This window comes from Pelecanus crispus, chromosome 17 (genome assembly GCF_030463565.1).
Source record: "Pelecanus crispus isolate bPelCri1 chromosome 17, bPelCri1.pri, whole genome shotgun sequence".
NCBI classification, from domain to species: domain Eukaryota; kingdom Metazoa; phylum Chordata; class Aves; order Pelecaniformes; family Pelecanidae; genus Pelecanus; species Pelecanus crispus.
In genome coordinates this window covers 2,221,185-2,358,092 of record NC_134659.1, presented here as the reverse complement: position 1 = coordinate 2,358,092, position 136,908 = coordinate 2,221,185, and the positions used below count along the sequence as shown (strand labels likewise).

Here is a 136,908-nt window from a genome sequence, read left to right as displayed (position 1 = left end):
TTTATAGGAAGAGGCTACTTTCTTTTAAGCCCAGTACTACTACAAGCACTCTAGCACAGCTCTCCAGCAGCGCTGAAGAACCTCGGTATTTCTGCTAAGGCAGAGCTGCCGTACCCCCATGCCTTACAGCCGCCGGCAAAGGGCTTCATCCTGGCCAGCTCGAAACACGGAACAAAGCCAACACCGTCTGCAGGAACCGTCCTGTCCCAGCTGCTCCTGCTCTGCATGGCACAGCGGGACGGATCCCACCTCAGGGCAAAAGGAGACAATGGCGGCAGATCTATACTTCCTCCTATTTAAACAAGTAAATCAAGCGCACGTAGCAGTTGCCGGAGCTCTTTGCTCTCCGGAGCGCAAGTTTTCCCAGCCTCTCCGCTGGCAGCGGCTGGATCTCCCCAGCTTTCCTCCCGCCACCACCTTCAAACCACCTCGTCCATCTTCCCCGGTGCCACCTCCCGTTGCACCTCCACAACTTTTCCCTTCCAAAGCAAAGCACGTCGGTACCCCCCGCAGGTGCCCGAGCCCGGCGTCCCACCCGGGCAGAGGCGCTCAGCCCCTCGCCCGCAGCCCATTCGGCAGGAAAAGGACAGAAAGCAAAGGACAAGAAGGAATAAAGATTATTACATTTCCCCTTTTTTACCAGGACGTCCCGTCGCTCCACGCTGCCCAAATCCTTGTCCTGGCCGTGCCTATCCCAGCGCTTCTTTGCTTTTCTGGGCTAACCAAACAGAGCCGGGTTACACATTAACTCACCTCCCCAGCGGAGATAAGGCTGTGCGGGTGCTTGGCAGGTGGGTGCTCGGCAGGTACGTGCTTGCGGGCGAGCCCCCGGCCCTCACCTGCAGCCTGCTGCACCGGGGCGAGAGAAACTCATCTGCCACCCATGCAAGGCAGGTTCGTTACTTCTCCGGGCTGGGGTCACGGCACAGCCAAGCCCCTAAACCAGCTCCGTGTTCTGACCTGAAGCAGCTGGGTCCCTGCGTGCCGCGCTCTCTCGCAGCCCTGCCCGAGCAGCTCTGCTCCGAGCCAGCGCGGTGCAGGCAAGCGCAGGCGGAGGCACAGGCAGAGGTGCAGGCGGTGCAGGCAGCGCAGGCAGAGGTGCAGGCAGCACAGGCAGAGGTGCAGGCGGTGCAGGCAGCGCAGGCAGAGGTGCAGGCAGCGCAGGCAGAGGTGCAGGCGGTGCAGGCAGCGCAGGCAGAGGTGCAGGCAGCGCAGGCAGAGGTGCAGGCGGTGCAGGCAGCGCAGGCAGAGGTGCAGGCAGCGCAGGCAGAGGTGCAGGCAGCGCAGGCAGCGCAGGTAGAGGTGCAGGCGGTGCAGGCAGAGGTGCAGGCAGCGCAGGCAGCACAGGCAGAGGTGCAGGCAGCACAGGCAGCGCAGGTAGAGGTGCAGGCGGTGCAGGCAGAGGTGCAGGCAGCGCAGGCAGCACAGGCAGAGGTGCAGGCAGCACAGGCAGAGGTGCAGGCAGCGCAGGTAGAGGTGCAGGCAGCGCAGGTAGAGGTGCAGGCAGCGCAGGCAGAGGTGCAGCTGCAGCTGCAGAGGCGCAGGCAGCACCGGCACCCGGTGCCCGGGAGGCTGCGGGCAGCTCCGCTCGGTACCACCCAGCTCACTCACTTCCCGGCTTGGCCTCTGATGTCCTCAGCACGGAGTTTGCCGGAGACTCCTTAATCCGCCAGCCTGTTCTGCCGCATAGCTGCTTGCTGACATGCGGAGGAGCCCAGCGCAGAGCCCGGACCAAAGCGCCTTTGTACATAGTAATTAAGCCCTTTGCTGGGTGTTTGTGCCGTGTGCTGCTGAGTGCATTACCCCACAACAGGTTTATTCTCTTCGGTGGTTTTGTGCATGAGGTCCCCCAGCTCAGAGCAGGACCCGGTTCCTTCTCGTCTGTAAAAAAACAAGTTGTTGCTAGAACAGGTATATACTTGCATACCACCAAAGCTTTCCCAGAGATCGAAAGTTTGCCACCTGCTGCTGTGCGCCGTAAGGAGATTCTTGTAAAACTGGGTAAAAAGCCATTTTAGAAGGGAAGCTTCGGCACCAAGCTTTATTTGAGTGCTAGAGGAGGGGGTGCCCAGGTCGTGCGCGGCTCTGGGGCTTGTTCTGCACGTACTGCCCAGCTGCAGCTCCTCCTTCGCCCCCCGGCATCGTTCCCTGCCGGCGCTGGGCCCCTCTGCAGGTCCGCTCCCCGTCTCTCTAATGCTGGAAACTCTTTATTCTTCGCTGGGCAGCTTGAGGACGAGTGCTAGAGCCTGGGTAAAGCTAAAGCCCCCGAGACACCCATCACACCCCTCCACCTCAGCCGCCCTCCTCGCTCACACCGACACCTTCTCGGAAACGGCTGCCAGGGCATTTCCGTCGGCAGCATCCCCTCCTCCGAGGACGAGGGTACCACCTCCGCTGCCTGTCTCCGGGGGGAAGGTAAAGAAGAGCCCAGTTATTCCCCCTGCAGCACCCTGTGCAGCTCCGGGTGACACTGACCCCCAGCACCCGATCTGCCCAGGCTGTGCTGCAGAACCAGCTGGAAGAACTGCAGTGACTCGTTATTACCCCAACTTTGGGCTCTCCTGCTAAAATTACAGTTTTTCTCTCTGATAAACAATGCTTAGGCCATTGCTCCCCTCGCCAGCATAGACTCATATCTGCCCTGCAAGGTGCTCCTCACTGAATAACCATAAATATGCAAGCAGAAACCCTGCAGCAAACTTCCAGAACTGATACAGCCAGCAGATTCATTCAAGTTTGCATGCTTCAATAATTTTATTTTTATTTTTCTTTAGAAAAAGGTTGTGTTGCAATGTGTGCTACACAGAACAGGGAAGTGGAAACATCAGTTATTTAAAGCCCTGGTAGGATGGAGAGAAAGCAGAGGAGCCAGGAAGCGCAGAGGTTCCCACCAGCGTTGCTGAGCCCCAGCTGTGCCCTGTTACGAAAGGGCACATGTGCCTTGAAAAGCAAATCAACAACTAGAGGCTACTGGGAGCCCCAGCCAGCCCCGCTCTCCCACGCTGGCCTGCAGCAGAGGTAAGGGACGCGAACGTGGCACATTTGGAGCAGCAGCACCAGCCGCTGCTTGAGCATTGCAGCAGCCAGGGATTGCAGAGCTGAGCGCAGGACTTAGCGCAAGCGCTTCTGGAAGCGTTAGCCGATGTCGTGCTGGATGGTGCTGCAATTTAAACAGAGTCAGAGTCATGCTGGTTTTGTCAGCGCTTAGTTCTGAGCCTGCTTTAGAGGAGGAAGCACATTGAACCCTGTGCTGTTTTCTTACTGTACATGCAAGCATGGTGTGAGTGAGCAACGACTCCAGGACTGGGCAACCGTGTCCTGAGAGCGCCGTGCTGATGGTAGCACAAGGACTTAAATCTGTGCAATAAAATAGGGAGAGCTTGCTGCCCGCAGGGCTCTCTGTGGGTCAGGAAAATGTCATGATCCATTAAGGGAAGTCTTGAGCTTCTGTGAATCAGGTGCCCAGAAAGAACCTGCTCTTTTTCCATGTTCCTCTTCCTCCAGCGAATATAAATAGCTACAACCCAAAATAAAGCGTGATTTCATATATATGGCATGAAGTATAAGTAAGTAGGCAAATGATGGAGAGAAAACTAGACAAAGCCGTGAAAGGACTTTGGCATGTTAACAGACCTGTTGTGCCTCACCCTGTTCATAAACAAAAGAACAGAAATGATTCAGTCCTGGCCCCGAAGGAAGCGCAGCCATATGGCGTCACCGATAAGATACCTGCTAACGTAATGACGTTTGTTTGACTCTGTAGCACTGTTGGACACTTTCCTTAGACCAAATTGTATGTACGGTATGTACACTGACAAATCAAGTTATGAAAAATACTGGGTAGTTAATACCCAGTATTACACAGCACTTCAGAGAAATAATTAAATCTTAACATGGCTGGGAACTAAGCAGGGAACCCTATTTATTATCCCTATTTTACCAAAAGGAGGTAGAGAACTGAGGTGATCTGCTGCCACAGCTTGGTTAGCATTAACTCTATGTCAGAAATGAGGAGTCAGCTCTCCAGGTGTAATACAATTCCCCAAGATTTTCCCCAAGGCTTTAATTAAAAATAATAGACAAGGACACTGCAATCTCGGACAAGCTAATTTTGTTAAGGCTCCTTTTGCATTCTTTTGTCACAGAAAGCGTTCTGGTGCTCAGACTCAGAGGAGTAAAAAAAAAAAAAAAAAAAACAATATTGATTTCAACTGATTTGAAGTCATTTTATTCTGCCCAGTCCAGAGCAGAGCAAAACCTGATGGCAGTTTACAACTGGCTGCATAGCTTCATTTAAAATGCAGGCAGACATTTAATTTGTATGATAAAGAGTCATCATTTTCAAAATAGCAAGCTGAAAACTTTTTGCTCCTCTTATTAGAGTTTCCCTGCCAGGGAGATGTTTGCAGGGCTTACCCACAGGTGGGTTCGTGCGGGGCAGGAGCCAGAGCCGCCCTCTGCGCCGCGGGCAGCGAAATCTGCCGAACGCAGATGCTTCAGCCGTCGTGTGTCGGTCTGATTTCTCAAAAACTCCATCGATACGTGGATTTCTGTGGTTAAGGCAGTCAGCAGAGAAATTCTGTGGGGTAAATACATAATGCTGCTTAGGTCAAAAACGTTTATGAAAATGAACAGTGTGTTCCTGTGTGGGGCTTTGTTGCCCCAGGGTGGATTGTGGTTGCAGCGCTGTTAATTCCTGAACAGGGCTCTAGAAAAAGCGGGATGGGTACAGGAGCCGGGGTTCCCAAACCGTCACAAGTGGCCTCTGCTGTGACCGTGCGTATGAAAAGGTGCTGATGTAAGATACCGATTCTGTGCCATGTAACAAGGTGTTCCTTTTCTCAGTCCCCTCCCCAACAATTCTTTTTTAAGTAAGCTTATCCAGAACCAAGTTTGTCCTTCAGAAACATCACGATGTTACCGATTTACTCCCAAGACTGGTCTTTCGGGCAATCGCATCCATGAAGTAGATGCACGCGCTACTGAACCCAAATCTTCCTAAAGTCCGTCTACTTAATGGTTTATATATTTAAATGCATAAGATTCTGGAGGCATGTAAAACCCTCTTTACAGTTGTTCCTCTTGATCCCTGGCTCTACTTACACAGAGGAGATATTTTACTACTTTAAAAAAAAAAGTTATTGTTGAAAAAGCTGAAAGTGAAGAAGCTTCATGCTGGACAGGTCGCGAGGCCGTGTCCCTCTCGCCATGACTGGCTCTTAGAGTCAAGGAAAAAAGGGAACGAGGCAGAGGGAAAGCTAAAGCAAACTGCTCGGAGACTGCGTTGCGTAGATGTGAAGACCTAGAAAACGCAGTGGTGAACCAGCAAGTGGAGCACAAAACTGAAATTCAAGAACTGAGGCACAAACTACACTAAACAAGTATGCATGCATCAGTCATGTTTATTGGTGCATCACAATTTTGGCAATTCAGGGCACATGTTTAAGGAAATATGCTCTAGCAACGGATCTGTACTGATGATACACAAAACGGAACGCTACACCACCGAAGTACATTGGTAACCGAGACTTTTAGAAACCTTTGCTAATGCCACTCGTCTTACTGCGACGGGAACACGCACTGCCTACGTCGGTGAAAGCCCTTGCTCAACATCTGCTCAACATGTAAACTCGACAAGCTTTTAAAGTGCTGTTATAACCACGAGATGCGTTATCGTTCCATGCAATATAACGTTTGTGAAAGGCCACGTGATTAGAGTGCGTTAGGCTCTTCTTTAATTAAAGAAGGAATTTAGTGCTGGTGAAACGGCCAGGCTGGCACCAGGAAACCAGAATTCTTTATTTAATTCAAGATCCAGAACTGCATAGATTGGTAAAACAATACCAATAACCCAGCTTTTAGTAAGCACGCCTCCAAGGCAAAAAAATTTCGGTTTCCAGGGCCCATTTAGTTACTGACCTCTTTGCTGAAGCATTCAGCAAGGAAATGAGTGTTCATTTTAAATGGGAATAAGAGTAATGGTAAGACCATAAGCCCATATCTTACAGGCTTGCTGGACTGGTCTGGACAGGGGACGTCACTCCCTGCCAGTACCTGAGCCTACATCCCACACCACCTCTATTCTAAACCAGCCGTAACGAACGTCTTGCTGTATAGTTAAGAACAGTTCAGTGCAAATGTATTAGTGATGTTCAGAAGTTCATCCAACTCGTACCAGGATGCCATTTTTGTGATACTTCTGTAATGGTATTGTTAAGGGCAGGCAAATGCTGGTAAAAAGATATTTAAAAAACCACCCCAACATTTACAACACTTAGGAAAAAAGGGAGCTGTACTTTAAATGTATCCACATCTCACATGGCAAATAATGTAGATGATAGCTTCTGTTTGGAAGAGTTTAGGAGAATCACATAAGGTTTTCCACCTCACAGTCAATACCACAGGTTACTTGCTCTTCGAATGAGTTTGTCAGTGTGCAACAGTATCAACGCTTACAAAGATGAATTACAGCAGTTCAGTTGACATTTTTTAATGAAAGAGATTTTATTTTCTAGGCAACGAAAGAAAACATCCAGGCAGTGGTATTGACACGCTTCCCTCAAATGGAACGGATTCTCTGTTAGCAGATTCCCAATGCAAACATGATATAGGAAAGCTAAACACTCTGGATTAAATAAAGCTAATTTTAAAAATACTGCAACTGAGACATACCCAAAAAAAAGAAAAAAGTATTTTCACACACTTTCAGAAATCCATCCAGGATACAAAGCTAAAATCTAAGTGTTGCTCCCCAAAGTCAATGCATTTGCAAACATGGCAGAAAATAAATATATCTCTTCCACTTCTGTTTCAAAGACACCCAAAGACAGTCACCTCGTACACCTCTCTGAGGTAGCTATTGCGTCCACTTTGCAGATGGCAAATGGTGAGGATCAGCTCCTTGTCCAAGGCATCTCACCGCTTCAGTGTGAAAGCTGAGAATAGAACTTAGGATTGACAGTCTCTTGGTCTCATTCCTAGACAGTATTTCATCTCAAGTAGTTGTAACACAGTGTAATCTTGAAGTTCCTTTGAACTGTCCGGTGTTTCTTTAGGTTTATAAGCTTCTAGAGGGCTGGTTTGAATGTTGGGCTTTGTTTTGTTGGGGGTTTTTTTCCCTAATAATAGGCTAAAAGCAAAGTGGGGTTTAACACTGGAAGCTAAGTGGCTTTCTACAGGAAACTCCCAACAGCGCTAATGTGTGTTTTAATACTGAATTAAAAAGAAAGCTGGTCCGTAGTGCTCTTGGTGATTCTATTCTTTGTACTTAATTATTCATGCCTCAATACAGCAAAGCACTTGCGTAATTATGTTCTTTCTTCAGTAAGACCCTCCTGTATTTCAAGGTCCAACTGGGAGCCTCTGCTAACTTCAGTGAAACGTGCTTTTTAGAGAAAAGAAGTTTTTGCTGCACTGGTTTAGCCAGATGCCTTAACGAATGGAGGCCTTTAAAACTATGTCTTAGGTTCCACGTGGAAAGTGGGTTTATTTCTGCCTCAGTCCAAAGATGCACGTTCCTGCTCCCCATTTGTAAAAGTGCAAGGAAGGTAACTCAGAGTAACAGAAGAATAGCTGGCTAAGAATATTTTAAAATTCAATAAAACAAGTATGTGTTGCAGGCATTTCAAAGAAAAAAAAAAATCCCTTTCAGTAATATGCACCTTTACAGCACCTTTTAAAAGACCTCAAAAGCACCTACTGTTAAGCCTCACAACCCCGCTGTGAGGTAAGATATATTAAACCAATTTCAACTTCCCTGATTCTGAACAGTACGAGAAGTAGGGCAGTTTACGCAGCTTGTTTTGTTCTGAAAATTAAACTGCACCCTTCATTATCAGAATTAAAGTCTTGCTACTGAACAGTCATCGGTGACAAATCAAACACATTAAGGCAGAATGCAGATGAAGAAACTTCAAGCCTCCCTTCTGGGCTGGCACTCTCTCCTTCTAAAAAGGGCAAAACTTTTTACCGGCAAAGAGTGAGAACTATACCTTAAAGTGCTAATTCACAGTATTTGGAATCTGGTACAGCTTAGTAACACTGTGGCCGTGAGATCGGCGATACCCAAGTCAAGTCTGCTTAAATGTATTGTACGGATGCAAATTAAGTCACTTCCCTAACTACTACTATATTTCCCTCTTCCCAGAATTTCAGATACTATTATGAAGAAGAATCCAAAGTATTTCAAGAAACATGCCTATGTTCTGATGCAGTGTAAACACTGGGGGGGTTGATAGTTATTTTTCAAGCAACTAAAAGCTACCTACGGAGGATTAGTAAGTTTATTCGACACTTAACCATCTACTCATTAATTTAAAGAAGGCTATCTTAAAGCTTAGAGGCCATTTCTTTCTCTAAAGCCATGACTTCACACAAACAGTACAGTCTACTTCTGATGGTAACATAGTATAGGGCAGCTTTGGAGATACTCTTCCCATCAAAAATCGTGCACCACGTGAGCAGTTTCCCTTGCAAGAACTGCTTGTATGTGCAGAGTCTAATTCTTAGTATAAGTAATGCTGATATGTCTGTTTCCCAAACCCTTAGATTAATTTAATTACCCTGAAAACATAAGACAGAGAGATTAATTCAGCAACTTAGAGGCTAGATTTTACACTAGTGTTGAACAGGTCTGATTTTCTACGTCCACTCAGATCACATACACAAAGAGAAGATTATTTCAGAAATCAAATTTTAGCTGCCAGCGTATACCACCTGCCAAAGTACCATAAATCAGCATGCGAGAAGATACCTACTTCAAATCCCTTGGAAAAGTCACTAACCATAACAAACCTGTGCATCTTGGCCATCATTAAGTTAATATGCTTTTCAAGCTTCGTGAACGGAATTTTATGATTACATACAGCTTATCTGGAAATCCAGAATTTTATTCCGGATCGGTGAGGTAGTCGATGTAACCATCCTCATGCCGATGTCACACTTCTCCGAAGTTGGTGTGTCCAGTCTCCTTGGCGTGTTCTCTGGCTTCCACTTGTCCAGTTAGTCCTTTCTGACACACCATGCACCTCAGCGTAAAGCGATTCACATCGGTAAACTGCCTCTTCCGCCTGGCTTCATCTGCCAGCTCCAACGCTTGCGCAAGAACAACATCATCAGTTGTGGAGAAAATGGTCTGGGGAGGAACGTCCGAGTCGGGGATTTTACGCTCAAGTGGATCGTAATGAATCCCATCATAAATTAAAAGGACTCGCTTAGTGTAACCGGCATCTTCCCCAAAACGGTCGATCCTGACTGTCTGTGTGTCCACCACACAGATTTCGCACTGGTAAAATTTGGATAAAATGGACACTTCGATGGCTCCTCCCCAAGTCTCTTCTCTCCTGATCCAGTCACAATACTCCCTGTTAGTTTTCCCTAGAACTGCCTCACAGTAAGATTCAGGATCACTTGCTACTATCTGGGCTATAAGGCTGCGCATCTCTGGAGCGCAACCCGGGTCGTAAACGCCTCCCTCCACCACGTAGTACACGCTGGTGAAGAGGCAGGAGTTATCTGCCGGAACGACCCTCCTCGCAAGCACAGGCACGGCTTCCCTAACCGCGTTAGACATCGTTCTTTTTGCAACTACAGGCGAGTCGGTCTTGGGTTTGGACGTGTCCTCTTCGACTATTAGAGTATCACCTGTCAAACAGAAGGAGGAAGAACTTGAGACATACGCAGACAGGAATTAAAGGTGATGCTCCTAAACCAGAACAACGTGGTTGCGTTGTTGTTATTAAGGATCGCACTTGTTTTCCCTGGCAGCACGGTATCCTGATGGAAAACAGCCTCGGCCAAAACAGCCGGGAGCACTGCAACTCGCCGACCGAGTGTCCACGGTGGGCTCCGGCGTACTCACCTGGCGTGTCCCGGGTCCCCGGCCCCCGCCAGCCCCGAGCTTTTACCTCCGCACCCCCGGGACGCAGCAAAACCACCACCGGCGAGCAGGCGTCACTGCCGAGCCGGGTGTCGACAGCCGCCCCCGGGAGGAGGGCCCGGCCCGCCGGCCGGCTGATGAGGGGCGTGCTGGGCCGCAGCCGCCTTTAATTAAGGTAATTGCAGCCGGCGGGGCAGCAGAGGCCATAAAGCGCCGGTGCCCGCCCCGCGCAGGCCCAGGCCCCCCGCCCGGCCCTCACCCGAGTGGATGCCGAGGTCGCCGAGCCGCCGCTCGCCGTCGCTGAGGTCCAGGCTCCGCGGCGGGAAACCGAGAAGGAGGCGCTGGGCCGGGGCGGGGACGCCGGTGAGGGCGGCCAGGGCGGCCTGCATGTCGCGGAGGCGGGAGTGGGCGGTGAGGCCGGGCAGCGGGTGGGTGCCGCTCCGGGCCTTGCAGCGCAGCCGCAGCATCCTCGGCGGGGCCGCCGCCGCCGCCACCCCGCCGACCGGCCGCCGCTTCCGCCCCGCCGCCGCCGCCACTTCCGCTTCCGCCGCGCCGCTCCCGCCCACTCTCGCGAGACCTCGCGCTGCGCCCCATCATTGGCCGGGCTGCGGCCAATCACAGAGCCGCCGGTAGGGTCGGGGGGGGGAGACCGGAGCGCGCCGCGGCGGGCGCCGAGCTCATTTGCATAGCGGAGCGCGCCCGTGACGTAGCGCCGTTGCCCGGGGGCGCGATTTGCCTACGACCGGCGTGGGGTTTGCATACGATTTGCATGTGGCGCGGCGGCGCGGGGCCATGTCGGCGACAGCCCGGCACGGCGGCCCCCCGCGGGGCAGGGCCGGCGAGAAGAAGTGCTGTGAGTAACCGGGCCCGGGGCGCGCGTGTCCTGCATTACGAGGGGAAAAAAAAAAAAAAAAATATATATATATATATTTAGGGGCATACGTTGCTCGCGCCGTCCTTAAAACGCGTTTCATCCCGCGCGGGGCGCGCTCCCGCTGCCCGCGCCGCCGGTCCCCTTCCCGCGGGGCCGCCCCGCCGCCCCCCGCCCGGTTCGGTCGCTGCCGGGTGCCGCAGCCGCCGCGTCGCCGTGCTCCCCCCAGCCCTGCCCTGCCCTGCCCTCCCCGGGCGCCTCCCGAGCTCGCTGCGCCGGCTCGCCGGCAGAACGGGGCCGTTTTGTTAAGAACATCTGTCTTACGTCCGTGACAGCTCCTGCCCGGTCGGTAAATATTGGGCAGGCTAAAAAGCCGTGTATTGCAGGCTAAAAAGCCGGTGCGCCGTCGCTAACCCGCCTCATTAGCCAGCGCCCGGGAGACCGAGCGGTCCAGCCAACGCTCGCAGCGCTTAATTAGCCACGAGGACGCGACAGCGGGCCCGCTATGAGATGTACGGCGGCCGTCTGTCCGTCCGGGCGACGGGGCACCTCTGCATGGGGGCTGGCTTTGGGTTGGGGCTCGCTCCTTGCTCCTAGCCGCTCTGCTGATGCTCCCATTCTGTTTCTTTTTTTCCCTTTTTTGCAGCATGGGCTTCTTACATGACCAACTCCCCGACCCTGATCGTGATGATCGGTCTCCCTGCGCGCGGCAAGACCTACGTGTCCAAGAAGCTCACCCGCTACCTCAACTGGATCGGGGTGCCCACCAAAGGTGTGCGCGGGGGCCGGCGCGGCGCGGGGCCGGCTCTGCCCTTCGCCGCAAGCGCCGCGAGGTCGGTCTGCGGAAGGCCGTCAGTCTCACGCGCTCGTCTTTTGTGTGTGAAGTGTTTAATTTAGGAGTGTATCGCCGGGAAGCTGTGAAGTCTTACAAGTCCTATGATTTCTTCAGGCACGATAACAAAGAAGCCATGGAAATCCGCAAGTAAGTCGGCGTCAGGGGACTGACGGTCCGCGGCGGTCTGGTTAGTCTCAGGTGTGGGCAGCCTCTGCGTTTGAGGAGCGTAAAACACCATTTAATGCCCGCGAAACCGGGGGAGGAGGGAGATAGCGCAGCCCGTGCAGATGATCTCTTAAGGTCCCTTCCAACCCAAGGCATTCTATGATTCTATGATCCTGCCGGAGGGGCTGTGCGTGGGAGCTTTGGCGTTAACTTTGGCCTGGCGCAAAGAACGGGGGCTGCGAACGCCCGGCGGTGAATGAAATGTGGAGCAAGTTGTAGATACAGATGCCTTATGATCTCTGCAGAGCCTCCAGGGCTCTTGGGAAGATGCAGGGGTGGGTGCCCCATGGGCAGAGGGGGAAGGCGTTTAAATCTCTCCCCCGTGGCTCAGCGGCCTTGCCGTCTGAATTCTTCACGTCCGCTCTGAGAAGACCTATTTCTCTCTTGCAGACAGTGTGCCTTAGTGGCTCTAGAAGACGTGAAGGCTTATCTCTTGGAGGAGTGCGGGCAAATAGCTGTAAGACTTCTCTGGACTAAATATGGTTTTACATCTGGGTAGTTCAAAGCTGCCCAGGGCATTTGGGGACCTGACTGGAATCCCAAATGATTTGGGGCTGGTTTGAAAGTCTTAGATAAAATTGCTTATTGTTACTTACTCATTTTCTGGTAGGTGTTTGATGCGACCAACACAACTCGAGAAAGGCGGGACCTGATCTTAAATTTTGCTAAAGAAAACGCTTTCAAGGTAGCGCTCCTGTATTTAATTTGTAGTTGGAGTTGTTGCACCGAGGGGCGTTACTGCTCGCTTGGGCAGGAGCTCTCGAGCTTTGATTCAGGGTAGAGATCCTGACTCTGAAACATGCTTCCTTGCCTTCTTCGTAGGTGTTTTTTGTGGAGTCTGTCTGTGACGATCCAGAAGTCATTGCTGCCAATATCCTGGTGCGTGCCGCATTTTCCAGGCTCAGCTGCCAGTGCTTACCGTGGGAGCTCGGTACACGGTCACCAGCTATGATATCTGCAAATGCCTTGCTCTTACGTTTCACCTTGGAAATAAGCAGCTAAGGTTTGCAGGTTTCTAAAAGCTAGAGATGCAGCTGGTTATGTGAGAACGTGGAAATCAAATGAAGCTGCGAAATGTTTGACCTTGAAGCGTGTTTTCTTGTCAGGGGAAGGCGGGCAGCGAGTAGCTTGCAGGGAGAGCTAAAAGCGAGCCGGCTGCGTCTGTCGCGGGGCCAAGCGCTACAGCGCCTTCAGAGTCGCCCTTTGTTTCCTCTCCAGGAGCAGGTTTTTCCACGGGGCAGCGTTAAACAATGCTCATTTGTTTCAAAAGGGAAGAATAACGTTATTCAGCATTGCTTTTGCTCCCTGTCGGGTTTGCTTAACTCTCACAAAGCGTCGCTGTCTGTTGATCAGGAGGTGAAAGTTTCCAGCCCCGACTACCCGGAGAGAAACAGGGAGAACGTGATGGATGATTTCCTGAAGAGGATTGAGTGCTACAAGGTCACTTACCAGCCTCTTGATCCTGACGCGTATGACAAGTAAGCAAAGCCCTGGGGTGCATTTTGTCCTTGCACACATGAGCTGCTTTGCTTTGTCGCTGCTGTTCTCTGGCTCAGGATGCTGCAACGCGTCTGCTGCAGCCTCTGCTCCCCCAAAGCGCAGTTGCTCGTGTGAAGGCGATATCCTCGGGTCCCAAGTGGTTTGAAAGGATTTTTCTCTAGTGTACTGCAGCGTAATGCCGCTCCTTGTTTAAGCACGGCAGTTCAGTGTCTCCTCTGCCTGCTGGAGCGACCCAGTGGTAGTGCTGATGCCTTTACTAGAGGTCAAATAGCTAGATTACACCCGCAGATGCACGTGCTTCATTTTTAAAACCAGTCGTGTGGGTGTTCTTATTTTATGTTGACTCCAGAGATCTTTCCTTCATTAAAGTGATCAATGTGGGACAGCGGTTCCTAGTAAACAGAGTCCAAGATTACATCCAGAGTAAAATCGTCTATTACCTAATGAACATTCATGTCCAGCCGCGTACCATCTACCTTTGCCGACATGGTGAGAGTGAATATAATCTTGTTGGCAAGATTGGTGGGGATTCTGGTCTGTCACCACGCGGGAAGCAGGTATGTGTTTGGCAGCACCCGGCTTGCTGTTATTTGTAAAGTGTTGTGTGACCAGGGTCAGAGCCGGGCTCTGCATCCGACCCCTGCGAGGGGCAGCCCCGCAGCTGGACCTTGCCGTGACAGCCACAGCCCTTGAAATGATGCTTTGACCGGCGGCGGCAGCTCCTGCTCCCTCCTCACCTCCCCTGGCTTTTTTTTCCAGTTTGCTCAGGCGCTGAAGAAGTTCATCGAGGAGCAGGAAATTGTTGATCTGAAGGTGTGGACGAGCCAGCTGAAAAGGACGATCCAGACGGCCGAGTCCCTGGGGGTCACGTACGAGCAGTGGAAGATTCTCAATGAGATCGATGCCGTGAGTGAGATGCCAGTTGAAGCCTTTAGCTTTTCTGGATGGAAAATAATGTTTAAAAATAAATTCATCAGATAAACTTGACTATTTCCCATCCGTTTATAACCATGTCCACGTATAATGTACTCCGGCCATCTTCATGAGGTTTAGGGTGGTTTGGTACAGGGCTGACAACGCCTGGAGCTGCTGGACCTTGCTGTGAACGTATCCAGCTGGTGTTGAGAAAGAAAATAATGCTGCACATGCCAGGCGTTTGTCACCCCGGCTGTAACACCATCCTGGGTGGACAAAGGTTACTGCTCCCGCTCTGATTCTTTCGGGCAGAAGAAATTGTTGGGTTGTTGCTGTGGCAATGAACGCTCGTTTTCATCCCTGGCAAACCAGGGTTTTGAAATAAAGCCAAAAGCCCATCCTTTGCAAACCACCCTGGGCGTGCAGTGCACAGACGCTGGGGGTGTGGCTGTGTCAGTTATCACACCTAAAATTTCCGTCACGCAGAGGGATTGCTGATCTCGGCCGCTTCCTCTTTCTGCATTCTTGTACCTCTGTTGAAAAGTGTGTTGTAACAAGTTCTTCTTCCCTCAGGGGGTATGTGAAGAAATGACCTATGCAGAAATTGAAGCCAAGTATCCAGATGAGTTTGCCTTGAGGGATCAAGAGAAATACCTGTATCGCTATCCTGGAGGCGAGGTGAAGACCCTTAAGAAATATCAATAAGATACAGTATACCTAAACCAAACACATATGTGTGGAATTGGAAGGTTTTACTTAATTTTAACTTTTTCTGCCAATATTAGTATGAGAAACTGAAAACGTTAGGATCCCCAGCTCTCTTTTAGAGGAAAAGTTGATTGATTTCCTTTATTGTGGTGTGCAAACGATGCCTTTCGGTCGTATTAATCGGGCCACTCGCCGAGTCCCTTGACGCTCCCCTCGCCACAGAGGGCTTTCTGCATCGTCCTCGTTTGGCCGAGGCCTGAACTGTCACTGGGAAGAACATCCTGGAAAGAAAATGACTGTGGGTGTGGTGTGGCGTAATTTCTGGTTTTACTTCACAACCTTGTTGAAATGTATAATTTACTATTTTATTTGTTTTTCTTACTGCGCTCATTAAGAGTTACCAGTTATCTGAATCCTCCTGTAATCTGAGGGTTGTTGACATTAAACTCCACCTTCTGCTGTTTGTTTTTCCCCCTGTATTTACTGGATCATCCGTAACTTCTGCATTTTGTATTTTAACTGATATTTTCCTGAATGTGAAGCTGTGCTAATTGCTACTTCTGCTTTAGGCCACTGTTTACAAAACCCCTTGAAAAATTTCTGGTTTGTTTTTCAGTCCTACCAGGACTTGGTCCAGCGCCTCGAGCCAGTAATTATGGAGCTAGAACGGCAAGGCAACGTCCTCGTTATCTCCCACCAGGCGGTTATGAGGTGCCTGTTGGCTTATTTTCTTGACAAGAGTGCAGGTACAAAAATAAACGTATGATGTTAGGGGCTGGCTTCTCTTGCTGCTTCCTTTACGGAGCTTTTGGGAGGGTGGCTTGTAATTGCTGTTTTGATTTTTCACAAGGGAAGAGCTGCTTAAAAAAGAAAAAAGGAAAACATTTCTGAAACGCTTTAACCATTGCATTTCAGCGGCGCACGGAGCTCAGCGAGAAGCTCTCTTTGGGAGAAGTGCTGGTGCGTGCGCTGCTGGCTTTCCGCTCAGCCCTTGTTGCTGGAGCTGTTTCCACCAGCAGCATTTACATAATCCCTAGGGGATTATTTTTAACGTAAAGAAAGTTTTCCGACGCATCAGTAGCCTGCGGAGGGTCGGCAGTAGCGCCGCATCCCGGCGAAACGCTGATCCCTTGCATGGCGTGCTGGCCTGGAAGCTCGTTCCGGTCTGCTGCGAGCTCCTTATGAAACTCCAGTGGGCGGTACTGGAGTTTAGTAAAGCTTCTAATCGAGTTAATAAACTTTTAAATAAAACTGCCATGGGTCCGCGGCGGCTGTCGCTGCAGCGCTTTCCCCGCCGCGTGCTGCTGGAGAGGTTTCCTCCGGCCGGCCCCGTGCGTTGGACGTGGTGGGGACGGTCCCGTCCCGTCCCGCTGCTCCAGGGCTGGGCAGGGCGGGCGAGGGGCCGGGGGGCTGCGGCTCCGCCTGCGCGGCACGAGGCGCTTGTGCGGTAGCGTCCGGCGTCTGCCGGCTGACAGCTCCCGCCCGAAGCCCGGGGAGGGGGCGGCTGGCGCGGGCAGCCCCGGCGCGGCCGTCGAGCCCCCCGTAACGCCTGCCTCTGTCCTAGACGAGCTGCCCTACCTGCGCTGCCCCCTCCACACCATTCTCAAGCTCACGCCCGTTGCGTACGGTAAATATTGTCTTTTTTTTTTTTTCTGGTTTGTGTGTGTGCGTGCAAATCCGATGGGCAGGTTTGCGTCCGTGTGCGGCAGCAGCCGGACTCGCTGTAAATGCGTCTGGTAATATTTAGAATCATCGAATCGTTTAGGTTGGAAAAGACCTTTCAGATCATCCAGTCCAACCATTACCATCCCTGGAAGCGTTCAAAAAACGGGCAGAGGTGGCACGTGGGGACATGGTTCAGTCTGGTCTACCCTTGACTGGCTTAGAGTAGACTTGGTAGTGTAGGTTACTGGTTGGACTGGGTGATCTTAAAGGGCTTTTCCAACCTAAACGATTCTATGATTAACCTTACACCACCAAGTCCACCACTAAACCAATTAAGGGTAGAAGAATAATTAATTTCATGTTTCCTGGCTTGGTGGCTGGATTATTTTTAAATGAAAGTAAAACTAGGAATCGTTAAGGTTGGGAAGGAGCTCCAAGACCATCAGCCCAACCATCACCCCAGCACCCCCATGCCCACTAAACCACGTCCATTTTTACCATATAAATGGTTCTGGAGAGGGCAGGGGAGATGTGCGGGTGTTCTCCCATAGCCTCTCTTAACCAAGTGAGAGCTCTCTGTGGATTTCACCTGCTGATGGAGGCTGTTCGTGCCTCCCAGCGCGGATTCGGCTCTGGGGTGCAGTGAGTTAGAAATGGCTTTTCTGGATAGACCTGTAGTTCGCATAACGCAGGGCAGTGCAGGTCAAAGCCAGAAAGCAGCTAAAGTGTAAAATTCTGTTAATAGGGTGAACTGTTCGTGTACGAGCTGTTTTATTTAAAAAAAAACCAAAAAACCAAACAAAAAAAACCCCCACCAAATTTATTCCTGCTCACTTTCCATGCTGTTCTCAATATTTAAAAAAAAAAAAAAAAAATTGGTTATTAAATAAATTACCTTTTCTCATATAAACTTCTCTCTCTTTTCGGTAAAGGTTGTAAAGTGGAGACGATTACCCTGAACGTGGAAGCAGTGAACACGCACCGCGACAAACCCTCTCTGAACGCAGTAAGTCCTGCGGCACAGCTCTGGCTTTTTCCCTTTTCAACGTGAAGTACCTAAACCGAAACACTCTGAAATACCGCTAGAAACGGCCGATTGCTTTCAGTCACCAGAAAGACTTGCTTCGGAAATAATCCCCAAAAGCAGAATTAATTGTAGGCTGAATTAACTTGTTTCCCAGGCCAGGGGGAGATGTTTTTCAGAGCTGTTGTGGGAAGCAGAACGGGCAAATTTAGGGGACGCGTTTTAAATTGCAGGTCTCGTTTTCAGCGAAGTATTTGTTGTTGACGCTCCTTTGCATTAGTTGCGATAATTTCGAAAAGACTTGCCGCATTGTTCAAAGTGAATTTTTCTCATTGTCTTGCTGAGCCTTGTCTTTCTGAAGCTGCTGCGGGCGCTGGGGCGGGTTCCCGGCGGCTCTGGGCAGCGTTTGCAGCCCCGGGGGCCCGGGCTGGCTGCCCTGTGCCGGTGCCTGGGAGGAGCGGAGCTTCGCCCCTTGTCTCCACAGATTTCCTGTGCGTTTTACAAGTATTTGGTGCAAGACAGGACCGTGGTGTTCCTAAACTTTGTATATATCAGAGCAGACGGGGACGGGTCCAATTTACCTCCCTTGCCCTGGGCATCTTCTTAGAGGAGCAGTGGAAACGCTTCAGCCTTTGGCTAGCTTTATTTATGAAATCCTGTCTCTCCCATGACTTGGGTAGCCGGCCGTCCACCTTGCTCAGCAAAGCACATAACTGCGTGCTAAATCCGTGGAAGTCGCTGCTATTGCAGGTGCTAGCTTTTGCAAGCGCTGTTTTGCAGGGGGGCGGATCTGTCGGGGAACGCCGCGTGGCGATGGCCTGCAATTAGCTCCCCCAATTAAAGAGCACAAACCAACGCTCCGCTTTCCTAGCTCGTGGCAAATCGAAGCGCATCGCGGGGTTTCTTTTTTTCGGTACATTTAGGCTTTTAGCTGCCTCTTGTCATTTTATTTTATAGTTGGCCGATTGCCTGGGATACGGTTATTTTTGTGTCCCAGCGTCAAGGCGTCCCTGTGCCGAGGGACCATGAACAAGGGGTGGAGAAACTAGGAACCTGCATCTGTGGCAGGAGGGTTTGCACAGCTAAATCGGCAAAATGCTAAACTGAGGATATTCAGCAAGATTTTTGTGGCTGGTCTCATTCTGGTGGTTTCCAGTTGGGCATTTATGGCTTTGCGACTTCCGTGCGATGCCTGCGCTGAAATCGTTGCTGCCCACTCCGAGAAGTCGGAAGCTGTTTCTGTTCTTTGCTTTGCTTGGGCAACGCAGCTGTTTTGGGGGAGAAGAAACACAAAGAAGGGAGAGTTTTCCATTCGACTTGGGTTTTTTTTCCCCCCCCTAAATTGATTGCGGGGAGAAAAAAAAGAAAATAAACAACAAACTCAAACAAACAAAGCCACCTAAGCAAAAAAATCCCAAAGGGAAGCAAAACTGCTAAAAAAGCAGACTTTTTCAGTGGACTCTGAACCAGCTTAACCGACAGAGCGGGTCGTATCCCACCGCTGGTGCTCAGCACGGAGCGGTCGCGCCGGCGCAGACCGACGCGGGGTTCGCCGAGCCGCAGCCCCGGCTGCCGGGAGCTTGGGGGTGCCTGCGGGTGGGGATGCCGGCGGTGTGTGCTGGTGTGCAACGTGGTCTTAAACTGTGGTTCCCCTTTTCATTCCTTGCGATACCCTCCGTCTGGGATCAGAGCAGCCAAACCCCCGTAAGGATGAGAAGAAACAGCTTTACGCCGCGGGCCAGCGCGGACACGGTAAAGCGCCCACGACATTACAGCGTTGGGAGCAAACCTCTCGACCTGCTGGGGCCTTTCCCGTCCCTGGAAGCTCGAGATGGGGCCGACCGGCCGCAGCTGCAAGTCGGTGTCCAGGTGGTACCTTCCCTACGCTCCCCCTCCCCACCATCACCCGCGGCTGTCGGTGGTCCTCTCTGAAATACAGACCCTTCCCAGGGTCTGTCACCATCTCTGTGCCCACATGAAAATCATTCTGGATTAGGCTGCCTTAAAAAACAAAACAAAAGAAGAAGAAGGGAAAAAAAAAACCCACCCCACAAAAAACCTCCCCAAACCCCAGCATCTGCCCCATTCAGCTAGAACTGTGGTGCCAGAGGCTTTCCAAAATCAGGCTCCATGCAGGCGAGTTTCCATCGGTACAAGAGGATTTTGGTAGGGTGGTTAATTCTGGCTACTGTCTTGCTTTCCAGCAAAAAAAGTGATTGGAAAGAGTTACAAACACCCTCTTTGTCCTAATTTGGTACTGCAGCCAAGTGTGGCTCTAGCCCCAGAGCGACTGGCTAGGAAATCTTTGCGTCCGTGACTTTATGGGTGCCCATTTCCCTGCAGATCCCGACAGCAGCAGCTGCTTGAGCAAAGTTTGGGCTCTTTGGGTGCCCAAATTAAAGCAGCTTGGGGTTTGGTGCTTGGCGTTTCTTTTAGCTTAGAAGCCCCATAGGTCCTCATCAGTGTTGGATGCGAAGCCCCGTTTGTTTCTTTGCTCATTTAAAATTGTTTCTCTGCTAAATTAGGAGTTTTTCTGTGCCTGGGAGACTGCAGGCAGCGGGGCTGCATGCTGCTGCCCGTCAGACCAGGCGGAGAGGAGGTGTGTGGTGGGCTTCGGGGAGGTCTTGGCTGGGCTCCTCGTGCAGAGACAGCTGTCGTTACCAAAGCTGTTTGAAAATAAAATAGTCTTGGATACTTCAGAGGTTACTGCTTTCCAAGGTACTCAGTGAGCCCAGCTTCTTGTTCTCCTCCTCCCCGTTAGCAGAGTAAGTGGCCAGAGCGTAAAAGAAGGGCGGTGCAGCACGGGTGAGCGTCGCGGGTGTTTTCATAGAATCATAGAATCGTTTGGGTTGGAAAAGCCCTTTAAGATCATCCAGTCCAACCATTAACCTGCACTGCCAAGCCCACACTAAACCAGTCAAGGGTAGACTGGACTGAACCATGTCCCCAAGTGCCACCTCTGCCCGTTTTTTGAACGCTTCCAGGGATGGGGACTCCCCCACCTCTCTGGGCAGCCTGTTCCAATTCTTGACCACCCTTTCCGTGAAGGAATTTTTCCTAATATCCAACCTAAACCTACTCGGTGAAGAGCATGAGGCTTAGGCATCCCCAAAATCCCGGGGCTCCGGTGGGAACTGAACCAGCCAGGGCTTTGCATTGGGGCGGGTTTGGCCCACAGCAGTTCTGCAAGAAGAGTCTCAGCTGGGGAGGACCCTGACTGCCCGAGGTCTTAATTTGGGGGTGTCTCCAGCTGGGCAGCTCCGGGATGGGGATCCCCCCCCGACCGCTCCCTCTTTGCAGTTGTGCCCTTCATAATGGTAACGTCGAAGCGCTGGCAGCTCTGGGGTGAAGGAGCATTTGGAAGCCCTGGTTCTGGGCGGTGCGGGCGGTAGGGAGCCGTGCTGCCCCGAGTCCCCTCGCCCGAACGGAGCCCTTGCGATGAGCAGCAGTGGAGGAGGCGGCCGGGCGCTGCAGCACGCGGTGTCCGTGCCTCGTACCGGCTCCTGCTGTGGTAGAAACCTGCCCCGAGCTCCCTAACATGAAACCTGCCGGGTTTCACTTCTTTCCTCGTTCGCTTTGCTGCTTTTGCTATTCTTTTTAACTCTCCTTTAAAATGCACTATGAGCTATCCTGTGCTGTTTCTTTTTCCTTTGCAGCCTCAAGGGGGAAATGCTTGCCTGTGAGTACCACTGAAAGCAGCTTGTATGTACTCTCTTTTGGTTTAGTAAGTGGGACTGCTCTTGATTTAATGTTGCATGGAAACTACTTTGGGGAAAGACGAACGCATGGAGCAGAAGGAAGTCTTTTGCTGTAGAATAACCTGTCATTAAGGGGTCCTCAGTGGGGGAGGAGTATGTTACCAGGCTGTGCCCGCTGATCCAGGGGCTCTGGCTGGACTTACTGGGGCACCGTGCTTGTGCTGGCTGCCCGCAGAAGCGCGTTTCGCCCTGAGCTTGCTCTGTCCTGGACCGGGATGTGGGAGTGCTCTGTGCTGGCGCTGCTGGGCTGAGCCGTGTAGCTTGTGCGGAGCAGCTCCCACGGAGGTCTCCTCTCCGCCCGGGACGGGGTGCGGTGACGATACTTACTGCAGGGATTTTTCAGGAGTTATTGGATCACAGCCTGGATGGGAGTGGAGCTGCTCAGCCCCAGCTCCCCGTGGCTCAAGGGAGCTGGGTGGGCTTAGCGCATGCTTGGAAAGCAGCCGGGTGGATGAACCTGTCCGTGTTGGTGGCGGTTGTCACCGAGCGCTCACCGTCACGACCCCTTGGAGGCATCTTGGAATGGGGGCGAAGGGAGCGGGACTGTCTTTCTCCCACCCTAAGGGGAGAACGTGTCCTTGTCTGTCCCCCCTCTCCAGGGAGCCAGCAGCCAGCAGCACCCGCGAGACCTTGGCTTCCCTCTCGGCCTCCGAGTAAGGGGCTTGGATGAGACCTCGGCTGCCGCCCCGCGCAGAAAGGCCGGAGCTGCCCTCGCTTCACCGTGCTCCCGCCGGCCCCAGGCCCGGCCCCGCGCCCCTGCTCTGCTGGTGGCTGTGGCAGAGCCGGCTGCAACTCCTCGCTTGGCTTATCGGGTGTTTCGCCTCGTGCAGTACATGCAGCGCCGGCGGTTTTTGTCTTGTAAAAGTTTTCTGCAATTTAGATGCTCTGTCTGGGGGCCCGGCTGTATTGCACAGCAGGTCCCTGCATGGAGCCACTCCTGGCAGCGTGCAGCTCCTGCAGCACCCGTGCTGCATCCTCCGCGCGGTGCCGTGCTCGTCCCCGCGCGCAGGGGTGACCCCCAGCACCCGGCTGCTTCCACCCGGTTTTGGGAGCGCGGTGGCCTCCCCCTGCGGGAGCAGCGGGGTGCTGGGGAGCACCCAAGGGCGGCGGTGCCTAAGGGTGGGCTCAGAGGTGGCACAAGCTGTGTCCTCGGAGGCTGCGGTCGCTGCGCGCGGGCTGCCGGGGTCGTTGCTGACCTGCTCTGGCGCTCAGCAAAGCTCTGCTCCCTCCTTGCCTCTGCCCTGGGGCTTTGGGCAAATCCTGTCGCGCCGGGGGCTCTGGCGTCAAAGGGAGAGCCGGGTTCAGCGCAAAGGAAGTAGAGCGGTGGCTGGTTCAGCTTCCAGATGTGGACAGAGAGGATGCAGGTTTGGGTGGGGAGCTGGCTCCCGTCTCGCTGCGGCGGGGCGGTCCCCGCAGCGGCGGGGCGCAGCTCGCGCCGCCGTGGGATGCGGGTTATCCCAGGTGAGGCGGGCGCAGCTCCCGCCTCTGCCCCGGGAGCGTTCCTCCAGGCCTCAGAAACTCCTGCTTGAATGTATGTGGCGATTCGGATGTGCAGCTTTTTACTTTAATTGCACTTTGTCCTTGAAATGAAGCTCTTCCAACAATTTTCGCGGTGAAACTGCCCTGTCTTTCTACATCGCCAGTATTTACGCACATTTCATAGGATACAAAGATACGGGGTTGATCCTGAAGTTACGTGCCTCTGTCTCCTATTCTCCAGTTTGTGATAGCATTTTTAATAATGCAGCGGAGTTTTCTTACTGACAAAGCGGCGTGACTGTCGTGCCAAAGCTGCAGAAGCGCACAAAGCGTCGAGCTGGGCCGTTGCTGTAGTGCGTCTCCCCCTCGGGACGGCCGCGAGCGGTGCAGAAGGGGCGCGTCCCTCCTCAAGTTGCCCGTCTCCGTGGGTTTCAGAGGCTTTTGTGTTGAAGGTGAGGGGACAAGGAGAAGGAACCTGAGCTGGGGGAGGTTGTGACACGTCTGATAAATCATTGTTCCTGTACTTAGTGATATTAGTTTAGAATCAAGTCAGAGGGAAATTATCCACAGGCTAAACATCAAAGCCTTGCCCCTTTGGATTTGCTTTTACTCTGAGCTGAAAGGAGCTGGGTGTTTTAGAAAATGCGTGCATATGCCAGCTTTGCAAAATTACTTTTCTAACGCTGTGCTTCAAGTGTTTCTTACTCCCCTCTGTTTAAATGAATAACGCGGGCTTCCTAGGAGGGTTTGCAGATAAATGAAGGGAACTTGGTCCAACTTCCTTGATTCCAGTACAAACCTTCTTCCTTCCTAGTGCCGGTGTTTTGCTTGACAAAGTAGCATGTGAGCGGCTATTCTGGATTACCTCTGTCCGATGATGGTTACTTTTTAAGTACCACTGTCTGTCGGGAAAACGGTTTAGATTTTTTTTTAAAACTACAAATGGAAAGTATGGAGGGCTTGGATTTCCTGACTCTTGGATTTTAAGCGTTGATGCCAATGTTAATTGTCAGTAGACTGTCTCGATAGCTATGCCTTTTTTTTTTTATTGCAAAACAGTGCTGGTTAGGTAACAAGACAAATTGCACGTATCGATTTACACATCGGTTTGCCGTCTCCAAAAGTGCCGCAGCTGAGCAGAGCGGGCACTAAACACCGCGCGACACGGAGCCCTTCCAAGCATTTTCTGTGCTCCGAGACATTGCATGAACAGCAGCTGTAGGAAACCCCGGCTGTCGGATTTTAACTTGTGTGATTGTGCATTGGTAAATACATAACTCACTTGTGCTCACCTGCGCGTGTTCCTGTCATCTGTCCCACCCTTGGTGAGGCAATGGAAGGTGTTTTATCAAAACTATAAGTATTTATTGTGGTTAATGTGCAAAATGATTACTGTAACGTCTCTTACGTTTGTCCTGGAAGTGTACTTTCCTATGCTGAAGATAAATAAAAGCGAGTAACCCCGAGTAACCAGCCTGCTTTGTTACTGCCTGCCGTCCTGCGCGATGCTCCAGTAACGCTGAGCGTGCGCGGTCTCGGGCTGACTGGGAGACGCTTCGTGCGGAGCTTTGCAAGAGGTTAAAGGATGAGGCGAAACGCGAAGCAGCTCGTTATTTGCTCAGGGAGGAGTAAATAAGAAAATCCTCAGATGGTTACTGTCACACAGACCAACTCTGTGGAGCTGGCTGTATCCTCCTGCCGCTGGCTGCTGCACAGCGTCCGTCTGTCCGTCCGGCACTGAGCTGAGCTCTGCTGTCCCCTGCTTTACCATCTCCTGGCTTACCCTTGTTGTAACCTGTACCATTTATCTCTTATTTGTAGAGGATGGCCGGGTTAACGGTGTAGAGGTTTGTGCTCTCATCTCGAATTCGGCTGGGATTTCCGTGGCCGGGAAGAGCCCTGCGGATGGGACTCGCGCAGCCCCGGAGCACAGTGAGCCGCACGCCGCTTCGGCCAGTACTCTCCTCTGAAATGTGTTTTTAGCGTCTGTCTGTCTTTCCTTTCTCGATGCTGAAATGTCTGTTAATGAGATTGGAGAAAATTTATTACGGAGATTTTTCAGCCTGCTTTTAACACGTGTGAGCTAAAGCTTTCTGAGGCGTTAAAATAGCGTTCTGCGTCTTTCCTCCTGGTTAGATGGCAAAATTAACCACAGTGTATGCAAGGACAAAATGGTCATATCCGTACTCGCTGGAGCAGCTTTTCTTTGGAAGACACGTTATCAGACCAAATCCCCAAGTTTTTATTTAACTGTTACCATTTCCAAGTTCAAATGCAGTTTTTGTGTTATTTAACCGTCGAAAGAGCTCCAGGTATCATTTGACTTTGCTTTCCTGACTTTGATTTGAATCCCCCGAGCTGAGCTGTTCCTTTGCTCTGGGAAGGCGTTTGCACATGGTATAACACAGGGCGCTCGCCAGCTCAGCAAATCCTGCGGGACGTCTCCTGTGAGGGGCAGAAGGGAAGGGAATAAAAGCTCCTGTGCTGGGAACAGCGTAGCTACCAGTGCTGTTAGTCTGAACTGAAGTCCTGCTTTAGCTTTGCACCCTGATCTAAGCCTCATCCTCTCACTGATTTTTTTTCTTTTTCTTTTTCTTTTTTTTTTTCCCCCGGGTTTTATGGATGCTTTTCTCTATTACAACAGGAAAAATCAGAGCACCGCTTCGCTCGGTGTGCGGGAACAGCGGGGCCGCGTGTGCAGGATTTGCAAGAAGCATATGGGTCTTACCAGTTGTCTTCTTAATGTACCAAATTTTAGGCCCACAAGAAGTTTTTAAACTTGCCTATTAGTAAGCTGTGAATGTTACAGAAACAATGCTGCCTTTGATAGAGTTTAAGCTGCTTTAGTATTTAGTGCAATAGACACTGGAACTCCCCTGTGGCGCAGCGCCTGGGGTGGCTGCGCGTTACTTAAATCCCCGCCGAAACCCCAAACTTCCAGTTTTGTCCCACGAGTCTTGACTTGTGTTTTGCCAAACTCCATTTTACCCCGCTCCTCCTGCCCTTTGCACTAAGGGCAGAATCCTCAGGTTGGGTGCAGAAAGGAGCATTTGGGTGCGAAGCAGGAGGCTGTTCTGGACCCGCTGTTTCCAGTGACTCCAGGATTTATATGCGCAACTTCTGGGACCCAGGTTGCTTATTTTAAATGTGTAAATAAATGTTGGCCGTGCCCATGGTAGGGATCTGTGCTTGAGAAACATCAGTGCCCTGGCTGCGGAGGAGCTTGGCAGCCCCAAAGCCTGAGGCTTACCTGGGGATTTTGGGCTCAAACCCAGTTGTTTTAAACACTCCCAGAGCTTTAATTTGATAAAGCTGAGATGGAGACGTCCGTGGCAAAGACCCAGGCTCTAATCCTAAGCCTTTAGGATTTATGCGGAGCAGAAGGGTGTGTTGATCTAAAGCAATTGCGCCACGGAGGGAGGAAATTCAGTGGGTGAGAAACTGAGTTTTATTAGTTTTGTTCCTCGGGCTGTTCCCACCGGGGCGCAGGTTTGCTGCAGCCTTCTGCAAGAGCAGCGCTGTCTTTTCTTTGGTTTTAAATGTTACAGTGCTTCGAAATAAGCCAGGAAAAAAAATGTCAAAGGAAGCAATTTCTAGCCTGTTGCATGGTAATACTCGCTGTCACTCTCCAGTAATGCTCTAAACGCACAAACCTGCACCACGTTGGGCTGGCTGCTGCTGAGAGACCTCCTGCTCCGCAGGGAAAAAGGAGTAGAAACGTACTGTAGGATGTTTACACACACTATGCTGTAATTACTTGCTAAGGAGTTAATTATATTTGTGTCATTGGGTAGTTGATGGTTGTAAGGAGGCAAAATATGTATTTTTACCTGCTGGGATTCGTGAATGTAGCTGCTAATGTGTTGGCGGTCATAATTTTTTAATCACTGCTAAAAATCAGGTCTGCAGTTTTGGATCGCTTTGGTTCCTTACTCCTATTGAGCGGGCCCTTGCTTTGGCCGTGGTCTGCTGGGTCGTGGGATGGAGCCTCTCAGCCACCCCCGCAGGCGGCAGTTAGTTAAAGCCTAACTATCGCCTTTTCCTCCTGCATTTTAACCTTCAAAAGGTGTAAATACATGTGTCTAGAGCGGAGCAGCAGCAGACTTGCGATCGTCAAGGTCGCTGTGCGGGTGGATCGCACCTGGCGTGGCAGGTCCTGGGGTCCTGCCGAGCCCCGAGCTCTCGGGGGTGGCCGGGCTGGGGCGATGCCAGCGAGCCCACGCGTCTCCCCAGCCCCAAGCAGGCTGGCACGGCCCCGTGCCAGGTATTTCCTTGAAATCACCTGATTTTCTTGGCACCCTGCGTGCAAATACCCCAGAATAAACAACAGTTGCACAATGTACCTCAGCTGAGGGTTAGCAGTGGCTTGTGCTGTCAGTCGGACGGAGCCGCCGTCTTAGGCTGGGCAGGCGGAGGTGGTGAACGTGGAGGTGTGGAAGTGGGCTTGGTGCCTTCGTGAGCATCGCACCACGAATGGGGGTTTTTCTGTATTTCCCTGATTTTCTCTCCGTTTCTATCAGCAGAGGTGGTGGTGGCTGCTGGCCCCTGCAGTGAGCAGTGGCCGGGCCACCCGCGGGACCTGCGTCGCTGCTCCGGAGCCACCGTCCAGGGGCTGGCTGCCCCATCAGCGTTCCGGGTCGTTTTAGAGAAAAACGATCACTCGGGCAAAATCTGTTCCATCTCTGCTGCCAGCGACGGAGAAAATTGGAAAGTGAGGAAAAAGGCTTAAAACCGTAGGCTGGGTGGTTGAGTGTGTGTGTGCCGGCTGTGACGTTAGAGCTGCCGCCTCTCTAAAGCTGTCCCCTTCCCGGCAGCTCGGCCGCGCGTGTCGGGGGAGTCCAGCTTCCAGGAACCGCCTGCCCCGAGGGGACGGCCCAAACTCTCACCCCTGCTCCTCCAAAGGGCGCTGGGCGAGCGCTGCCGGTGCCACCTCTCCCGCTGCTCCTGTCTCCCTGAACGCCGTTTGCAAACCGCGTCTCTGTGTTAGTGTTTACCCAGATGCATGTTACATGTCTACTTGCAACTTTGCTGCTCTACTGCTTTCTAATGGTTTTTTTTTAAGGTTTAAAAAAAAAGGCGATGTATGTACACTTGTGCTGTATGTTGTGTACTCTGTGTACTTGAGCATAAATATCCCGTGAGCATTTATTTACAATAAAGAGATTTAAAACAAAAATAGATCTAGTTTCCTCTGTTACTTTCCGTTATTGTTTGCTGTAACTATCTATTGTGTGCTGGTTTTGTGGGATAATGGTGAACTCAAGGAGTCTGTGGAAAGTGTTTGGAGGAGGAGGGTCTGCAGGGGAGGGCGTTGGGTTGGAAATGGTGAATCCTGCACCCTGGAGCTGCTGCTGCTGCTCCCCTTCCCTCATTAATTTTAAGGGTGTTTTTATTAGAGCTATTGGAGTTTGGATTTGCAGGGTTTCTGTGGAGCTGTTAGGGTAGGAACGCTTTTTTTCAAAGCCCATCTCTCTTTCTGGCGGGGGGGAAGTCAAGAGGAGCAACTGGTGTGGTTTGTAACTGTGACTTCCAGCATCTGCAGCTGGAAACCAGCTGGTCCTGAAGGGACTCGCCAGCCGCAGCCTGAAGAGAAGTGGCCTTGGATCTGGTCAAGGAAAACCCCGTTTATCCCGTTTATCCTGCTCCAGGCTGTGGGTTGAGGAGGTCTTAGGGGTGTTTAGCAGCCGTCGGAGCAGGAGCTGGCTTTCAGTGTGGCCGTGCCCTGGCTGATGCTCGTGGCTGTAAGCGCCCTGTGCAGGTGCTAAACAACCTCCTGGGTGCCCATGGGGAAGCTGCTGATTTTTCAGCACATAAATCAGTCATTTGGAAAAATGAAATCTAGAAAGCCTATGTTTGTGTTTGAGATTAACTGGATTCTTTGTAAATGTTTAGTGGAGGTCAGTGCCTGCTCGGGAATGAGGAGCCTGTTGTGAGCAAGCTCCTGCTCGTGGGGCAAGGACAGGCAGCCTTTTGCCGTGTTTTACAGAGCACGAACTAAATCTGTTTTATTGCATTTGGCATGGACTCAGGTAAACTTCAGAAAGGTAATATATGCCACTCAATGTAAGGACGTAGTAAATTTTTCTGGCAGAACAATTTTTTGTTCTGCAGATTTGGCAGAACAAACCAATACCTGCGCGGAGCACAGCCCGGGGTAAAAAGGCCATTGCCAGGTTCTTGATGGTGATTCAAGCCTGGATGAAACTGCGCAGCCAAAGTGCGAAAGGAGCAAATGGCTACAACTTCTTCCAAAACTCCTAGAAAATGACCCACCGGTGACAGCCAGATTCGGGAACGGCTTTCAATGTGGTGAAGAGCAGCTGGGTTTCCCATCGTGGAGCTTGGGTGTTCAGCTCCAAGCGATGCTCTCTGGGACCTCGGGTGCTGCTGAGCTCCAGCTGGTGTTGCTTTAATGGGATTAGGCAGAGCTGGTTGAAGAAACCCTGTTTTGAATGTTGGCCATGGGCTTTTGGGGTCAGAAGGGATGAGCTCATGGTTGACATAGCAGTCCTCTTGCGGAGGCCCCCATAGCGTGCCCGAGGTCCCTGGGCATCGCCTGGGGACCGGCACTGTCCGGGTGCCGTTGCTGCAGGGTGGAACAGGTAGCGTCCTGCTCAGCAACCATCATTTCAGCAAAGAGTTGGCAGCTCCACACAGAAAACAAACAATTTCAACATCTGCTTGGGTTGCATTCAGTTTTCTAGTATTTCGCTTTGTGGGTTGAATAAACTACTTCCTTCTTGCTCAGTGGAGGAGTTAATGATTTATGGGTCAACTAGCACAACTCTGGTCTCTGCGGAATTCAAACTTTTCTGCATGGAGCCATATCTGAGTGTGTGGGCGTATCATAACCCCTCCTTCAGCGCTGCGGTGCCTGGAGCCGAGGGACTGGACAAGGACGGTCGTTGCTTTATCTTGCAAGGGCCAAACACGCCGGGTCTCTCCATCTCCGCTGCCAGACCACCAGGTAAGATGACTCGAGCCATACGGCTTTAGGCAATGTTGCTCTTGGGAGCAACTGGATTGGAGCTTTCTTGCAACTCTAGCAGGCACAAACACTAGTAAATTAAATCAAATTAAACCAAGAGCTGTAACGAGGACAGAAGGAAAGCCAGAGGAGTGAAACAGCCACGAGAAGCGTTAGGTTTAGGGCAGAAAGCATCCAGACAGGCCCTCGTTTCCAGGAGGAAGGTAGGCACTTGGAGCGTACGTAACGTTGGGAGGGTTTAGGCTCATAAATGAATGATCCTGGACAACAAAGTCAGAGAGGACTCTTGCTGATCTCTAGGGGTGCCAGGTTAGTCCGAACTGCACTTAAATTCCATTTTGTAAAGCAATTCAGTCTCCTGAATGACTTGCATGCTTTGCAGCTTTACTCCAGTTGATGTTATTTGCACAAAACCGTTGTATCTTTCTGGTTAGATACTTCTCTCTCTCTGCGTGTAATTTATTGTTAGGGGACTGTATTGACTCCGGCAGGATTTCATCTGACTATGGATTTGCTTCCAAGAGATTTATTACTAAACCAAAACGCTTTACCCATAAGATAAGTTTCAGGAGACTTTTTCCAGAAGGCATAGATAAACTCATGGCCCTGCGGGAATTAATTTGGCTATGTTGGTAATACAGTGTTTTTAAGTTGAGCCTGACAAGCTACAAAGTATTTATGTTACAGTTTGAGTGGAGCTGTTAGTCTTTTTTTTTTTTTAATTTTAATCAAAATCTGCATTCTCAAAAATGCAAATAAATGAGACTAGTGGAATGAAGCCTATGGGAATTGCTTAACATCTACGATCAGCTGTCCTGTTTACATCGTATTATCACGTCTCTGGGTCTGGTCTGCTGGAGCCAGCCTTCCTCACCCAAATCCAGCTGCGCCCCAGCAGCCCAGCTCCTCTGTGCTGGGTCTTCGTCCCGTCGGCTGGAGAGGAGCCAGCGGAGGAGCTGCTCTGCTCTCTTGCAGAGCATGGCAGGAGCTCCTGCCGTGACTGTAGGAACTGCTTAGGGATGGAGAAATGAGACCTGTCTGGGTGAGCTATGGTTATCCTGACTCTAAATACCCCCCTGCTATTTTTACAGATATTTGGCCTAGGAAAAGAATGTGGTAACTTCTGTGGGATCTCCAGACAGGGAGGCTGGAATAAAGAAAGATGCCAGCTTCGGAGCCAGAGAGGCAGAGGGATCGCGCTGCTGTCCTGGGGTTATTCCTCGCCACTGCTCTTGTGGCTGTCCAGAGTAAGCAAACACAAGGAGGGGTCGAGTCCGTCAGGATAAACTAAGATCCCTCAAAGGAAAACTTTCTCCTGGGGTTCACAAGACTTGGATCCTTCTCTTTCCCTCGTTGCCTTTGCATTTTGAGAACATTTTAAATCTTTGTGATAAGAATCCATCTTCTTTTGCCTTTTTTCCCTTTTTGTGTAAAATGGCCGTAAAATTATTCCAGCTAAAAAGGTGCAATGATTTATACTAAGTGGGGAGAGGAAATGGTTAATCTGGACTTTGTGACCAGCCTTGGAAACTGCTGGGTGGGGTGTGAGGAGCAAACTGGACTGTGGGGTGATGCTCCTCCCCTGTCCCTGCCAGCCTCAAGCATCCCCCATCACAGGCTCTGCTTCTCCCCTTTGTTTCTAGCTTTAAGGAGTTTTAAGGCCACCGAAGTGTCCTTGCCTGGACCTTCAGAGTAAATCAGGCCTGAACTCCCATTGCTGCTTTTCCTCCCAGCATCTTTCTGATGGAGTTTCTGTTGGTAGGTGACTGCGGTGTTCCGCCACGTCTCCCATCTGCAGAACTCAAAGAGCAACACCATGGCATTACCACGTTTGCCTATAGATCAAAAGTGGAATACATCTGTCGTCCAGGTTACATGAGAACTTTTAATTCCCGAAACAGCCTTTTTTGTGACAAGAACGGAACGTGGCATGGACCAAGGGAGTTCTGTATACGTGAGTATATTTTGGGTTGACTTTTGATTTTGGTTTTTTTTATTTGCTGATGCCATCAGCTCATTTTGTTGGAGCAGTATCCAAAGTGACCTCATGGGATGGTGGGAGATGAGTGACCTGACATGAAGCACCAGTTGTATTCCGCTAAGTACTGGCAATGATGGCAAAACCTGAAATCTGCTTTGATGCTGGCTGTGTTTGACTGCTGACTCAAAGGACGTTCTTCTGCTCAGGCACTTTGTAACTCTTGGTTCAAAAAAACTATTTCAAACTTGCAGCAGGAGAATCCTTCAGCTATGAAGAAACGCTGCCGCGCTTGCCAGGGTTACTGCAAAACCCTGCTTAGACTGCAGAGGCTGGCTGCAGGTCATGATGCAAGTCTTAACAGGATCATGAATCATGGAATAATTTAGTGTTGGAGGGGAAATCTGGAGGTCTCTTCTGTCCCCTTGCTCCGTATTGGAGGAGTCTTCTGCTTTCCTGCTGCATTTTTCCAATTCTTCAAGAAACTGAAAAGAGAACTAATTCCAGTCTTGTTGTCCCCCAGCAAAGCCATGCCCCTACCCCGGAGAGCCGGCCAATGGCAGACTCGTCCTAGCAGAAAAGTTCAGTTTTGGTTCAGTAGTGAACTTCACCTGCAACACTGGGTAAGCCAGGAGGACTCAGGGCACGGGTCCTCTTCTTCCCCGGCGATTTTTCTGAAGTCTTTTCCCTCTAGATTAAAGCTTGTGCTGTCAGAAGCCTTACCAGTGTAGGGAATTGCAGACTGTGATTGAAATATCTTTTAAGCTTTCCTTTGAGAGTTTTAAGACTGACTGAGGTTTTTTTTTTAATCTCGTACTTTGACGCAGTTCTTCCCGAACTCAAGTTCACTCTCCTGGACCTTTCTAAACCATTTCCAATGTTTCAGTATCTTTTTGAAGAAAAGACATCAATACTGAACTCAGAGCTGTAGTGATAGCTACAGCTGGCTGATAAAGTAGACATTTTTCCTTAGCAACCATGTAGGTTTTTTAATTTAAAAAATGCTTTTGTCAAAAGTCAGTGTGTTATTGAAAAAAATGACATTGATGGCAAATTTCTGATCAGCTGTAATTATGATAAGGAAGCCAAAACCATCCTGATGGTGATGTTATAGGTAATACATCCAAACTGAGTTTGTCAAGTAATTCCCTTTCCCCTGTTTCACACAGGTACAGACTGGTTGGAAATCCTGAAATTCAATGTGTGGTTAAAAATGGGGTTGTTACATGGAACAGAGATATTCCCCTCTGTGAGGGTAAGTACAGTTCCTTAATTGATCTACTGCTTAAATGTTACTGCGGATGGATAGCGAAGCAGTCGCATTGCCCTGCTGAGGATTTCAGCAGTTCGATGCATGGTGGAGTCTGGAAAGACGTTTTTTCTTTGTGGTTTTTCTTCTTGCCTCATCCTGCAGAAAAAATTATTCACTGTCTGGGAGTAAGGCAGCCGCATGCAAGACTGGTATATCCCAAAACCACTTGGCACCTGGGTCAGAGCTCTGCTGCCTGTGGGCTGGCGTGCAACTCCCTTGAGACCTGCCTTTAATTTCTGACCCTGCTGGCACCTCGTGTTTCAATTTTTTTCTTACCAGACCTTTGGTTCAAAATTAATTAACTTCTTTCTCTCTTGTTCTTCCCTCCCTCTACCACTTCTCCCTTCTCCCTCCCCAGCAATACCATGTCCACCCCCTCCAGCAATAGCTAATGGACAGCACAGCGGAGTTGGCACAGACCTTTTTGAGTACGGAGCATCTGTCACTTACCAGTGCAACACTGTCAGAAGGGGAGAGAAGCCCTTCTTGCTGGTGGGAGATGCCTCTATTTTCTGTACAACCACAGATAACATAAATGGTGTCTGGAACAAGCCAGCCCCGGAGTGCAAAGGTGAGCTGCTCCCACGCACGGGGTGAGGCGTGCGTCTTGTCCAAAACCGATGCTGCTGTAGATGTCCGTCGTAAGGCCCTACCCGACTGTGCTTTTGTTTAGTGAACAGATTGTCCGAGAGCAGAAGTCTAGGTGACGTGTTACTGACTTGATCAGTAAACCCTGAGAAGTTGCTTAAGATCTGCCAAGAAGGAAATTAGGGGAAAGGTGGTTCTGGCAGGGGAGATCGCGACCACTGACGCATGAGCCCCCTACCACACTTACACCCCAGACTCAAACTGAAGGACAGTGGAGCATGCTCACTAATTGAAATACTAGACAAAGAGATTTTAACCAGTCATAGCACTGCATATGTATTAGGGAAAGAAATATGCTGATGAATGTGTATAAATAGATGCTGACTGGATTTGGTGTGCTAGCTTTGTGGAATTACCACCTGGCACCCATCTCTGCGCAGAAATGAAACAAAACAATATCTCTTCTCAGCATGTGAAGATTGGCTTATTGCACACCGGGTGAACGAGCCCTGTTTGGGACAACACGCGCTTGCAAGCTCACCGGGGCACTGCAGCAGCGCCAGCCGTAGCCCCTTCTCTGCTGCCTACTGCCCGGTCTGCTAAAGCTGTTTTCTTCCTTGGAGCCATCTCTCTGCTTTATGTTGCTGGAATTGCCTCTTGCAGATGAGACCCTCTGACTTTGGTAGCAGCAACAGGGTTTAGGGGCTCCCCTCACAGGGACCATAAACTGCTCATGGTCACCAAGTCAGCAGGGACATGGGAGTGGGATTTTATTAGCATTTGCAGACCAGACGATGCATCTTGCCTGCCAGCCTGTGTAAAACAGACCGCCTGCAAAGAATTCAGAAACCTGCTGTGATACCTGCTGCCTTCCCTATGTTCTTTTTACACTTTGCCTGAACAAAAGTTGTCAAATAAAAAAATGCTGTAAAATGGAGTAAGGTGTACAAAAATATCACGTCAGCCTGCTACCTTGCCATGTCCATTTTCAGCCTTTTTGGTGAACACATCTTACGCCACGAGAACGTTTTTAATACCCTAATCTCCCCGCTTGAGCATAACTGCCGATTTCTGAAGTGATGGTGTTTCCTTGGCGCAGTGATTAGCTGTAACCATCCGAGCGTGGAGAACGGGAAGCTGCTGAGCAGGTACCGGGCTGAGTACACCTACAGAGACACCGTCATGTTCGACTGCAACTTCCGCTACACCATGATCGGCAGCGACGTCTCCACGTGCGAACAAAGCGGCCTCTGGGAGCCTCCGCTGCCGCTCTGTCAGCTCAGTAAGTGCGGTGGACCGAGCGCTGCTCCACCTGGCCCGCCAGCTTTGCTTCGGTGAAGTTCCCACCCATCTAAGAAAGCATTCGGTCCTGAAAGTGAAGGCTCCAAGATTTAACTTTTTGGAATTTTTTTTTTTTTTTTTTTTGGCTACTCTCTATAGCACTAAGGTGACTTTAGGAATTTATGACTTGGGGCCATAGAGACAAAAGCCTTGTCCTGTTCAAGCTGGTGAGCGTTTCTCAGTAGAATTCAAAGGGACTAAATTAACCTTACTACACTTAATAGTTTTAAAGTTTGTTGGTAGAGCCTCGGATAGTATAAACTTCATTAGAAATTACATCTCGTTATAACAGTGAAAATTACCATGCAGGCCAAAATTATTCATATGTTTTTGTCTCCTTTGCTTTCGTTTTTTAGCATTACTGAACTCAGACCATTAAGTACATCTGAGAAAGAACAATGTGAGCCCTCGATTTTTCCCCGAATTGTTACATACCATTTCCCCAAATGTGGCATACCATTACGGGCCTTGCTGATTTATCACTGGAAATGTTCCTAAATTGCTATTTCATTCCTAGGTAGCTGTGACAGCCCTCCAGATGTGCATCATGCTGTTAAAACAAAACTTGCTGGCAATTTGTTTCCTGTGGATACTGTCGTTACCTACGAGTGCGAGGAGGGCCACCAGTTCAGCGCAGGAGAAACCATGCGGCACATTAAGTGTCTGCCGGATTTTACGTGGACCGAAACTCCACATCCTTGTGAAAGTAAGTGTATGTCCCTTTGGCTTACTTAGCCTTGTGGTTTGGCAAAATTATTACTGAATGAAGAAACCGTACGTGGTCTGCTGTTGCAGATTGCAGGGTGCGGGAGAAAGGGGAATGCTCCAGGTGCCCAGCTTGGTACGTCTTTGGTCTTTGCTGTGGCTCTTGAACTCCTTTGATTTGTTCCCCAGCCACAGGGTTTTCTCTGCTTTATTTACCAGCTATGCTTTCTAGTCCCTTGAACCTGTGGAAAAAGTCATTGCAGTATCGAGGGCCCCTTGCTCCATCCAAGGGGAGGTTGCAGTTGCAGGGTCCCTTGCAAACACCCCATCCCCCAGGAGTGCCCAGGGGTGGTGTTGGGCAGATTTAGCATTGTGATGTGTCTTTGTCTCACAAAGCATTCATCCTTCTGTTTACAATGAATCTGCTGTCATCCAGATGGCTTTGCCGTGGTGCCACACTCGCTAATGTTTGGCATTTCTCAGGAGTTCGTTGCCCAAATCCGGATGTCAGGAACGGAAGGCCCTTATATGTGTGGGAAGCTAAAGACAGTTATGAGTATGGATACAGACTGGAAATTACCTGTAATGATGGCTATGCTTTCAAAGGTCATGGCAATAGCATTGTGCTTCTGTGTACAAGTGATGGCAGATGGGATCCACCAGCACTGGAGTGCACTCCAGGTAGGTGAGAGTTGGTGAAGCATGTTGACTTGGCGACTACTTATTTTTGACTGCAAAGGTTTGGGTCACTCTGTACAGCATAGTTGTCTGCTGACGTTTGCAGAAAAATCTACATGTGGCCTTAGATGATGGTAGTAGTAGCTAAGGAGAATTTTGTTCCGCTGCCGTGTATCCCCAGATCTAGTCCTCCTGTGTTAACTTGGAAGAAATAGGCAGCAAAAGATCCAGATGGATCATTATATTGCCCGGGGATTGCTGTGGAAACAGTATGGGGGGGCTTGGCGGGGGGCTGAGCTACTGTCTGGGGAGGTGGGATGCGAAGGGTTGGGGGTTGGTGGCTTTTAGAGGCTTAGGAGGTTCCTAAGAAGCCTGGGAGACATTTACCCAGCTGGGAGGGGATGTGGTTTGTCCTCTGGACAACAGCTGGGCCGGTTTGCTGGCATAAAGCTTGGGAGCAGAGGATGTTCTCAATGCATTTCCCCTCTCAGAAGAAAATGCAACAGCATAAATAACTGGCATTGCTGAAACTAATGACCTAGCAATGGGGCACCACAGCAATATCAGCAAGCTGCTGGAAGCGGCCTCAGCCCAAAAGCTCAGGAAAACCTTGCCCGCAGAAAAGAGCCTGCTCCACCTCACAGAGCAGCCAGCGTTAGAGCATGGATGATTGTCCTGGCCCTAATGCTGCCTGTGAGGTGCTCAGTAACCTCACGAGTGCAGCCCAGTGGGACGCAGAGCCTGCAGCCCCTGGGATAATAATGGTGCGTGGTGCCAAGAGCCCCGAGGGGAGGCTCGGGCAGGCACGGACCCGGCTCTGCAGCATGTGCCTTTCCCAACAGCCTCAGAAAAATCTGACTGTAGAAGCAGAAACTCCTTTAGAGTTACAAAGGAAGCGTTGAGACCTGCATCTGGATGATAGTCACCTTTTTTTCAGGGTTCAGATGTTCTTGCTTACTGTCTTCTCCATAGAAAGCATCTTCACTGGAGTGCTGTCTGAAAATTCATGACATCCTTTATTTTCCGTTGTTTTTAGAACCTCATTGCCCAAAGCCAGATATTGTTAATGGACAAGAGATTTATAAAAGCAAAAATGACTACACAGTCGGGACCCGACTGAAGGTGGCGTGTGATTCGGGCTATGCCCTCAGGGGCCGCGAGTTCACCGAGTGTCAGGCTGATGCGACCTGGGGTCCCCCGTTACCGTTTTGTGATAAAGGTACGTGTAACGTGGTGCTGAGAAGAAATCTCGTGCATCAGGATTCAGAAACAGCAGTCAGCGGGTGACCTGCCTTCAGCATCTGCTTCTGGGGAAGGGGATGATGATCGCCGGCTCAAGGGCTGGAAGTGTTGAGGTGTCTTCTCTGCGGAGATGTGAGCCAGGTGGGAGCTGAGTGAGAAGTGAGCTCCCAGTAAGAGGCAAGAAGTCAGGCAGCAACTTTATGTGAATTTGCCACACTACAACACGAAGTTAACTCTGGTACTGATTTCCCAGACGTGATTTTGATTACCACCTGACTATGATAATCATGCGTTTCTTAGCAATTCCCTTTATTTCATAGTCTGTGGTTCCCCTCCGCAAATCGCCAACGGGCAGCACTCTGGCTTGCAACGGGAGCAGTTCCCCTATGGCACAGAGGTGACGTACAGCTGTGCGGAGGGTCTGTCCCTCATCGGGGATGACTCCATCTACTGCACCTCCGACGATGGCGTGAGCCTGATGTGGAGCGGACCTGCGCCGGAGTGCAGGGGTGAGTGGTTTCTCCTGTGCAGCATCAGACTGGAGCCAGGACCTGGGTGCAATGCTGGGGCTAAGCCCCAGCCCTGGTTACCTGCCCTGGTCCAGGAGCTCCAAACCCAGAGTGGCTTTAATGACTGTGCGGCTCCTCCAGCTCCTGTGAGGTCTCGGCACCACGAGCTGTTCAGTAACACCAGGGACTGGTAGGGTCTCCCTGGGGGCTGCTGCAGGCAGCTGAGGCTCAATTCTTGCATTTGAGTATGAAACTGATGCAGAGAGCATCAGGACGAGCAGCTGTGCCCTGCCTGACCTGGTTCCCCGTCATCCCTGGGGAAGGGCAGCAGCCAAACCCACCGCTCCCACCTCTGCTCTCTTCCCGCAGTGGTTCGGTGCCCCAGGCCCGCAGTCGAGAGGGGAAGGATGACTCCGCAGAGGTTCGCGTTTCCCTACGGGGCGGCCGTGCAGTTCTCCTGTGATGAAGGCTTCAAGCTGCAGGGCAATGCCGAGAGCCGGTGCCTGGCCGACGGCGCCTGGCACCCTCCCCTGCCGACCTGCGAGCCAGGTGGGTGCCAGACCCGGGCAGATGCCCCGCCACAGGTTTGCACGGGCCAGGGGTGCTGCTCCTTCGAATCGCCAGCAACAGGTGGAATTTGCATGGAGTTTTCTCCTCAGTCTCCTCCCATTACATTATTTTTTGGCATGCATTTTCCTTTCAGTTCGGTGTCCCAAACCCTCTGGAGGGGAGGACCTAGTGATTGTCTCTGCTAAATTGTGGTACGAGGTGAATGAAACCCTGTCATTCTACTGCAGACGTAATAGCCATCGAGTAGGAACTTCACGAAGTACCTGCTCAGCTCACGGCACTTGGATACCACCGCCCACGTGTGTAAGTACCACCATCTGCCCAGGCTGTGTCTGCAGCTTGCCCCATTTATAGCCTGGAATAGCACTGGTCCAACTTCATGGATGTGGTTGCTTCATTACAACAGGGCTGGCCTGGTTGAGGGGCTGCAGGAGGAGCGGGATGCTCAGCATGTAGGTCCCTGCAGCTGTCTCATGCCCTCTGTCTTTGTTTTGGTTCTTTTAAAGCAAAAGCGTGAGACATGTGAGAAGATTCTTGAAATCAAGGAAACTTCCCCGTGTGGAGTTCCTCTGACAGAACTGAAAACTCTGCTGGAAGTCCGGAAACTGTTCCTGGAGATCCAGAAACTTGAAAAGGAGCTAAAATCCCCAGCATACAGCTGATTGTTGTCACTGGTATCATAAGAACCGTCCTCTTTGCGTGTTGAATAACCAGGCTGACTGAGGATTTGTTATGACTTTGTAATTCATGCTAATACTTAAGTAGCCAGAACAAAATTTACCAATCAGTCCAGGGACAGATCTGGTCATACGGGGAGTCAGGAAGCGAATTCTTCTGGCTCATTCTGTCAGAGCTCACTGGGTTAGGTTTGTAGATCTCTTTATACATTTTAAAGCTTTACATTTAGATATGTTTGTTATACTGACAAGGGCGCAGTTGGAAAGGAACTGAGTGGGAAGTAAATTTTTGTCAGAGCTGAGCAGATGCTGTACAGACAGGCATGAACATGGTAAGAGCACCAACCCGCACTCACGCCACGACTGCTGCACCTCTTCAGCTGCGATCCAGGATAGCCCATTGCTACTCTGCTCATCTATGTTGCATTTATTATTGTGAAAAACCATTTAACTGCCTAATTAGCTGCAACCTTCAGAGCAGGCACGGTGAAGAAAACTTCAAAGCCTGTCTTCTAGCAGAACAGAAATACCACGTTTTCTTCCCAAGCAGGACAGATGTATCTGAGGCTACGGCAGTGCCACTCGCTGCATCTTTGCGCACCAAGAGCAGTTGTTGGAAATAAAAGTGTAAAGAAAGAGCGAGCTGATTTTTTTCCTGTGACGTCCAGTAAAGGGGAAGAGCTCTGTTAGCACACATCTTGTGATCGGACCAGTTCTCCTTCAGCACGAGAGTGTAATAAAGCTGCAACTGTAATGACAGCTGTGTCTGCCTTTTAATAATTCTGTCCTATCTACAGTAAAGGAAAGAGATGCTTCAATAATCATTGCTTGATTAGGCACGGAGGGCTGCTGTTCCCTGAGTGCAGCGCAGAGGGTGTTTGCACAGCAGCCTGCCCCCCTGGCACGAAGAGGCAAAGCTCAGCGCCCTGATCAGCAGCTCCGCACTTCAGAAATGAGGCCAGGATGCTGCAGAGCGGTGCTAGCTGTCAAACAGCTTTATTCCCACTGTCCCCGCCGGGGATGGAGGCAGAGCAGCGTTCCCTCCCGGGGCCCACCCTTGCTGGAGAGCTGAGGGAGGGCAGCCCTCGCCTTGGGCAGGTCAGAAGGGCTGGTGGGTGGCAGCGTCAGCGTGGCTCGTCTGGCCTGTCCCCAACTTCCCACAGCGGCTTCCACTTCCCCGGCGCGCCGCGGCGGGCTCTCGGCAGGGAGAGGGTCTCGCCTTCCCGCGGCGCTGGCCCGGCAGCCCCACGCACCATGCCAGCGTTTCTCCGCTGGCTGGGGCAGCTCCTGGCAGTGGTGGTGCTTGTGCTGCAGCCGGCTGGGAGTCTCGGTGAGTGTCGCTCCCCTGCTCGTTTTCTTTGCTCCTGTGGCTCGGCTTTGCTTACGGATCAAATATGTAACGAGTGCGTGAGTAGAATTCAGTGGGAGACCTTCCTCTAGCTGAAGTCGCTGCTAACCTCTTTCTATGCCTGACGTAAGGATGATTTGAGCTCAGTGGCTGCTGCTAATTGCCCATTTCTCCTCTTTCGCGGCACCTCTAGACACTTGCAAAGAGCCACCCAAAATTCCCCATGCTTTTCATAAGTCTTAAGCCGGGCTACGGATCCCCAGGACGGGTGCTAAGCAGAGCTGGCTCAGAGGCTGTGAGCTCGTCCTGGGACAGCCGGGCGCCACGTCTCCTGTCTGCACAACTTCTGCTCTGGAGTTCAGAACGCGTGTCGCGGGGAGCGTACCGCCCTTTGCCTCGCTCGCCCGTGCAGCGGCCAAGAGGTTGTTCCCAGGGTTGGAGGACGTCCTTACGGTCTGGGGATCGAGATGCAGATGGCCGTAAGATGACGAGAGTCAATTAGACAGGTAATAGTTTTTACCATGTAATTAAAAGGGTCATAGTTAGCGCTTTGAGTGGTGTCAGGCTGATCCCAGGGTGGTGGAGTCCCCATCCCTGGAAGCGTTCAAAAAACGGGCAGAGGTGGCACTTGGGGACATGGTTCAGTCTGGTCTGCCCTTGACTGGTTTAGTGTGGGCTTGGCAGTGTAGGTTAATGGTTGCACTGGGTGATCTTAAAGGGCTTTTCCAACCTCAACGTTTCTATGATTTATGATGCTGAAGCACTGAGGCAGCCTGTAGACATCTTGAAGGTAGCTGGTGAATTGTCACACATCCCGCAGGCTGCCTTCAGCACAGGAGAAGCAGGGGTTTGCTGACCAGTGTCTCTGCGAAGGGGAATAACTCGCGGTTTCTGCCTGGACCTTGACAGTTCCGTTAAAAACAGGCCCTTGAGAAACTTCTCGGGTGCGCGCAGCGCTCCCCAGCACCTCCCTGCAGAGGCATCTGCTGCCCCCCGGCTGCCAGCACCGCCTTGACAACAGTTTTCTTTTTTTTTCTTTTTCTTTTTTTTTCTTTTGTTTTTCCTTTTTTCTTTTTTCTTCTTTTTTTTCTTTTTTCCTTTTTTCTTTTTCTTTTTTCTTTTTTCTTTTATTTTCCTTTTTCCTTTTTCCTTTTTTCCTTTTTTCCTTTTTTCCTTTTTCCTTTTCTTCTTTCTTCTTCTTTCTTTCTTCTTTCTTTCTTCTTTCTTTCTTTTTTCTTTCTTTTTTCTTTCTTTTTCCTTTCTTCTTTCTTCTTTCTTCTTTCTTCTTTCTTCTTTCTTCTTTCTTCTTTCTTCTTTCTTCTTTCTTCTTTCTTCTTTCTTCTTCTTTCTTTTTGCTTCTTGCTTCTTGCTTCTTCTTGCTTCTTTTTTTGTTCTTTTTTTTTTTTTAAATTTTCATTAACAGTGCTTGTCAGTCCATTTTCCAAATCCAAACATTACCAACGGGGTGCCGATACCTAAGCCGGGGCCTGGGGAAGACACGTACGAGTACAGAGACACTCCTTCCATGGGTATCAGTATCAAAGGCAGCATCACCAGTGCTGCCCTGCCGCGGCGCAGGCGTGACGGTGCCTGGGATGCTGCTGTACCAGGCTGTGAACCAGCTGTGATTTCAACAGGGACACACTGCGTCTTGGTGACCTGCCAGCACCATCGTAAGGCATGAGGAAAGCCCAGTAATAGCTGCCTTTAGTTTAGTTTTCTCTGTTGTCACAGTTTGTGACCAGCCCCGAAATATTTCTCATGGGAGAGATGGCAGCTGAACAAAAAATGTTTTTGTTGTGCTATCAGTGATGTGCCGGTGTGACAGAGGTTATGCAGCTGTTGGAGAGCCCCTTGTTTGTTGTAAAGCTGGAGGTGGGGTGCCAGCACCCTGGAGCCAACCCCCCGAGCGTGCAAATGAGTTGTGCTGCAACCTGCTAGAGCAAGTGTGATTAGAACAGGCAGAAATGGTGTTGGATTTTGCGCAATGGAAACGCTACACGTTTGGAGTCCTACTGATGATGGCTGCTCGAGCATGCTTATTAACCCCTAATCTCTCTGCCTCAGTTGCTGCATTTCTTAAACTGATTCATCTTCTCTTACTTACCAGACAGTGCTGCAGTGACAGTCGGTCACCGTAGCTGTATTCAGTGAGAATACCCCTGAAAAGCCCTGTTTGTTTGGTGATCCACAGAGGTTCAGTGTCCCGTCCCAGCTATCACACACGGACAGCTGAAACCTGCGCAGAACTTCACCTACGGCAGCACGGCCACGCTCCACTGCGATGCCGGCTACATCCCCGTGGGTGCCACCAGCACCGTGCGGTGCCTGAGCAGTGGCAGATGGCATCCGCGGGCGCCCGCCTGCACCCTAGGTATGCACAGATCTCTTTTCTCCTTACTTTGTCTCCCATGTGTAATTTTCTGCTGGTGTTTCACTAGAGGCAGGCGCAATGTTCGCAGGAGAGGGGCCGGAGGGTGGGCACCGCAGCGAGCGGCACTGCCTGACGTTTGGTGGCAGGGTTCCCCTCTGCTCTTTCATGGCCCCCGGGGAACGCGCAGGGCTGGCCTGCTCAGGCTGTCCTACCTTGCTGCAGGGTGCTCCCGGCGAGCTGCACGGTGTCCAAGAATAAAGACTCTCCTTAGATTCACAGCATTTGGTGAATTTGTCACCGTTTTGGGGTTGGTTTTTTTTTTTTGTCTCTATTTCAGTTCACCCCCCATACCCCACAGTAATGCTCAGGGTCGCTGCTGTCCTTTGCTTCTTTCTGGGGTTCCTACCCTTGCCCAAGGGGCAGGCTGGGTTCCCCCAAAGGCAGGGCTCAGCTTCGTCCCCAGCAGGTTTGTGGGGGAGACCTCCCAGCTCTGAGGGTCTGTGTTGTCCCCTGCTCTGGCACCAGGTCACTGTCCCTACCCTCCTGCCGTTGACCACGCGGACCGAACCCCTCAGCGCGAGTTTCCAGTCGGGACAAACGTGACCTACTTCTGCAGAGCCGGATACACTTTGATCCCTGAAGTCTCTCCAATAACCACTTGCCTTAAAAATTTAACATGGTCCGCAATCCCAAAGCTTTGCCGGAGTAAGTATGCTATTTCCTTCGCTTTGCCAACAAAGCATCAATTTAATGATGTGGAAATAACATTGTTTTCAAAATACCCGCTAGCGGTGCTGTGCTGTAAGGGCTTTATTGAGCAGCGATTTGGCTCTTACGAGTAGTAATTCTGCTGTTCAAAGGGTAGCATGGCCCAAAAGCAATAGCTGCAACCCACGCTGATTCAAACGACGATGCAGTGATGCAGCTAGTAACATATCATCCCTTCAGCACGATTTATGGCTAATCACAGGGCTCAGATCATTCTGCTTTCCAAGAGAAACAGTTGTTATCACGTAGTTACCATCCCTGAGCATGCCAGGTCTGGGTAGAGACGTCTGTCAACATTGACAGGCTGCCTGGCAGGCTCTCTGCGCCAGCAAGCCACCACCATGGGAAAACACCCCCGTGCAAACGTCTCCTGCTCTCCCCTCCTGACCCAACCCGTGGAAGCTCTTTCTGATGCTGGTGTTCCTCAGAGGCGCAGTGTCCCAGCCCGGTTATCCACCACGGGAGAGAGGTCAGCTCCAGGAAAGCCGAATACACCTTTGGGCAGCAGGTGGAATTTCAGTGTGACCCTGGCTACGTGCTGAGGGGCAACCAGAGGATCCAGTGCTGGTCTGACGGGACGTGGAGACCCCCTGTGCCGTACTGCGACAAGGGTGAGCGCGAGCGGTGTGAGCGCGGTGGGTGCTGGGAATTGCATCTGCAGTGGGTAGGAACAGCAGTGAGAAAATCGCGTAACCCGAGCATCACTTCCCAGAGAAGCTGGCGTTAGGAGAAGGGGTCCAAGTCACAGCATTAAACGTCTTCAACATTTTCATCTTCTGTCAAAACTGTAATTGATGAAATGTGTTGAGTAATGGGACTTGCAGCCGTTTCTCAGAGGGCTGTTCAAGGGGTTTATGATACTCACAACTCCCTGACCCCGTTTACGAGCAGGATCATTTCTCATGGAAAAGAGGAGGGGATGAGGGAAGGGCGGCTGAAGGGGAGAGGATGGAGGCACGTGCTGAGGTGCTGGGGCCATGCCGTGCCAGGGTGGTTAGCCGGGTCAGTCTGGGAATACGGGCAGAGCCAGGGCCAAACCTGGCAAGAAGCGAGGAGGACTTTGAGAGCAACCCTAAGTACAAACACTGAGAACTGGCTTCTCCTGTTACTTCCCTGCATTTCTCTGTCTCCCTGACTGAATGAAGAAAATCTTAATTTTTCCTTTCTCTATTCTCTCGTAGTTTGCGGTCCCCCTCCAAAAATTGCCAACGGGCAGCACTCTGGCTTGAAAACGGAGCAGTTCCCCTATGGCTTAGAAGTCAAGTACAGCTGTGTGGAGGGTCTGTCCCTCATCGGGGATGACTCCATCTACTGCACCTCCGACGATGGCGTGAGCCTGACGTGGAGCGGACCTGCGCCGGAGTGCAGGGGTGAGTGGTTTCTCCTGTCCGGGGTCAGACTGGAGCCAGGACCCGGGTGCAACATTAGCGCTCAGCACAATGGCATTAGAAGTGAGCAGGGCTGCCGGGAGATCCCGCTTCCTTTGCAGGCTGCTTTGCAGGCTCAACAGCTCCGGACTGGGGATGATCCATGTGGAATAGAAGACTCAGGTTCTCCTATGTTGGTGACCATCAGGCGGTCAGGACGAGCAGCTGTGCCCTGCCTGACGTGGTTCCCCGTCATCCCTGGGGAAGGGCAGCAGCCAAACCCACCACTCCCACCTCTGCTCTCTTCCCGCAGTGGTTCGGTGCCCCAGGCCCGCAGTCGAGAGGGGAAGGATGACTCCGCAGAGGTTCACGTTTCCCTACGGGGCGGCCGTGCGGTTCTCCTGTGATGAAGGCTTCAAGCTGCAGGGCAATGCCGAGAGCCGGTGCCTGGCTGACGGCACCTGGCACCCTCCCCTGCCAACCTGCGAGCCAGGTGGGTGCCCGCCGGGAGCTGAGCCAGCAGCCCCTGCGACGGTGCAGAGAAGTTGGGGTGCAGCATTGCGTAGCTGTGTCTGTCCTCGGGGCTCCCCTATGCCTTCCCCTCTTTGCAGAAGTAACAGCCAATGTTTACCAGGCAATAGCTGAATTTTTCTTGACAGTCCTGTATAAAGGAGGCTCCAAGACAGGTCAGGAGACACCATCGTTACTGACTTTCTCTTCAGTGCGCATTCTTACGGACAAACGTCCATCTGCAGCCTCTTGCGTAGGGATGCCTCGATTGAGACATTGTCAGAAAACAGCAAATGCGTAACAGCTCTCAGGGACTGTTCTGACCTTCACCTTTCCCTCTTGAAGGGCCTGGGGAAGTAACTTTGCTTTAACATTTGGTTTCACAGCTCCACAGATTTAAGTTCACCTGCACTGACTCAGTATTCACCAGCCTCGTAGGGCTTTTTTCTACCCATGTAATGATGATCCTCTTGTTGAGCTGCCTTCTGCTGTGGGTTTTCCTTTCAGTTCTGTGTCCACAACCACAAGTGGCGAACGGAAGACTGAAAGGCACTTCAGGTGGTAAAATGTGGTACCAACCAAATGCGACCGTTACTTTCGAATGCCTTTATGGACACGGCTTCTCAGACGATGGAGGCATGACTTCAGAAGACTCTTGGACAGCCACGTGCTTGCCTGATGGCAAGTGGACACCGCTGCCCAAGTGTGTAAGTACCATAGGCTGGCTGAGCTCCTGGATGGAGGCTGCCTGATTCCTAATATGAAAAATAACTGCTTGAACTACTTAAATGGTTTTGGTTTATGGTACCGATGGGGGATGCAGACTGCGTTGGGGCAGTGCATGGCAAATGGGACAGAAGTTCAGGCTCAGAGCTGAGGAGTGGGTGGCTCTCCATCTGCTGCAGTGCAATCTTACATGCTTTTTTCTGGGTTTTGTTTGTTTTGTTTTACTTTGTAACAGAAGGAAGATGATGTGGATGTATGCGAAGAGATTAATCATATTAAAACGGTCTTTGAATGCAGTATGCCTATAGCAGAACTGAAAACTCTGCTGGAAATACAAAAACTGTTTCTGGAGATTAAAAAACTAAAGGTGGAACTAGAAAACTTGAACGAGCGAGTCCTGTAACGATCACCTTTGGTGAACATGCAGTTCGTGTAGTCACAGGATCTGTAACAAGGCTCTCGGTGACTTTATGGTTCATGCTTGCACGCATATAGCCAGAGAAATAATAACCGATGTGTGGAAGACTGCTTTTGCCATGCTAGATGCTAGAGCACAGAGGGGTTTTTTTCTCTTTTCCTTAAGTCTGACAAGCTTGATTCGCTATTGAACAAATGTGTTGTTTCACATTTTATTTTAGGAAGCATAGTAAGAAATTAAATTGAGCTTCTCTGAGTCACTGCATAAACTGTGCTAAGCCAAGGGAAGTGGGACTGAAGGCCACAGAAGTAAACTTCTGGCTGAGATGAGTGTCTGGCTCTCTGAAGGTGCTTCTGCTGTAATCTTCCAGCCGGTGGTTTGTGCAGTGCCACATCCTCTGCCCGTACCGAAGTCAGCCTGTCATAGCATTAGCATACTTCTATCTAGAAATAGCAGTGAAGTGAGCGTTTAACTACATGATTTCCTGTTGATCTAGCTCATGATTTCTACTCATCTATAGTTACCTGTAAGAAGTGCATTTGTAAAGGCTTCTATTCCCTTATCCCTGGGTTTAAAACAGGCAACAGGTTTCTGGCCAAGCACTGTACTCGACAGATATCTGTGGTGGTGTCATCTTCCACGTCCCTACTTCTGGCAAGCAAATGCTAAGAATAGATGTTGTAAGTTTAACTATAGAGAATCAGACAGCAAAGATTGTTCTTGTTACTTAATAAACAGTGCTCAGTTTATGTAGCTCTGTGATGCAGCAATTACTCCTTCCTTTCAGGATTACAATAAAGATGCAGGTGGAACCATGGGTGTCTTGTAATCTGTCACGCTGGCTGTAAATCGGGCAGATTTCCAGTGTGGCCCAGTGGTTGTTCTGACTGAGAACCTGGCAGCCCAGGCTGGTCCTCGGGGCGCCCGGGGAGGCGCGGCGGGCACGGCACGGCAGGCAGCCGCGGGGCTGAGGGCACTGTGCAGCACAGCAGCGTGCCGCTGCCCGGGCTCAGCGGGAGAAGGGGGAGCGCTCGTCTCCTGCAGAAGCAATTTGCAGCGGTATATCCTTGCCAGATGCATGCTTTTACGAGTTATTAGAGTTGCTTTAAATGTTACTAGAGCCTAAAGCGCAACACCCAGGGAAGGGATGGTGTCTCCCACCCTTACACAGAAATACGCTTTGATGATGCATCCTGTGCCACAAGGAGAGCAGGGCTGCACCCTCCTGGTGTGACACCTCGCTCTCCTCTGCCTTGTGCTCACTTGGGACTGCAAACAGAAACTCTCTCACCTCCCTGTGCAAGGCTTGAAACCTGTCAGCATGAATAAGAACGTTACGTCCCATGTGTTTGAGACTGTGTTTGAGTAGTCTCGACTGACGTCAGATGGGATATTTCAGTGTCTTAGTCAGTGCACAGATGTATTCACTCACACCCATTCCTAATTGCAAATGAGTCAGGCAATCAAGAAAAAAAATTAATAAAGGAAAAGGATAATGCTTTTATGTTTTGTTTCACTAACTCTGCTTATGGAAGATCTGTGTTTTGTTACCTGCCAGCAAATGACTAAGTAGGTATTTTCCTACCCTGGATACAGGCTGGGTGGAGGTCTTTTCTGCTCTGGTAGCATTTGGTTTTGGTAAAACTGCGCTAGCTCGCTGCTGGTCTCAGGTCAAATAAGAAGGCTGAGTTATTCCCCCATCCCTTACAAGGGGGCAGGAGGACCAGGAGGCTTCACCCAAGCCTGTGATGACAGTTGTCCCCCACCCCTGGCTGCTCTCCATGTCCATGCAGGAGTATTTAGCTCCGTGGATGTTTTCCACTGCTCCAGAGGCTTGGCTGACTTGCTGTGCTGCATCTCCTCCCAGCTTCAGAAACAGCCCCTTGGAGCCAACAGTGCTCAACAGAGGAGCACAGAAATTGTTGCAATGAAGTCTGGAGAACCAGGACAGGGGAAGCACCCAGGCACCGTGAGCTGCAGGGCACCCGCCGGGGCATGGGGGTCTGGCCACCCCGCATTGCTCCTGGCCTTGCTGGGGCTCCTAGGCATGCCGGTGGCTCGCGGTGAGTACGGGGGTGCGGGATGTGTGGGGAGGACCAGCGAGACCTGCACAGGTCCCACCTTGCTGCTGAGGGGCTGGGGAGGGCGATGCCACCACCCCCCAGCCTGGGGACCCGTTGCTCGATGCTCTCATGGATGCAGCCCTGCCCGGTGCCTTTGCCCACGGAGGAAGCCTGGGCCAGCCCAGCCGCACTCCTGGGATGCTCCCTGGGGCTGTGGAAGCGGCTAGGGAACAGGGTCCTCACCCGAGGAGGTCTTCTCCTGCCACAGGTGACTGTGGGCCCCCACCTCACATGAACCACTCCAGACCGTCCAGCGACGAGCACGCCACCAGCTTCCCCACTGGAGCCAGGGTGACGTACACGTGCCTCGAAGGCGCCATCAAAATCCCCGGGAGGTCGGACACGGTGGAGTGCCTGCCCATCGCGCGTTGGTCAAAGCTGCCCGAGCCCTGCGGCCGTAAATACCTCCTTTCTCTGAAACACGGCTCCTTCGCCTGTCTCTCACTTGGCTTAAAATTTCTGCCACTTACGGTGTCTGCTTTGCAATGGCACCACCCGCCCTGGCAAGGTACAAACCCACTTCCCTGAGCTGCTGTTCATCAGAGCCGCTGATGGGTGCGGGACCCGTGCCTGCCGTCGAGGGGGGCAGGCGGGCGGTGGCTGGAGCCCAGGGTGCTCCCACGCCTCCCGCGCCCCGGCTGGCAGAGGCTGCAAGCGGCTGCAGCGGTCGCTGCCCCACGGCACGTGCATGGGACTTCTGATTTCCTACTAGCAGCTTTGCCTGTGCACTTAGCGCGTCATCATCTGCGCTTTGCCAAAGACGCGTTCAGCAGAGTAGCAGCCTGGCATGAAAACAGAAGTAACTTGCGATGAACGTGAGGAGCTTTCCAAAAGCACCGCAGTGAGAGCATTTCTGTGATTCCAAGGTTTATTCTGCATGCCTCCCGCGGGCGGCTCTTTCAGGCCTGCTTTCCTTGACTGCCAGGGAGCTGTGCTGCCCCAACAAGGCTGCGGTTTGCTGCCCTGTCCAAGGTGGACGAGAGGATGAATTTCTTTCCTGTTGGGACCAACGTGACCTACGTCTGCCGCCCCGGCTACGAGAACACCTCGGAAAGTTCCCCCACTAGCACTTGCCTTGAAAACCTGACGTGGTCGGAAGCTGCTGAGCTGTGCAGGAGTGAGTATCTCTGCCCCGCTCCGCTTGCCGAAAAGCAGCTGTGGAGTTCGGAGCAGGTCAGGTGGCTGCTCCCAACCCACGTGCTGAAATGCAGCTGGGGCGTTATCATCCCAACAGCTACATGCTTAATACAAAATTGGGGGATATTCCTTGACATTCATATTGTCTGATGACATTCATATTGACTGACGAGCAGGAGTATCAATAGTGTTCTTTTTTTTTTCTGCTGGCATGAACAGATCCGTTTTGATTTTCATGTTAGGAAATATATTTGCATCTGGACACGGCATATGCACAGGACAAATGCCAATTTGCAATTATAGCACTGAACTTCAAGTTTAAGACAAAGCATGTTTCTCAGTAATTTCCATGTAATATTAAGACTGATGATATGGCAGCAATACACTTTTCACAGTCGAGTAACTTACCGCCAAGCTATTGAGATGGAAATATCTCTGCAAATATTCTCCTCTGCCCTCCTGCAAGATGCTTACTGCTGTGAGCGTGGGGCCCCTAAGGGGATCCACGCCTTCACCTACAGCTGATTCTGGCACCTGCCAGCTCGGCTGTGACCCGTGGGAAGTAAAATGCGTTGGTGCCTTTGGGTATAACCCTCTAAGTCCGTCCCTCATGCAGCCTTTTTTATTTCTCCATCACTGTGTGTTACCGCTAACACTGGCCTCGTTCTCTGGCAGAGAGATCCTGCGGTGAGCCGGGAGCGCTGCCCGGGGGCAGGATGGTCGTTCTCACAGACTTGCTCTTTGGTGCAAGAGTGGACGTGTTCTGCGAAGACGGGTGAGTGGCGGGGCAATGCCCCGAGCTCCAGTACACAGGTGCTGATGCTGGAATACGAACTCCCATCCAGTGCAATGAACTTGTGGACATGGGCTGGGCTGCTCTTTCATAATATATCGCTCTTACGATGTTGCTCCGAGTGCAGAGCACGGGGCTGCTTTTCCCACTTGAATTACAGCTTTAGGCTGGGAAGGAATAAGACACAGCTGGAGGGAAGGGAGTGGGGTTTGAATTTATGGCTGCCTTTTCCTTCAAGCGTCATCCAGAGGAAATCTAACTGCCCCAGGGTATCTATCCCAACAGCCCCGGTTGTACCATCAGTTTATAACTATAGACTTCAAAACAGGTTACTTAAAATACTTCCATTTAACATATCTGAGATATACTGAATAAAAAGGGGTTATGTTTGAATGTTAAAAAGTCAATGATGTTCAGCTAGAAAACTGCAATGAAACACACTTTCCACCATCAGTGAGCTGACTCACACTTTCTGCCTGCTTTCAATCAGGGCACATAAACAGTAGACTGACTTGCAAAATTCAGCCCTTAAGACCCCAGCTAGTATTCCTCCCGCCCTAGCAGGAGCTAGCTGCCATCGTCTGGCTTGTTCTGTCAGTCTTTGCAGCTGCTTCAAATGTAACACAGCTTTTTATTTTTTCCTCCAGATATTCCCTTAGGGTGGGAGTATGACAGCATGTCCCACCCTTCTGGGGTTCAGTTGATCTCTGGCAACACACATCAGGGTGGAGGGATAATGTCATCCATCTAAGCAAGATCAGATACTGTCAATCATGTCCAAATGATGAATTTTTTTGAACAGGAGGATGTAATTCAGAGATTGGGGAAGGTGTCGGTGCTGTCAGAACAATATGTATTAGCTTCCAGCAAGCCAATCCAAAAGCCGCCTTAACGAACCGTAGATCCCTATTGCCCCTCACTGCTCCCTGCTGTGTGTAGTGGATGCATTTGAGTGTTTGCAGAGACCAGCTGAGAAGGTGCGCCAGCAGTCTGCTGTCGTTTGCTTTTCTGGCAAAACTTGAGCAAAACAGCTGCACCCTTACAGCCCAAAAGCAAGGTCCTAGGGAGAAGGTGGCCCTGAAGGCGGCTGGGCGCCCTGCCTTCCACCGCCAGCGCTGAGGGTCGCGGCAGATCCAGCTACCCGACCTCGGCCGTGCAGCACCGCCGCGAAGCGGAGCAGCAGCCAGGGGCTGAGCCACAGCCTTTAGAGATGCTGTGTGTGCTCAGGGGGGAGCTCCTCACCTCGTCACCTTGTCCTGGTGGGTGACAGCGGCGTAGGAAGGGCGCTGGATGCCCGCAGCCTGAATCCCAGCCCTGTTCTCCGCCAGGAAGCAGGCAGGGAGAAATAGTCCCTGATTCAGCAAATCCGAGCCCGATGCATCTGTGTGGGAATCCACATCTAAGCTCAGCGCTGCCTGGCATTCGCTGCGTGCTCTGCTAGCTGCCAGCTATGACTTCTCCCATCCTTGCAATGGAGGACGCGCTCTGCAGTGAGTCAAAGCAGAGAATCGCCTAAAAATAGATTACCAGGGATCCTGGCGGAGAGCAAGGTGAAGGAGCTCTCCTGTTAACCACCTTCTATCTGCACATCTGCTTGCCTTAAACTGCCTTTCCTGCACTCCTGCTCATACTGGTACCAGGGCAAAAAACATTCTCAGTTTCTGGATAGTTACACAGATTTTTTCTTCTCTTGTGTATTTTCACTTAGGTACAAATTAGATGGGAGTAAGTTCATCTGGTGTCAGCTTAAAGGAAACGATGTTGAATGGAGTGAACTTCCAACTTGCGAATGTAAGATTAATCCAACCTTACTTTTGACTTCTCTCCAGTCGATCCTGCATACTAAGGTCTAGTCTAAACGTGTCTCCGTACTTCATTTGTTTTTGTTGATACTATGCGGCAGATCTGTCACCAGCACTGCAGCTGACAAATACCCGTTTTGCTGCTGACACTGCATTTCAGCAGTTTTGTTCCCACAAGATCAACATATTTTCTCATGAGTTAATGTTGCAGTGAAGGTGATGGGAAGAGATTTCAAGGAATCACGAGCCAGGGCATGCCAAGTTGCCTGTTTATTTTTGTGACCCTTGGAGTGAGAGGGAGAAAGATGTGACAACAGAAACCCTTCAGAAAGAAGCGAGAGATGACGGAGATGGAAGGCAGTGCTAGTTACCCATCTTCAGTTGTCCAAAAGGTTTATTGTCTTCAGGAATCTTAGGTGCACTCAAGAAACATTTTGCCTTTTCATTGTTACTGAAGCTTTCTGCAATACTCATGTTGACCTCCTTTCCTGCAGTAATTACCTGCTCTTCACCTCCTCTAATTAGCAACGGAAAGCACGATGGCGAAGGTGTAGAAAAATTTGCTTATAACTCGACAGTGACTTACAGCTGTGACTCTGGCTTCCAACTCACTGGAAGTGTGAGCATCCGTTGTACGAGTACGGACAAAACAACCGGAGTCTGGAGTGGAGCTGCGCCTGAATGCAAAGGTGATTTCATCTCAGATGAGTATTTATTATGAGTTCAGTATTTAGCATGCACCAGCTTAACATACTATGATTGCTTAGTACAGGACATGTCAAGCGTAAGCCATATTGCAATTTTAAAGAGAAAAAATGCAGTGCTGCTGAAGTGAGTGAAGTGAAATGAGCGGTCTGTGCGAGAAAGGCGTAGTGCTCCTAGCAATACTTATTCTTTATACCGTAGGGAAAAGCACATCTGTCAAACTTGGAGCAAAAGAAATGGAAAGGAGTCCTCCTCCCCAGAGTGAGTTGAAATGATTCTACACTGAATCAAGTCCCACGTTTCCCAACTTAATTTGCTCCTTTATCACACTTCTACGAAAAAGCCGTTAGATTAATTTCACACAGTGATTTTCATTCTTTCAGGTTCCCGCGGAAATGCCATCCAACCACTTAAGAAGGCTTTCACGCAGGAAATGAAGCTCAGCCTTTACAAAAAGTCACTCCAAAATACCATCTCCTTCTCCCATTCTTCTTCTTTCTCCAGGACACCAGGTCAGTCCTGGAGGCTCATTTGGAGTTCAGGGGAACTCATCGATGGGACTCCCTGGTTACTCCCAGTCCTACACCTAGAGTTTTCATTTTTTCCCGTGTTTCTCTCCAGTGTCAAGGGGATGTGCTACCTCAGCGTTCAGATTTGTTGTACCTTTGTACAAAACCCAAGGCTACTATTCTCCCAGGACCAGCCAAGGATCCATGTGTCCTCCAAAGTACATGGGGATCTCTGGCACCCTCCCCCAAGCTGGCTGCTTTAAAAACTTTAAATGGTCTAAAGTTGCATCATTTTGTGGAAGTGAGTGATTTTTTGGTCATATTCTTTTCTTTTCTCTGTATAATTTATATTTTTTGCTGGTCGGGCATCTAGTTCAAAGCTCAGGTTGGCCTGCACTGACCTCCTCCTCTTAAAAAAGCTTTGCTTCACAGAAAATGTATTTTAATTTGTCAATTGTTTCCTTGCCCTCGAGTTATTCGAGATTTTGTTTAGCCCATTGAAAAGCAAGAGATAACTTTATACCATGTAGTCTTTAGGAGCGCTGGGGCTTCTGCCCTTGTTCGGGCAGCGAGAGGCAATGCACTAACGCTAACCTTGTTCCACGCTAGAGAGGTCGTGGGCAGCCAGGAGAAGCCGGACGTGGCAGAAGTGCTGCTACAACAGATTTCCCATCCGTTGCAAAGGATTATTTTACCCATAACAAGGGTGAGTGTCAGTTATGTTGGAAACGGTGTCTGGATAGAAACCTAAGCATGTAATTGTAAGTAATAAAGACTGAAGACCCACTGGAGGGTCTCGCCACCCAGCTGGAGACTGGATGAAAAGCATTTCTCTGGTGTCAGGGTCAAGCTGAACTTGCCCACCCCCGAGCCAAAGCTCTGGGGTCAAAACCAGGAAATCTGTCACCCCTCTCATGGTGGATTGTGTGTGTGAGCCCGCACAGCCCGGGGCTGTTACACGAGTGTGACCAGGCTGGTGCTTAAGCCCAGGTCCAGAAATGCCCCTGTGCAGGTGCAGCGTGGCCAGGAGGGATTTTCCCAATGGCACATCATTTCTCAAAGGTGGGGTTTGTTCCAACCTGCTAGTGTCGCCAGGCTGACGGCTGTGACTGAAACCCCAAGGCATTTGTCTGGACTGTTAAATAAAGAATCAGAGAATCCCACTTGCGGGGTTAAAGGGAGGGTAATGGGGCTCCATGGCTGGGCGCTTCTGGAACTGTATGTAGGAAAGACGCTGCAGCGTTATCAGTGTATGAAAAGGGTTCCAAGAAGGGCTTTGCAGGCCTTAAAGGACATGAAGTTTGGTGACATTGGGCCCTTGGTAGGAACAAGCGAAGGCAAGAAGCATCCTAGATCATACAGCATAGAAGGAAAGGGGAAAACTTTGTCCTTTTTTTTTGCCTAAAAGTTTCTACTTTGCTCTATTATGTAACTTCAGAACGAAGATTGATTTTAAAAATCTCTTCCAGTTGGTTTTTCTTTTTTTACTCTCTTGTCATTCTTGGCACTTCTTCAGGAGATTGTGTCAAAGCAGCAGCTTGACACACGATCTAACGTGTGAGAAACGTCACTTTGTGTTGTACTTCAGGAACTTGGCTCTTCTGCCCCAAAACACGGGTCCTCTAAAACCAGCCCCTCGGTGCCGGCAAACTGGAGCAAGGGATGAGCCCGCAGAGAGTGGAACGATGCCTGAAAACAGGCTCTAGTGTTTGAAGGAGGAATTGGTTTGGGCACTTTCTACAGCGCAGTGCTAAAATTCACCCCCAAACCGGGTGGGTTTTTAAAAATCTGGGCAGAAAGCTTAACTCTCCTTGGAACTACAGCCGGGCTAATCTTCATGTGAACGTTTCCTTCCCCCAGGCTGCGTATATGGAAAGTGCACAGATTTATCTGTAGCTTTGAAGCAGTTTATTTGTGACGGGGCTGCTCTTCTCCAGTGACACCGCGACAAAGGGACCCCCGTGGAGGAAACCCTGGAAGGAGGCATCTGCACTTTCCTTGCATGGTTGCACAGACAACTGGGATGTGCTGCTCTTCCTGCCATCTCACTGCAGATGTAGACAAGATAGGCAGTGAAGTGGGATCCCACCTATCTAAATATATTGTTATCTTTTCAAACGAAAATAGCACTGGAAGCATAATGCATGCAAACCCTTCGCCGTGTTCTGCTCTTGAAGTGCCCCATGCAATGGTCGTACTTGTTAGGACTCTTACACTTTGCTTTAAAACGAAGACTAAGCTAGATCAGGTCTGCCGCATGTGCACATAGAAAATGGGTTTTTTAATGGTGGTATGTTTTAATGTTCCAAGAAATTGATTGAAAATGCCTTATGCAAGAGTTGGCTAATTCCCATAGCCGCTTCCCCCATCAGAGTTTTTCTCTCCTTCAGTAATTTCTTCCTAACATCCCGAATCCAGTTACCATGCCCTATCGATCTGACCAGCCTTATTTCAGCCTGGGGCTGGGAAGCCACAGTTTCACAGAAACGCCTCAGGCCTTCTGCAGAATTTCTGCCAGAGCCCAGTTATGTCACAACCCATTTGCCTCGTCGTTTCCACAACCGCACGTTTCCTTGCTCGCTAGCAACGCTGACCTGCTGCCATAACAATCACCATAAATACAAACCCGCAGGACAGGCTGCAACGGACCCAAATCGCCGTGCTGGGCTGAGCTGCTCCCTGAACTTACCAGGAATTTCTGGCTGCAGCATGCTCCGGTTGCAGATACATCCACGCTAGCTGCCAGCAGGGTTGTGCCAAAAGCAAAATACTGACTTCCCTGTCTTGCAAAGTTATATGCTTATTTATTTTAGGAAATCATAGTACTTTACATGCTAAATTGAATGTTGATCTTTTTATCTTCAGTACTTTAAGCACCTTCTTTAGCAAAACCTTTTTTTGTATCAGACATACATGCTTTGCAGTTTATATTTCTGTTCAGACTACATGAAAGATAACAGCCATGAGTGGTTTGCGTATCTACTAATCTCATGTTGTAACGGAGCTACTTCTGCTTTCCAAGCGGAGGATGGCAGCTCTGTACGCTGCAGGCTATGAGCACATCGGCTAGGCGCAGACACAGGAAAGTAACTGCTAACATACTCCCCAGTGTTGTCATTCTGCAACAGAGAAACTGGAAATGTCAGGTTGATGTTGGCTGCTTACTGTCTTTGTCTGATACAGAACGCTAATTGCCTTATATTTAGGTGCCTTTCTGGGTTTTTAGTTACATTTAGTAATAAATGGTAATTGCTTATGAAGTATAGCCTGTGAATTCAACTGCCTGCTGTTCCCTTTTCATATTTTGTGCTCTTTTCAGGAAGGTATCAGCTTTTAGAGATATCTTGATAATGGTCAGATTTGCTGTTCAGTCAGCTCTTTATCTCCATGCTTATGTATTTATTTTCTAAATGGCCTCCCATGCAAGTTTAACTTGGGTCAAAAAAAAAAAAAAAAGGAAAGAAAGAAAATACATGCAGCAATGTGTGGGAATGTGAGTGTTTCTAGTAAGCGGTCTGACAAAGAAAGGGGGAGCGATGTGTACCTGCCCTTAATCCTATTTAGCCGTCCCGGTCCCGAGCTCTGCAGCCCCACTGCTGCGGCTCCGCCGCTCAGCCCGGGCGGACGCGGGGCTCGGTCCCCGGCAGGCTCCGGGAGCCGTGGGCCACGTCCCAGGCTGCTGCCCTGTGCGGCGATGGCAGGAGCGCGTGGAAGCGGGCAGGGAGCCCAGGGCGTGTTTCTGTGGAAAGCCAAGAGCAACTCTGGCAGCTCAACCCCTGTTTTTCCTGGCTGGTTTTACTGGAAACCTCATGTTGTTCCAATCCGAGCCTGGCAGCGTAGGTGCACGGAGCAGCGTGGGTCAGGCTCCCCTCTGCGTGCACTTTCACTTCTGCTGTCACCATCTGCTTGGCCTGATTTCTGCAGCGCGGGGAAGGGATGTCAGAGCAAGATAAAGGAAGTTGCCCTGGGCTATCGCAGGGGTCAGCTGCTGGAGCAGCTCCTGAGCGGGAGGTTTCGGTATTGCCCCAATACAGGGCAAAATGGGACAGCAAGCGCGGGGGGCAGAGGGGCAGAGGGACGGGCTGGTCTGAGCCCAACGCTCTCGGCAGGTACAGAGGTCTCCTGCACGGCCCCAGGTAGGAAAGCAGCCTGGTTCAAGGCGTTCATCTGAACTCTGTTAGAAGGGGATTTCACCGAGTTCATAGAATAGAATCGTTTAGGTTGGAAAAGACCTTGAAGATAATCCAGCCCAACCATTAACCCACACTACCAAGTCTACTCTAAGCCAATCAAGGGTAGACTAGACTAAACCATGTCCCCAAGTGCCACCTCTGCCCGTTTTTTGAACACTTCCAGGGATGGGGACTCCACCACCTCTCTGGGCAGCCTGTTCCAATGCTTGACCACCCTTTCCGTAAAGAAATTTTTCCTAATTTCCAACCTAAACCTCCCCTGGCGTTGGAGTTGGAACTACAGCAGTTGTTTCTTCTGATGCAAAAATAAAAAAAAAAAAACCACCAAGTAAAGGTAACTTTGAGCTTCTCAGTGGAAATGCCACTGTTTTCTGACTAACAGAGGGAGGCAGGAAGGTGCAGGCAGGCTGCTGCTGGCTGCCCTTTCCTCAGGGTGGGGTGATGCGTGTCCCCTTACCGGCAGCGCTGCTCAGCAGAGCAGGACGGGGCAGCAAATACAGCCACCACCTTTCCTGTGGCGCTGCCCATGGGCACTGCGGGCGAGGGATCCCAGAGCAGCTCTGCTTTCCCACGCAGGCAGCAGAGCCAGGGCGAACTGCTCCACTGCAGGGCCCGAGGACGCCCCGAGCCTCCGCGGGCAGCGCGGCATCTCGTTCAAAGAGTTTTGCGCCTAACTCGGCGCGCTGCAGCGGAGATGCTGGTATCCCCGCTGCCTTGTGTTGCGCACAGGTGTTAACAGAAGCAGTTCAATCAGCAGCTTCAAAGCAAGGCTGATTTACAGGCCCCCGGTCTCCCACGCACCCCTTGGGCTGGAGGAAAGCCCCCTCTTCTCGCAGCCCTCTCTGCACGGAGCTCTCTTCATAGGCACGGGCAGGGGACGTTTGAAGATGGTTTGGGGGGCTGGCAGGGGGCCAGCGTTGCTGAGCTGCACTGTGCTGGGCTCCCTGGGAGCAGCCGTGGGCCAGAGGCTGCCGGAGCGGGCAGGAGGCAGCCGGTGAAGGCGCAGCTCTCGGCCCCACACGCAGCAGAGCCAGCGCCGGGCGGCGAATGGGACCTTCCCCCTCCCAGCTTTGGGGTGTGCTGCAGGGTGCACAGCTGGAGCTGCCAAGACCCACACGCTACCCTTTTCAGGCTTTTTTCCTTTTCCTTTGGGACTTCATAGCTGTCGTGGTTTAGCCCCAGGCAGCAGCTCAGCACCACGCAGCCGCTCGCTCACTCCCCCTACCCTGGTGGGATGGGGGAGAGAATTGGAGGAGTAAGAGTGAGAAACACTCCTGGGTTGAGATAAGAACAGTTTAATAATTGAAATAAAGTAAAATAGTAATGCTAATAGTAACAGTATAATAATGATAATAATAATAATGATACACGAAGCAAGTGGTACACAATGCAATTGCTCACCACCCGCCGACCGATACTCAGACAGTTCCCGAGCAGCGATCGCTGCTCCCTGGCCACCCCCCCCCCCCAGTTTATATACTGAGCATGACGTCATATGGTATGGAATAGCCCTTTGGTCAGTTTGGATCAACTATTCTGGCTGTGCCCCCTCCCAGTTTCTTGTGCGCCTGGCAGAGCATGGGAAGCTGAAAAAGTCCTTGACTGGCATGAGCAGTACTCAGCAACAACTAAAAACATCAGCATGTTATCAGCATTCTTCTACTAAATCCAAAACACAGCACTGTGCCTGCTGCTAGGAAGAAAATTAACTCTATCCCAGCTGAAACCAGGACAATAGCTTTGGAGAGAGGAGCGTCTTTACTGGAAGGTGCAGAGAAACGATGGGAAGGGGAGGCTGAGGCAGCGGGTGCCTGGAAAGCCCCTCTGCATTCCGCCGGGTGCGAAGCGCGCCTCTTGGAGCCGACGTGAGGAGAACCGCCTGCTTCAAACCCGCTCCCGCTTCCAGCTGCAGATAAGAAATGTGACAAAATTTCTCAGAGATGAGGCGGCAGGGCGGGGCGGGAGGCGGGCAGGGGCTCAGGCCGAGGGGAGCGGTGCTGCTTTGGGCTGCAGCTCCCGCAGCTGAGGGTGCTGCCCGCAGCCCTCGGCCGGCAGCCGCCTCTCCGCGCTGCCCACGCGTGGCAGCAGCACCCACGGGTGCTCTTGAGCAAGCTCTCCCCTCCCTGCGGCTCCGGGAGCGGCCCCGCTCCCCCTGCGCTCTCCACCCTGCGGGGAGCTCCGGGCTGCACAGCCCGGCGGGGCCGGCTGCTGCTCTGCTGCCCGCTCCGCTCCCGGCTCTTCCCGGCTCTTCCCGGCTCTTCCCAGCTCTTCCCGGCGCCCCGCAGCAGCCATGGTCCCCGGGCGCTGCCGCTCGCTGCTGCCGCTGCTGCTGCTGCTGCCCGCGGCGCGGGGTGAGCCCACGGGGAGCGATGGGGGGATTTGGGGGGGTGCGTGCGGGGAGCCCTCTCACCCTGGGCGGCCGCTCCGTGGGCTCCACGCGTGCTCCGCAATTTGGGTGGGGGGTGCGTGTGCCGGGCTCTCCCGCCCATCCATTCCGCGCCCTGCTCGGGCGCCTTCACCGCTGGATCCGGGCTGGTTTTGCCGCAGGTGACTGCGGGCCGTTGCCACATATAAGCCACGCGGAGCCCCCGGGGGACGCGAAAGATGAGGAAAGCTTCAGGGTCGGCTTCCAAGTCCGGTACAGCTGCCTGCCCGGTTACGTTAAGCGTCCCTCGATGCCGGACACCGTACAGTGCCTCGCTAACTCCCAGTGGTCCAGCCTGCAGGACTTCTGTGGTCGTAAGTATTTCATCTTCTCGGAAATGGGTGGCTTAGAGATGCACGCTGCTTGTGGAAATGTTGTGGAAGCATGTTTTTTACTGTCATTAAAAAATAATCCAGCCACCAAGCCAGGAAACATGAAATTGCTGCTTTCCCCTTAACTGGTTTAGTGGTGGACTTGGTAGTGTAGGTTAATGGTTGGACTGGATGACCTTAAAGGTCTTTGCCAACCTAAAGGATTCCATGATTCTGCAATTCACTGCTTTAGCAATCGCTGTTTCAAGGGTTTCCTCATCCGAAGGGACACGCAATGAAGTTGCTTGTCGGAGAATCTCTTCCTGCCCCTTTTTCCTACCTCTGCTTTGGCCGTTGGAGCTGCGTGCTGGCGCTTGTGTGTTAATAAAAAATAGATCAAAAGCTTGGGGGAAGCGCAGGAGCGAGGGGCAGAACTATAGCGGCGCCGCGCCGGCGCGGCTGACCGCTGGCGCACGGGTTAGCTCGGGGGGACGGTTGGGCACTGGGGATTTGCAAATCTCCCCGTGAGAACTGGCTGCGCTGCCCCACCTCAAACACTTCACCGGTGGAATTGGCAAGGGAGGCAAGCGCTGCGCTTCTGAACAATTGTAAGAGGGCAGATTTTAACATTTAAAATCTGTTTCTGTTAAACAGTCATCTAGGGATATTTTTGAATTACACAGGTTACCAATCACCTTCTTCAAAATATTGGTGGTACCCATATTCTTAGGGAGGCTCGTGCATTTTCACTTGGACTTATGTTTATATATAGTTGAATGCAAAATTCTGTTATTTTTGCTTTGTAACTGTACACTTTGGTTGTCTTTGATGTCACTAGGTAGCTGTCCCAGCCCGCCACGTGTGCGTTTTGCTAAAATATCACAAGAAGATCAAATGCAGAATTTTTATGCTGTTAATACCACAGTGAAGTATATTTGTCGCCCAGGCTATGAGAATACCACAGACCAGCTCCTCACCAGCACTTGTCTTGACAATTTAAAATGGTCGGAAGTTCCTGAGCTCTGTCAACGTGAGTGTCTGTCTCCATGTTGGTTCATTTTCTCCAATGTCCTCCCACAGCTGCATCCGCAGCACTGCGTTCTGCGTGCCACGTTGGATTTGTATTACAGGATTGCTTTTTTTTAATGACATTTAGCATGAAATACCATCAGATGCCTGGTTTGACATTGCCATGCTGCCACGAAAAGTATGTCTGTGTGTTTTTCCCCTGTCCTTGTAGTGTCCTAAGGATAATCTTATTCTTTTTTAGGGAAATCTTGTGGTATTCCAGCAAATCCAGAACACGGCAAAGTTCTTACAAGTGATCTTCTGTTCAATGCAAACGCACATGTGATTTGTGACCCCGGGTGAGTGCGAAGCCGGGTGCCCACTGCATCCCAGTCGCCTGGGCAGTCACTGGTGTGCGAGCTGGGACCAGGGGCTCTGCCCGTCGAGTCCTCGGCACCTCTCTGGGGTGACATGTTCTTGGTTGGTGACAGCAAACCAATTTGCTGATGTGCCTTTGGCCCCTGCAGGTACATATTAAAGGGAGTGTCAACTCTCACCTGTTCCAAAAATGGAACTGAAGTTGCCTGGAGCGAACTTCCAGTTTGTGAGGGTAAGTGAAGTTGTCCAGGGCTTCACTGGAAATACCAAATATTCCAACTCAGAAACACTGAATCGTGTGTTGATTTTACTGAATGAAGTCAGGCAAGCGTCTCTGGAAAGCAGCCGGCTGGCGTGATGAAAGCAGGGACTAGCCGGTAGCATCGCTGGCGCCTTCTGCGCGTGAAAGACTGTCGGGGTTCAGCCCCAGCCCCAGCTCAGCACCACGCAGCAGCTCAGCACCACGCAGCCGCTCGCTGCCCCTGCCCCAATGGGATGGGGGAGAGAATCGGAGGAGTGAGAGTGAGAAACACTCCTGGGGTGAGATAAGAACAGTTTAATAATGGAAATAAAGTACAATAGTAATGCTAATAGTAACAGTATAATAATGATAATAATAATAACAATATACAAAGCAAGTGATGCCCAATGCAATTGCTCACCACCCGCCGACCGATGCCCAGCCAGTTCCCGAGCAGCAATCGCTGCTCCCCGGCCAACCCCCCCAGTTTCCATACTGCCCATGACGCCGTATGGTATGGAACAGCCCTTGGGGCAGTTGGGATCAACTGTCCTGGCTGTGCCCCCTCCCAGCTCCTTGTGCCCCTGGCAGAGCATGGGAAGCTGAAAAGTCCTTGACTGGCATAAGCAGCACTGAGCAACAACTCAACCATCAGTGCGTTATCAGCGTTATTCTCATCCTAAATCCAAACCACAGCACTGTGCCTGCAACTAGGAAGAAAATTAACTCTATCCCAGCCAAAACCAGGACAAAGACTGACCTAAATGAGCAATGCCAGTGGCCGTGGTGTCCCCGCAGGCTGCCGCTGCCCCTGCGTACGCGGGACAACAGCCCGGGAGGCACCTAAAGTAACCGCGGGCCGAGAGGGTGGCCCAGTGCTGCCGTTTCAGCCCCTGTTCCTGCGACTGGCGCGATGCGAGCCTGCGTGCAAGCAGCCCTTGGGTTTTCCTCTCTTCACATCGCGGAGAAGAGCATCCCAGGGGTCACCTCCTGAACTCTTTTCTTTCTCTCCCCCAGCTATTTCTTGTCCTCCACCTCCAGCTATTCCCAATGGGAAGCACAACGGCAACGGTACGGAGGAGTTCGTGTATGACTCGGTCGTGATGTACACATGTGACCCTGGGCTCCAGCTTGTGGGAAGTGAAACTCTTCGTTGTACAACAGAGAACGGCGTCGATGGCGTTTGGAGCAGGTCTCCTCCTGAATGCAGGGGTGAGCATTCCTGGATAAGCGTCCTGTTCTCGAGTAGTTTTTCTTGCTGTGCAGTTAATTAGTCCTAACTCCCTTCTCTCAGAAAGGGAGGGACCCCGGTCTGGACAGGCGTTCCCGTAGGGTTTGTTTTCAGGGGAGCAGCACAGCAGCGGCGGTCAGCAAGTCCGTGCTTTGCGAGGTGCCAAGCTGTGCTGAAAGACACCGTGAGCGCAGTTGTACACAGTTTTATGTTTTTCCCTTCAAGAGGAACAGGCAGGGTTTTAATAAACGATGCGTGAAGTGTCTCAGTAACTGCAAAGCTGATGGACTAAACCTCCGAATGGATTTTTATCTGTCGTGGTTTAGCCCCAGGCAGCAGCTCAGCACCACGCAGCCGCTCGCTCACTCCCCCTACCCCGATGGGATGGGGGAGAGAATCGGAGGAGTAAGAGTAAGAAACACTCCTGGGGTGAGATAAGAACAGTTTAATAATTGAAATAAAGTAAAATAGTAATGCTAATAGTAACAGTATAATAATGATAATAATAATAATGATACACGAAGCAAGTGATGCCCAATGCAATTGCTCACCACCCGCTGACTGATACTCAGACAGTTCCTGAGCAGCGATCGCTGCTCCCTGGCCACCCTCCCCCAGTTTATATACTGAGCATGACGTCATATGGTATGGAATAGCCCTTTGGTCAGTTTGGATCAACTATTCTGGCTGTGCCCCCTCCCAGTTTCTTGTGCCCCTGGCAGAGCATGGGAAGCTGAAAAGTCCTTGGCTGGCATAAGCAGTACTGAGCAACAACTAAAAACATCAGCATGTTATCAACATTCTTCTCCTACTAAATCCAAAACACAGCACTATGCCTGCTGCTAGGAAGAAAATTAACTCTATCCCAGCCAAAACCAGGACAGTATCTGGTGTCCAGCAGCAGCCGGGCCATGAAGCCAAGCGGGACCGCAGGCTCCCGTGTGTCCCTAAGGCTCGCAGTGTCACCAAGAGCTCCCTGGGTGACTCTTCCACAGCTCTCGCTGTCGTAGCCACAGATGCTCAGAGGCCACCTGCCAACGCTACGGTCACTCCTCACTGAAGTGTTTTATATATTATGTATAAACGGAGAATTATCTGAAATACAATTTTGAGTGGTTTTCCTTTACTTTTTTTTTCTCTGTAGTTAGCAGTACAGCAGCAACAAACGAAACGGAACCCTTGGAAGAGAAGCGAGCAGAGAATCCTAACTGGCTAGGTAAGAGTTCAGGAGAGGCTTTCTGCCTCAGGGTCATTTTAATTGCTATAATTGCACCCACCTTGGGTGCCTGTGACTCCACGTGCTGTTGGATTTCTGCTCTCGCTGTGCCTCCTTCATTTCTTTTGGTGAGTCCATCTTCCAGTTTCTAAGGGGTTCACACAGGCTCATTCCCTGGTCTCACCCCCTTTTCTCTCTGCTCCCAGCTGAGTGACTCCGTAGCTGATATGATACGGAGTAGGATTTTTGATGCTCGAATCTCCCTCCGTGCAGCTGAGCATCTCAGTAGAAACGACTGACGTTATCTTGGCTGTATCTGGATGTTGCTGAGGGTGGACGTAGCCCGGAGCTACGGACCTCCGCTCCGTCAGTGGAGAGAGGCGGGCTGAGGGGCTCAAGAAGAACATAATGATGTGCATCACAGTTAATGACAGATTGTTTCATTTTGTCTTCTCAGCAGTGTTGTGGTTATCTGGGTTTGAATAATGTTGTTCTGTGGGCACGGATTAAGGAACTTGCCTGTTTAGCTGTCAGCATTGTTGGCTTCATTTTTTTTAACATCGGTTTAATTATTTTTTTTCTCTAACAGCTATCATCCTCCCTATTTGCATTGGTAAGTAGTTTAAAATTGAAAATACACTTTCCTAACCCAAAGCCGTTATTTGCTGATGAATACCTGCACTCGGTGGTTTTGGTTTACTCATTTTACTACCCCTAGTACTGAGTGGCTCTGGTCAGGATTTGGGGGTTTCTCAGCCGTTGGGTAATGCAGCAGCATTGCAAGCTACTGGATGGATTGTCTCTGTCTCAGTATAAAATGAAAATGAAAGAAGCCAAAGGAGCCAGTGTAAGAAGCCAACCCAGAACTGCACGTCCTGTCACTCTTTAAGCGATAAAGTTGCTTTAAAAGGCCTTGGCAGACATTGAAAGATAAGAAATTAGTGAAGCTTGGAACATCCTTGTTGCAAAAGAGATCAAGTACTAAAAATGCTGAGGATGTTTAAAATACAAAAGAAACAGGGGGCTGTCTAGAAAAGCACTAAATAAACAGGGATCCCACCCGGAAGGCGATCGGGACGGCACCACGCTTAGCAGTGGTTTCTGGGGCACAGGGGGGGTTTTGCGTTGTTCTGGCTGAGAGGGAGCCTCGGGTGCTGCCAGGCAGCCCCGGAGCAGAGAACTGTGCTGCCAGTCTTCTACCAAACTGCGGTATGGCACTTGAATTACACACCACCTTTGTTGTTTATTTTTCGGTTCGTTTTTTGTTTTGGTTCTTTTTTCTTTTGCTTCTTTGTTTGTTAGTTCCCGCAGTAGTCCTTGGAATTCTAGCTGTGATCATCATGTATTGGAAAGACAATAAAAACCAGTAAGTGAGCCTAAGCTGCCCCTCATAAATCATAACTTTCCCTAAGGATAACCGGGTATTTCTTTTTAAGCTCTGAGTGATAGCAATTACCTTCCGTATATATTTGCATGGTTAGTACTGTCTTTCCATGTGGCTAAGTTGCTTTTTATTCTACGAATTTTCTCCTTTCTATCTCTTCAGGTCGTATCATGTGCCTTTACAAAAGCACAAGATGAAGGGAAGGGATCCACAGGTACACCCAAAGGTAACGGACGACGAGAAGCAGCCTGTGCCGTGGCGTTCCTATTTTTGGTAGGTTTGCACGTTTGCCTGCTCAAAAGCTTGCGCCACTCTTCTGACTCTACCCACGGATCTCACCGGTGTTATTTCTAGCTACAAACCTTGCCGTGCCCGACCACACCGGCGCAGCACATCTTTACGTGGTTTTTGACTCTAAAATGCCAACGCCTCTGCGGTGAACACGCCGCTCGCCAAAGAGGCGACAGCTACTTCTTGGGGGGGGTTTGGTGCTCGCTGGCTGCTCCCGGGGCTCGGCAGGAGGGGTTCCCCCCGTCTTTCTCGTCCGCAGCCACACGACGAGTTGCCACGTGTGTCCCACCTGCGAAGAGCGGCTGCACACCGCCCTGGCCCCCCGCGCCGAGCCGGCGCGCCGCAGCTGTGCCACCTGCGAGGACTGGCTGCGCGCCCAGCCCGGCTCGCCCTGCGCCCACTTGGTCCTCAGCGTCGATGGCGCGGAGAGCCGAAGCCCAGCAGGCACGAGGTACCGCGGCCGACCGGGCGCTTGCTCCTGCTCCCCTTGCACGGGTCCGTGTACAGCGGAAGAGGGGGAACGCGGCGCTTCTTGCGGGGGAGAGGGCATCTGTACACGGACAGAGCATGTTTTGCAGTTTGAATTCTTTTGGTTAAGTCCAGTTATAGCAGTAGGAAGTGTTTGCTATTTAGAAAAAAGCGGTTCCGTAGGGCAGTAGCCGTTCTCGGAAAGCCATGCATTCAGGTGGACTCAGGCTGTCTTCTCTCTCTTTCCGCACGCTCAGCTCTCCTGCCAAAGCCGCGGATGGGCTGAGGGGTGACAGCACAGAAGCTGTTCCGGAGCGGAGCGAGGCAGAGCAGCCTGTGGACCGCAAAAGGTCTGTCTTCCACTTAAAAATACACAGATGGCATGGTGGGCTTGAACAAAAGTAGTTTCAGAGTAGAGTAGAACTATATTTATTCAATTTGGGGAGAAAATAAGGATATTCTGCACCTCCTTGTTTATTCCCACTTCTTTCCTGTCCTGATACTGTGCTGAGTATTACAGCATTTAATTACTTTGAAAATACCAATGTCTGCTTTTTTCCCCCTAAAACAAAGGCGCTCTGGGCAACTTTTGTGCTTTGTTCTTCTGGTGCTTTTAAAAAGCATTCAGCCCGTGCACGTGCTTCTCCTATTTCTGGACTCACATTGCTCTCTGGCAGCTGCACTGCACACTGCAAGGCCCGGACGCTTCCCGCAGCGCTCAGTGCGCAGGGCCGGTACGGAGCTGCCCTCTCCGCTCCCCGCTCTGCTCTGGGCTGGTGTCGGGGTTCAGCCCCAGCCCCAGCTCAGCACCACGCAGCCGCTCGCTGCCCCTGCCCCGTGGGATGGGGGAGAGAATCGGAGGAGTGAGAGTGAGAAACACTCCTGGGGTGAGATAAGAACAGCTTAATAATTGAAATAAAGTAAAATGGTAATGATAATAATAACAATATAATAATAATAGTAATAATAATATCCAAAGCAAGTGATGGACAATGCAATTGCTCACCACCCGCCGACCGATGCCCAGCCAGTTCCCAGCAGCGATCGCTGCTCCCCGGCCAACCCCCCCAGTTTCTATACTGCCCATGACGCCGTATGGTATGGAACAGCCCTTGGGGCAGTTGGGATCAACTGTCCTGGCTGTGCCCCCTCCCAGCTTCTTGTGCCCCCGGCAGAGCAGGGGAAGCTGAAAAGTCCTTGACTGGCATAAGCAGTGCTGAGCAACAACTAAAAACATCAGTGCGTTATCAGCGTTATTCTCATCCTAAATCCAAACCACAGCACTGTGCCTGCTACTAGGAAGAAAATTAACTCTATCCCAGCCGAAAGCAGGACAGAGAGAAACACTGAACCGAAGCGTAATTGGGTTTGCAGGTTCGATGGGGTGAGGTTGGGAACTGGGGGTCTAGCTGTAAGGAGAGTATGGATTTAGGAAGCAGTGTGTTTCAGAAGAGACATAGAAACATCTCATACATTTTAGCAAAGGGAGGGGAGTTTGTGATAGAGCTAATTCCAGGTTTTTGTCCTGCTTGGGACGGTTCCTCAGTACCAGGGAAGCTGGCAGTGCCCAGCTTCGCGGGTGATTTTTGAGTCTCCCTGGAGAGACTCAACGCACATCCTCAGCGGTGCTTCTCCACAGCGACCATCACGTCTGTCCCACCTGCGAGAACTGGCTGCGCGCCCACCTCGGCCAGTGCGACAGCCGTCCTGCAGCACCCGGGGAGCGGCCGGGGGGGCCCCGCCGGCAGGACGAGGGGTGAGTGCGGTGCGGCCGGTGCAGGCGGCTGCTCTCAGCAGCGGGCACTGCGGCGTGCGCCGAGCGTCCTCAAAACGGGGAGTCAACCGCTTAAAATAAAAAAAAAATGATGGGGGTGCGTAACTGTTGGTTCTGCTTGCTCGTAGCTCGGTATCAGGGTAAAAGTGTGGTGCCTGTTTGCAAGCAAAGAGCGGCGAAACTGGGGTGAGGTTTATTTGGACAACGCTTGTGCAGTTTCCTTGGGTGTCTCTGAATCAGGCTGTGCTCCTCAGCTGTCCCCACTTGGCTCGGCCTCTGTCGTCTTTGGCCTGTGATGGAGCTTTGCTTTTTATAAGTACCAAAGAGCCTGAGTGCTGTAAGAGACCCTGCAGCGTGGGCCTTCCGTTCACATCGCTGCCGGGTGCTTTTTCCCCCTCTAGGCATGGTTAGTTTGGTTGGGGCAGAGCGAGGTGACGTTGTGCGCTCAGTTTATTTTTTGACACCTGCCCACGCGAGCCCTGTGCTCTCTCAGCCCAGAAAACTTCCTTAACAGAGCCATCACCGACAGAGGCAAATTCAGATAAATATTTGGATAAAATAAACATGGTTTGAGGTGTGCATCCACCCGCTTTAGCTTTTGTAAGTGTGAACTTCTTTTTACCGATCATGTATTTCATGCTGTTCTGCAAGTGCTTGTTCCACTTGCCATTAGCCCTCACCCTGGAGGAGCCGTTTCAGTTCCGCACTCGTGAATCGCTACTCGTTTGAGTTTAAAAAGTTGATATCTTTGAAACTGTTCATGCAGCTAGCTTTGGTGGGTGCCAGACCTGTGTGGTGTGGCTTGGCGAGGAGCGGTTCCCGACGCGAACCCGCCAGGGCTCACCTTTGGCACTCTCTCCACAGCCCGCGGGGTCCCGTCTGCCCTCTCTGCGCTGACCAGCTGCACCTCTCCCTTGTCCACAGCGACGCGGCCGCCTGCCCCGTGTGTCCCCTGGCCGGGGAGGGGACCCCGGCTCACCTCGTCCCCCGCCACACCCCCGGCTGCCACGTCTGCCTCGTCTGCGCGACGCCCACCCACGCGCACCTGTGCCAGCCCCGGTGCCAGGCACCCGACGGTAGGGACCGGCGCGGGGGGCACCCAAAACGCTCCTCGGGCCGCCGCAGCTCGGGGCTAAGGTGCCACAAACCGGAGGCTGCAGAGGTCATTGCTCCCCAGCCAAGGGGCTGCAGCACGCAGCGGCTAACCCCGCCTGACTGCTCGTTTCCCCGTTGCAGGATAAATGCCGGCGGCTGTAGCACCCTCAGCGGCATGAAGCCGGCTGGAGAGGAGGGAGAGCGGCCGCGCTGACTCCTGCCGTTGCCAGGGATGAAGTTCTCAGCGCAGTAAGGCAACCTGCAGTCAAGTGTCTGACTTCGCAATCAAGAATTTCTTTGTAAAGAAGCAGGGAAGGCAAACATACTTCAAATTCAGCTCCGTGTTGGTTCAATACCTACTTTTTTGTTTGTTTTAGTATGAAAAAACTATTTTTGCAGCTCTTAAAGTGAGGCTTTGAAAATCCAGTAAACATTTCTTTCCGCTAGGAAAATAATTTCATGGGAAACACCCTCTTTGCACGATCTTGCAAGATTTACTTGCATTTTTTCAACTACTTTTTTATGGAGGTTCCTTTACTAATGTGCAGATACAAGTGTGAAGATTGCAGTATTTATAGTAAAACAGTTTTGTAAATAGAAAGAATATAAAATAAGCAATACTAGTATCCTAGCTTGTTTTGTTTTCTCTTTTTATTTACTAATCAAATCTTCTCATAGAGTGCTTTAAATGGTTTTGCAGTCTCATTGTTTACTGGATGTAATCAGCTGCTCAGGTAATTGCTGCTGTCACGTTGCGCTGTCCTCAGCAGCGTGCCCGGCCTTTCCCGGGAAGCGCGATGACGGAGGCGAGGCGCGGCTGCTGGAGCGGAGCCCGTTCCCAGCCCGGGCTCGGGGGGTGGTGTATCGGGGAAGCGCGTGCTCCTCTCCAGCTATAACCTCCCCGCGGCCGACCCCGAGTATTCCTGCACCAGTCATATTCTCCACCCAAAAAACCAGGCTGCGGCTCCAGCAAGGAGTTCAGAGGATTAAACGAACTGCTCCCCGCTTGGTGTTCGCTGGCTTGTGTTCCGTGTTCTGTTTTGATATGGGGACAAAATTCATAGTGGTAATACAGAAGCTGAAAAATTGCCTTTCTGCTTTATTGGTATTTGCCAAGAGATTGAATTTATTGGCGTTCTGGCAAAAGACAGGCAGTGCTACAGGTAGGACAGAAGGGTGCGGCGCAGTTATCTGGCTCCGCTGTTCTGTTATCGAACTGAGACGCAGCACATTGCCACGGGCTTTTGCTGACGGGTGCAACCCTGATACTGCTTTGAGGAGAGGGAGAGGCAATGGCCATCCGAGCGCCTGAGCTGCCCCGTGCCCTGGCTGCCGCCCCTCCCTGTGCCCTTTTGATCACCCCTTCCAACACGGGGCTGGAGCAGCAGGGGCTGGCCCAGGGGTGCCAAGCGGGACCCCCAGCGTGCCCTAAACCTCAGCTAGCTGACGCGGAGGGAGAGGCGCAAGGAAGAGGAGGCGTAGGCACGGTGCAGCAGGACAAGCACTCTGCAAGGGAGAGCCTGGGGTGGGCTCTGGCTGCCCTCGAGTTGAGGACCAAGGGCAGGGCGATGGGGTGGACCGGCCAGGAGCAAGCCTCCCTGGCGAGGCAGAGGCTCTCGTGTATAGAATCGAGTAGAATAGAATCGAATCGAATTGAATCACTACGGTTGGAAAAGACTTCTAAGATCACCAGTCCAACCGTCAACCCACCACTGCCATGCCCACTGTCCTGGTTTCGGCTGGGACAGAGGTAATTTTCTTCCTAGTAGCAGGCACAGTGCTGTGTTTTGAATTTAGTAGGAGAAGAATGTTGATAACACGCTGATGTTTGAGTTGTTGCTCAGTCCTGCTTATGCCAGTCAAGGACTTTTCAGCTTCCCCTGCTCTGCCAGGGGCACAAGAAGCTGGGAGGGGGCACAGCCAGGACAGTTGATCCCAACTGCCCCAAGGGCCATTCCATACCATACGGCGTCATGGGCAGTATGGAAACTGGGGGGGTTGGCCGGGGAGCAGCGATCGCTGCTGGGAACTGGCTGGGCATCGGTCGGCGGGTGGTGAGCAATTGCATTGGGCATCACTTGCTTTGTGTATTGTTATTATTATCATTACTATTGTACTTTATTTCCATTATTAAACTGTTCTTATCTCACCCCAGGAGTGTTTCTCACTCTCACTTCTCCGATTCTCTCCCCCATCCCATCGGGGCAGGGCAGCGAGCGGCTGCGTGGTGCTGAGCTGGGGCTGGGGCTGAACCCCACACCCACTAAACCACGTCCCCAAGTGCCACCTCTGCCCGTTCGCAGCGTCGCTCAGGATGAGCCACGCAGGCCGCACCGGGTCCCTCATCCCGGGGCTGAGCCCCTTCCCCGTCACCGGCCGGGGCGAGAGGGGCCATTGGGGGGGGCAGGGGACAGGGGCCTGACCCCCGCCCCAGCCGCCTCTGCTTCGCTGTTTCCCGGGTGTTGGGCAGCTCCGTTTCGGCCCTGCGAAAGGAGAACGCGGCTGTGCCCTGGGCACCGCCGAGCACCGCCGGGCACCGCTGGGCACCGCCGGGCACCGCTGGGCACCGCTGGGCACCGCTGAGCACCGCTGAGCACCGCCGGGCACCGCTGAGCACCGCTGAGCACCGCCGGGCACCGCCGGGCACTGCTGGGCACCGCTGGGCACCGCTGGGCACCGCCGGGCACTGCCGGGCACCGCTGGGCACCGCTGAGCACCGCTGAGCACCGCCGGGCACCGCTGAGCACCGCTGAGCACCGCCGGGCACCGCCGGGCACTGCTGGGCACCGCTGGGCACCGCTGGGCACCGCTGGGCACCGCCGGGCACTGCCGGGCACCGCTGAGCACTGCTGAGCACCGCCGGGCACCACCGAGCACCGCCGGGCACCGCTGGGCACTGCTGAGCACCGCCGGGCACCGCCGAGCACCGCCGGGCACCGCTGGGCACCGCCGGGCACTGCCGGGCACCGCTGAGCACTGCTGAGCACCGCCGGGCACCGCCGAGCACCGCCGGGCACCGCTGGGCACCGCCGGGCACTGCTGGGCACCGCTGGGCACCGCCGAGCACCGCGCCGCAGCCCCGGGGGGCTCGGTGGAGCCAAAGCCCCCGTTTCTGTCAACAGCCGGGGGGCTGGGGGGAAGGAGGGGGCGGAACAACAGAAACCAGAAAAAAGCCGAGCCTGGCGTGCTGCTGAGGGGGTGAGAATCCGGTGACGGCTCGGCCCGGCCCCCGCCCGCCCCGGAAAGGGCCGTGCCAGCGCGCACAGCACCGGGAGCGGCACCGGGAGCGGCACCGGGAGCGGCACCGGGCCCGGCCATGGGGCTGCCCTGGCTCTGCGCTCTGCTGCTGGCGCTGCCCGGCGCCTGGGGTGAGCGGGGCCACGGGGGGAGAGGGGCCACGGGGGGAGAGGGGCTGCGGGGGAGAGGGGCTGCGGGGGAGAGGGGCTGCGGGGGAGAGGGGGCCGGGGCTGCGTGGGAGAGGGGGCCGGGGCTGCGTGGGAGAGGGGCTGCGGGGGAGAGGGGGCCGGGGCTGCGGGGGAGAGGGGCTGCGGGGGAGAGGGGCTGCGGGGGAGAGGGGCTGCGGGGGAGAGGGGCTGCGGGGGAGAGGGGCTGCGGGGGAGAGGGGCTGCGGGGGAGAGGGGCTGCGGGGGAGAGGGGGCCGGGGCTGCGTGGGGAAGGGCTGAGGCGAGCCCGCCGCCACCATCTCGCCCTGCCCGCAGGTGACTGCCTACGCCCGCCGAGGTTTTCCTTTGCGGAGCCCCCCCTGCCCCTGCAGGACTCCTACGCCGCGGGGGCCAGGCTGACCTACAAGTGCCGCCCGGGCTACAGGCTGGCCGAGGGCAAGTCCTCCGTGGTCACCTGCTTGCCCAACTCCACCTGGTCATGGAGCCCCGACTTCTGCATCGGTGGGTTCCCCCCTCGGGGGTTCCTGGGGTCGGGACACGCACGCACACGCGTCCCCTGCTGCACCCCAGGCCCTGCTCGCGGTTCGGCGCAGGTGGGCAGGATGCTCCCCGGGTTACTTTTTTTAGCGCAGTTGAGAACGAGCGCTCACCTTGCGTGCCTGCCTGGGGTTGCCCTTTCCACTTCGAAACGTTAATCTCTGCGAGATGATCTCTGCGAGATGATCTCTGCCCTTCTTAATTACTTTACCATCTGGTGATCTAGTGCAACAAGGTCCGGTGTGGAAAAGGCTGTGGGAGTCTGTTGTCCCCGTGGTAACGCACCTGGTACGGCCCTAGGGTGGTCAGGGGGTCCCTCCCTGTCCCCTTCTCCTTCGTGCTGTTTCCCTACAGACCAAGACCTCTGCCCTGAGCCCACTGGTCTCTTTTATCAGTTATCTTCCTCAGTAGGTGTATAAACCTTGGCTTTTTTTATTTGTCCTTAGCTTCATTTCTGCTTTTATTTGCTTTTCCTTTGTGTTTTAATTTCCAGTTCCTCAAAAGTTAATGTGGGTCATACATCTTTTCTGAAAGCGCTGATACTTGCTCACGAGGGATGCTAGGTTCCCGTTAAATGGCCACTTAGTCTGTAACGACACTGAACAGCGCTGTCACCTGTATTTCACTATCATGCTGTAAAATACCAATGCTGATCACTTGGCCTTCCAGGAAAGCCGTGCAGTCAACCAGACATCATAAATGGCAAATTTAACTACACGACTGAACTCCTGTTTGGGGTGACAATAACCTACAGCTGTGACCTCGGGTAAGCGTTGGCGCAGGCTCCTGGTGAGTCGGGGGAGCTGAGGCTGGGAGGCAGCGCCTGCGGGAGGCTCGGAGGCTTTTAATATCGGGGGGCTGATTGCTTGGCAAGCACGGGCACAGCAGGAGGTGTTCGGAGCGGGGAGCCAGGGGGGTCAGGCTCTCTCCTGTCTGGCTGTCCAAACAGATTGTCTTCTGGGCATGAGAGCACGGCCTTGCAGGTTGCTTTTTGGCTGCTTTGCAAAGAATTTTGTCCGTGTCCTGTCGGTGCTTGTTACTAATTCAGCGTTTGCTGGTGTGCGATGGGTCTGGCTGCCCACGTCCTAGCTAAGGGGTCTCGGGGAGAAGAGGGCTGCGGTGTCCGGGAGATGCCGGGAGCGGGGCGAGAGGGAAGGAGAGGGGTGAAGGTGTGGCAGTGACGCTAGCCCTGCTCAGAAAACAAGTTGCTCTTTGGACCTACTGCTGCACAGCACGGGGCTGAACAGACTCGGGGCGGGGGTGCCCGCTTGCTCACGCTCCTGTGAGCTTGGATCTGCCTGGTGCAAGCATTAAATTTCCTCTGACTGCATCACATGTTGCGTTTCTTTAGGTATTGAGAAAATTGTACTTTATGGGAGGGCTAGCTGTTCTTCCCCTAGGGTTCAGCTCCTCCAGAGAATTCCATTAGAAACCGTAGAACTTTCTGAATTGCCCAAGTTCGTTTCGCTTTTTCCAAAGAGATTCAACCTTTTCCTTTCGTAGGTACCGATTAGTTGGGAAGTCGACCGCAAAGTGTGTACTTATAGGCAATGAAGTTTCTTGGGATAACGTTCCATACTGTGAAAGTAAGCAGATCTCAACTGTTCTGTGTACATCTCTTCCTCAGAGCATTGCAATACACCTGGTAGTTTGGGGAAGGGCAGGTGGATGCTGTCTTCTTGGCACCTAATGGAAATTATGTTTGGGCTTTAATGAGAGTGGCTCCTTACCTCTCCCCCAAAGAAGCACTCTCGGTGGGCTGGGAGTGAAAATGAAATCCTAAGGAGGATCCGTGGCTGTTGGCAGCAGCTCTGAAGTCAGACCTGTGAGAAGAGCAGCTCCCGAGGCTGGCTGTTGGTGTTGCCCGGCGCGGGCGCGCAGCAAGCTTTCTGCCCGGCTCCGCGGACGCTGCGTCGCTCGCAGCGATGTGCTTTCCGTCAGGCAGCCGTTGCTGAATTGTTTCTCAAGAGCTGCGCTGGACTGGGACTGGGATGCCTTCAGGCGTGACTGCACATCCAAAGTCTCAATTTTCAAAGGGGAAACAAATTCTCAGGGTTTTGTTGGTGCTCTTTGGGCTTTTTAGCATCCTGTGGGATGGGCCTGACCATCAGCTGCTGATAGTTCTGATGGTTTGCTGCTGTAAAAGGTATCCTGGCCTGGTCCTCGTTAGTGTGACGAAGGTGGGAAATGCCATCACTGGCAGGTGGGGGTCCCAAGCTGCTTGGTGAGGCTGTGTTTATTGCCTCCAGGAGGCCTCTTCTGCAGCGTCTCCTCCTGGACAATAGGCGCTGTTTTGCTGTTTTACCATTTACCCTTTTAAAAAAACCCTGGAAAACATTTGGAATTTAAAGGGGCATTCAAGAGCGTTAGGTTGAGATGATTGCTTTAGGGCTGCTTCCCTCTTTTTTTTCTTTGGCTTTTATTACTTTGGGGTGGGTTGGGGGTTTTTTGGTGTTTTGTTTTAGTTTTTTAAACAGCTAGACCTCAGTTTCCTATTTGATGGAAACGTTCTTGCATTTTCTTGCTGTTGCTTTCCCACGCAGTTATTCCCTGTTTACCACCTCCTGAGATTGAGAATGGGCAGCTGATCACTGGGAACAGAGAATTCACCTTCGGCATGGCTGCAACTTACAGCTGTAAGAAGGAGTTTGATCTTATTGGAGAAGCCACGATTGAATGTACGACGCATGATAACCTCGAGGGAGTATGGAGCGGCCCAGCCCCTGAATGCAAAAGTAAATGTTTTCTTGCTCTCCTCGCTCTTTTGAGTTTGTTTCTCATCCCTCTCCTAGTCTGTACTTTCCTGCTGGGCTGCCAAACCTGAGGAGGTTGATTTGAGTCCTAAACGATTCCCAGAAAGCTTAACAGCGTGATGTCCCAGGTTGTGTTCAGAGGCAGGGCTTGGTTTAATGGATTCTTCAGCCCTCCGAAAGCCTCCCTCTCCCTGCCCACGCCCGAGGCTTCCTGTAAATAAAAAATGAAGCTCTCACATGTGCAGTTTCTCAGTGACGTCTCTGGTCACGCAGTACTCACACCCCACTGGGGACCTGCCTCTCTGAGTGAAAGGACGGCAGTTCTATTCGTAAGCTTCTCACTCAATGCCTCTGGTGTCGCTGCAGGGCTTTTTCTTCTTGTAGTAAATATTGTTATTGTCTTATCTTTGCTTCCAGTGGTCAGATGCAAAAATCCAGAATTGAAAAATGGGAGAAGGTTGTCTGGGTTTGGCGTTGTGCACTCGTATAAAAGTACAGTGACCTTTGCGTGTGATCCTGGTTATTCATTGAATGGTAGTAGCCTAGTTACTTGTGAAGCAGACAGTACCTGGAAACCGCCTCTTCCAACGTGTGACCCAAGTGAGTACAAACAAATTTATTTCCTTGACCGATGGCACTGAAGTAGGTCTCGGAGCTGTTGAGCAGATCAGCTTCCGAACCCCGTGCACTTGTAGCTATGCCCTTGCAGAGCATGCTGGCTTGGGTCCTCGGCGTGGCAGCCCAGGCCAGTGATATATTTAGACCTGAAGCTATTTATTTGTGAACTGCAAAGTGCAAGTGCACTGAAAGAAGAGACAAAACTGCCTTCTACAGCTGACAGGCTTGCTTCACCAGCTTCCGGACCTGCTCGGGCTGCTTGGCTTCGGAGCTCAGCTGGTCCTGCAGGTTGGGTTGGTGGTCAGTGAAGGAGCATCTTCAGCACAGAGATGCTATCCAATCTCTGTCTTTTCTCTGGTTAAGCAAACTGTGATACATGCTGCTGTTTGCTAAATGGGTTGGATGCAAACTGTGTCCCAGACGCTGCCATTCAGACAGGTTAAAATGTTGTATGCTCCAAAACGTGCAGTTCGCTGTTGTTATTGCAGACAGTTTGGGTACTGTTCTGTAGCTAACCTTGCTTTTGTCTCCCAATTGTTAGTCTACTGTGGTCCTCCCCCGCAATTCCCTTTTGCTGAGTGTGAAACGCCTGCGGGAGGCCGCTCTCCTGCTGGAACAAAGCTGAGCTGTCACTGTAACCCGGGTTACGCTGTAGCAAGTGGAAAGTCCGCTGTTGTCACTTGTCTGAGTGATGCAAACTGGTCTGCAGACCCAGACTTCTGTATACGTGAGTATCTCTGTTCCTCTCCTGTTTGACTGACTGCACGGGTGACCTGTACATGCTTGAGATGTTGCTCTGAAATTCGGGTCGTGCCCATCTCTGGGTTTGAAGTAATTCCCGTGCTGCTGGCTTTTCCTCTAGGACAGCAGTGTACTCCTCCCGTGATAGCGAATGGGGATGCGACTGCAGACAATTTGCTGATGGAGACTGTGACATTCAGCTGTCACCGTGGGTGAGTGGATCACTGCTTAAAAGGGACCGACCTGGGGGTCGGGTAAGCGTTGGCGCAGGCTCCTGGTGAGTCGGGGGAGCTGAGGCTGGGAGGCAGCGCCTGCGGGAGGCTCGGAGGCTTTTAATATCGGGGGGCTGATTGCTTGGCAAGCACGGGCACAGCAGGAGGTGTTCGGAGCGGGGAGCCAGGGGGGTCAGGCTCTCTCCTGTCTGGCTGTCCAAACAGATTGTCTTCTGGGCATGAGAGCACGGCCTTGCAGGTTGCTTTTTGGCTGCTTTGCAAAGAATTTTGTCCGTGTCCTGTCGGTGCTTGTTACTAATTCAGCGTTTGCTGGTGTGCGATGGGTCTGGCTGCCCACGTCCTAGCTAAGGGGTCTCGGGGAGAAGAGGGCTGCGGTGTCCGGGAGATGCCGGGAGCGGGGCGAGAGGGAAGGAGAGGGGTGAAGGTGTGGCAGTGACGCTAGCCCTGCTCAGAAAACAAGTTGCTCTTTGGACCTACTGCTGCACAGCACGGGGCTGAACAGACTCGGGGCGGGGGTGCCCGCTTGCTCACGCTCCTGTGAGCTTGGATCTGCCTGGTGCAAGCATTAAATTTCCTCTGACTGCATCACATGTTGCGTTTCTTTAGGTATTGAGAAAATTGTACTTTATGGGAGGGCTAGCTGTTCTTCCCCTAGGGTTTAGCTCCTCCAGAGAATTCCATTAGAAACCGTAGAACTTTCTGAATTGCCCAAGTTCGTTTCGCTTTTTCCAAAGAGATTCAACCTTTTCCTTTCGTAGGTACCGATTAGTTGGGAAGTCGACCGCAAAGTGTGTACTTATAGGCAATGAAGTTTCTTGGGATAACGTTCCATACTGTGAAAGTAAGCAGATCTCAACTGTTCTGTGTACATCTCTTCCTCAGAGCATTGCAATACACCTGGTAGTTTGGGGAAGGGCAGGTGGATGCTGTCTTCTTGGCACCTAATGGAAATTATGTTTGGGCTTTAATGAGAGTGGCTCCTTACCTCTCCCCCAAAGAAGCACTCTCGGTGGGCTGGGAGTGAAAATGAAATCCTAAGGAGGATCCGTGGCTGTTGGCAGCAGCTCTGAAGTCAGACCTGTGAGAAGAGCAGCTCCCGAGGCTGGCTGTTGGTGTTGCCCGGCGCGGGCGCGCAGCAAGCTTTCTGCCCGGCTCCGCGGACGCTGCGTCGCTCGCAGCGATGTGCTTTCCGTCAGGCAGCCGTTGCTGAATTGTTTCTCAAGAGCTGCGCTGGACTGGGACTGGGATGCCTTCAGGCGTGACTGCACATCCAAAGTCTCAATTTTCAAAGGGGAAACAAATTCTCAGGGTTTTGTTGGTGCTCTTTGGGCTTTTTAGCATCCTGTGGGATGGGCCTGACCATCAGCTGCTGATAGTTCTGATGGTTTGCTGCTGTAAAAGGTATCCTGGCCTGGTCCTCGTTAGTGTGACGAAGGTGGGAAATGCCATCACTGGCAGGTGGGGGTCCCAAGCTGCTTGGTGAGGCTGTGTTTATTGCCTCCAGGAGGCCTCTTCTGCAGCGTCTCCTCCTGGACAATAGGCGCTGTTTTGCTGTTTTACCATTTACCCTTTTAAAAAAACCCTGGAAAACATTTGGAATTTAAAGGGGCATTCAAGAGCGTTAGGCTGAGATGATTGCTTTAGGGCTGCTTCCCTCTTTTTTTTCTTTGGCTTTTATTACTTTGGGGTGGGTTGGGGGTTTTTTGGTGTTTTGTTTTAGTTTTTTAAACAGCTAGACCTCAGTTTCCTGTTTGATGGAAACGTTCTTGCATTTTCTTGCTGTTGCTTTCCCACGCAGTTATTCCCTGTTTACAACCTCCTGAGATTGAGAATGGGCAGCTGATCACTGGGAACAGAGAATTCACCTTCGGCATGGCTGCAACTTACAGCTGTAAGAAGGAGTTTGATCTTATTGGAGAAGCCACGATTGAATGTACGACGCATGATAACCTCGAGGGAGTATGGAGCGGCCCAGCCCCTGAATGCAAAAGTAAATGTTTTCTTGCTCTCCTCGCTCTTTTGAGTTTGTTTCTCATCCCTCTCCTAGTCTGTACTTTCCTGCTGGGCTGCCAAACCTGAGGAGGTTGATTTGAGTCCTAAACGATTCCCAGAAAGCTTAACAGCGTGATGTCCCAGGTTGTGTTCAGAGGCAGGGCTTGGTTTAATGGATTCTTCAGCCCTCCGAAAGCCTCCCTCTCCCTGCCCACGCCCGAGGCTTCCTGTAAATAAAAAATGAAGCTCTCACATGTGCAGTTTCTCAGTGACGTCTCTGGTCACGCAGTACTCACACCCCACTGGGGACCTGCCTCTCTGAGTGAAAGGACGGCAGTTCTATTCGTAAGCTTCTCACTCAATGCCTCTGGTGTCGCTGCAGGGCTTTTTCTTCTTGTAGTAAATATTGTTATTGTCTTATCTTTGCTTCCAGTGGTCAGATGCAAAAATCCAGAATTGAAAAATGGGAGAAGGTTGTCTGGGTTTGGCGTTGTGCACTCGTATAAAAGTACAGTGACCTTTGCGTGTGATCCTGGTTATTCATTGAATGGTAGTAGCCTAGTTACTTGTGAAGCAGACAGTACCTGGAAACCGCCTCTTCCAACGTGTGACCCAAGTGAGTACAAACAAATTTATTTCCTTGACCGATGGCACTGAAGTAGGTCTCGGAGCTGTTGAGCAGATCAGCTTCCGAACCCTGTGCACTTGTAGCTATGCCCTTGCAGAGCATGCTGGCTTGGGTCCTCGGCGTGGCAGCCCAGGCCAGTGATATATTTAGACCTGAAGCTATTTATTGTGAACTGCAAAGTTACTCACACCCCACTAGTGTTTACTTCAGTACTAACTCATGCTGTGAGGCCTTAGGTGCAATATTCTCATACAATTTGGAAATTATGCCGACAGTGGAAGGGGCGAGGGAAGAGCAGAAATTACAGGGAAAAAAAAAAAAACCAGTCACAGAAGGAGAGCTGTCTTTCTCTAGTTACCAGGGAAAGATGAAGATAACTGGGTTTTAGAACTTTGTCCACTCAATTTGTATAATGCTGAAATCGGGTGTTACGAAGTCAGTGTATAGTGTTATATGAAGCTAGAAAGGGCTGAAATGTTGCTTCTAGCCTGAGTAGGCACTTCTGTGGCTTATTTCATGGGGTGAGATCCTGGAGTTGTGGCTAACGGGCAGCAACCAAGGTCCAGTACCAAGCAAGAAAGCTTGAAGAGTTTTCAGTTGCTGCTAGATGCATGGCGTTTAGCTGTACCTCCTTCTCCCCACACACCTCTTCACCTTTTCCGTTAGAAGTACTCGGATGCTCTTGCTGATGTTCCTCCCACAGACAGCTCCCTGACACTCTCTGTGAAGAGCCCCGCGCGATTGCCAAGGGGATGCAGAGGGGCTCAGAGGGCACAGACTTTGTCCGAGGCTCTGCTGTAGTTCCTAAATGCAAGGACGGCTTCTCCCTTGCTGGAGCAGCCTCTATTCCCTGTAAAGTAGAGCATCAATTCCATGGAGTCTGGAGCAAGCCTACTCCCGAATGCGGAAGACTGTCTTCTGTGTCTGTCTCACCTCTCTGTCTTCAAAATACTTTTTCCTTCCCCTGCGAATCCTCAAATCAGATAATTCTGCTAAGGAGTAAGCCTTCGATGCTTCCTGAAACAGCTTCAGTTAAAATTTAGTGCCAAAAGAGCATGATTAGGCTGAGGCGCGGACTGGCAGGCTAGTGGCTAGTATCCTGGTAAATACATCCGTGTGTTAAGAGATAAACGTCTGTGGAGTTGGGCCGCGTAGGGGTCCCGTTCTGTGCGTTGCTTCAGTTGTCTTCCACGTGCATTGGCTCTGATTTGAGATACTGCATGTTGCGTAGTTCGATGAATTACTGTGCTGAATGGGTGCTGAGTTTCATGTTTTGGCTCTCTTCCTTTCCAGGTGGAGCGAATGTGATCATTGTTGGTAAGTAATACATATTCCTGAACCCCTGTACCGCGCTCTTGCCTACCTTAATGTTGTTGTCTCCTGCGTGTTCTGCTTGAAATAAGCTTAAAAGCCTTCCACTGCAGTTCGTTGTCAGACTGATGTTGTTGCTTTAAGATGATGTGAAAAGGGTGGGGGAAGGTAAAGGGGACCAGGGAGGGAAAAGATAGTTGAATATGTTTGCAGTGAAGACTGAAGCTTCTTATTTGTCTCTTGTAGGAATCCTCCCTCTTCTCCTGGCAGTGCTGGTTATGAACATATAGATTAGGGAACGGGCACAGCGGGGAGGCACTTGGAGACATGTTGGACTTGATTACGCTGATCCCAGCGCTCTGCTTTTTCCCTCCTGTGAAATTGGCCTTGAATCTGCAATGAACTGACCTTGGATGACAAAGCGCAGGTGACAAAGCCTGCCGCTGCCCGGGAAGCACTTGCACTTTTGGCTGCGGCCGCAGCAGCTGCGCATTGCGTCGGACACAGCAGCTCGTGCGCAGGGCTGGGCAGCTCTCTGCCACCCAGCTGAGTTCAGAAATCAAGCGCGGTTATCCCCACGTTGAGTCGCAGTGATGCCAAAGCCCTTCGTGCTGCTAGAGTAGACTCAAGAAAATCGTGAACTTTGGGTACCCTCCACGTGTTCAGTTTTTCACCTCGCTAAGGTCATGTTGTGCCTGGTCCTGATCGGGATTCAGGGGTTTCTTAAGTGTTCTGAGGTGAAAAGTGCTGCCACTGCTAAGAGGATTAACAGTGACTGTCTTCATGTGAGTGAGATATACTTCAAAAAACTAAGTTTGATACAAATAGGATGCATACGTCGAGTATTTTCTGCAGGTACTCAAAGCACTGAAATTGTTTCTATAAAATCACAGTTGTAGCAGTTACTTCAAGGCAAATCTGAACCATTGTGCAAATAGCAATCCTTACAGATCAGTAATTTTACCGGAGAGAAAAAAAATTTAACGCCTTAATACAAAGAGCAGCTATTCTGACTCTTCCTGTATGTACTAAAATGTGTTTCCACCTTAGCTGAAGGTCTCTGTCCTGGCACTATCTTTGTATCACATCGAGGTTTTTCCGCCAGTATCTTGCGAAAACACCCTTCCTGTCTCTGCTGTGACTCAACGCTTCTCTTGAAGCGGTGAAGCTTTCAGTGGGCTGAAAGCCCCGGGAGGAAGGCAGCCAGGTGGGCGCTCAGGGCAGCGGAGCTTGTCTGTGGGCAGGTGGTGTCCGGGCCAAATGCAGAACTCGCAGGTGTCTTGGCAGATGGCACCAAGCATCAGAAAGTTGCTGCGTGTGAACCTTTTCACTTTCTGCTCAAACGCCGCCTGCCTGGGCGACCCTGACGGCAGGGAGTCGCTGTCTGAATTTGCACTTAAAAGGCTTTTCCAGGTGGTGCTGTGCACCCCGACCCCAGCTTAGCCCCAGGACCCCTCGGGGCTGCTGCGACGCTGGGGAGGAAAAGCAGGTTTTTGGCCTCTTGCTCCGCTCGCGGCAGGGCTGGCGGGTGGCTGCGCGAGGGCGCCTGTTGCTCTGACGCTGCGCCCAAAGTAGGCGCAGATGCGCCTCAAGCCAAAGCATTCGAAGCCTTCGTTTACTCCTCCTTGGAGGACGTCCAAGGGCACAACTCCCCCATCTTCTGTGCGCTTTGTTTGCGTCCTGTCGTACCCCACCTAGCTGATGGTCGCGTTGAGGACGGTTGGCGAGGGTGGGTAGAGGGGAGTGGGGAAGCGTGCTGTCCCCAGCTCGGTTCAGGCTTCGGCGGTGCCACGAGGACAGCTCAGACGACAGGACCTTGTCTAAACCGAAGACACAGGCACAACTGCCCTTGGTTTGTTTGGCTGATAGAAAGCCCGCATTGTGGTGTTGGTATCCTTTCCTGGTTTAGCTTCGCTAAATGAACATTTAACAAGCTCAAGAGGTACGTAGCATCCTGTAAAATGAAGTAAAGATTTGAAGGCTTCCTGGGAATGCTATTTATAAGGGAAACAAAACTGTGACAGATTTTAAACTTGTATTCAGCTGTTGCCTGAATCCAGCTTGAGGCACTAGGACTTTTAGCTGCTGGTAAAGCAAGATTTTGAGGTTCAGGGGTTTGTCTGATGCAGAGGTAAATGCCCCATCTGTGAGCTTCTCATGATTGCGCAGCTGGGAATGGGAAGTATTCAAAATCTGTCTACTCTATGCTTTTTGTTTCTGCATTTTCACCAGTGCTCTCCTGTTAACAGGAACATACATGCAATCAGAGGGTAAAACACAAGCAGCCGTTTCCATCAACACGTTAGTCTTGTTCCATGTAGACCCACAAAGTTCTCCCTTCCCGGCAGAGCGCTGTCCTGCTCAGCTGCCAGCGGGGCACCGAGATGCTCTTTCAGAAGCCAGTCTTGCAGAACAAGCACTTGCAGATTGTTAGTTATTTTTATCTCTCTCTTACCATAAGCCATGTGAGTGACTAGATGATCCAAACGCAGATGTAAAGCCTCGTAGCTTAGTGTTGTGTTTTGTTTTGTTATTTTAATCTGAACACAATTGTCCCTGCTGCATAGTCCACAGCGGTTTATCCAAATGATTTAACACTTGATCTGGGGATCAGCTTGAAATGATCTCCCCGCAACTGGGAATGCTGTGACAGAGCTTACGGGCATGTTCACCAACATTTACTGTTGAAGAGGGCTTATCTGCTATGTTTGTAATTGAGTTATATGTAATTTTACTTTACAATATGCGTGTAACCAAGTGCCATTCTGAAATACAAATCTTGACAGACAGCTTCCAATATTTACATAGCCAATAAAAGGGATAAAAAGACTTGAGTAACGCACGTCTTGCTGCTTGTTATAGGCTCAGAAAGAATTCTCCGCCGTTTGAGGTGGGGAGCTGGCGGTTGCTGTGGCTGCTCCTACATCAAAAAGCCCTGTCTGGTGTTTTATTCTTCCAGCCAGCGGTGAGGGATGGTGCCGGCCTGGATGAGTCCCAGAGCAGCCAGGGTCGGTCAGCGGGGTTGGGGTCCACGGCTGCTGCACGCTGAGCCTCCCAGCCCGAGCACCCACGGCCCCGAGGGACAGACACGTCCCCAGCTGCTGCCGGTCCCGTGGGTGCGGGAGGAGGGAATGCCCCGCTCTGCCCTTCCCGTAGCCCGGCACCCAAGCTGTGCCCCTTCAGCTGGTTCGCAGGAAGGGCTGCCGTCACCGCCTGGGGACTTTGGACACTTCCCCTGAGGATGCTGTCCACCGCGGGCGCAGTTCAGCTAACAGCACCTCTGTGCCCACATCCACCCCTCTTTCACAGGTGCCCAGGGGTGGTGGCAGCATCCGCTGTGCCAGGGAGCCCACAGGTTCCTGTCTGGCAGCCCCAGGAAACCCTGCAGCTGCGGCTTCTTCCGCGTGTGGGGTGGGATGGGGGGAACTGGGGTGCCCATATCTTCCCGCAGCCCCACGGGAGCTGCAGTCTGCGCTGGGGACTGGAGCATGGTGCGCATCTTCATCCTGGGCCTCCTGGGCAGCTCCGCTTTGCTCCTGGCCACCGCGGCTGGGGCTCAAGGTAAGGGAGACCAACGGGTCTGCGCCTCTGGGGTCTTCCTCCCACGGCCCTCCTCTGCCTCGTCGCTGCTCCTCTCCTTGCTGCTCCTTTTGCTTTTCCCTGCGGAGGCGGACAGGAGCTCTGTGCTGGTCCCAGGTGGACCTCGGCACGCCAGACCTTGAGCCTCTGAGCTGCTCTGCTAATGAAAAAGACCCTCTGGGATAGCCCCAGGGCCAACCCGTGCCCCTCGGCGGCTGGGGGAAAGGGAGTTATAACCTCGCTACGGGAGGTTACGGAGACTTTCACAACCTGCCCAGCTTCTTGTAACCAGGGGCTTGAACTACGTGTTTAAACTGCCAAAGTAAAGCTGGTCACGCATACGGCATCTTACGGCAGCGAGATGAGGAGCCTGTTCCGATAATAGATTGTGTTTGAGCGCTCTCAAGTTGAAACTTGCTGTGATGTATAGAAATGCACTGGGACTGTGCTGTTTGGCGTGCTTGGTCTGAAAGCCTGCAGAGCACGAAAGCCCGGCAGGTAGCCCGAGGTGGCCTCTTGTTTGGGACGCGATAGCCAAAACCTACAGAAACTCAACTCCACCGCTGCAGTATGGTTTTGTTTACCCCTTCCTGTCTTGTAAGCGTAGGTGCTGCAACCTGGCTGCCCTGGCAAGGTTTGCGGAGTGTTTTGGTACTGTATGGAGAAGACTTCTGCCTATATCCTCAATCATGTTAATTATTCACTGGCATCTTGAGAGACCAAAGGCTGATCCTCCTGCCTCAGCTGGCTGCGGTGGCTCAGTGGCGGGCTGGGAGTCAAGCGTCAGTGACTGCAAAGGGTTGAGTTATGTTTTTAAAAAAAAAAAAAAAAATTATTACTAAGTTAACACTTTGTAAAAAAGTTAGGGCATATTTTCTTCTGTTATACTTAGTTTTCTATATATTCAGACATAAGAAAGAAATTTTTTACAATGAGGGTGGTGAAGCAATAGAACAGGTTGCCCAGAGAGGCGGTGGAGGCCCCATCCCTGGAAACACTCAAGGTCAGGTTGGACGGGGCTCTGAGCACCCTGGTCTGGTTCAAGCTGTCCCTGTCACTGCAGGGGTTGGGCTGGGTGGCCTCTAAAGGTCCCTTCCAACCCAAAGCATTCTGTGATTCTATGTATGTGCATTTGGTTTGCCAGCCTTGTGAAAGTAACTGTCATTGCTCACACGTGCTGTTTGACGCCAGAGAGCTGTGCTTCTCCAGCAAAGCCAACCTCAGAGCTGCGTGAAGGGGTGCGAAGGGTGCCGTGGAGATGGGCTGCACCTGAACAGCTCAGAGGGACGGGGCTGTCGCCCTTCACGCAGTAACACAAAGGATATTACAAGCGAGAGTTGTTTCTTTTACCTTCCTTCCACATTCCCTTATCTAGTGCAAATATTTGCATAGTGAACAAAAAGCTCTGTCCCTGTGGTTTTGGTTCTGAACGTCGCTCTGCCCGCCCACCTCTCTGCATGTCTGCTGTCCGTCTCCCTCTTTCTCTCTCCAGGGGTTCAATGCAAACAACCCCCAGGCACCCCTGGAAGCAGACCAGCAGGTTCACGGGCAGGTCCCTTGTACGGTGCAGCAGAGGTTTCGTCCTCGCTGGCTCGGGTCCGTCCCCGCACCGTCACAGTGGTGCCGTGGGCAGCATGGCATGGCACCCCCAGCCCACGCTGTGCACCCCCTGCCCGGCACTCTCGCACGGCTGCGTGCCCCTGGGAGCACAGACCCTGGCAGCGCAGTTTGGTCGGTCCTGCTGGCATTTCCCCAGGTCGGATCGGACCCAGAGGGTCTGCTTCCCAGCCCGCGGGTCAGAAGCATGCAGAAAGGCCATGAAAGGCTTTGACCGCACCAGGTGATTGATGTGAAATCCTGGACACCCAGTTCTTGCCAGCTGAGGAAGCAGCGGGGTCCCCCAGCAGTGCAGGGAGGAGCCCGCAGCCCCGGGGGCACCCGCCCCGGCTGCAGCCTCTGCTGCGTCCCATCACTTAGGGATCAACAGGCTGCACGGGCACTATCAACACGGCAGCCGTTACAAGCAGGAACAGCTTGAGAGCTGCGTAGGTAAACAACATTTTTTTTCCTTTCTCTTTTCCAGCTACCCAATGCCCATCCCCATACATCCAGCATGGGAAGAGAGTACCCACTGCTCGCCGTTTCTACAGGGCCGGGGACACCGTAAGCTTTGTGTGCCACAGAGGGTATATCTTGCAGGGCTCCAACACAAGCACGTGTCAAGCTGACTTAAGATGGAGTCCACCTCTGCCGGTGTGCAAAAAGGGCAAGTGTCCCAGTGCGCGATGCGAGCGGTGACAGCCGCAGGGGAAAGCTCCCTCTTGTTTCCTCTCAAATTCAGTGGGAGAGCAAATCTAGGATGCATCTGTCCTCCTCGCTTCTCTTAAACCAAAGTGCTGCTAGCTTGGCTCCCAGAGAGGCAGAAACAGCTCAGAAGAAAGGAGCTGGGGCGGGACACGGGGCTGGCTGCAGCCTGCCCTGTCCTGGGCTCCGAGAGGGATGGGGAGAAGTTAACGCCGGGGCTGAGCTGCTGTGCAGCAGGAGGCTGTAACCTCCGAGCACGCTCAAGAGCCGTAGGCAAGCTGCAGGGATGGCGGTATCTGCTGCCTCAGGGGGATTTCTGTGACTCTGCTTCTGGTCAGATGTGTGACGTTTCATCTTCCTCCTGGAACGGGAAGTAATCACAACTTCTCGCTGCTCTTGCTGCTTCCGTGTCCATGTGCATCTTCTGCCAAATCCCCTCACGTGCCTGCGAGTTCTCCTGTCAGGGCTGTCCTTATAATTAGTAATTTCCTCCAGCTGCAATGCGATTGTAATCTTGGTGCTGCTGTACCTTTTGTTAACTAATACTTTGGTCCAGCAAATGAAACAAAGACTGACCAGAATTCAGGAAATGAAACAAAGACTGACCAGAATTCAGGATATTACTCTGATATTAACCAAACAGTCTTAGTAGCAGACAAAATGGCAAGCAGCTGACCCACAGGGCAATTTCTTTTCCCTCTCCAGAGGTGCTATGTCCTCAGCCACCAAACATTGCCAACGGGCTGCACAGTGGACAGTCCTTGGACAAGTTTGCCCGGGGAGTGACCGTGTACTACGGCTGCAAGGATGGCTACAAGCTGTTCGGGAATGTGTCCATCAACTGCACGGAAACCGGGGTGTGGAGCAAGCCCCTGCCCCGCTGTGAAGGTGGGTGGATGCTTCATTGCCAGGTGTGTGGCTGGCAGACAGGATGCTGGATGCCCTGGTTGTAGGAACAGTGCAGACAGCTTTATGGCAGTGATGAGAAGGGAGGGGGCTGTGCGTGCAGGACCTGGCCCATGCATTGAAGTTTAAAGGATGCCATCCATGTTGCCTGTAGCAATCGGCTGCGAGACACCCAAGGTGCACAACGGGAAGGTCCATGGGCTGCAAAGCACCTACAAAGCCGGAGAGACTCTTCAGTTCGACTGCAACCCTGGTTACGCTGCAGAGGGCACCTACGAGATTCAGTGCCAGCCGGGGGGCACCTGGGATCCGCCGGCGCTCATCTGCGAGAAGGGTGAGTGTGGGTGCCCGCTGCTTCCCCGAGCGCAGCCCTGCCCGGCGGGTGCTCCTTGCAGGCGAGCAGCGCGTGCAGGCTGAGCCGCTCCTGCGATGGGCTTTAACCCATCAACGCAGCATCACGCCGACTCCCTTCCCCTTGCGTGCTGTTCTCTCGCTGAGTTAAGACTTTCTGCCTCCCTCTTGCAGTCCGACCGTGCCCCATGCCTCCAGAGATCACCAACGGAAATCACAATGGCCAGGGCAAGGCATTTTTTACCATGGGAATGTCTGTAATGTACACCTGCGATCCCGGCTACTACCTGGTGGGAAATCCCGTTGTGTTTTGCAGAGTGTCTGGGAACTGGAGCCAGCCGGGCCCTCGCTGTGAAGGTGCGTCTGTGGTCTGTCCCCCATAGTGTGGCTCTGAGCACAGGGGACCCCCTGATCGTTGTCACTGAGACTTGCGGTGAAGGATTCAATCCCCGTTCAATGAAGAATACAGTTTTATAATACATAAAGAACAATCTTACATCCATGAATCTAGAGCTAGGTATTTCTATAACCGTGGCTGCACGTGCTGTACTTCTCGCACTGGGGCTGGGTGCTGGTCACCCCGCAGAGTATGTCCAGGACCCAGCACATCACTTAATGTGAGACCAAGTGCAAAGGGGTCTCCAGAGCCAGCACCCTCCTCCCGCTGCTCTGGCTGCAACACGCCCACGGAGAGCCGGCTGACGACAGTGCTGGGGACCAGGCACAGACATGGGGTGTGACGCAGCCTTCAGGGGGAGACCAGATGGATTTTTATGAATCAATTCAACCTTCTTTGTCCAGAGAAGTCAGAGGAGAGACAGGGCACCCAAGGGCTGGCTGTCAGGAAAGACCCAGCAGTACCTGGGGTGGGAGCCCTCTGCCATCCCCCTTCACCTTCCCCCATGTCTGACGTGCAGGAGGTTTGAGCTGAGCCGTCTCTCAGGCATCGCCTCTCCCAGACGCTCTCACAGGCTTTTTCCCTCCCTCTCTAGAGCTGATGTGTCCTCAGCCACCAAACATCGCCAACGGGCTGCACAGCGGACAGTCCTTGGACAAGTTTGCCCGGGGAGTGACTGTGTACTATGGCTGCAAGGATGGCTACGAGCTGGTGGGGAACATGTCCATCAACTGTACGGAAACCGGGGTGTGGAGCAAGCCCCTGCCCCGCTGTGAAGGTGGGTGGATGCTTCATTGCCAGGTGTGTGGCTGGCAGACAGGATGCTGGATGCCCTGGTTGTAGGAACAGTGCAGACAGCTTTATGGCAGTGATGAGAAGGGAGGGGGCTGTGCGTGCAGGACCTGGCCCATGCATTGAAGTTTAAAGGATGCCATCCATGTTGCCTGTAGCAATCGGCTGCGAGACACCCAAGGTGCACAACGGGAAGGTCCATGGGCTGCAAAGCACCTACAAAGCCGGAGAGACTCTTCAGTTCGACTGCAACCCTGGTTACGCTGCAGAGGGCACCTACGAGATTCAGTGCCAGCCGGGGGGCACCTGGGATCCGCCGGCGCTCATCTGCGAGAAGGGTGAGTGCGGGTGCCCGCTGCTTCCCCGAGCGCAGCCCTGCCCGGCGGGTGCTCCTTGCAGGCGAGCAGCGCGTGCAGGCTGAGCCGCTCCTGCGATGGGCTTTAACCCATCAACGCAGCATCACGCCGACTCCCTTCCCCTTGCGTGCTGTTCTCTCGCTGAGTTAAGACTTTCTGCCTCCCTCTTGCAGTCCGACCGTGCCCCATGCCTCCAGAGATCACCAACGGAAATCACAATGGCCAGGGCAAGGCATTTTTTACCATGGGAATGTCTGTAATGTACACCTGCGATCCCGGCTACTACCTGGTGGGAAATCCCGTTGTGTTTTGCAGAGTGTCTGGGAACTGGAGCCAGCCGGGCCCTCGCTGTGAAGGTGCGTCTGTGGTCTGTCCCCTCGGGCGAGACGCTTGTAGTGTGGCTCTGAGCACAGGGGACACCCTGACCATTGCAATAACATCCTCAGAGAAGGTTAATCCCATGTAAATTGTTGCATAGTATAAATTAATTTCAAGCCCTTCTTTTGTGAAGGTGGGGCTGGGGAGGTTTACGTAGAAGTCACGTAGGTTTTGTTGTTGCAATATTAACAGCCTGTGCGTGTTTTGGTTTTGTTTTGTTCCAACTCCTTTTGCACATCACTCCCGCGCATCATCATTTCCAGTGACTGTCTGCATAAATCCAGATATAGAGAATGGAAGGCAGGTTGATGGTCAAGGACTGATCTCTGCACCTGGGCAAACGGTGACATTTCAGTGTCGCGACGGTTACAGCCTGCACGGCAGTGCTAAAATCTTCTGCCGGGAGGATGGCAGCTGGCACCCTCCTGCTCCCGTCTGCAATAGACTGTACCATTACCAGGAGTTCTCAAACAGGCCTGATCTTTCAGGTAAATTGTGACATAGTTGCCTTGGGGTATGCTACTATTTTATGTCCCCTAACCCCATTTAAAAAAATCCTTGGTTAAACCCTGTGAGTGGAAGATTTAAGTATATCCTGGGAATAAACCTGATCCTCTGGAATCCTTTGGGGAAATATGTTGTGTTTGTTTAATAATGGCTACATTAATCAAAATAAACAATTTTGCAAGGCAAACCAAAAACCTTTCCTTGTAACAGTGTTCTTTCTGTGCTTGCACCTGGCATGCCTGTCCTGACTGATTCTCACATCTGTTTTCTTTCTCAATAGGTGGTTGTGGTGCTCCTACAAGGTTAAACTTTGCTGAGCTAATTGAGGAGCATAAAAATGAGATTGATTTTTCTGTTGGGAAGACTGTGCGTTACACTTGCCTGCCTGGATATGCTAAACACCCAGGAATGTCACCTACTATTACATGCCTTGAGAGCGGAGTGTGGTCAGAAGCACTAGAGTTCTGTAAAAGTGAATAGCTCCTTGATTTGGTGTCTGTTATTCAAGAAGGAATATAGGTGCTAGGTTCTGTCCATGCTGCAAAAACCTTAATCTTATTCTGGTGTTCAAATAGTATGTGACTAGTAAAGCCATGTAACTTTATGCTATTCGAAACCCGTTTGGGGGGTAACTGGAAATGTGGACAGATTACTGCAGTAATAGTTGCATCTGTTGTACTGTGGGATAGACAGAGAGAAGCCTAAAACGAGGTTTTTTTCCTCCCCCAGGGAAACAATGCAGTCAACCTGGTGAACCTGTGAATGGGAAAATTATTTTCCTAACAGATCTCTTGTTTGGGTCTACAGTGCTCTACAGCTGTGAAGAAGGGTAAGTCCTGGTTTTGGCTACTGCTTAAAACAGCAAGAAGAGATGTGTTAGGTAAGTCTCCCTTTTTTCCTCCTATTCATTCATTCTCAATAAACGGATTGTACACAGCAGCCATATAGAGTTCTGCACCTATCTGAACGCATAAGGTGCTCCCTATCTTATATATACACGTATATGCTGTGAAATTGGTAAGGTGGTGCTGAGCAAGGAAGGGCCACAGCTTTGCTGTCAGCGGGGCTGATCGCGCCTGCCGGGGTGGTGAGGAGGAGGTAGCAACTTAACGCTGACACGACTTGGGATGAATGTTCAATCCTTTTAACACCAGGTACAGGTTAATCGGACAATCCAGCAGACGATGTGAGATTTCTGGTGGACGTGTTGCATGGAGTGGTGACATTCCCACTTGTCAGCGTAAGTAGCTTACGGCTGGGGGCAGGGGGTGGGGGGGTTGCATGGATCTGGTAAATATTTTCCAGCAGAGACTGCCGAATCATAGAATCATCGAATCGTTTAGGTTGGAAAAGACCTTTAAGATCATCCAGTCCAACCAGTAACCTAACATTACCAAGTCCACGCTAAACCAGTCAAGGGTAGACTAGACTAAACCATGTCCCAAAGTGCCACATCTGCCCGTTTTTTGAACGCTTCCAGGGATGGGGACTCCCCCACCTCTCTGGGCAGCCTGTTCCAATGCTTGACTACCCTTTCCGTGAAGAAATTTTTCCTAATATCCAACCTAAACCTCCCCTGGCGCAGCTTGAGCCCGTTTCCTCTTGTCCTATTGCTAAATCTTTCCCATCAAAGCTTTCATGGGGAATTTCTCTGCTCTGTGGGCATGAAAAATATCAGAAGGTTTTGCTGTCATAAGAAAATGTTCTGGGAAAAAGTACAAAATCTCAAAGCCTAATGGATTATAAAAAGCAATGTCTCAGCTGGAGCTTTTTCAGCAGTACTTAGGTATCTCATCTCTGACTAACATCCCAAGGACATTACAAGAGAGGAAGGGAAAATATTATCTTCAGCTGAAGGGCTGTTATTGTTAGGCACAGAGAGACCAAGGCAGAGCACTGTGGGAGGGCCAGAAGTGGAATCCCAGAGTCCCAAACTGCGAGCTCTCTCTTTCACTACGAGCACGGATAACTGATGTGTGCCCAAAGAGCTGCTGTGCTGCACCTCAGCAATTACACCTGGGTGTTTCTCTGCTGATTAAGTACTGTTGCTAATTAGGTGACAGTTTCATAAAAGTAAGAAACTTTTACCGGCACATTCTGGGATTTTAAAGCATTTTGCAGATTCTCCAGGTACATATTAACTGAAGGTGACATACAAACTTCTGCCTGTGCATGCCTTTGCACTGTGTGCAGCTGAAAAATCAGGATTTTACGCAGGCAATATAAATAAATATTTGCTTTTTTATTTCTTAAACAGTAGAAGAGATAAGACGTGTAGGTGTTTCCTCCATAGAGGTTTGTCTTACAGGTCTACTTTCTAACCATCATAGAAATAGCTGACCAGGGAGATGGGATCCAGTTGCCGACAATGCCTCAACTAGAAGGTCACTTCATTGCAGCTACTCCATCTCTACAAGTGTTTCTGCCCCACAGACTGAGGGATTTAAAGTGCTTTGGTGCTGCTGCTGTTGAATTTAGAAGCCTTGTTCTGCACCTCTGCAGGTATCCCTTGTGAGCCGCCTCCGGACATTCCCAATGGGAAGCACACTGGCAGGCTGCTGGATGAATTCTACTTTGGCACATCTGTGACATACACCTGCAACCCCGGGTACCCGCTCCACGGAGAGCCCTCCATCTACTGCACCACCTGGGATGGGCAAAACGGCGCGTGGAGCGGGCCCCCCCCGCAGTGCGGAGGTAGGGTCGTGTGGGCGTGTACTAATACACGGGTGCAATCCCCCCGGCCCTACTGCTTCATGTTCGGAAAGCCTAGGAAACCTCCAGACAATTGCACTTCTTGCCCAGGTGCCTGCTAGGGCAGGATTTGCACGGGCTGATTTGCAGCTGTGGCCAGGCAGAGGGGAGGAGGCTGGAGGACCACCCCACTGCCTCCAGCATCCCCAGCCTCACCTTTTGGTTTGGGTCTGTCTCTCAATGTCATCGCTGGATGCAGGCAGTACATCATCTGTGGGAAAATTACTTTCAGACTTGTGTCTTCAAAGGGATTGCAACTCTTAAGTGGCTTTGCAGCTGCACAGCTCTGCACACTGCACAAGTGCCCGTTTCGAGGACCTGCACTTCTTTTCCAGAGGCGAGATGTCCTGTCCCGCGGGTCCAGAATGGGAGAATAGTGTCTCCTAAGACTGCCTACACACACAAGGACACCATTGCCTTTGAGTGTGAGCCAGGCTATGTTCTACGTGGCCACAGAGTGGTACGATGCCAACTAAATAACACCTGGGAGCCACCCGTGCCAGTCTGCGAGCAGGGCAAGTGTTCAAACAGTGCTCTGAATGTTAACCTTCCCCCTGCTCTCCCCAGTCTGCTTTGTCTTGACTCCTTTGACAACTGGGCTGGCTTATCTTTCTTGGTAGCTGGCTGCAATGCGCCTACCAGACTGGCGTTTGCTGAGCTGAAGGAGCCGTACAGCAACCAGACCGTCTTTCCCGTGGGGGGGACGGTGGAATACGTCTGCCGGCCCGGGTACACCCAGCAACTGGGGATGCCACCGGCCATCACTTGCCTCAGGAATCAGATGTGGTCTGCGGCACTGGAGTTCTGTAAAAGTACGTCTTGCAAGCGCTGAAAAGCCTAAAGTGTCAGGCTTAGCCGGATTTTCAGATTTTTATGGCTTTATGAGTTTCTTTATGTATGTGGTCTGCTCTGTGTCAGCATCCCCGGGTGGGATGTGAGCGAGCAGCTGCGGGCTAATGGTGGCTGATGTTCCCTTCCAGGGAAACAATGTGCTAAGCCAGGGGATCTGGAAAATGGCAGAACTGTTGTCCTGACGGACCTCCTCTTCGGGTCCAAAGTGAATTACACTTGTGACAAAGGGTGAGTCTTGCGGCTAGCTGAATTCAGCTGCCAAGTGAGAGTAAAGCAGATTTTTAGCTTTACATGAAGGAACGTAGTTCCCAAGTCAGAAGGCTTGGCTGCCACTTATAAGGGTTGTAAAGAAATCTCAAGTCTCCTAATGTATATTAATAAATCCTTCTGTGCGACTCCAGGTACAAGTTGGTTGGAGGCTCTCAGAGAACATGCGAGGTCTCTGGAACACACGTCTCGTGGAGTGGAGATGCTCCTGTCTGCCAGCGTAAGTAGGCCACAACAAAAGGCCCTTGGAGATGGCTTGCAAGAGACAGTGGCACATCTTTCAAGTCAAAGATTTTATTGCAAAACATTTCTCAAGTCACTGGATGTGTAAAATCTTTCATTCTTCTTTTCATTTTGTTTTGTTTTGGATGTTTCTGAAAATGTTTCCAAAGGTCTTTTATTTATCCTGGTCCAAACCGGGAAAACTATTAATATTTTAAAGTCCCCATTACTGTGGTAAGTATTTCTTACTGGTCATGTGTAGGAATGGCGTGGCCAGTCTCTCTCTGCATGTGTCACCAAGGGTTATGGAAAGGGAGGTAAGAATTGTCCCACCACCTCCAGACATGGGCAGCAAGGAAGTGACTCACAGGAGGGCACAGGTTTTCCTTCCCACACGAGATTTTTTTTCCATACGAGGTTTGTGTCTGGGTAATTTGGGTCATTGTATCCAGAGAGCATCACTGCAGAGACGGGTTCAAGCCCGTCGGTTCCCTTCCTGGGAAGCGCGTGTGTCCCGCAGAGCCCGGCTGCTGCTGCAGCGCCCATGCTAAAAGCCACCGTGTACGCGCCCACAGGTATCACCTGCGATCCGCCTCCGGACATCCCCCACGGGAGACACAGCGGGCACTTTGTGGACACCTTCTCCTACGCGGACGTGGTCACCTACACCTGCGACCCCGGCCACCCGCTGGCCGGAGAGCCCTCCATCTTCTGCACCTCGGTGGACGGGGAGCACGGCGTGTGGAGCGAGCCGCTGCCGCGGTGCGGAGGTAGGGCTCTGCGGTGTGCGGGCGTCTGTCCGTCCCCGCCGGCGAGAGTTGGTTGGGAGCGGCAGAAGGAATGACCATGGTTGCGGTGGGGGCTGCACCCACTGACAGGAAGACAGCTAACATGACAGATATTTATTCAAAGTAGTTAATGGAGTTAATTGTCTTCCTCCTTTGGTTTTTGAATGTTGGATTTTTAATTTTTTTTTTCTTGCCCTGTCTGTATTTCTCATCTGCCTTTCCTTCTTCTTCACAGAGGTGAAGTGTCCTTCCCCTCCAAGCATCCCCAACGGGATGCACAGCAGCCAGCCCTCGGACACCCACCTTCCAGGCTCGGCTGTGCAGTACACCTGCAGGGATGGCTACTCCCTCATCGGGAACGCCTCCATTAGATGTACCGACACGGGAACGTGGAGCCGGCCCCGGCCCCGATGTGAAGGTGTGTTTGTGTTGGCTTCTTTTACCTTTCCCCAGGCCGCCTCTTCCTTCTAGGCTCTCGGTCTAATCGCTGCAGACCAAATCTGCAGTGAGAGGTAGAGGCCAAAGGTCCTGCAGGCAGGAGGAGCTCCACCTGCCCCTGTGGATTTCCCTTTCTGCCCCCGAGTAAGGACAGACTATAAATGCGGTTGAATAATGATATTTTGTGTAAAAATAAGAGTCAATAATGTTGACATGCCCATGACAGTGATGGCAAGGTTCGGCAGCAGCTGCTGCCCCTGGTCAGTGCCCCTCCGCACCCAGGATGGGCTTCACGTTCCCAGCGGTGCCTCATGCTCTTCACTTCCAGCAACCGGCTGCAAAAGACCAGAGATTGAGAATGGAAGAACAACCGGGCTGGAGACCATGTACAGACTCGCAGACACCATTGTCTTCGAATGCAATTTTGGTTACGCCTTGAAGGGCTCTCAAGAGTCTCGGTGCCAGTTTGGGGGCACGTGGGACCCTCCTGTCCCTATCTGCGAAAAGAGTAAGTGTAAATGAGGCGGTGGGTGGTAGCTGGTTTCTTCTGAACCCCTGTGTGAGTGCACCTGGCAGGGTGCAACTGCCTCACCTTGGAGGTAAAGGGGCCACTCTCCAGGACTGGAAAGGAAAAACATGCAAATATCTGTTGTCCCATCTTCATAATCCCCATTCAGACCATTGTTATATAGGGCTTTCATCTCCTTAAATGAACCCGCAAAGCGAGCTAGCCAGGCTGGTGTCTGATCTTGTTCACAACCATGGAAAGGCCAGAGCGAGCTGTTAGGGCCACAGATGGAAACTAGCCACTGTAAATGCCTAAATAGTGAGAAAAGATCATTCTTGATGTCAATAAGCTCAAAAAACTTGAAGGCTGGAAAGTAGAGGAGGGCAGGTCGGAAACATAATTCATACAGTGACATCCCTAGCAATTTGGGAAAAGTTAATGGGAAAGAAAGAAGCGAAAAGGCTGCCTTACCCTACAGTGGGTGCTTCTGGTACCTCCTCTTGACCAGTTATAACTTTTTTCCCCTTCTTTGTAGTGCAACAGTGTCCTTCCCCTCCAAGTATCAAAAATGGCCAGCATGAGAGGAAGGATGTAAAAGTGTTCATCCCTGGAATATCAGTGAAGTACTACTGTGACCCGGGGTATGTCCTCACTGGGAAAACAACAGTTTCTTGTTTGACATCTGGAACCTGGAGCATCCCTTACCCCCGGTGCGAAGGTGAGCGGTGAATGCTCTTACCCATAGCGAAAAGGGAGACCATCGTGGCCGCACGGCCTTCCCTGAATTTTGGCCTCACAAAAACAAAAACAAAGGGGGAGCGCCCAGCTCTGGCAGCTGCATCCCCAGCCCATGCTCTGCTGCTTTTCCCTTCCAGTGATCACCTGCACGAGCCCCAGCATCCAGAATGGAGATGTGGCTGAGGGACAGAGCGCTGCGTACCGTCCCGGGGCCACCGTCACCTTCCAGTGCCACCCGGGCTACGTGCTGCAGGGCAGCCGTGAAGCCAAGTGCCAGCCCGACGGCCGCTGGGCGCCTGCTGTGCCCTCCTGCGAGCCAGGTGAGCGCGGGCACGTGCGGCCTGAGAAAGAGGAGGCTTAGGGCCATCCTTGCGCTGGAGGGGCCCTGACGTCGTGCTCGCTCGCGTCGCTTCGGCTGCGACAGTCTTTTGTTGTGGTACGTGCGCTCCCACGTCAGGCAACATCACCGAAACGCTGCTCTCTGCTCCTGCCCCTTAGTGCTGCCGTGCCCTCCGCCACCCGTCATCGCCCACGCCACGCACAGCGCGGAGCTTGGGGCACAATTCACCAGCGGCATGTCCGTGAACTACAGCTGCCAGCCCGGCTTCTTCCTCCTCGGAGACCCCTCTGTCTCGTGCACGGCCTCGGGGAACTGGAGCCTCCCGTACCCACGCTGCGCAGGTGGGGCCGGCTGCTGCCGCGGCTCCCCGTGCACCCGCGGCCGCCTGAGCACCCGTCCCGCGCACGGCTGATCCTGCAGCAGGCAAACCTGCCAACCTGCCCAACTGGCGTCTGGGGGGCGAGGTGCCCACCCAGCGACACCCACGGGGCTAAGCGCGCTTCCAGCACGTGCAGGGCGCTGGGTGCAGTTTGGTGGCGCTGGCAATAACCTGGTGGCATTGCTAAAGCCCGTGGCTTCCTGCAAGGAGACGGTTTGGGTGTTTGAATTTCTGAAACTGCAGGCTCCTGCACCTACAGCGAGTTGCTGTATGGTGGCAGCGCTGCAGCGTAGGGCGTGCAGAGTGTGGAAACACCAAACTGCCTAAACTGGGGTGGGTTTCTTTTGGGGGGTGTTCGTTTCTTTTTTTGACGAACAGCTAAATTGGATGCATGTGTCCTTACATGCTGAATAAGTGTTAATGTAGGTAGACACATGTCAGAATACATAGAAGAGAGATGAATACCTTGGGGTTTGCAACAGTGCCTAGCCATGCGCTGGCTTCTCTTTAGCGGCGTTTCTCAGGTGCCTTTTGTTTCTCGGCAGCTGGCTGTGGGACACCAACAGTGTTCTTGTTTGCTGAGCTAAACAAGGAGCACAAAAATCAGACGGAGTTTCCTGTTGGGATGACTGTGAAGTACACTTGTCGGCCTGGATACACAAGACATCCACAGATATCACCAACTATTACGTGTCTTGAAAATCAAACGTGGTCTGAAGCCCAGGAGTTTTGCAAACGTATGTTTTGCTGACGCTTGGTTTGTTTAAATCGCCGTGTGACGACTGAAGCCCTGTAATTTGTCCCTTTCGGTTCCCTCCGCCGGGGGGTTTGGGCAGACTCCCAGAACTAGTGACCCTTTTCCTATGGCATTGAGTTCAAGCACCTTAAAACCAGGTCTTCTTCTGCCCAGGGAAAAAGTGTGAACACCCAGGAGAACCGGAGAACGGCAGGGTTATCATTACAACAGATCTCTTCTTTGGGTCAACAGTGAACTACATCTGCAATGAAGGGTGAGTGCCCGCCAAGCTCCTTCCCCCCGTGGAGATGGAATCAGCGATGCCGCTGCTCTGCCCGCAACTCGTAGGCACCGCGTGCCTTCCACAGAGACCGGTGCTTGTGTCCCTGAGCCCAGAGCGCGCCCCGGTGTTGCCTGCACAAGGCGACGCTGGAGGAGCCAGCGGAGTTCTCGGGCACTGAGAGAACTAGAAATCACCCAAGTGATCAGGGAAAACCTCAGAATCCTTTGGGTGGTTTAAACGAGTTTTGGCACTAAAGCAATTCTGGTCTTTGCAACGGTCTACTCCTAGTCTAATTTCTAGTCCAAATGGCAACAGGAGCTGGAGAAGGGGATTTATTTATAAATTTTTAAGTGCCACTTAAAAGGCACGACCGCCCACGTCTGGCTGTGTGGAGCATATGAGGGGAAAAGGGGGGTTATTTGGGAAGCTGTGGCTTAAACCAGAAGTCATTAGGGTGGACTTTTCTAGAGGACAGAAGGAAGAGGGGAGGGCACGGCAGCTCCCTGACCCCCCGGGGACGTACTGCCTGTGCTGACCGCAGGGACCTGGGGGACGTCCCCACCTGAGCCAAGGTTCACAGCTTTACGGTGGCAGTATTAGATGGCAGCTAAGGCAACACTTGGTTGCTGTGGGCGGTGAGACCTCCAAAGACAGTCCTGGAGTGACACGAGTGACTTTGTTTGACCCCAGGCACAGGCTGGTTGGAGCGTCCCAGCGGCAATGTGTGATTTCCAGCTCTGGGAAGCGAGTGAGTTGGAGCAGAGATGTTCCCGTCTGCCAGAGTAAGTACGCTGCGGCAGGAGCTGAGCAGAGGCTGGTGGGAAACCAAACACAGCGCAAAGAGATTCAGATGGGTCTCTCCTTGGGAAAGATCTTCCAAGGCAAAGACAGAGAGCGTCACCGCTGAGACGGGTTCAAGCCTGTCGATTCCCTTCCTGGGAAGCGCGTGTGTCCCGCAGAGCCCGGCTGCTGCTGCAGCGCCCATGCTAAAAGCCACCGTGTACGCGCCCACAGGTATCACCTGCGATCCGCCTCCGGACATCCCCCACGGGAGACACAGCGGGCACTTTGTGGACACCTTCTCCTACGCGGACGTGGTCACCTACACCTGCGACCCCGGCCACCCGCTGGCCGGAGAGCCCTCCATCTTCTGCACCTCGGTGGACGGGGAGCACGGCGTGTGGAGCGAGCCGCTGCCGCGGTGCGGAGGTAGGGCTCTGTGGTGCGCGGGCGTCCGTCCGTCCCCGCCGGCGAGGCTGCGGGCAGGGCAGGGCACACGCCGGGATGTGCTGCGGAGCTGTGGCCATTCACAACATAGGCGGGGCCAGGGTGGATGTGAAGCCGGGCTGTGTCAGTGCCCACACCCCTCGTGCCGTGCTCGCCGAGAGCCCTTTGGCACGCACCAGGCGTGAGTGCACAGAAATATGTGTGACGGAGTCCAGAGGGCTGAAGCATCTGGAGGGACTCTGGCAATGAACAGCAGCTTTCTTACAGGCTGGCAGCTCAGCTGCAATGCTCCTGTGCACCAGCTCACTCATTTCTTCATATTCCTCCTTTTTCTCACTACTGACACAAATGTGGTTTTTTCCTCTTCCCCAGTGTCGCAATGCTTCTACCCTCCAGCCATTGCCAATGGAAAGCACAGTGGCCAAGCCACGGCAGTTTTCACCAGCGGCATGTCCGTGAGCTACACCTGCGATCCTGGCTACGTTCTTGTTGGAGAGGCACAGCTTAATTGCACTTCTTCTGGAGCCTGGAGCGTGCCTGCCCCTCGGTGTGAAGGTGCATTCACCTGCCTTTCTCACTTGTGGATATGCCAGTGGTACAAAGGGATTACGGGAGGAAAGAGGGGGAAAAAAGTGAAAATCCACATACTTGTACTTAGAGAGACGCAGTTCTCTAGCGCTAAGCGGGAAAACAAAACAAAAACCCCAAAAGCCCATCCTGTTCTCAGTGACGATTTCCTTCCTTGTAGGGCGGCTGTGTACCTCCCCCGCGGCGATTGACCACGGCAAGCACGATGGCAAGGATGTGAAAGTGTTCCTCCCTGGAGAGTCAGTAAATTACAGCTGTGACCCCGGCTATTCTCTCATTGGTAAAACAGCGCTGCGCTGTACGGTCAACGGAACCTGGAGCATCCCTTACCCCCGGTGCGAAGGTGAGCGGTGAATGCTCTTACCCATAGCGAAAAGGGAGACCATCGTGGCCGCACGGCCTTCCCTGAATTTTGGCCTCACAAAAACAAAAACAAAGGGGGAGCGCCCAGCTCTGGCAGCTGCATCCCCAGCCCATGCTCTGCTGCTTTTCCCTTCCAGTGATCACCTGCACGAGCCCCAGCATCCAGAATGGAGATGTGGCTGAGGGACAGAGCGCTGCGTACCGTCCCGGGGCCACCGTCACCTTCCAGTGCCACCCGGGCTACGTGCTGCAGGGCAGCCGTGAAGCCAAGTGCCAGCCCGACGGCCGCTGGGCGCCTGCTGTGCCCTCCTGCGAGCCAGGTGAGCGCGGGCACGTGCGGCTTGAGAAAGAGGAGGCTTAGGGCCATCCTTGCGCTGGAGGGGCCCTGACGTCGTGCTCGCTCGCGTCGCTTCGGCTGCGACAGTCTTTTGTTGTGGTACGTGCGCTCCCACGTCAGGCAACATCACCGAAACGCTGCTCTCTGCTCCTGCCCCTTAGTGCTGCCGTGCCCTCCGCCTCCCGTCATCGCCCACGCCACGCACAGCGCGGAGCTTGGGGCACAATTCACCAGCGGCATGTCCGTGAACTACAGCTGCCAGCCCGGCTTCTTCCTCCTCGGAGACCCCTCTGTCTCGTGCACGGCCTCGGGGAACTGGAGCCTCCCGTACCCACGCTGCGCAGGTGGGGCCGGCTGCTGCCGCGGCTCCCCGTGCACCCGCGGCCGCCTGAGCACCCGTCCCGCGCACGGCTGATCCTGCAGCAGGCAAACCTGCCAACCTGCCCAACTGGCGTCTGGGGGGCGAGGTGCCCACCCAGCGACACCCACGGGGCTAAGCGCGCTTCCAGCACGTGCAGGGCGCTGGGTGCAGTTTGGTGGCGCTGGCAATAACCTGGTGGCATTGCTAAAGCCCGTGGCTTCCTGCAAGGAGACGGTTTGGGTGTTTGAATTTCTGAAACTGCAGGCTCCTGCACCTACAGCGAGTTGCTGTATGGTGGCAGCGCTGCAGCGTAGGGCGTGCAGAGTGTGGAAACACCAAACTGCCTAAACTGGGGTGGGTTTCTTTTGGGGGGTGTTCGTTTCTTTTTTTGACGAACAGCTAAATTGGATGCATGTGTCCTTACATGCTGAATAAGTGTTAATGTAGGTAGACACATGTCAGAATACATAGAAGAGAGATGAATACCTTGGGGTTTGCAACAGTGCCTAGCCATGCGCTGGCTTCTCTTTAGCGGCGTTTCTCAGGTGCCTTTTGTTTCTCGGCAGCTGGCTGTGGGACACCAACAGTGTTCTTGTTTGCTGAGCTAAACAAGGAGCACAAAAATCAGACGGAGTTTCCTGTTGGGATGACTGTGAAGTACACTTGTCGGCCTGGATACACAAGACATCCACAGATATCACCAACTATTACGTGTCTTGAAAATCAAACGTGGTCTGAAGCCCAGGAGTTTTGCAAACGTATGTTTTGCTGACGCTTGGTTTGTTTAAATCGCCGTGTGACGACTGAAGCCCTGTAATTTGTCCCTTTCGGTTCCCTCCGCCGGGGGGTTTGGGCAGACTCCCAGAACTAGTGACCCTTTTCCTATGGCATTGAGTTCAAGCACCTTAAAACCAGGTCTTCTTCTGCCCAGGGAAAAAGTGTGAACACCCAGGAGAACCGGAGAACGGCAGGGTTATCATTACAACAGATCTCTTCTTTGGGTCAACAGTGAACTACATCTGCAATGAAGGGTGAGTGCCCGCCAAGCTCCTTCCCCCCGTGGAGATGGAATCAGCGATGCCGCTGCTCTGCCCGCAACTCGTAGGCACCGCGTGCCTTCCACAGAGACCGGTGCTTGTGTCCCTGAGCCCAGAGCGCGCCCCGGTGTTGCCTGCACAAGGCGACGCTGGAGGAGCCAGCGGAGTTCTCGGGCACTGAGAGAACTAGAAATCACCCAAGTGATCAGGGAAAACCTCAGAATCCTTTGGGTGGTTTAAACGAGTTTTGGCACTAAAGCAATTCTGGTCTTTGCAACGGTCTACTCCTAGTCTAATTTCTAGTCCAAATGGCAACAGGAGCTGGAGAAGGGGATTTATTTATAAATTTTTAAGTGCCACTTAAAAGGCACGACCGCCCACGTCTGGCTGTGTGGAGCATATGAGGGGAAAAGGGGGGTTATTTGGGAAGCTGTGGCTTAAACCAGAAGTCATTAGGGTGGACTTTTCTAGAGGACAGAAGGAAGAGGGGAGGGCACGGCAGCTCCCTGACCCCCCGGGGACGTACTGCCTGTGCTGACCGCAGGGACCTGGGGGACGTCCCCACCTGAGCCAAGGTTCACAGCTTTACGGTGGCAGTATTAGATGGCAGCTAAGGCAACACTTGGTTGCTGTGGGCGGTGAGACCTCCAAAGACAGTCCTGGAGTGACACGAGTGACTTTGTTTGACCCCAGGCACAGGCTGGTTGGAGCGTCCCAGCGGCAATGTGTGATTTCCAGCTCTGGGAAGCGAGTGAGTTGGAGCAGAGATGTTCCCGTCTGCCAGAGTAAGTACGCTGCGGCAGGAGCTGAGCAGAGGCTGGTGGGAAACCAAACACAGCGCAAAGAGATTCAGATGGGTCTCTCCTTGGGAAAGATCTTCCAAGGCAAAGACAGAGAGCGTCACCGCTGAGACGGGTTCAAGCCTGTCGATTCCCTTCCTGGGAAGCGCGTGTGTCCCGCAGAGCCCGGCTGCTGCTGCAGCGCCCATGCTAAAAGCCACCGTGTACGCGCCCACAGGTATCACCTGCGATCCGCCTCCGGACATCCCCCACGGGAGACACAGCGGGCACTTTGTGGACACCTTCTCCTACGCGGACGTGGTCACCTACACCTGCGACCCCGGCCACCCGCTGGCCGGAGAGCCCTCCATCTTCTGCACCTCGGTGGACGGGGAGCACGGCGTGTGGAGCGAGCCGCTGCCGCGGTGCGGAGGTAGGGCTCTGTGGTGCGCGGGCGTCCGTCCGTCCCCGCCGGCGAGGCTGCGGGCAGGGCAGGGCACACGCCGGGATGTGCTGCGGAGCTGTGGCCATTCACAACATAGGCGGGGCCAGGGTGGATGTGAAGCCGGGCTGTGTCAGTGCCCACACCCCTCGTGCCGTGCTCGCCGAGAGCCCTTTGGCACGCACCAGGCGTGAGTGCACAGAAATATGTGTGACGGAGTCCAGAGGGCTGAAGCATCTGGAGGGACTCTGGCAATGAACAGCAGCTTTCTTACAGGCTGGCAGCTCAGCTGCAATGCTCCTGTGCACCAGCTCACTCATTTCTTCATATTCCTCCTTTTTCTCACTACTGACACAAATGTGGTTTTTTCCTCTTCCCCAGTGTCGCAATGCTTCTACCCTCCAGCCATTGCCAATGGAAAGCACAGTGGCCAAGCCACGGCAGTTTTCACCAGCGGCATGTCCGTGAGCTACACCTGCGATCCTGGCTACGTTCTTGTTGGAGAGGCACAGCTTAATTGCACTTCTTCTGGAGCCTGGAGCGTGCCTGCCCCTCGGTGTGAAGGTGCATTCACCTGCCTTTCTCACTTGTGGATATGCCAGTGGTACAAAGGGATTACGGGAGGAAAGAGGGGGAAAAAAGTGAAAATCCACATACTTGTACTTAGAGAGACGCAGTTCTCTAGCGCTAAGCGGGAAAACAAAACAAAAACCCCAAAAGCCCATCCTGTTCTCAGTGACGATTTCCTTCCTTGTAGGGCGGCTGTGTACCTCCCCCGCGGCGATTGACCACGGCAAGCACGATGGCAAGGATGTGAAAGTGTTCCTCCCTGGAGAGTCAGTAAATTACAGCTGTGACCCCGGCTATTCTCTCATTGGTAAAACAGCGCTGCGCTGTACGGTCAACGGAACCTGGAGCATCCCTTACCCCCGGTGCGAAGGTGAGCGGTGAATGCTCTTACCCATAGCGAAAAGGGAGACCATCGTGGCCGCACGGCCTTCCCTGAATTTTGGCCTCACAAAAACAAAAACAAAGGGGGAGCGCCCAGCTCTGGCAGCTGCATCCCCAGCCCATGCTCTGCTGCTTTTCCCTTCCAGTGATCACCTGCACGAGCCCCAGCATCCAGAATGGAGATGTGGCTGAGGGACAGAGCGCTGCGTACCGTCCCGGGGCCAACGTCACCTTCCAGTGCCACCCGGGCTACGTGCTGCAGGGCAGCCGTGAAGCCAAGTGCCAGCCCGACGGCCGCTGGGCGCCTGCTGTGCCCTCCTGCGAGCCAGGTGAGCGCGGGCACGTGCGGCTTGAGAAAGAGGAGGCTTAGGGCCATCCTTGCGCTGGAGGGGCCCTGACGTCGTGCTCGCTCGCGTCGCTTCGGCTGCGACAGTCTTTTGTTGTGGTACGTGCGCTCCCACGTCAGGCAACATCACCGAAACGCTGCTCTCTGCTCCTGCCCCTTAGTGCTGCCGTGCCCTCCGCCTCCCGTCATCGCCCACGCCACGCACAGCGCGGAGCTTGGGGCACAATTCACCAGCGGCATGTCCGTGAACTACAGCTGCCAGCCCGGCTTCTTCCTCCTCGGAGACCCCTCTGTCTCGTGCACGGCCTCGGGGAACTGGAGCCTCCCGTACCCACGCTGCGCAGGTGGGGCCGGCTGCTGCCGCGGCTCCCCGTGCACCCGCGGCCGCCTGAGCACCCGTCCCGCGCACGGCTGATCCTGCAGCAGGCAAACCTGCCAACCTGCCCAACTGGCGTCTGGGGGGCGAGGTGCCCACCCAGCGACACCCACGGGGCTAAGCGCGCTTCCAGCACGTGCAGGGCGCTGGGTGCAGTTTGGTGGCGCTGGCAATAACCTGGTGGCATTGCTAAAGCCCGTGGCTTCCTGCAAGGAGACGGTTTGGGTGTTTAAATTTCTGAAACTGCAGGCTCCTGCACCTACAGCGAGTTGCTGTATGGTGGCAGCGCTGCAGCGTAGGGCGTGCAGAGTGTGGAAACACCAAACTGCCTAAACTGGGGTGGGTTTCTTTTGGGGGGTGTTCGTTTCTTTTTTTGACGAACAGCTAAATTGGATGCATGTGTCCTTACATGCTGAATAAGTGTTAATGTAGGTAGATACATGTCAGAATACATAGAAGAGAGATGAATACCTTGGGGTTTGCAACAGCGCCTAGCCATGCGCTGGCTTCTCTTTAGCGGCGTTTCTCAGGTGCCTTTTGTTTCTCGGCAGCTGGCTGTGGGACACCAACAGTGTTCTTGTTTGCTGAGCTAAACAAGGAGCACAAAAATCAGACGGAGTTTCCTGTTGGGATGACTGTGAAGTACACTTGTCGGCCTGGATACACAAGACATCCACAGATATCACCAACTATTACGTGTCTTGAAAATCAAACGTGGTCTGAAGCCCAGGAGTTTTGCAAACGTATGTTTTGCTGACGCTTGGTTTGTTTAAATCGCCGTGTGACGACTGAAGCCCTGTAATTTGTCCCTTTCGGTTCCCTCCGCCGGGGGGTTTGGGCAGACTCCCAGAACTAGTGACCCTTTTCCTATGGCATTGAGTTCAAGCACCTTAAAACCAGGTCTTCTTCTGCCCAGGGAAAAAGTGTGAACACCCAGGAGAACCGGAGAACGGCAGGGTTATCATTACAACAGATCTCTTCTTTGGGTCAACAGTGAACTACATCTGCAATGAAGGGTGAGTGCCCGCCAAGCTCCTTCCCCCCGTGGAGATGGAATCAGCGATGCCGCTGCTCTGCCCGCAACTCGTAGGCACCGCGTGCCTTCCACAGAGACCGGTGCTTGTGTCCCTGAGCCCAGAGCGCGCCCCGGTGTTGCCTGCACAAGGCGACGCTGGAGGAGCCAGCGGAGTTCTCGGGCACTGAGAGAACTAGAAATCACCCAAGTGATCAGGGAAAACCTCAGAATCCTTTGGGTGGTTTAAACGAGTTTTGGCACTAAAGCAATTCTGGTCTTTGCAACGGTCTACTCCTAGTCTAATTTCTAGTCCAAATGGCAACAGGAGCTGGAGAAGGGGATTTATTTATAAATTTTTAAGTGCCACTTAAAAGGCACGACCGCCCACGTCTGGCTGTGTGGAGCATATGAGGGGAAAAGGGGGGTTATTTGGGAAGCTGTGGCTTAAACCAGAAGTCATTAGGGTGGACTTTTCTAGAGGACAGAAGGAAGAGGGGAGGGCACGGCAGCTCCCTGACCCCCCGGGGACGTACTGCCTGTGCTGACCGCAGGGACCTGGGGGACGTCCCCACCTGAGCCAAGGTTCACAGCTTTACGGTGGCAGTATTAGATGGCAGCTAAGGCAACACTTGGTTGCTGTGGGCGGTGAGACCTCCAAAGACAGTCCTGGAGTGACACGAGTGACTTTGTTTGACCCCAGGCACAGGCTGGTTGGAGCGTCCCAGCGGCAATGTGTGATTTCCAGCTCTGGGAAGCGAGTGAGTTGGAGCAGAGATGTTCCCGTCTGCCAGAGTAAGTACGCTGCGGCAGGAGCTGAGCAGAGGCTGGTGGGAAACCAAACACAGCGCAAAGAGATTCAGATGGGTCTCTCCTTGGGAAAGATCTTCCAAGGCAAAGACAGAGAGCGTCACCGCTGAGACGGGTTCAAGCCTGTCGGTTCCCTTCCTGGGAAGCGCGTGTGTCCCGCAGAGCCCGGCTGCTGCTGCAGCGCCCATGCTAAAAGCCACCGTGTACGCGCCCACAGGTATCACCTGCGATCCGCCTCCGGACATCCCCCACGGGAGACACAGCGGGCACTTTGTGGACACCTTCTCCTACGCGGACGTGGTCACCTACACCTGCGACCCCGGCTACCCGCTGGCCGGAGAGCCCTCCATCTTCTGCACCTCGGTGGACGGGGAGCACGGCGTGTGGAGCGAGCCGCTGCCGCGGTGCGGAGGTAGGGCTCTGTGGTGCGCGGGCGTCCGTCCGTCCCCGCCGGCGAGGCTGCGGGCAGGGCAGGGCACATGCAGGGATGTGCTGCGGAGCTGTGGCCATTCACAACATAGGCGGGGCCAGGGTGGATGTGAAGCCGGGCTGTGTCAGTGCCCACACCCCTCGTGCCGTGCTCGCCGAGAGCCCTTTGGCACGCACCAGGCGTGAGTGCACAGAAATATGTGTGACGGAGTCCAGAGGGCTGAAGCATCTGGAGGGACTCTGGCAATGAACAGCAGCTTTCTTACAGGCTGGCAGCTCAGCTGCAATGCTCCTGTGCACCAGCTCACTCATTTCTTCATATTCCTCCTTTTTCTCACTACTGACACAAATGTGGTTTTTTCCTCTTCCCCAGTGTCGCAATGCTTCTACCCTCCAGCCATTGCCAACGGAAAGCACAGTGGCCAAGCCACGGCAGTTTTCACCAGCGGCATGTCCGTGAGCTACACCTGCGATCCTGGCTACGTTCTTGTTGGAGAGGCACAGCTTAATTGCACTTCTTCTGGAGCCTGGAGCGTGCCTGCCCCTCGGTGTGAAGGTGCATTCACCTGCCTTTCTCACTTGTGGATATGCCAGTGGTACAAAGGGATTACGGGAGGAAAGAGGGGGAAAAAAGTGAAAATCCACATACTTGTACTTAGAGAGACGCAGTTCTCTAGCGCTAAGCGGGAAAACAAAACAGAAACCCCAAAAGCCCATCCTGTTCTCAGTGACGATTTCCTTCCTTGTAGGGCGGCTGTGTACCTCCCCCGCGGCGATTGACCACGGCAAGCACGATGGCAAGGATGTGAAAGTGTTCCTCCCTGGAGAGTCAGTAAATTACAGCTGTGACCCCGGCTATTCTCTCATTGGTAAAACAGCGCTGCGCTGTACGGTCAACGGAACCTGGAGCATCCCTTACCCCCGGTGCGAAGGTGAGCGGTGAATGCTCTTACCCATAGCGAAAAGGGAGACCATCGTGGCCGCACGGCCTTCCCTGAATTTTGGCCTCACAAAAACAAAAACAAAGGGGGAGCGCCCAGCTCTGGTAGCTGCATCCCCAGCCCATGCTCTGCTGCTTTTCCCTTCCAGTGATCACCTGCACGAGCCCCAGCATCCAGAATGGAGATGTGGCTGAGGGACAGAGCGCTGCGTACCGTCCCGGGGCCAACGTCACCTTCCAGTGCCACCCGGGCTACGTGCTGCAGGGCAGCCGTGAAGCCAAGTGCCAGCCCGACGGCCGCTGGGCACCTGCTGTGCCCTCCTGCGAGCCAGGTGAGCGCGGGCACGTGCGGCTTGAGAAAGAGGAGGCTTAGGGCCATCCTTGCGCTGGAGGGGCCCTGACGTCGTGCTCGCTCGCGTCGCTTCGGCTGCGACAGTCTTTTGTTGTGGTACGTGCGCTCCCACGTCAGGCAACATCACCGAAACGCTGCTCTCTGCTCCTGCCCCTTAGTGCTGCCGTGCCCTCCGCCTCCCGTCATCGCCCACGCCACGCACAGCGCGGAGCTTGGGGCACAATTCACCAGCGGCATGTCCGTGAACTACAGCTGCCAGCCCGGCTTCTTCCTCCTCGGAGACCCCTCTGTCTCGTGCACGGCCTCGGGGAACTGGAGCCTCCCGTACCCACGCTGCGCAGGTGGGGCCGGCTGCTGCCGCGGCTCCCCGTGCACCCGCGGCCGCCTGAGCACCCGTCCCGCGCACGGCTGATCCTGCAGCAGGCAAACCTGCCAACCTGCCCAACTGGCGTCTGGGGGGCGAGGTGCCCACCCAGCGACACCCACGGGGCTAAGCGCGCTTCCAGCACGTGCAGGGCGCTGGGTGCAGTTTGGTGGCGCTGGCAATAACCTGGTGGCATTGCTAAAGCCCGTGGCTTCCTGCAAGGAGACGGTTTGGGTGTTTGAATTTCTGAAACTGCAGGCTCCTGCACCTACAGCGAGTTGCTGTATGGTGGCAGCGCTGCAGCGTAGGGCGTGCAGAGTGTGGAAACACCAAACTGCCTAAACTGGGGTGGGTTTCTTTTGGGGGGTGTTCGTTTCTTTTTTTGACGAACAGCTAAATTGGATGCATGTGTCCTTACATGCTGAATAAGTGTTAATGTAGGTAGACACATGTCAGAATACATAGAAGAGAGATGAATACCTTGGGGTTTGCAACAGCGCCTAGCCATGCGCTGGCTTCTCTTTAGCGGCGTTTCTCAGGTGCCTTTTGTTTCTCGGCAGCTGGCTGTGGGACACCAACAGTGTTCTTGTTTGCTGAGCTAAACAAGGAGCACAAAAATCAGACGGAGTTTCCTGTTGGGATGACTGTGAAGTACACTTGTCGGCCTGGATACACAAGACATCCACAGATATCACCAACTATTACGTGTCTTGAAAATCAAACGTGGTCTGAAGCCCAGGAGTTTTGCAAACGTATGTTTTGCTGACGCTTGGTTTGTTTAAATCGCCGTGTGACGACTGAAGCCCTGTAATTTGTCCCTTTCGGTTCCCTCCGCCGGGGGGTTTGGGCAGACTCCCAGAACTAGTGACCCTTTTCCTATGGCATTGAGTTCAAGCACCTTAAAACCAGGTCTTCTTCTGCCCAGGGAAAAAGTGTGAACACCCAGGAGAACCGGAGAACGGCAGGGTTATCATTACAACAGATCTCTTCTTTGGGTCAACAGTGAACTACATCTGCAATGAAGGGTGAGTGCCCGCCAAGCTCCTTCCCCCCGTGGAGATGGAATCAGCGATGCCGCTGCTCTGCCCGCAACTCGTAGGCACCGCGTGCCTTCCACAGAGACCGGTGCTTGTGTCCCTGAGCCCAGAGCGCGCCCCGGTGTTGCCTGCACAAGGCGACGCTGGAGGAGCCAGCGGAGTTCTCGGGCACTGAGAGAACTAGAAATCACCCAAGTGATCAGGGAAAACCTCAGAATCCTTTGGGTGGTTTAAACGAGTTTTGGCACTAAAGCAATTCTGGTCTTTGCAACGGTCTACTCCTAGTCTAATTTCTAGTCCAAATGGCAACAGGAGCTGGAGAAGGGGATTTATTTATAAATTTTTAAGTGCCACTTAAAAGGCACGACCGCCCACGTCTGGCTGTGTGGAGCATATGAGGGGAAAAGGGGGGTTATTTGGGAAGCTGTGGCTTAAACCAGAAGTCATTAGGGTGGACTTTTCTAGAGGACAGAAGGAAGAGGGGAGGGCACGGCAGCTCCCTGACCCCCCGGGGACGTACTGCCTGTGCTGACCGCAGGGACCTGGGGGACGTCCCCACCTGAGCCAAGGTTCACAGCTTTACGGTGGCAGTATTAGATGGCAGCTAAGGCAACACTTGGTTGCTGTGGGCGGTGAGACCTCCAAAGACAGTCCTGGAGTGACACGAGTGACTTTGTTTGACCCCAGGCACAGGCTGGTTGGAGCGTCCCAGCGGCAATGTGTGATTTCCAGCTCTGGGAAGCGAGTGAGTTGGAGCAGAGATGTTCCCGTCTGCCAGAGTAAGTACGCTGCGGCAGGAGCTGAGCAGAGGCTGGTGGGAAACCAAACACAGCGCAAAGAGATTCAGATGGGTCTCTCCTTGGGAAAGATCTTCCAAGGCAAAGACAGAGAGCGTCACCGCTGAGACGGGTTCAAGCCTGTCGGTTCCCTTCCTGGGAAGCGCGTGTGTCCCGCAGAGCCCGGCTGCTGCTGCAGCGCCCATGCTAAAAGCCACCGTGTACGCGCCCACAGGTATCACCTGCGATCCGCCTCCGGACATCCCCCACGGGAGACACAGCGGGCACTTTGTGGACACCTTCTCCTACGCGGACGTGGTCACCTACACCTGCGACCCCGGCTACCCGCTGGCCGGAGAGCCCTCCATCTTCTGCACCTCGGTGGACGGGGAGCACGGCGTGTGGAGCGAGCCGCTGCCGCGGTGCGGAGGTAGGGCTCTGCGGTGCGCGGGCGTCTGTCCGTCCCCGCCGGCGAGGCTGCGGGCAGGGCAGGGCACACGCCGGGATGTGCATGCATTCTTCCCGCATGTTACCCTGTCCATGCCTTTTTTCATTCTGGTTTTTTCCTCTCTCTTTAGTTTTGCAATGTCCTGCACCTCCAAATATTGACAAAGGAAATCACAACAGCCAGGACTTGGATTTTTTCACTACTGGGATGGTCGTAAATTACAGCTGTGACCCTGGCTACAGCCTCCTGGGAGAGGCATCGATTTACTGCACTGACTCTGGAACCTGGAGCCTGCCTCCTCCTCGGTGTGCAGGTACACAGTAGTTCCAAGATAATGGCTGGAGTTATGGATAGTCTGGGAATTTCTGCCTTCGAAAGCCTGTAGACTTGTCCTTTCTCTCACCTTCCCATAATGTTGAATCCTTCAGTCCTTCCCTTTTGTTGTCAGTTTTGCTTCTAAACTTTATCTATGCATACTCAATACACATTTTAAAACAACTTTGTGTAGTTGATATCCTAGTTTTTTCCTGTGTTTTCTTTCCTGATAGGTGGCTGTGGAGCCCCTCCAACCTTAACCTTTGCTGAGCTAACTGAGGAATACAAAAATCTGACAGAGTTTCCTGTTGGGGACACCGTGCGATACAGCTGCCAGCTGGGATATATGAGACACCCCAGCGTACCCCCAACTCTGACATGCCTCAAAAACCACACGTGGTCTGAAGCGCTAGCGTTCTGTAAAAGTGAATAGCTCAATCAGTTTGGTGTTGGTTGTTGAAAATTGTCTAAGCTATATTTGTGGGTTTCTTAAAGCAATTCTTTAAAAAATGATTCATACATGGCTTCACTAGTCACATAGTTTGGGCAGCTATTGGCCTTCTAAAAATTACGTCTTTATTGGTGTCTGAATGTGGACAGATCCTTAAGATACCTTCTCATAGTGCATTACAAAACTGCAAGAGAGGAGTTTAAACTCAGCCTTGTTCTTTCCCAGGGAAGCAATGTAAATACCCAGAAACACCAAAGAATGGCAGAGTTGTTGTTCTGACAGATCTCCTTTTTCAGTCAACCGTGAGCTACGTGTGTAATGAAGGGTGAGTCGCGCGCTGCCTTTGCTGACTCCATTTCTGAGCTTGGTGTTGGGCAACTTACAATAAAGGCTCAGAGCCCACTCCTCTGCGCAGGCCATTCTCCCACAGCAAGCCAAAATCTGTATTTTAGTTCTAGTTATGCTGTTGTTGCCTGCTCAGGAATGGGAGAAGTGTCTCTTATTTTTCCCTGCCTGTGCTTAATAGATTACTTTGCGAACTTCGGTTTCAGTCTGCCTTCTCAGACGGCCACCCAGCAGGAGCTGAGAGTGCAAGCAAGCACGTGCTGCAAGGAGGCTCCAGCGGCTGGGAGATCACTTGGGTCTGAGTCCTGATTTAGCACCTGAGCAATCTAACCCAGAGTAATTTGGGATCATTGCTGTTCCTCTTGGATCTAGGAAGAAGGAACTTGGTATCCTTCATTCCTATGTGTAAAACCAACAGAAATACCTCGTTGACCAGCCAGAATCAGGAGGCTGCAGAAGAAAGCCTCTGGTGGTAGTGTCAGAGTGGGAGTGCAAAATCCAAGCTGAATGACTTGGTATCAACTGGTATTTCTTCCTCTGTGACTCCAGGCACCGACTGGTTGGACAGTCTCATAGTCGATGTGAGATTTTTGGACCAGATGTCGCATGGAGTGGTGTTCTTCCCATTTGTCAGAGTAAGTAGGTCACCACTAGATCTGGCCCAGAATTGCCAAATTAAGTCCTTAAAATTAAAAAGTGGAATTTCCTTAAAATAAATAGAGCTTGAGGAATAAGGCTTCTTAAGCATAATATCCCTCTAGGGTTGTTTTGTTTTGTTTGCTTGTTTGGTTGCTTCTAAGAATCTTCCAGATGCTAGCTTTTGATCTTTCAGAGTTATGTAGAATGAAGAGTTGTGAGATGCCTGCAGGGATTTGTCCCTTTTGTTTCACAAACATAAATAATAAATTAAAGAAGAAATGTGTCCTGCAGTAGAAGAGTGGGATATTGAGCAAAATTGAACGGGAATCTTCCAAATACTGTACTGTTATCCAAACCACAAGGCTGTTTTGCAGGGGTTGATCATTGCAATTAGTCTTTGCTTCCAATGGAAGTGCTTTGGAAGGCACGAGCTTGGTATTGAGTAAAGCATGAGCTTTACTATAGTAAAGCAGTCATGAGAATGACTAACAGCGCTTACAGATTTCTACACCATTTAATACATTTATTGGAATGTATTTGCATTATTCTGCTTATAAGCACAAAACTATGTTTATATATACAACAACGTGGTAAACCTAGCATACCTAAAGGAACTAAAAAGCCCTCAATTCTGGAAATTATTCTTAAGTCTCCAAGGCCTACCTGTGAAACTCCTCTGAGCAGTGGCACGTTAAGGATGGGCTTTATATATTGTCGCGGTTTATTACAGCACACATATAGGTTCCCCTTTGAGATCATGAATTTCTTTTTCAGAGGTGGTATGTCCAGTCCCACACATCGAGAATGGCAGAGTATCTGTTCTTAAATATCGCTACACATACAAAGATATTGTCAGCTTTAAGTGCCATGAAGGTTTCACCTTGCGAGGCCATCACACAGCCCAGTGCCAAGCTAATAAAACATGGGATCCACCCGTACCAGTCTGCGAGCAGGGTAAGCGTCAGCACTCTGATGACTTAGCACTGCAGATTCCTCCTCAAGTGCTCCTACCCACTCACTGAAGCCAAAGTTGGCTTTATTTTTCCTGTTTGCTCCAACTACTTTAAGGAGAAAGCAGGAATTGTTCCTTTTATTTATACCTCTCCTCTTCACACAGGAGATAAGCCAGGTTTTGGGTAATGCTGTAAGTATAAGCATGATTTGCACGTTTCTCGCCCTGCTTGTTGCAATCCATAATCCGTGTTCTCTTCACTTCCTGGAAGTGAGAAACTTGTTACCTTCATGGCAGGACGCTGACTATCAGAGAGGAGTAAAATTTTTGCTGGAAATATAAAGGCAGGGGTGATGGAAAATGAAGGTAAATTTGTGCATTGTATTTTCTCAACCAAATGTGTATTTTAAACTCTTAATGCTGCATCTAGATGGAGTGGCAGAACACTATCATCATCCTGATGCCGTAACGAAGCCAGGTAGGTCTATTATAAGAAGAGGCAAGATTTACTAAATGCCAACTCCTCCTCCCAACCTGTCCTGCTTTTTGCAGTGAAGAGGGCTAATTGCACTTTTTTACTCCCTTGTTACCATCTTTTTTACAATTTAATGTCACTTCTCACCTTCTCCCTCTCCTCTTTCAGCAGTGAAGTGTCTGCCTCCTCCTGGCATTGCTAATGGGGAACACAGCAGTCATTTCACAGACAGTTTTGATGTAGGAGCACTTGTGCACTACCACTGCAAACCTGGCTTCTCCCTCATTGGGAATAAATCTGTTCGTTGTACAACACACGGAGTCTGGAGCCATCCCCCGCCTCGGTGCGAAGGTCTGTTTGTGCTCTTTCCACTGAATCTTCTCAACTTTCTAAGTGCATTAAACACGCAGTGATATTTGGCTAACGACTTGCTGAAACAAGATGTTGCGTCAACAAATTCCACCACTAAAGAAAGAATGAGGTCTCGGTGGACTCTGTGGTTTCTATCCCACACAGGTCTCAGTCTAAAGGGTTCTTTACACCCTTGCTGTCCACAGTTGGCTGAGTTGGGAATGGAAAAGCAATCAGATTGGAGTCCCTCTATGGACCTGGAGACATGATTACAACTGAATGCGACAATGCTAATGTCCCAAAAGACCTCCCCAAGTCCCACTGCCAGCCCGGGGGCACATGGGATCCTCCACTCCCAGTCTGTGGAAGAGGAAAGCATGTCTTATCTGTCCTTAGATGGCTATCCTTGCTGACCTTATCATTCTTGGCAGTGTGTTGCAACATGTTTAGGATGCAAGAGCAATCTGGAATCTAGTGTTTAGATCTGAAGATCCATCTATCCTAATTTTTCCCATTCTTATTGCTGCAGTATCTGGTGCCTTAGTTTCTCAGTATGAATGCCTTAAAAACAAGCTTAGCCCAGCTTTGCCAGCTGTAAGGAACCTGTGTGGATGTTGTCATAAGATGGTCTTACAAGTGGGGAATTCCCATGATATTTATGAACTAATCACTCTTCTGATCTGATATACCAGGGAAGATGATGCTGGGCAATGTTCCTCTGTGTAAGAAGAAACGTGTGTGATGTCATATGCTTTATAGATGATTTGGGTTGAAGTGAGTGCAGAAGGTTGGCCAGGGCTGGCTCTCTGCGTTGGATTCAGTGCTGTGGGAGTGAGCGTACAGCTGTCCACAGGTGCTCAGAAGTTTCCCCTCTTGCCTGCATGAGCTCTGTTTTGATCTGCACTTCTCTCTTTTTAGTGCTGCACTGTTCCAAGCCTGCAGATATTGCCCATGGATCTCTCAGTGGCCCGGCAAAAGCAATTTTTGCTCCTGGATCATCTGTAAGATACATCTGTGAGCCCGGCTTCTCTCTCATTGGGACAGCATCCATTTATTGCACAGAGACTGGAACCTGGAGCCATCCTTCTCCGGTCTGTCAAGGTGTGTTTTTGTTGCAGACAGCTAAGAAGAAAGGACATTTAACATGACTTGCCTTAGGGAAAGGTTTGTATAAGGACTAAATCCGAGTCCTCTACCACCAAATGAGTGATAAGAACAAGATCGAGTTTATACCTGTTTCCAAAGCCTGATGGAGTCACAGGGTTACAAAATCAGTTATTTAGTCTAGGTGAAGAAATTAAAAGGGAACAATCAAGGTTGCAAAGGTACGGTGCCTTAGCTGTTCTCGGCAGCCCATCGGGATCCTCATGTCAACACTGTCATTTGTCTCTCCCTGACCTTCCAGTTGTGAAGTGTCTCCATCCTCCAAACATCACCAACGGGAAGCTCAAAGGCAACATCTCTGACACTTTTTCCTATGGAGCATCTGTATCCTACAGCTGTAATCCTGGTTATTCACTCGTTGGGAATGCTTTCATCAACTGCACGGTGTCAGGAACCTGGAGCCAGCCGCCTCCTTCGTGCAAAGGTGTGTTTGTGCTCGGTTTGCTTATGTTGTTTGGAATTCATGGTGGCAGACATCTCCCAGAAATGGGCTGAGGAGACATGCAGCCATGCTGATATACATGTTTTACTTTGGGGAAAAAATTAAATCTTCAGAGAGATATGTGGGCCAAAATGTATGCAGTAAAATCTTCTGCAGCTAACACCGAACTCCATCGCCTTATTTTGCTTGGGAACCACTTTTATATGATAGCTAGGCAGTGTTGATCTGTTAGTTATGAATTTATCTACTCTTTGTTATCCCTGGGAAGAGTATGGTATTGCTGTAAAGAAGCAGGATGGGAACCTCATGCTAGTAGCCAGAAGGATATGAGTACAACAGAGGCAATTCTGGAAGGCAATTTTAATTCTTGCATGTCTTCCATCTCTGCTCTTGTTGCTACAAATGAGTTGTATACCAATTTCCCTCCATTAAAAGCTTTTTACTTCTAGCAGGAGAGTAGAAACTTTTCCCCTTCCCTTTCCTTCTCTTTTTGTGTGTCTCACTCCCCAGTTATCACTAACAGGAAACAAAGGAAATTATGTCAGAGAATTTGTCTCCGATGGACGGTCTGTAGATTACACACGAACCTGACTATTCCCTTCTCGGAAAATGCCTCTATATCTGTGACTTGGCATTTCTGTGTGGGTCACTGTGAAGGTCAGTCATCAGGAAAACTTGACTAAAAGCAATTTCATGAATGTCACAAGATTCCTAGTGTGGGTGTTCCTGTACAGAAAACTGGACATTCACCGGAATAAATTCATTACCCACTTCTTTGGTGGAGCTGCACCCACCTCAGTGACTCAAGAGTTGTGACTCAAGAGTTGAAATGCACTTGGATAACAACAACAGGAAATAATGTACCACATGCTTATGTAAATAAGTCAGAGGTTCTATAAAGGAAGCAGTCTCACAGAAAAACTCTCCCTGCCGTTCCACATTCTCGTGGTTTTGAAGTGTCCTTAGTAACTATTATGTGCGGAATTAAAAATATTAAAAAAAAAAAAGGCATGACACAAAGGTTAGAAGTTACATGTTGATGTTACCCCTTTGGTCTCCACTGACAACCTTCTCCTCCAGAATTCTTGGGCTTGGACTGTCAAAGGTGATTAGACACATAAATTGAAGCAACTAACTCACTTCATTGAAATCAGTGGTATAAATACCTTAGATGGCTGGACCAATTAATAAAATAATTATCAATAATATGGCTAGTCACATCTTTTAAGGGCAAGGGACTTCTACAGACTAGAAGTGGGTTATAGGCAGTTGGCTCTAAAGCTCCCACAGGATTCTTCCCTGTCTACACCTTTCTTACACCTTTCTTCTCCAAATGTTTTGGTAGCCCAGTATCAGAAAAAACTCTTTCTCTGGCAGGCTTCTCCCCAGGCACCCCTGCTACAGGTGACTTTCCACGTACAGTATCAGTGTGGGGTAGCTGATCTGTACAAATATTCACATGTGGGAGTGAGACACCTGCTTCTGCAGCCACAAAGAAAGGAACTACCCTGTGGAATTAAGAATTAATTCCTGGTTACATTCAGAAAGAATTCAAGAACAATGTCTTAAATAACCCACTGTTGTATTTTATGTTCCTTCTCATTAAATGTCCTTCTTTTGTTACTTCTAATTTCAGAGATCAGCTGTGTGTTCCCAGAAGTTCAAGGTGTCAAGAAAGCCATAAAAGGAAATACTTATCGCTCTGGGACTAACATCACTCTTGAATGTGATGATGGTTACATGTTGGAAGGCATCAGTCAGATTCAGTGCCAAGAGGACTTCAGCTGGGACCCACCTGTACCAGCCTGCAAACTGAGTGAGTGAAATGTAAATGAAGCAAAGATCAGAAACATGCAAATGCATTTGAAACATGAAAATGTCTTTCTGTATTTAAAAAAAAAAAAAAAAAGGTATATAATGGTATGTTTTTTAAGAAATCCTGTATTATAGACCTGAGCAGTAAAAGCTTTATTGATAAAGTGATTAACTACCACTGAGAAACATCGTATTTTGTTAGAATAGTTTGCTGATTTTTCTTTTTCTCTTCCCTTCAGAGTCACACAAGCCTGGTTCAGTAGGCCTAGGTAAGCAGCTTAGAAACATTTTTGTGGCTGATCTTTAGCTTTACGCAGTGGCCTCAGTGGCACAGTTTCCCTCTGCTTCCTTTGAAGCTGTGCGTTGTTATGTCTTTTGTGCTGATACGCTTTAAAACATAGAGTGAGAATAACACACGCTGTTCTTTCTCAGGAGTCGCAGCTGCAGGAGTCCTGCTTCTCCTGGGGGCAGGCATTGTCTGGAAAATTATTTCTAAGCAGAAGGAAGGGTAAGGCAGTCTTCTGGATGTTCATTCATGTCCTTTGTTGCCAAGTCCCAAGTTCTATACACTTTACACACTTGAAATATTTGCCTGAGTGTGCCTGGGTCTTGTAATTTTGTAACTTCAGCTCACGCCTGCAAACTGTACAAGGCACAGCAACGTGGAATCGATGGTGTGCTTATGTTGTTTTATTTCGAGACTCTCTTCCTAAGAGGAAACCAACCTGAGTGTTCTTTTTCAAACCAATACAGTTCACTGTTTTCTTCTTTTTCACTTAGCTATTATAATACATACGAAAACTACAGTTACCAAACCCCTCCGAACCAGATAACTGAACAGAAATGTTCATGTCTTCCATAGAAGGTATGGATTTCTATTCCTCAACATAAAATACCAGTTACAGCCGCAAACTTGAGTTATTCCAATATAGTCATTCAGGTAGAAAACTCTTTCCCCCTCAATCTTCTGGTAAGATGCTTTTTTTTGCTGAATAGAAGAGACTGTTTTAAACCTACTAGGTTTTTTGACCATCCTATTTTTCTTTCTGACACCACCCTCGATGTGTGTGTTTCCTTTTCCATAATCTGAATAGATATGACACTCATGGGTCAGACTTTCAGGGCTATGCCTTGCTTTTGACATAAACTTGCTTTTGTTTGTAAGGATTACCCATAGTTTTAGACAGCTGCTTCTCTAAAAGACCATCTTAACAGCACTAGCATAAGAAAAGGACACTGAACTGGGCCTTTAGGGCTTTGTGCTTGCTTTTATGCTTACTGCAATGTTGGTTTTACTTACAGGTGAATCTACTTCCAGTGCTGAATCCACTGCAGATAACAATGCATTTTCACTGTTAGCAGCACTCTGAACATAATCAGCTTTGACTACAAAATGGCACTTGTAAACATTAAGCTCTTTTTTTTTTTTTTCTAAAGGCTAGTTTGAGACAATTCCCCCTTTGAAACAATGCATTTCCCAGAAATTCTCTCCTCCTCCCCTGAGTTATGATGTAATCTCTCAGTACCAGGGTAAAAACAGGAAAAGGTCTCATTTTAATACCAGCTGATCGTCTTTTTCCTAGGCTGGGCATCCAGGCTGCCGCTAACCAGGCACCGGACTCACTCTCCCTCGGAGAGCGGCTGCAGGTTGCATGGAAGCGTTGCTCATGGACTCCATGATCTTAAAGGTCTTTTCCAGCCTAAATGATTCTACGATTCTAGGTTGAGACTGAAATTCTGTGGCAAAAAAGGCACTTTACCGGTGCATCAACTAATGTTCTTTCCGCTCCCGTCGTTTCTGTGAGGACCTAACGCAGTCCGAGCTGCACGCAGCAGAGGCCGTGGCCGAGGGCCTTGCGCGTCCTGCTGCCGCCTGATGAGGAACCTTCCTCTGTCTGCAAACCCTGTGATAAGTGAGGCTTGCGTAAGCATTCCTGCGCATGAGTGGAGGCCACAATTCATTAAAGCAAATATTGTCTTAACAGCAGCTATATTGATGTCTGCAGCGGCTGTAGACACTGCTTGTTTTTTTTCCAGGAATGTTTATTCGCGGTGTTCCTCTACGACCGCTTAACCTAATAAAAGCTGAACATGGGGCAATAACTGCTTTAGGTTTTGTCTCTCCTTTTGCGTCCAGCTAGTTTTAAGTCTTATTTTTTTTTAACACCACGTTCTGCAACCAGCCTCCTTTGTCTTTCGAAAGAGAAGCAGCCTTGCGCAAGGCTGTTCATCCCGGGCTGGCACACAGGCGCCTTTAGTTTTACTTGGCCTTTGTCGGCGGTGAAAGCGCAGCGCCTGCCCAACTAAACGCGCTTCGAAGGTTTTCCTCTTCGCCGCAGAGGCGGGCGGCTCTCTGGGGGCCCCGCTCAGGAAACGGCGCGGTCTCGGCAGGCCGGGGCCTCTCCCCACAGCGCCTTCCTCGGGCCGGGGCCCTGCCCCGCCGCCGCCATGTCGCGGGCGGTGCCCGCCCTTCGCGCCGCTGAGGGGGCGGGGCCGCGCAGCGCGCATGCGCCCCAGCCTCGCGTTGCGTCTCGGCCGCCGCCGGAGCGAGGGGCGCGGAGCGGTCGCTGCTCCGGGGCCGCCGCCGCCATGGGGCCGCCGCGCCGCCCGCCCGCCCGCGGCCTGGCTCTTCTGCTGGCGCTGCCGTGGCTCGCCGGAACGCGGGCTGGGGGTGAGGAACGGGCGCTCGCTCCCCCCCGCCCCGGCCCGCCGTAGCGGGGGGGAGGGGGGCGGCCTGGGGCGGGAGGCTCGCTGAGGGGCTGGGGGAGCGCGCCGGGCCCCCGCGGCCTCTCCTCCCCGAGGGCAGCCGGGAGGAGGGAGAGAGCTCGTCCTGCCCTCCCCTGGCCCGAGGGTGCTGCTGGGCCGGGAGGGGGCCGCCCGGGGCCTGCTCGGCGGGGCGGGGGGCAGGGGGCAGGGAAAGGGCTTCAGGCGGAGGCGGCGAGCCTGCCGCCGGCTTCGGTGCGGGTTGGGGCGGACCGGCGAAAGGGAGCTGGTGGTGCAGAAACAGGCGCGCTGGTACTGACCCTGAGTTTGAGGCTTAAACTCCTTTCGTGGCTCGGGGAGCCTCTAAACGATAACATAAACACATTGGAAAGGAAATTAATAGGTGATGGCCTCTGTCGTGTGTAAGTCTTGCAGAGATGCGCAGATCTGCCGTTTGGGTCTGGGTCGCCCGGTCTTGAACGTGTTTTTCTGAGCCCTGTAGCATGGAGGAGTTTTACGTCTTCAGCGCTAACCGCACCTCGCAGTGTCCCTGGGTCTGTGGGTCTCTGTTGGGTTGTGTGGCTGGTTTTAATCTCCCCTTTATGGCCTGCCTGGCCTTTTGCCGTAGGAAGGGAAATTAACTGTGTGAGTATGGTTGGTTGGTTGGTTTCTCCTGCAGCAAGCTAAATAGGCATTTTACTGCAGATAATTAAGTCATGTGTTTAACTGCAGGAATAAGGCAAACAGACTAAAAATATGAACTGGAAGGAAATGCATTGTCTGGGTAGAATGCTAAAGAAGAGCGTGAGAGAACAAATGAATAAGTAAGCTGTGCTAGCGTAGAGTTGGACATTGGATGCAATTAAAATATAAATTAAAAAATTGAAACCTAGTTAAATTTACAGGCAGCTCTGGTTCTTAAGAACATCACCTCTTTGATTTACTGATGAGTCCTTAAAACCTACTGAGTTAGCCTGGCTTCTATGCCATTATGGCGCAAGTTGTATCTCTTCTTGTTGACAAGATTGTGTATTGCTTTTTCCTCCCTCTTACTCTGACAGACACATGTGTGGCTCCAGATAGGCTGCGATATGCAGAGCTCGAGGCCAGCTCCAGCGCAATGAGCAGCTTTCCTGTTGGGACCAAGGTGAAGTACATCTGCAGGCCGGGGTATATGAGAATCCCCAGTAAATCATTAACTCGTACGTGTGGTGAAGACTTACAGTGGTCACCCACAGAGCAGTTCTGTACAGGTAATGCGTGCGTGAGCTCTTCTGCTTTTTCCCTTTGATCTTTAACAATTTTGGTTGTTTTTCAAGTGAGAATTAGTATGCTGTAGTAGTTTAAACGAAGCTTGAAAAATGCTAATGACGGTAAGAGCAGTATATGCCAAAGACTTAGTCTTTATGTATAACTACAAAGATGTAGATTTTTTTTTCTTCTTCTTCTTTTCTTTCTCCCTCCCCCTAGAGAGAAAATGTACCCATCCAGGACATTTAGAACATGGTTTTATTCATGTGACAGATCTTACATTTGGTTCAAAAGCTACTTTTTCTTGTGAAGAAGGGTAAGTATTTTGGTGAAGTTAATGATTCCTTTTTCATTTTTTCTGTTCAGACCAGATTTGAACCAAACCCAAATTTTCTTATGCAGGTTCCATTTCAGTTCTGACTTGAAATGTCTCCTGAATTCTACCTGGAAAAAATGAAATTACAGTTAAATTTGGTTTGATTCCATGGTTTTACTTGCTGTTTGCATCAACCAAGGCTTAAGCTTTTAGTGAGATTCTGCAGAATGAAAACTAGAATGTTACCTCTGATGACTTCTTTTAATGCTTCTGTGGCAGAGGGAATAAATATATATATTCATCACTGTTCATTAGTATATTGAGTAATGGCCCACTTTTCTGTATATAGCAAATTAAGTCAAAAGCACTAACCTCTCACGAGGTTTTTTCTTCTCTTTCCTTTTTACAGCTTATTTCTTTAGTATTAGTAACTTTAGGGCATTAGTATTAGACAGTACCCATCTTAAAATGGCGAGACTACCGTCAGTTCCTTTAGTGCTGTCTCATTTGCTTCTCTTTTCTTTTTCAAAGTTGAGACTGTTAGCAAAATAAATTTAAAAAAAAAAAAATAAGATACCATTGTCATTACAACAAAAACTTGGTACGTTATGTCCCGGTAATCACAGAACAGAATTATATGAACAAAGTTTCTAGGTGCTTGTTGGAGAAATGAGACATTCCTTAAGTTTCACCTCTTTAAAACTTTTTATCTGTCTAGATTCAGATTACATGGAACTAGTGAAACTACCTGTGCCATTAAGAATACAGGTGTTGACTGGGATAGAGAGCTTCCTTTCTGTGAAAGTAAGTAAATTACTGCCGTGTTTAAGTTTCGATTCAGATAGTGGTAGTTCATTTTAAAATAGCTGTGCCATAAACTTTGCAGTATAAGAAATTATGGTAAAATAGGACTGATTTTTATTTGTTGGAATTACTTGGGATGTGCCTGAGGAATGACTGCTGAAAAATGTAAGTTATTGTGGTAATTAGCTCATATTAGTTAAAGTCAACCTCTTCTTGAAATTGAGACTTTCTATAATAACTGACCATCAGTAACTCTCAGTTATAGCTGTAGCTTGTCTTAGAAATAGCTATGTCTCAGATTTTAAATGAAATTTCTTGAAAATCAAGGCTCGCTGTTTCCGAGATGAACAAGGTAACAGCAAAATTCTGTCGACTAGTTTGTGTGATCTATTTCTAGGAATTCCTTGTGAACCACCTCCAAGCATAGCCAATGGGCACTACATGGAAGCAGCCAGCTATGTTTATGGAACAGCAGTGATCTATTCATGTGATGATGTATCGAGAGGCACGGAACCCTTCTCGCTGATTGGCTCAGCTACTATTTTCTGCACATCTGATGCACACTCTAATGGAGTTTGGAGTGCCCCACCTCCACAATGTAGAGGTTGTTCAGATTTTTCATAGATTTCTTTATTCTAGTCTATGTGACTCCAAAACTTCAATATCCATCTGTTCTTTTGGGGGGTGGGGGTAATGGACATCCCTGTTGAAAAGAAAAAAACACTTCCTCTGGTACTGAATTTGATACAGTTCCAGTGGAGATCAGATCAACTGCATTATGGATATTGATTGATAATGACACAGAATATGATTAAAATCTAAGTTAAAACTTTAAAAATATATGTATGAGCATGCTGTTGGTAGAAGTGACAAGGACAAAGTGAAGGCACTGAGAGACCATAAAGCCTGGGTAGCTGAAGAAAAATAGTGTAAAGAGCAAGAATGTGGAAGCTAGATTATGAATAGTAAAAAGGTAAGGAAGAACCCTTTTTCTAAACACAGCTCCTATGCAAGTGCAGAAATAAATGCAAAGCCCAGCAAGCGCAAAGTCTTGCTTTGCAGACATAGGGAGAAATACCAGACGCTTGCATATTGTCAGTTGAACCCTAATCAATATAACTTTGTTTTCTGAAATTCTGCCACTGTGCAGGAGTATGTCTTTTGGAAGTGGAATGTGATTATATCAATTATTACAATTTCTTATTTGACTGTGTACCGTTACAGCTCGATAGCTTAAAACAAGGACCTTCTTCACCTTCAAGAGAATAGCCTTTTTACAAAGCTCCTCCAAAACAGCTTGAGAAATTAGATAAGAAAACTTACAAGTAGTAAAAGGATGCTGTGTCTGTTGCAAAGATACCGTTAACAGATGTTTCAGAGCTGTTTTTCTTTTACCTATTTCAGTGGTCAAATGTGATAACCCGGAAGTTGAAAATGCAAAAAAACAAAGTGGGTTTGGAATTTCCTATAGCTATAAGGACACAGTCGTGTTTCAGTGTGATCCAGGGTATTTCATGATCGGACAACCAGTAATTACCTGTGAAGAAAATAACACATGGTCTCAAAAACCAACTTGTAAAAAAGGTAAGCCTTTGAATAAGAATCCAGCTTCTCTTGTATGTCGAGAATGTTGTAAGTCTGTCTTAACTAAAATTTAAAATCGTGACACTGTAGTTGGAAATCGGAAGCTAAGGAAGTTGATATGGAGCCTCACCTATGGGCAGCCGTTTTAGGTGTTCGAGTGACAACTCCAAAGAGTTTTCAGATGAGAGTGAGTTGAGTTACAGACGTGTATAGAAGTTGTGACATGGACGTACTGTGATGCTACTGCATCGTAATAGCATCATGGTGTTTGTTCTAGTGATTTCACATGTAAATACGGGAGAAAAGATGTGTTTCTGAATTCTGATAGAAAGAACTAGGAGTATGCACAATGAGGAAACGTATAGTGTCCTTCTAGAGTAATCAAAATCATTACGTGTCTATGTTCTCTTATACAGCTCTTCAACTCTTACTTTCCGGGCATCATGTATGGTGTGTAGTATGTTGTTAGATTTTGACCAGGCAAGTTAAGTCAGGCCTAATTTGCAGAGCTGGGGACATTGCAGAGGTCTTTCTGTAACCTTTCTACTTCGCCTTTGTGCTGGAGGGAGAGGGAATGTTGTAGAGTACAGTGAGAGAATTTTTTACATGCATACTCCATTAGAGTTCCCAAGAATGAGAACCACTTCAGCAAAGAGTATGTTTGGGTGTTCCATAATGAATGAGCCTGATAAGGCACCTGGAAATGATTCTAGAGCTTATGAAAATAATTAACCAACAAATACAAATTTCTTAGCTACTACATTGTAAGGTCGTATTACCTTAATGAATATCTACAATGATGTTTCTTGTAAGTCTTCTAAAGGAAATGTGTACTTAAAACTGTGATAAAGTTAAACTGTTCAGATACACTGATATATTTTTCTCATACAAAGGCAATGTATATTTGTGGAGTGAGTTAATGAATTATGAAGTATTTAAAGTTTATTATCACTAAACTTACTTTTAAATTGATGTATTAATTACTTAAGGTGCATGTGGTGCCCCAGAGATCACACATGGAGTAGTGATTCCAGCAAAATCTGTATATGAAGAAGGAGAGTCTGTTCAGATTAAGTGCAATGCTTACTGTACTTTTCCTGATGGCACTGAAGAGATGACAGTAACTTGTCAACAGCAGGATACATGGAATTCTTTGAAAAGCTGTACATGTGAGTAAAACTCGTAATTGGTAAAATCAAAGGCAGAGCGCCAAGTTCCAAACATCTGACATAGTAATGTGCAGACCCTGAAAGTCGGAGGTCTGTTGGCAGGGCACCAAGAGGTTATGTTAGTAGGGCTGTGAGTGTCATGGGGTGGAGTTTCAGCAACTGAGGAAACTTTTTGGCAGGGTTGGAGTGCTTGTTTAATCTTAGTTTTGTTTACGGAAATTGGTGAAGTTCAAAAGTCAGTGTGAAAGATCTGTTCTTGGGAGTGTTTTCTGAAGATTCTTCCTTTGATGATGGCAGAGTTTATTCTCGCCTCACTTTGCACCATGTGATCACTTGTTATTACACAAATAGAGGTTGTCATTACTTTGATGCAACTCTTTGTCCTAATGAAGCTGAGATGTATATTTCTGTTAACGTGTCTGAAGAATATCCGTCAGCAGAAGTATCTGCAGCCTCTAGGAAGCAGGAAGCCTTTGCATATAAAATGTCTTAAGGATTGACTGAGCTTCTGATACACAGATGTAGGGACTTCTTGATGGCAATTTCTTGAATCTGCTTCACGTATGAGCTCTGTTCTTGGATTTTATTTCCTTTTCTTCTCCCCCCTCCCCCCTTCCAGGTGGGCCTACAAGTGCTGGTTTCACTCCAAACATAAATTATGGTAGAGTAATTGATGGACAAAAACCTACATACTCTGTCGGGGATTTTATTACGATTGAATGTTACGCAGGCTACACATTACATGGTGAAGCTCGTATTCAGTATATTGGAGAAAACCAATGGAGTCCTGGAGTGCCAACTTGCCAGTTAAGTAAGTATGAATGGCAAGAATTTCCACTAAAATGAAAGTACATGTAACAGAAGCTTTACTTCTTGGGAAACATTCTTCTGTATTCAGGAGAAATAATTTAATGCAAACTTCCGTCTTTATTTTGACATAAGAAAAATAGGTTTTGGTAAAATCCATTTAAAAATAGGAATATTTTAAGTTAAATAACTGTTATGATATAAACTGTGCTGCCACAAGGATTATGTTAACAGAAGTCCTTGATCTATTTGAAATAACTTTGTGAATATTTCTATAATAATGTTTGAATAAGAAGCACATGTGTTCCTCTTGTGATACTGATTCACTCTGTTTTTAGGTGCGTATATTACGGCCATCATCTGTGGTAAGTGTCTTACAAAACCTCAGCAAGATACGATGTATTTTTTTAATGTGGAATTGGTATTCTGGTCATGACCTGTGACTGCAGTAATATAACATGATTTTGGCGTTTTGGTTATTTTAAAAATGCTTGTCTTACCCCTAAAGCTGCATAGTTCAAGAAAAGATTACTTAGCGGTTATAGAGTAATTTAATGTAAAGTGTGTATATATTTTTTTTTTTTAATGTATGTGAGGCATCAGATTTCAAAGGCAGTCTTCCACAACTTAGTCACTATCATAAACTCTTCAGAGCTTGGGTTTACTGGAAGCATGAATAAATAACTGCCAGTGAACAAAAGTGCTTAGTCCATCTTCTGTCCTTACATTTGTTACCCACTTTTGTAAGCCTACCACTTTCTTAAAAACTTGTTGTAAAAAGTAATGTTACGATGTTGATATATCTGGTTTAATGTTACTGAGCTGGTGGGGTTTTGCCATCTTGGTGGTCACTGTTCTTGAGCTGAACTATCTTGAAGGGTCTTGAGTAAAACATCAAATACATATTTGTGAAATAAGCCATGCAAATTTTAAGGTTTTTTTTGGGGGGTGGGGGTGGGGGGGGGGGGTGGGGTGGAGGGGTTGTATAGGACTTTGGATGAGGACAGTGCTGTTTCTGCTAAAAATTTTTGGGGCTTTTTTGTGAGCTAGAGGTGATCTTTATCACTCTAAGGCTTGTTTTTAATTCTTCCTAAAGTGATTGTGGCAATTGTGGTGTTCTTGGCAGCCTTCTGGGTCTATAAGAAATTCTTTTCACAAAATGGGTGAGTAAACCTACTTTTTTATTATTACTATTATTGCAAATTTCTAAATGACTGAGCAAAAGCAGTGCTAACGCATATGTAAGTTTGTTGAGCTTTATCTGCCCTTTCTTTTTCAAATGCCTGATGATTATATGTGAGCTTATCACAGCAGCTGATGAGACGCTGAAGTCCCTAACAATATATTTGACTTCGGTGTTGTTTCTGCTATTCAGATAAGCTGCTAATTAACACTTGCACTAATGTCAAGGAAGGAAAAACCCTGTTCTTAAGCTTGTATTTGGCATAGGTACACTTGCTGAGGAAAGTACTGTTTGCATCTGCTCTAAAACATGTCAGTTTACCTCTTAAAACCAGTGGTAGTATTGGCTTGTGTAGGCTTGTGTTCATTTTATTGCTTGGATACCCTCTGGCATCACTAGGTCTTGCAGGCTTTGAGAGCCAGAGTGGTTTACGTGAACTGGGAGCCTCGGAGGTGAACTAAGGAGCTTCCTGTCATCTCCATAAGATGTACCAGTGGTAGTGGAGGGTAACTGGAGAACCACTGTGGTTTTGTGTTTTGGACCAGGAGCACCTTGAATAAAATAATATGGGCTTTGTTACAAGGAAAAAGCAAAAAAAAAAAAAAGTGACCTAAACTGGTGCTCCTATGCTGTTTGAAAAAGCAAATAGTCAGCTTTGCTACTAGAATGTTTAATGTGTGGACCCACTTCAGTTTTCTTCTCCTGCAGCAGCAATGATTGGTGTCCCTATGTTAAAGGCTTGCAAAATCAACTGTAAAATATTAGATGCATAAGTACTAGTGTTCTTCTGTTTCAAATGAGACATATAGGGCCTTTTGAACTTTATCTAAACAATAACTGATTGTTAGTTATGCTTTTTCAGGGAGGGGTGGCAGGAGATTTAAAAACCTCTGTGCTTTGCTTCTTGCAGTGATGTCTTATTTTATCTTCTTGAAAAAAAGCCTGTTTTGTTGGAGAAATAGATTGTAACATGCAAAATGCTGAAAATTCAGAGCCAGTTAGGTCGTACACATAGAATGGTTTGGGTTGGAAGGGACCTTTAGAGGCCATCCAGCCCAATGCCCTGCAGTGAGCAGGGACAGCTTTAACCAGACCAGGGTGCTCAGAGCCCCGTCCAACCTGGCCTGGGATGTTTGTAGGGATGGGGCCTCCACCGCCTCTCTGGGCAACCTGGGCCAGTGCCTCACCACCCTCGTTGTAAAAAATGTCTTCCTTATATCCAGTCTAAATCTATTCTTCTTTAGTTTAAATCCATTATTCCTTGTCCTGTCACAACAGGCCTTGCTAAAAAGATTGTCCCCATCCTTCCTATAGGCCCCCTTTAAGTACTGCAAGGCCGCACTAAGGTCTCCCCGCAGCCTTCTCTCCAGGCTGAACAACCCCAACTCCCTCAGCCTGTCCTCGTAGGAGAGGGGCTCCAGCCCTCGGATCATTTTTGTGGCCTTCTTCTGGACCCACTCCAACAGGTCCATGTCCTTCTTGTGCTGAGGGCTCCAGAGCTGGGCACAGGGCTACAGGTGAGGTATCACCAGAGCGGAGCAGAGGGGCAGAATCCCCTCCCTCGACCTGCTGGCCACGCTGCTTTTGATGCAGCCCAGGGTACGGTTGGCTTTCTGGGCTGCGGGTGCACATTGCCGGCTCATGTCCAGCTTTTCATCCACCAGCACTCCCAAGTCCTTCTCCGCAGGGCTGCTCTCCATCCCTTCATCCCCCAGCCTGTATTGATAACGGGGGTTGCCCCGTCCCAGGTGCAGGATCCTGCACTTGGCGTTGTTGAACCTGAGGTTCACACAGGCCCACCTCTCCAGCTTGTCCAGGACCTTCTGGATGACATCTTGTCCTTCTGGCGTGTCAGCCGCACCCCTCAGCTTGGTGTCGTCCGCAAACTGGCTGAGGGTGCACTCGATCCCACTGTCTATGTCATTGACGAAGATATTAGACAGTGCTGATCCCAGTACAGACCCCTGAGGGACACCACTTGTCACCGGTCTCCATGTGGACATCGAGCCATTGACCACGACCCTCTGGATGCGACCATCCAGCCAATTCCTTATCCACCGAACAGTCCACCCATCAAACCCATATCTCCCCAATTTAGAGAGAAGGATGTTGTGGGGGACTGTGTTGAAGGCTTTACAGCAGTCCAGATAGATGACATCTGTTGCTTTTCCCTCGTCCACTGATGCAGTCACTCCTTCATAGAAAGCCACTGGGTTGGTCGGGCAGGACTTGCCCTTGGTGAAGCTGTGCTGGCTGTCTCGAATCACCTCCCTGTCCTCCATGTGCACAGCTTCTAGGAGGATCTGCTCCATGATCTTCCCAGGCACAGAGGTGAGGCTGACAGGTCAGTAGTTCCCAGGGTCCTCCTTTCTTCCTTTTTTAAAAATGGGCACAACATTCCCCTTCTTCCAGTCCCCAGGGGCTTCATCTGACTGCCATGACTTTTCAAATATTATGGAGAGTGGCTTGGCAACTACATCAGCCAGTTCCCTCAGGACTCTGGGATGCATCTCATCAGTCCCATAGACTTGTGTACATTCAGGTTCCTCAGGTGCTCTCGAACCTGATCTTCCCTTACAGTGGGAGGGGCTTTACCCCCCTGGTCCCCATCTTGTGGTCCATCGACTTGGGAGGGGTGAGGAGAGAGGTTGCCGGCGAAGACTGAGGCAGAAAAGTTGTTGAGTACCTCAGCCTTCTCCTCATCCATTGATACTAGGTTGGCATTCTTGTTCATCTTGTTCATAGTGTTACGGTAAGCATCTCATCAAAACTGACTTACCTTTTAAGAAAATCTGTTGGAATTTATCTGGGGTATGTGAAGCAAAGGAAGGGATGCTATAAATAAAGGAAACCAGAGGAAATATTCCTGCAGTTCGTATTTGTAATGAAGTACACACCGTACTACTTGGGAGGACCCTGAGGCTAGCTTATATGCAGTGAGGTTTTAGCCTTGGTATCTTCCACATAGGCAGTACAGTATCATTACAAGGGCCAGAGTGGCTCTGTAAGCAAGAGTGGCTGCGTACCTGTGTGCTGCTGAGCAATTCAGTGCCTTCAGCAATTGCTTTTCATCCATGACTTTGAGTAATCTGCAGTCTGGATGGTTCAAATAAGAGTACATGGGAGTTAATGGTATCAGAGCAGCGCTTTCTTCCTTCATCTGTGGAGAGGCTTCCCAGGGTGTAGAAAGGAGGAGGGATCCAAAGCTACATCATCAAAAATTAAAGAATGTTGTATTCCTGAAACTTTTACAACATGAAAAGTCTTGCTGCACCCGATGCTTTCCTTAAGCTTCCTTGCTGTGAACATCTAACTCTTTCTTGTCTCGAAACCCTGATCTAACCTCCTTTTATTAAGGCCTAGATCTCCCTATTCAGTTTTCTAGGTTCCTGATGTAGCTGAGCCTTTGTGAACTGTTGCGCTTCCAGTGAACTGTTGCGCTTCCAGTGAACTGTTGCGCTTCCAGTGAACTGTTGTGCTTCCAGTACCTCATACTTGCTGGGTTGTAGTCTTCAAACTACAGCAAAAATCTTTCCTTGCCCTCTCTTCCGTGTTTGTTTAATCTACCAGTTTTATAGGACATTCAATTAGACCTTTTTCCCCTTCTGCTGTTCAGCTCGTATGCAGTTGATGAGAGTTGCAAGGAAACGTGTATTTTAAAAACTAATGTACCAGCTGAGATGGAAGAAACTACACGAATTAATTGAATCTTAAAAAGGTATACACTTTCCACCTAATTTGGACTTTTGCAATGACGCTTAAGTGTCTTTTCTTTTTTTAATTATGGTTTACTTAGAATTTCAGGAGAAGTGTGGAATCTAGCTAGTTGTGAACCTCAGTTTCCTATAGCAAAGACTATAATAACCATTCGTTCATTTTGGGACAATAGGATATATTACATAAAGAATTATCATTCAGTGTCATAAATGATAGATAGCTTCCAGTGATTGCATATCACATATCTTAGTTTTGGGTTGTCTTTAAAGAATGAGTAACACATTTTTCTGTAAGATAGAAACTATATACATACTCAGTAGAATGTCGCACCTGTTTCAGTAGTGTGGAATGGATTCCAGTGGTGTGTTACTTTTGTTAGCTAATAGTATAATTCCCTATAATTAGAAGACTGTTGGAGCTGGAAACCACCTTTGCTGCATTACGTGGACACTAGAATTATAAAGGTAGTGAGCATCCCTTCAGAGAAAACCAGATTACATGTGTCTCAGAATTACTGAGTCATCTGCGTTTTCAGCTTTCTAGAAGAAAAATAAAATAAATGAAGGTGCAAACGAGATCTTTTTAAACCTTTTTATAAAAATTAGATTTCTTTTTGAAATTCAAAGTTCTGTAACCCTAAAAAGGGTCCAGATATAGTTGCTTGTTTGGAACTGATTTCCTCTCCTGTATTTTAAACTAGTGCTTCGTTCGGTAGTCAGATGCATTTGATGATAGTTACGATTGCTCCTGCACTTGCATAGGGTCAAATCGGCTCTTTCAAAAACCTGACTCATCAAACCTTGTTACAACAGGACAGATTTACGACAGGACAGCTTAGTTTGACTGTTCCTTGTCGGTATTTTGTCATTACTACCTTAACAGTTACGAGTTTGCACTACAAATACTTTTGTAAACTAGTATCTTCATTTGTGTCGCTTTTCTCCATTGCACAGATTCTGAGAAGTTAATGGTTGAAATGTTATGTCTCTTATTCTAACTTAATGCAAAAGTCTCTTCAAATGCAGAGTCTTGATTTTATTTACTTTTAAGAAACAAGTGACTTTTCAGTATTTCAGTAAGTTTGAGACAGCATATGTGAAAATTAAGCTTGGAGTTTCCTCCAAAATAACATATGGATTAAGGAATATCATATTTACCTCTGAAGTAAGATGTTTCTAACTGAGATAGATCAGTGTTCTGGGTTAGTTTGGCTTATTTTTGGAGAGAGGAAAAAAAGGAGTAGAGTTCTTTTGTCCTATCTTACCTTTTGCACATGACAACACTAAGAGAAATTAATGGTCTGGTATGTGTACACACTATTAACCCCTAAGTTTATCTTAAGGTATCTAGAAGTCCTTAGAGACCTAGAGTAATAGTGTGGAGGTTTGGTATGGGCTTTTTTCTGTAAGGCAAAACAGGAGTTATTCAAGAACCTGAAAATACATGTATGTGGATGTAATTACGAATTTTAATCCTCATATGTTTATTGTAAATTTGCTGTTACTGGACTACAAAGTCAAAATTCTCACAAACTAATATTCAGCTTCTGGTTATAAAATGCGTACTAAACAACATACTGTATTTAAAATAAATTATAAGGGATGGTCTTGATGTAGTCTCCGAATTAGTTAGGAATCCTGTAACTGTTCTGTTTCCAGTTTTTGATAATACTCAGGCACGGTCCATTCATCACTTGAAACGATCCATTTGGATCAAATGCTCTGCTACTCTGTGGGTCATTCTTAGCAGTCTAGTTGACGACATGAAGCAAAAATCTCCTCAGTCTAGTAGTTGCTTAGTAAGAAGAGGACAAATAATGATTTAGTTTCATGACTTTGCCTGTTGATTTAATGATAAAACTAAGGATGTACTTTTAGAATAAATGTAAAAACTATTTTAATGTAAAATCTCTGATTTGACTTGTTTTTTTGTTTGTAGGAAACGTGACAGCACTCCATGTATTGCCGAATATAAGATCTGTAAAGCATGAATGACCTTTTTTGGGGGTGGGAGGGAATTTGGAGTTGAATATACCTATCAGAAATGGAAAATGATTGCACTTGCATTGAGTTTCTGTAGATGAATATCTTGTACTATGTCTTACGCTACTGATTAACTGCAGTAGGAAATCATTAATAGGGTAAAAAGAATATTATATACACACATACATATCTGCTTTTCCTTATGGGCCACTCATTGTCTTTTCTGTGTATGTGAAAAGGTCTTAAAGGCACATACCTGTAGCATGCAAGAGTCTCTGTCGGCGGGAGTACTGGACGTATCGCTGTCATAGTACCAGCGCTGCCTGCCTGCTGCCTTCAGTGCTACCTCTTTTCTTACAGAAGACTATCCAATATTAGTTCTGCTCACTAAAATCCGAATGTGCTTCTCGTTCATTTTTGCAGTTAAGGCGGTATAAATGATTATGTTCTCTCTTTGTAATATGTTTTATTATTAATTTCCCTAGGAGATTGGTACCATTTAAGGCTATGTCTTTTTGAAACTATCACAGTTTAGATCTTATGTATCTCTTTGTTTGCCAAAGTTGGTTTCTGTATATCTAATTAATTAAGATTTGCCTTTAAATCAGAGTTTTATAGCTTTTCCATTGCCTTTAAGAAGCAAAAAAGCCACATATATTTCTGGCTCTTTGATACAGTCCCAGAAAGACTACAGTGGATTTGTTGGAATGGAAAACTGAAAGTTTCTATAGCAAAGGCATCCTCCTGCCTTTGAATGAATTGGCCTATTGACAGAAAGTACCTAATTAAAGGAACTACTGACAAATCAGTGGTAGCCACCTCCTGTCAGGAGCACAGTGTAAGTTCTCTAGGACGCTTGATTTTTCTCGAGCCTTGATGTCAGTTTTGGAGATAATTTTGTTGCTTTTCAGGATAGAAAGGGTGCTGTATGGATCTAGCTTCCTTGCTTTTTTTACTTGAAATCATGTATTCATAGAATCATAGAATATATTCCACATATAGCACTTAAAATCTCTGTATACAGACTACGGGGCTAAATCTAGCTCTGTAATGCTGGATTTAGCATCAGATATCTGTTGAGAAACAGAAGTCTTTCCCTGTCTGACTCCCTTCTCTTCTCATGTTAAAGGAGACCAAACCACTTAGTTGCGGGAGTGAAGGAATGGGTGTGCTGGCCGTGGCGGTAGATGTGGTCTCTCTTTAGGTAGCTGCTTGCTTCATGAAGCTTTGTAGCCAAGACTGTGACTCCAGGAGATCCCGTCACAGCATTTGCCTTGAATTGAGACTCGGACGTGCATGGATAGCTGTTACTTTAAATGCATACTTGCTATTTCTA

General features: G+C 50.7%; 6 protein-coding genes across 8 annotated transcripts; 5 read left to right on the top strand and 1 right to left on the bottom strand.

The window, feature by feature from the left end:
- Positions 1-5,406: 5,406 nt before the first annotated feature.
- Positions 5,407-10,344, bottom strand: YOD1 (YOD1 deubiquitinase). The gene is made up of 2 exons (XM_075722299.1): positions 10,137-10,344; positions 5,407-9,642 (listed from the first exon to the last, which is right to left on the bottom strand). The coding sequence occupies exons 1-2, from the start codon at positions 10,342-10,344 to the stop codon at positions 8,936-8,938; spliced, it is 915 nt and encodes a 304-aa protein (XP_075578414.1). The 3' UTR covers positions 5,407-8,935.
- Positions 10,345-11,405: 1,061 nt separating this feature from the next.
- PFKFB2 (6-phosphofructo-2-kinase/fructose-2,6-biphosphatase 2) lies at positions 11,406-24,753 on the top strand. 3 transcript variants are annotated; one of them, XM_075722246.1, is made up of 13 exons: positions 11,406-11,520; positions 11,634-11,730; positions 12,199-12,265; positions 12,419-12,493; positions 12,631-12,687; positions 13,162-13,286; positions 13,658-13,865; positions 14,068-14,214; positions 14,797-14,901; positions 15,548-15,677; positions 16,496-16,558; positions 17,529-17,602; positions 24,679-24,753. In XM_075722246.1, exons 1-13 carry the CDS (start codon positions 11,409-11,411, stop codon positions 24,700-24,702), a joined length of 1,284 nt encoding a protein of 427 aa, XP_075578361.1. In that variant the 5' UTR covers positions 11,406-11,408; the 3' UTR covers positions 24,703-24,753. The 3 variants fall into 3 exon arrangements, with proteins under 3 accessions (XP_075578361.1, XP_075578362.1, XP_075578363.1); XM_075722247.1 differs by lacking the exon at positions 16,496-16,558; XM_075722248.1 differs by lacking the exons at positions 11,406-11,520; positions 12,199-12,265; positions 12,419-12,493; positions 12,631-12,687 and having other exon boundaries at positions 11,711-11,730.
- Positions 24,754-29,569: 4,816 nt separating this feature from the next.
- Positions 29,570-40,135, top strand: LOC104026206 (complement component receptor 1-like protein). The gene is made up of 14 exons (XM_009480269.2): positions 29,570-29,824; positions 30,937-31,092; positions 31,608-31,799; positions 32,347-32,446; positions 32,993-33,078; positions 33,494-33,706; positions 34,823-35,005; positions 35,582-35,770; positions 36,253-36,450; positions 37,484-37,666; positions 38,010-38,198; positions 38,568-38,747; positions 38,902-39,071; positions 39,275-40,135. Exons 2-14 carry the CDS (start codon positions 31,008-31,010, stop codon positions 39,428-39,430), a joined length of 2,124 nt encoding a protein of 707 aa, XP_009478544.2. The 5' UTR covers positions 29,570-29,824; positions 30,937-31,007; the 3' UTR covers positions 39,431-40,135.
- Positions 40,136-40,699: 564 nt separating this feature from the next.
- LOC142595108 (complement receptor type 2-like) lies at positions 40,700-46,358 on the top strand. The gene is made up of 7 exons (XM_075722544.1): positions 40,700-40,775; positions 42,988-43,167; positions 44,364-44,546; positions 45,117-45,305; positions 45,640-45,795; positions 45,914-46,065; positions 46,320-46,358. Exons 1-7 carry the CDS (start codon positions 40,700-40,702, stop codon positions 46,356-46,358), a joined length of 975 nt encoding a protein of 324 aa, XP_075578659.1.
- A 26,998-nt stretch (positions 46,359-73,356) lies between these two features.
- LOC142595107 (complement receptor type 2-like) lies at positions 73,357-83,755 on the top strand. The gene is made up of 14 exons (XM_075722543.1): positions 73,357-73,408; positions 73,760-73,945; positions 74,651-74,747; positions 75,485-75,567; positions 76,525-76,716; positions 77,152-77,334; positions 77,894-78,079; positions 78,215-78,305; positions 79,085-79,167; positions 80,125-80,316; positions 80,752-80,934; positions 81,748-81,852; positions 82,237-82,263; positions 82,504-83,755. The coding sequence occupies exons 1-14, from the start codon at positions 73,357-73,359 to the stop codon at positions 82,545-82,547; spliced, it is 1,704 nt and encodes a 567-aa protein (XP_075578658.1). The 3' UTR covers positions 82,548-83,755.
- Positions 83,756-85,745: 1,990 nt separating this feature from the next.
- On the top strand, positions 85,746-135,565 carry CR1 (complement C3b/C4b receptor 1 (Knops blood group)). The gene is given in 72 exon segments (XM_075722542.1): positions 85,746-85,818; positions 87,920-88,102; positions 88,846-89,028; positions 89,201-89,380; positions 89,572-89,754; positions 90,390-90,572; positions 90,745-90,924; positions 91,116-91,298; positions 91,584-91,808; positions 92,108-92,299; positions 92,557-92,656; positions 92,982-93,067; positions 94,330-94,524; positions 94,917-95,096; positions 95,202-95,393; positions 95,562-95,661; positions 95,835-95,920; positions 96,946-97,128; positions 97,477-97,656; positions 98,192-98,374; positions 98,532-98,714; positions 98,893-99,075; positions 99,659-99,850; positions 100,024-100,123; positions 101,004-101,341; positions 102,108-102,290; positions 102,448-102,630; positions 102,809-102,991; positions 103,575-103,766; positions 103,940-104,039; positions 104,739-104,830; positions 105,063-105,257; positions 106,024-106,206; positions 106,364-106,546; positions 106,725-106,907; positions 107,491-107,682; positions 107,856-107,955; positions 108,655-108,746; positions 108,979-109,173; positions 109,564-109,746; positions 109,940-110,122; positions 110,280-110,462; positions 110,641-110,823; positions 111,407-111,598; positions 111,772-111,871; positions 112,571-112,662; positions 112,895-113,219; positions 113,221-113,420; positions 113,656-113,847; positions 114,099-114,198; positions 114,768-114,853; positions 115,632-115,811; positions 116,453-116,635; positions 116,842-117,004; positions 117,552-117,736; positions 118,041-118,223; positions 119,878-120,057; positions 120,296-120,325; positions 120,489-120,564; positions 120,837-120,907; positions 122,665-122,727; positions 123,821-124,012; positions 124,230-124,326; positions 125,045-125,130; positions 125,528-125,734; positions 126,535-126,714; positions 127,704-127,883; positions 128,503-128,694; positions 129,029-129,055; positions 129,787-129,853; positions 133,490-133,591; positions 135,529-135,565. Coding segments are annotated over 71 exon segments (11,154 nt in total). The 3' UTR covers positions 133,581-133,591; positions 135,529-135,565.
- The last annotated feature ends 1,343 nt before the right edge of the window (positions 135,566-136,908 follow it).

What these genes read in the sequence shown, in the direction of transcription:
- YOD1 (XM_075722299.1), bottom strand. Translation starts at nt 10,344, where the DNA reads ATGCTGCGGCTGCGCTGCAAGGCCCGGAGCGGCACCCACCCGCTGCCC. An exon ending in CGACCTCGGCATCCACTCGG is followed by an intron (nt 9,643 to 10,136) that starts GTGAGGGCCGGG and finishes TCTGTTTGACAG; the next exon opens with GTGATACTCTAATAGTCGAA.
- PFKFB2 (XM_075722246.1), top strand. Translation starts at nt 11,409, where the DNA reads ATGACCAACTCCCCGACCCTGATCGTGATGATCGGTCTCCCTGCGCGC. An exon ending in ATCGCTATCCTGGAGGCGAG is followed by an intron (nt 14,902 to 15,547) that starts GTGAAGACCCTT and finishes TTTGTTTTTCAG; the next exon opens with TCCTACCAGGACTTGGTCCA. An exon ending in ACAAACCCTCTCTGAACGCA is followed by an intron (nt 17,603 to 24,678) that starts GTAAGTCCTGCG and finishes TCTTATTTGTAG; the next exon opens with AGGATGGCCGGGTTAACGGT.
- LOC142595108 (XM_075722544.1), top strand. Translation starts at nt 40,700, where the DNA reads ATGCCAGCGTTTCTCCGCTGGCTGGGGCAGCTCCTGGCAGTGGTGGTG. An exon ending in GCAGCCGGCTGGGAGTCTCG is followed by an intron (nt 40,776 to 42,987) that starts GTGAGTGTCGCT and finishes GGTGATCCACAG; the next exon opens with AGGTTCAGTGTCCCGTCCCA. An exon ending in TGTGCCGTACTGCGACAAGG is followed by an intron (nt 44,547 to 45,116) that starts GTGAGCGCGAGC and finishes ATTCTCTCGTAG; the next exon opens with TTTGCGGTCCCCCTCCAAAA.
- LOC104026206 (XM_009480269.2), top strand. Translation starts at nt 31,008, where the DNA reads ATGCCAGCTTCGGAGCCAGAGAGGCAGAGGGATCGCGCTGCTGTCCTG. An exon ending in TGCTCTTGTGGCTGTCCAGA is followed by an intron (nt 31,093 to 31,607) that starts GTAAGCAAACAC and finishes TTCTGTTGGTAG; the next exon opens with GTGACTGCGGTGTTCCGCCA. An exon ending in AACTCCACATCCTTGTGAAA is followed by an intron (nt 35,771 to 36,252) that starts GTAAGTGTATGT and finishes GGCATTTCTCAG; the next exon opens with GAGTTCGTTGCCCAAATCCG.
- LOC142595107 (XM_075722543.1), top strand. Translation starts at nt 73,357, where the DNA reads ATGGGGCTGCCCTGGCTCTGCGCTCTGCTGCTGGCGCTGCCCGGCGCC. An exon ending in ACATTCAGCTGTCACCGTGG is followed by an intron (nt 78,306 to 79,084) that starts GTGAGTGGATCA and finishes TTCCTTTCGTAG; the next exon opens with GTACCGATTAGTTGGGAAGT. An exon ending in TAACGTTCCATACTGTGAAA is followed by an intron (nt 79,168 to 80,124) that starts GTAAGCAGATCT and finishes TTTCCCACGCAG; the next exon opens with TTATTCCCTGTTTACAACCT.